Source organism: Scophthalmus maximus, chromosome 20 (genome assembly GCF_022379125.1).
Source record: "Scophthalmus maximus strain ysfricsl-2021 chromosome 20, ASM2237912v1, whole genome shotgun sequence".
NCBI classification, from domain to species: domain Eukaryota; kingdom Metazoa; phylum Chordata; class Actinopteri; order Pleuronectiformes; family Scophthalmidae; genus Scophthalmus; species Scophthalmus maximus.
Genome location: NC_061534.1, coordinates 11,239,817 through 11,383,995, shown reverse-complemented (window position 1 = coordinate 11,383,995; position 144,179 = coordinate 11,239,817). Strand labels below are relative to the sequence as shown.

Sequence of the window (144,179 nt, the reverse complement as noted above, 5' to 3'; positions counted from 1 at the left end):
GGGGACGGGGTGATTAACGTGCAATATCTCTTTAACAGATCTCCGGAAAGAATGAGTGAGTTGTGCAGCTGTGATCAGCCTCACACAACAGCAGTCAGATTATAAGCAGTCTGGGCAGGTGGAATGGTCATCGAGTCCGCCGTAGCTGGCAGGGATTCAACGGTAAATGTCACCTCGATAAGGTCTCCATACATCACACGTAAATGAGTGCTGCAGGAAGCCAGATATGGTGTAGGCCAATGTGGCCGACAAGATGAAAACAAATTAAACCTGGGAGAAAGGGAAAATAGAAAAAGGCCCAAAACGGACTCCCAATAGAGAGGGATAGTTGTGCGACAACACAAGGGTCTTGATCAAATGAATGTGGTAACATTAACTTTACTAGAAAGTCACTCTATGCAATGAGCAATATTTACAAAAATCCAAAAATGTGTAATGTATGTACACTTATATCAATGCTCTGATACAACTATTTTGATTTATTTTACCTTGACTTAACAAAACCTGGCGAATAAAAGATATTCCCAAAAACTAAAAAAAAATAGATAAAACATGCTGGGTTACTTTGTCTAAATTACGATATATTCGGGGCATTAGGTTTCAATTTAATGACCATCACTCTTGTTTGCCAGTGAGGGCATTATCTAAATTCTCAAATGATAACCACACTACATTAAGTGAAAGCCTTTCAGGGCTCATATCAGATGTGGCCCAATGCTGGTAGCAATTTAGTACATTTATTGAAATCCAAGCACAAAACTTGCCAAACCTGTGAAACCTCATCTAAAAACCCACCTGGAAAAACACGGACGGTGGAAGATCAGATTGAAGCGATAGCCCGAGGCTGTGTTTGATGAAATCTGATGTGTCCGGTGCCTCTAAACTTAAAGGCACTGAATGATGTGTGCATTTCCAGTTTTTTTGAGTTTGTGGAGACCACACAGAAAAAAAAACCTTCAAATGATTAATCGACATAGCAGATACATAACTCTAGATTAAAGCTAAATGTTATTTTGTGTAGGCTTCATACTGTATGTGCAAGTAGGCCGCTGTTTGCCAACACCAGCCACATGTTCGCCATATCAACCGTGATAATATGCTCATATTGGGTTCACAGTTCGCTGCTCCGGCCCAAGTGGTCAAAAAGTATTCAGAGAGTGATTTTAACATACAGATATTCATTATAGGCAAAAAAGCTCTGAAAAACCCCGTGTACGTAAACAGCAGACGACACAGTTATCCAGTAGCTGAAGAGACCAAAAAATCGGAGCTTGCAGATGCAAAAATGGTCAAAATGTTGAGTGTGCGATGGCGCCCCAGTAGCTCACCTACCACGTACAGAGACTAATCCCTCATTGGTGAAACCCGGTGTGAAACGCTGGCCAATTCTCACCTTAGACAGTCGCCATCTTGGCTACGTGATGAAAGGCGAGGGGGAACGTCAATGTATTTTCAAACTTGAAATGAAAACGTAATTTCCACGTCACGTAAAATCAGTAGGCCTATAGGCCCACACGAGAGAGGGAAACAAGTGAGCAAAGAGGACAAACGAGGTCAAATGTTGTGACCATCGTTTCTCTGAAGAGCACGGCGGCCATGTTTGATTTGAGACGTCCCTACCCTGTTGAATGTCACACACTAGTAATGGAAGTTTGACTTGTATAGTGTACATAGTAGCTATTGTACTAAAAGTTTTCACCTTGAGTTCAAGAGTGTTTTGATATAATTCTTTGCAAACAATCAGTTTCAATGCTGTCGTCCTCTGAAGATGGAGAAAGACATGCCTACAGTAAATGTACAGTATGCCTTCCTTGTCTTCTGGGGTTATAATTTGGTCCAATGTTGATTGAAGTTCATGGATTTCTCTTCAGGGGCAGCTCCCTTTTTAACTTCTTCTCAGTGAGCAACACGTGTTTTCCTCTGGGTTTGCTTTTACCATTAGACAAGTGAAAGGAAAAACCAACAAACAAACAAACAAACAGCTTTTCCTCAAGTAAGCCTTTTTGGTAAACAATTAAACAACTGAACGACAGTCTGTGTTTTACAGCTCAAGAGGCTCCAGCACAATCTGGACATTCCGCTGACTAATAATCCGCGAGGTGCCTGGATGGCTGATAAGAGGAAACAGAAGACCGTCTTGAGTATTCACTCGCACACTGTGACTATCAAATATGTTTTTCTTTCTCAGTCCGCAATCATAGGTTCAAAGCGGAGCCGTGCAGTTTGAGAGGGAAGGGGACCGGCTTGATGGATGGTTGACTGTACAGTATATACAGCTGGGAATCCACCGCTGTTGTTGGTGTATCCCAGCAACTGGGACCAAGAGCACAACCTCCAGGTCCTAATTAGTTAAGGATGTCCTCTTTCGAACATTTCCATTAAGGATGAGAGAAGACAAAGGAGAATGAAGATTCAAGAGTCAACTTATTGTCTGGGACCGAGTCCATCTCGGAGAATTCCTTGAAATTTCCAGAGCAGCTTACATTTGAAAAAATCCGTCCACTTAACATTTGCAGGGGGAAAAAGAACCAACTTCTCCCTGCGTTTGCCAACTGAATTACCTTCGTATGGAGTCGACTGCCAAGAGCTTCACGAGACTCCCTCGCAACTTCTACCATGACAGTGCATTCATCAGACGTCCGCGGATCGCCCTGGCAACCTGTTGCAGGTCATTAATCTTTGTTTTTTTTAATTATTTCTCACTGTGAAATTGACAAGACACGCAGTTACACTTAGGATTGTGATGGAAACCAAATGAAACCTTTTTAGATCCATAAGCGTGTTGGGCGTACCATCACACACACAAAAAAACACATACTCAAACACATAATCAAACACAATACACACATTTGTCTGTGGAACTGGATCTGCGCAGTGCTCGAGAAAAGGTCTGCGTAGTTCTGTGCCATGGTTCTGTGGTTTCCAATACAAATCTCTGGCAGGGAAAGAGGCATTTTTGACGTTGGCCTGCTGCTACACGGCATCAGTCACTGTTTCATAACAACATGTTTCACTTGTTTTCTCTCAAACATTACCCAACAACAGTGAAACCAGGACCTAAGGCGAAACATATCAAATTCACAATCTTGTGCGGTGTGAAATCATTACGAACGCGGCGGGAGCTGATACCTGATTTCACCCGTAGCGATTTAATTCACAGCTCTGATTGTTCGACAATCACGTCTTGAGTTTTGAGTCGTGGCCATAAACTCCTTTAGGTCAACGAAGTCCACAGAACATCTGCTTCGGTCCCAGGCCGTATACATTTACGTCGAAGGATGAGGTGCTACAGCCACTGACACCCAGTTCATGATATCATGTAATGTGTGTGTGGATGTGCTTATGTGTGTGTGTGTGTGTGTGTGTGTGTGTGCTAGTGTTTCTTTTGGAGGGGATCCAGGCATGCAGATGGCCCTGGTTTGTGTTTGCACAGAACGACTGCTAGCCTCTTGCCTCCCTAGTGACCATGACAAATCATGTATGTGCACACGCACGCACGTACGCACGCACGCACGCACGCACGCACACACACACTGACTTTCCTAAGGGTTCGGGTCAGAAAACTCTCCGTCGTCCAATGTGCCACTTTGATGCTGCAAAAGATTATTTCACTAAATGTTTTTTTTATTTTGTTATTAAGTCAATTCAGACGCTGCACTGGTGCTTTGTTTATATCTATGATCAAAACATGTCAGATTGGGATGTTTAGTACCTGGGAACGCGCACGGGGCCGCATCAGCTGTGACGTCTTTCAGGTGTGTCCCCGTCTCTATATAAAGCCCGTGTTCTATTTCTATTTCAGATGTGTTGTTGGAAGGCAACAGGGAGACGCAGGTACAGTAGGTGTGCTTTCACCTGTGCACACTTGCTGGCTGGCAGCCACTACTATAGCAACAACAACAACAACACGCCAGGAAAGTCTGTCGGAGTTCCTGGGAGATCCTCTGGTATGCAAGCTTGAGTTTGGGCTAATGTTTGTGCTCAGGAATGTTGCCTGGGCGACCAGAGGCCGTGAAGGGAAACCCCTTATCTGCTGACGTTGCCGTTCGAACGTTGTCGTGGTTCAAAGGCCGCTTAGGTAGGGATGAAAGGAGAGAGAAAAAGACACACAGACGCACACCTTAAAGTGCCCTATATACATTATGTGTGTCGCCATGGAGATACTGTTTGGGTGGAGTGTGTGTTCCGCAGGGCAGGAATGGTAGCAGAGCCGAGGGAAAGAGAAAGAGGGCGTCCCTTGGCTTCGGGTCAGGGCTGGTAGACGTACACTTTCGAGCAGGAACTCCACAGACGTAGATTCATGAATGAGCTGCAAAACCATAGGCTTGTTTATGTTTGTGAAAGACGGGCAGGGTTGTATTTAAAAAGCCTCGCTCACAATGTGGAATGCGATTGCGACACAGCTCTCGCTCCCTCCACTGTGTTGTGAGTGTTGTGTGGTGCTTTTGTGTATCTTATGACCTCAGCCTGCGCTGTAAAATGGGGATTTAGTTTTTATATGATTTCAAGAAAAACATTTTGCAGCATGATTTACCAAATCTCAATTATCTCACACGCTATCAAATAGTGGGGAATCGTGTCTTCTGTGCATAAATCTTCTTCACGTTACACCAAAACGCACACATATTGTTTTACAATATGTTGTTGCATGAATGTGGGTGTATATCAATATTTCATCTCAGTGGACAGGTGAAATAACAAACGCTTAATATGAGGCCTCCAAGCTGAGAGATGCATGCCGTATTTCATACTGCAGGGAACAGAAGGCGATGGGAAAACTGCAAACCTTGATGGCTTGATCTGGAAATGAAACATGAAATGTCTTTCTTCACACATGCCAGCCGACACAACCTGCACAGATGGTGCAGACTGTGTCAGTGCTCTGATGGCACACACACACAAAAAGATAAGAGAAGTGTCTCTATCATCAGTTTACCACGTTTGACCTGATGGATCACAGACTGGAAAGTTCCCTGGCTTGGGAAAGCCAAAGAAACAATCCTTGTCAGCTGGTGGAAATTCTCAAAAATATGCTTTTTCATGTGACTTAATTTTCTACATCTGAGAAATCCACTCGCGTCCGTCCAGCGGGATGGGGACTTCCAGATAAGAGTGCACCAAGGCCACATTTTTGATCTGAGGTTAAAGTGCCATGATGGGACCATTGCTGTGTCTCAGATCAGAGGCAAAACTGTTTTCAATTCAGCATGCTGATTCATGTAATTAAACCCAAAGCGACATTTTTAGCTATATATGTCCTTTTCGAAAAGGGGGCCCTGACACTGCCAGAATTGATAATTTAATGCTCTATTCTCCAATTGAATCAAATGGACTCATATAATCATCTTTCAATCTTAAAATAAAAGAGCAAAAAGAACAATGGAAGCTCTTCCCCTCGTTGTTTGGCTGCAAACTGCTCTGTTCCAATTTCCACTGTCAAAACAAGCACATTTCTCGGTTAAATCAAAAACGAATTCCTGCACAATCAAACAAAAGACCAGTGTTGTGTTTGACACGATGTTATAATAGTAGGATGAACATTTTGTTTCGGGCTCGTGCTGTGAGCTTCTCTCAACACAGCTCAGAGACCCTGCAGAACCCCACACCAACACAGACAAAGCAGTGGATTAAAACAGCTGCAGGGGTGAGACATTTTGAGTTGTGAGGTATGAGTCATCTGGCTCTGAGGATAAATTTGATGTTTTTTCGCTGATGTGATCTTTCATTTGCATGCAGCAGTTGTGACGATTTAACTCTTTCTTGGTTTTCTTTTTTGCTTTTTCAATTGAACCTTATTAACACTTATTTGTAAGAGAAACAACGCACATACGCAGACACACACACACACAATTTCCTGTATAGTTTCCCCTGAAGGGGTGTGAACACATTCACTTATGAATCATTGGCGATGATAAACCCACACTAAGCTAAACCATTGATCAATATTACACCATGTCCTCCTATGGAGTCCTGAGGAAGAGACCCTGTTGGACAGCCAAATACATCAAGTGACCTTTCCTTTGATAAACAACATTTAAGGATTCCAAGGCAGTTAATCAATTTGGATAATGTTAATTCATGCGCTGAAATATTGATTAGGGATGATCTACCCCCTGCGAGGAGGAGCTCGTTAAAAAACATTACACCCCGAGCATCCAGCCAGCAGAAAAAGATCAGACGGGGTGTTTATGCCGAGGTTGACCTGCTGAATTAAAGATCAACAAAAATCAGATTTACCCTTAAATGAGCATCAATGATTCATGCCCAAGTCCTTCTTTTAAAAACAAGTATTTGCTTAATATATTTCATTTCAAATGGACACCAGCTCCTCTCAGACGTGCGGGTGTTTGACAGCTGTGACTGAAAATGTGAAAGCTAGTATTGGTGACTTAGCTTCCCTACAACTTACAAAACCTATATTATGAAAATGATTTTTATTTTAAGTTCTAGCATCAGGAAACATGAACAGACAAATAACGAAGCTGTAATACGCCTGTCCTGATGAAAACTCTCTTAGGCCTGAGGAGGATTCGATGCCTCCACACTGGCTCCTCGATGGCACCGGTGCACAGATTGCCCACTGGATAGTAACGTTCACTCTCCTTTTCTCGTTTTGCTCAGGGAAGGCGACTCATTGCGATCTCGCCTGCAGCGCAGCATGAATGAAGTGTTCCTATAAAAGATGTCCTTTATGTCGACATTTATTGTGACGCAGTTCTGTCCAAACAGGTTGAGCCGGTTCTTTAAAGCAAGCAACGGACAATGAAACCTGGGAACACAAGCAAAGTCCTTTTCTTTAACCGGATCCGCACCCTTGTACGGAGCGGGTTTTTTTCTATAGAGACATAAAGTGACACTCACAATCTCGCATGCGTGTGTGCAATCAGCAGGTGCTCCACTTAAGACGATGATAGTGAGGGATTCCTTTACTGTGAGGACAAACCCTGTCAAATATTAAACCCCTTTAAAGATGATGACACACAGCAAAGACAATCAAATGTTTTGTGCTAAATGTACAATGACGCATGTCTCTATATCTGCCAATTGGCTTTTTTATTTTCCAAAAAAAAAGGAAAAGATAATTGGGTTTGCACATTACAATGACAACATCACGCAGCAGGAACATTTCTGGAACATTTTGCGGTAGAGCGTGCAGGACACGACGATGATTCCCCTGCGGTCAACACGTCCTGCCGTTGCTGACGATACGACAACTGTCTGACGATGACCGCCCTGCTATATTCTCACATGGGCTCGCTCAGACATTTTCTGGAATTTTTTACCAGGGGGCAGCTGGCAGGAGAAAATGTTTAGAACAGCATTCGCGGACATTTGCGTTCTCACGTGCAGCCCCTCGAAAATGTGCGGACTTCAGTCCACGCCTGAAAGCAGCTGAAGACATGAGAGTCAATACCACTCTCGTGGTAGAATGCAGTTGGCTTAGCCTATAGCATTAAGCAGGGGAAAACAGCAAGCCTGTTTCCATCCAAAGTTCAAAACCAGCCAGCAACTCTAACGCCTGATAATTATCCTTTTCTTTGTTTAATCCATACACAAAGAAACGGAAAAATGTCAGTGAGGATTTAACGTGATTTACGTTACAAACACAAATTTGTCGCATTTGTGATTCTCTGGCTCAATGCCTTTGCAAAGTGCTCTTCAAAGTTCTGTATTCGCATTTCAAAAAAAATCTTTGCACAACATCCTCAATATACTTGACGCAAAAACACGGTAATCTCATGCAGACACAACTGGAGACGAGCGGAGTTTGACTTGTCACGAGTTAATTGACTTGGATGTGTAAACCTGAGGAGTGAACTTCGACTTCGCGCAACTTGACCTAACGTTGCCTCTCTCGTTGACCCCACTCGTGTTCCCGCTCCGCACTCCTAGAGTTACAGGAGCGATCTGACATCGTGGCGGATGCTCTGCGGGCCTCAGGTCACAGATGATTGACAATTACAGCTCTCATTGTGTTTCCTACACCTTTTTTTTTTGGGTTCCGTATCTCCCCCTGGCCTCGTCCTGTCTATCCCAGCTTCCCAGCCGCCTTGTGTCCCCTTAATCAAAGCAGAGAGAGATTTAGAGAGGAGGTAAACACTCTGGTTGTATGATTGGGCCCCTTCTTACGGCGTGGCCTGTATAATTGAAAAGCCCTCTGAGACTATTTTAGGACACTAGTGGGAACAGACTCCCATGTGTGCGCTATGGCTGGGAATGGGAACGGGGCTCTCTCCTTTTCTCTTGCGTTCGCTGATTGCTAAACAAGTTTGGTGTCTTATGCTGGTCCTCATCTGTGATTACTGTACTGTACTGAATATACAGACAATCGAACAAACACGTAAAATAAACCTCTGCTGTCTCACTCACTCACTTGTTTTCTTCTTCTTTTTCACAAGACAAGAATGGGAAATTTTCACAATCAAGAGCAGAAAAAAGAAGTTGCACTGTCACAACTGGCTGCGTGTTTCCGGACAGGTTTTACTCAGAACCATCTGTTCTTCACACTGCTCAACAATCCCAGACCACGAACATCCCGCAAACCAAAATGAACGTTGTTTCACTGTGAGTAAAAAAGTTTAAACAAACAGAAATATCAGCAGTCAGCGTCTCCTCTCTACCCCTGCGTCGGCCATAATAGACTCTTTGTTCGGTTGAAATTATAAACTCTTATTTTGGACCTTTTATGCGAGTATCAGTTGCTGCTGTGTGCGTCACAGTGACAACTGCTTTTTGCTGCGCGTAGATTGAAACGTAGAACATCTGTAAAGAAGACGAGCGCAGCAGACGATTTCAGAAACATGCTGTCAGACAAATCAATCTCATCATCGAGTTCATCACACTTCGACAGGACAGAGAATCCTTTTAAAGACTCAAACCAGTCTAACTTCATGTATCCACTCAAATGTAGTTGAGCCAAAAGTCATCATTTCCTTCATGTACCATACGATTATGTAATGCCGGCATGTATTTATAGCCAAAGACAATTCAGTTTTTAAATGATCCTGAAGTGGGCTGAGAGAAAAACCGACAACTCTGTGTCTTCAATACAAAATGCACAGTCACATGAAAAGAAAAAAGACCTTCCATGGCACTTGCGGTAGAAGATCTCTTTTATATATAGAAATATTGCGCCATAAAACCATTTAAGTAACATGAAGGCATAGTCCCCCAACTCTAACAAATAAACCTATTGCCACATGAAAGACCTGCTCTGCTCTAATTCCATCTGCCATTATAGCTCAACATTGCAACAAGTCCCATGGCTTTACTGGGACAGATGTTCGGTTTGTCAGTTCCCCAATATACTGATATTTTATTATGTTTGATGACCAGGAAAAAATAACAGAAGACCAGAAGAACTCCGACTATTGAAACGGCTCCCAAAGAGAAAGTGCACAAACGTATAGTCGTGTAAAGAAAGTTACAACAAGCAAACACGCAGCAGCTTAAAGAAGTCGTCACTTCACAAGCAGCAATGTAATTTTTATCATCAAGTCCATCAACGGCAGAAGATGAAACTATAGACCGGAGTGGGTGTAAAGTCAGGTTGCAGTTTAAATCAACCCTGGCAGTTTCAGTCAATACACATTACTCCCTCGAGCTGTCAAATCAAACTGTATAATGTTAGTGGACGTAAAAGGTACATTGACTTTCCAGGAATTTGTAATTCAACACCACTTACGCCGCAGTCCACTAACAGTGTAATTCTATTGAGGACCTATATGTTTCATTACATTCAATTATGACGGATGAGTTTCTGAGATGAATATAGAGAAAGCTATATTTCATATATGTTTTAATCCACATACTTTATGGAGAAAGTCGGTGGATTCTTTGAAAACAAAAAATCCTATCAAACCTAGGCTATAGGTGTTTTCCCCTTTATGCTCAGCTAAGATGACAAAATCTGGCTGCATGTTTATATTTACTCTTTGCAAATTGCATTTCCGAAAATGTCGAACTATTCCTTTAATCACCTGGCGTCCCTCCTGCACAAAAACACAGTATCTTGTCACAACTACCCAACAATCAAAAGAGACCCAGCGGGAAACAGCAGCTGAAATGCGCCGGTGGAAGTCGTGCAAAGAGGCTCTGCAGCGAGACGCAGCAAGTGTGTTTCCAGATTTCAAAGTTCGCCACAATCATTACATTTGATTCCAGAAAAAGATCAAAGGGAGGAGAAGGGAACCCGCACACTGCAGACATCAAGAAAAGCTCCTCACCAGAGGTCTACAAAAATAGAACCTTTTTTTTTCTTTTTTGCATCCAGCCATGCTTGAAAAACGGTGCACATATCCATCAGCTCCCACACTGCACTATATCATATAGGGACGAACAAGATGTTCGACATTTGTTGTGCGCAGCAAATGATTAACCCAATGAGACAATGACTTGTTTTATGTGCGTCCGCTGTGGCGACAAGCAGCCACACTGTCTCTACACAGTAAGACACAGTGGCAGCACGTTACTTGACAGAAGCTCATGGTCACAGTCGTTGTTACAAACACGGCGACACATTTCCAAACAGTGCGTTTGTAGCTTGCGCAGCAATTTAAGATTTGCTCCCGACAACCCATTAATCATCTGCCCTCTGACCCCTCAGATACACACGGACCCACCTTATTTAACCGTCTCATCAAAAGTATTTTTTTTCCTCTTAATATCTAACCTTGCATACTGGAAATTAAATGACAGTTGTAATCCCTGCAGTTTGCTTTGACCTTTGAACTTGCTCGATTTTAAAGGCAAGGGACAATTTACAGCTACAACAAAAGCACTTTGTTGGAAGAAGCTGTCATTTTTTTGGATCAGGTGTCATGATTTGTGAATGAAGGGGTTGAATTCCAGTCTCCAGATACAAGTAGGACACAGTATTACCTAGCCCTTGCTTTCAGACATGCACTTTCCCCCGAACTTCTCCGAAAACAGCTGAAAATAGCTTCTTTTCCAAGTGTTAGTTGAACCTTGGCCAAGAAGTAGTTCATACTCTCAAGGTGAATTGCCTATTATACACTTTGAATTTTTTTCTGGACTAACAAAATATGTATAACATGTTGATTATTGAGTTTAAGATGTGCTGGTAAGAGGATTTATTTTGTTCGCTTCCATAAAGACATTAGAGCCGTTTCAATCTTCTCATCAAACTATTCCTTTAAGCTGCGCTTCTTAACAAAGTGGTGGATCAAATGCAAGCGAGTATACAGTCTCACACACGAGACCTGCGCAAGAATTACTGTTGAAGAGAAAACCCTGATCCTTAACTCTACTGGCTCTTCATTATAGTTAGTTAAATTAAGAGCCACTTCAATAACAATAAAGCGACAGTAGGAAAGCTAATGAAACGCTGAGCTGTTTCCAGCGTGCGACTCTGACCCAGACTTCACTCACACCCACCAGCATACTTTCCCCCTACATCAGCAAACAAGAAAACTGCAAACGCTTTTTCTTTTATTATTCATAAAACAAGATAATATAAGCTGTCACTGGCATTGTGGACGATATTGTGGAGGCTTTTTTGAAACTGTGCGTTACGCTCTCATAAAATCCCCACTTTTTTTATTCAATACAGTCTGTCTAGACTATATTTTTATTATCATTATTGCCAGTAGCTAATTGGGACTTTTACTGTGCAAGTCAATTGGGGTTTTGGTGTGCCTTTGTTTTTCTAAGTTTTTGTCATTCCTTGTGTCTCTGGGGAAATGCCAGTCGACCAGTCAGTCAGCCACCCACTCAGACTCTGGGGCTGATGGCGGAACCACAAGGAACCAGGAAACCGTCTGCGTGTCTCTCCCAGCGTCACACTGAAATAGAAAAAAGAAGTGCCGTGCTGTGTGTCACATACGCAGAGGGAAAACCGTCCGGCGGCCTGCAGCCAAAGCTGCTTGCCAAGACGTTTGCCAGCTGATATTAGAGGACAGCGTCCCATCAAGCGAACGCTGCAGTTGTGGTCCGGCTGTGTTTCATGTACGTACCTTCCTGACTGAGTTGTTACTCAGGACCACAGAAACTTCTGCAATAATGCAACGCAAACATTTGTTTTGTTTGTATTTGTTTTTGTTTCAGATTTATGTGAATCGCCATGCCTGACACTGCCAATAGGCAAAGCCAGGGAGACAGGCCGGACGGGTTGCCAGTCCATCACATGTCGAACAAAAGTCTAGTCTAGTCTAGTCAAGTGTAAAGACAAGTTAAAGAATAAAATAAAGTATACAATTAAAAAAATTTAATTCAAAATAAAAGGCTAAAAAGTGAATAAAATCAACTTAACGACGTTCTGCTCCCATACGCAGTACACTTACACAGTGCTCATGTAACATAGATCTGCTGTCACTTCCACCTTTCCCTCCCCTGACTTTAACCATTAACTCACAATATTACGCTTCACGACTTCCCCACTGTGTATCCTGTGCCACCTGCACACCTTTACGCTAAGTATCTAAAAATTTGACTTAAAACTTATGCCATTCCTCACTGCACGAAGGCTTACTTTGGCTGTTCAGCCCCTGACACACGCCAACAGGTCTCACCCCGTTTTTCTATGATTGATTTTCACAGCAAATCTGTTGAACAAAATGTTTTTTGTGGATATTTTCAAACTTGCCAATGGTGCCTGCAGCCAGTTCTCTCCCCTTCAGTGATGCAGGACTCAATGGAACAGACGTTTGCACAATTATTTGATTTGATGTGTGTAATGCTGTTTAATGCACAGAGGGTTGTTGACTTGAAGTGCCCCGGCCTAAAGTGCTTCTAGTAATGTATGACAGTGTCATGTAAGCAGAGAGGAGCTTTTCTGATAATTTGCACAAGTGTCATAAGTGTCTCCTAATCGAGAAAGTAAAAATAAAAATAGATCCAACTAATGGCTGAAAGAATGTGCATTATTATGCACAAACACTACCTTTCCACTTTCATGAATGAATATGCTCCACTGCACCTACAAAATAGCAATTAAAAATGTTCCCCCCGGCATTCAGTCATTTCCAATGTACATGAAGAGTGCAGGTAGGCCTGCGCACATTCTTCATACTACGACAGCTCTCTGTGATAGACGGAGACTCGGGGGGCTAAGGGTGGGGGAGGGCTGTAGGAAGGTGGAAGCCGTGGAGAGAAAATGTGAGCGAGTCACACAGATACAAAGGATCAGAGGGAAAACTGGAACCGAAAGCAGCCCAAAAGCCAAAAGGCAGATGTGGAGCTGGTGATGCTCCGCATAATAGAGGTAGTGGCTGGTGTCGGGTGGCGCTCTTTGCCACTTCACTCTCTGTCCGTCTTGCCTTTTCCCCTCCCCTGGCAGCTTTGTCTACCCCCCTCGGCACAATCACCCCTGAGGACGTCGCCGGCTCAGTCTCCACTCCACAGCTGTCTGTGGTGGCGTCCAAAGGAGAGCGGGAGGGACAGGGGCGGGCGGGGGGGAGGAAGGGCAGAGGTGGGGGACTGAAGATGTTAACGTCCACGTTCCTCCACGAGATTCCCCAGAGAACGACCGTCAGGGGTTTCACCGAGGCTGTTTGGGTCTCGATGACTGGGGGATAAACAACAGGTGTTGGGCTACATATGGTGGGCCTGGGGGATCGTATAAGGCTACAGTGGATCGGGCAACAGAACTAGAAACGTGAAGCATTGTCTGCAGTGGCTGTGATGCCTGGCGGGGCCCTCTGGCCCACACAGACACCGGCCCTCTGACCGGGGCTTCCTGGCCGCCCCCACGTACCTGCGTAAAAAATCTGAATGAAATCTAAATGAAATCTGGCTTTTGTGTACTTCTTCATCTCGTGATTCATTTGATTTGTCGCATTCAAATGCATCTTAATCCTGGATGGTGCCAACATTTTTTACATTGCGTTTTTTCGACAGAGCCCTGCCCCTTTTAACTGGTGAGAGTAACACAGGCAAAGCAACACAGACAGAACTGTCTCCTGATTTTGGCTGAAAGTCGTGTGCTCACGTAGGACCACAACTCTCAAAACCCAAAGTCCGCTAGGCCTTTAGATCAAATCGTTCATATGTGACTGGGTCAAAAGGAGGCAGTTACAGTTATAGACTTAAATACTGGACATGATATCTGAGACTGTATGTACCACAGCCCACAAGCAATTGCAGTTTTATATGATGAGCAGGGTTTACTTTGTATGTATTTCATTGGATATATTCATGTATGTATACATCCCAGAGTTCAAGATGATTCTGCAAAACTGGTTCAATTTTTTGAAGCAAGAAAAAAGAAAACAGGATTTTGATGTAGAAATAAATGACAATTGAATGAAAACAATTATCAAGGGGACTTTGGATTAGATTCTTTTGTGCCTTTCTTTAAAAAATTCTATGAGCAAAGACGGTGCCCCCTCTCACCCTGCCAGCCGCTGTGGATGCAGTGGAAAGTACATGTGTGCTTTTCTTACGGGCTCATGTTGGCAGGCGGGTCTCGGTTTGGCCGGTTCGAGTGTGAATTATGTAAAATTTTTGTGCAACGGATCCACAGAGATGAGAGGTTCAACTCACGGTTAGTCAGACACGATAATTATCAACTTCCTACTAGTCCTGGAAATTGCCGCTGCTTTTCTTTTTTTGGAACTGATGCTTTCAAATGTCTCTCTCTCCCTGTCACTCTCACTCACACGCACTGCACACACTCACACACGCACACACGCACACACGCGCGCGCGCTGCATGCCAGGCAGTAATCTGATGGGCAGAGCTGTACCCAGATGGTTTGATTCATATTCCTGCTCTTGGTTGCTGATGTTAAACAGGTGATGCTTGACCTTCACTCCGTCGCTGCTCTGGCCTCCTTCACTCCAGCACATTTCATGAAACCATTCCTCTGTGTCTGTCCGTGAATATGTCTCTCCTCAGCCCTGCTATGTTCACTCACAATCAAGTGCTGTAATTACGCAGCGGCAAATTGACTTTTAGTGACTTGCTGACAGCTTTTTTTTATTTATTTATTTTATTCCGCCGATAATTTAATCAGAAGCCAATCACTGTTTTGTATAAACTCGGACTGAGGCCATTGTCTCCCAGACTCCATTTTGGTGCCTACGGTTATTATAGTCTGTTGATGAGAGCTTCTTTCCAATGTAGTAAACAGCAGTTTTGTACGTAAGGAAGTTAATGTTGAAAAGCGTTATGCCACACTTGGCTTGCTGGGCACAGGCATATCGAGGCGGGTGCCCATTTCCCCTAATGATCCGTGGTGTGATGATTGTTTGTCTTGCCGTCCGAGGGACATGATTGATTGGGTAGATATTTTTACTGGAAACGAACTGATTCAAATTTAAAGACCATGTATTTCTGACTCTTGCATTCTCTCCAATCTCCCAACTGTTCTCACAACTCCTTCGTGTTGCACAAGTCAAGAATTAGCTTTATCTAACCTATGCTGATATGATTCCAAGCAGTGCTGCGCTAAAAAAAGCCTCCTCATTTAATTAGTGGGCTTGCGGGAAAGCAGATACCCTCTATTTATTTGGCCAAACATTACAGCCTCAGTTGGGACGGATGCAACACGCTCCTACCATCAGTCGCCTCTCTGGTGATGTTTTAAGAAGTGTTTAATTATGTCAGAAATTTATGTTCTGAGAAAGTGGATCATTCAGATTAAGTTTGTTTCCCAAGCCTGAGTAAACATCCCTGCGGAGGAATTTGGTTATTTAGACCTCCGGTGTTTTCTTCGTATGAAAATAAACTGCCAGCGCACTTCATGCAGTGTTTGCGTAGACAATCAAGTTTTTAAGCTCCTTCCTGTTAATTCATAGCTAGGCCCGACGATTACAACAGGCCACTTTGGTGGGTAAAAGCCGTTAATCTCACCTCAGGGCCTAAAACAGCTCTAGTTATCTTTCTTTGCTCTGAATGGAGAGATGCACAAAGAGAAGAGGGTAAGGTGGAAACCCAAGCTCTGGGCTGTGTTGCCGGATAGCGTGCCGACTGTGGGAGGCCCAGATTGCACCCTGTGTTTCCCGTGGCTCGGGGAAAAGAGTCAATTCTCCTCGGTGGTGTCCGATGTCACTGGATCCACTCGCTGCTCCGGTTACGTCCATATCCTTTAGTGGGGGGAAGCTAAGGGAGAGGGAAAAATGTTATTTTTCATAGCATTTGTAATGCAATAAATTCTACATGACAAAGTTTAAAAACACTCAAATGGAAAAATTACTTTAAACAACTTTACAGCTGTGGTGAGTCACTATATATCTTTTACAAGCAAACAGCACATTTCTTATATATTCCAACATTAAAAATAATAATATTTAATACAGCTTTTAATGAATTGCGTTTGATGTTGAAGCACCTGGGAATGATCCTGCCAGTCATCCTACACTTGTCTCAGGAAAAGCCAGGATAAGGTGACCACAGAGGATGTTCTGGGATACGGTGACACAAAGCAGCAGGTGTGGGAAAAAAATGGCCAAGTGTCTTCTGCTGAAACTCAGGCATTTCCTAAGGTAACCATCAGTAGCTTGGATTTCCGAGAGAGGAGAAGAAGATAAATGGGGGGGGGGGGGGGGAGGTAGTTAAATATGGGTTCTGGGCGGTGAGAAGCCATGTGGACGTGTTTCACCTGTAAAAGGCTGCAGCATACACCAACTCAGCTCTGACGTTATTTGGATGTTTCATGTGAAAATTCAGACACCTGGGGCGTCAGTCCTGTTTATGGGCCAGTTATTATAAAAGTCTTGGTGTGCAGCCAAACATTTGTTCAAACCCACAGAAGTCTCCAGAGATACCAAGCATTCGACGCTGAATTTTGGAAAATGTACGTAAAACGATGCACAAGTCATTTAGAATAATTGTAATGCATGAAAGGAGCCATACGTAAAATCAAGGGTAGAGTTGAATATGTTTATCTACTGAAAGGCAGCTGCAAACGTAGTTGATCATTTCTTGGCCAGAAAAATAAATTAAAATGTTTCAAAAAAATAAATCTGGGACTAATAATTGAAGACGAGAGGAGAAAACAGTTTTTGAAAGGGTTTATATTTGTATGTGTCTTGTATTTACTCGTCCCGGTCTATTACAGAGGTATTAAGGTACAGCTGTAGTATGACAGAAAAAAAGCATAAAGCAGATTAAAAGTAAACATGCAGAGGCCTGTGCAAGAGCAGCCTGACAGTCATGATTCGCCTCATATTTCACTTAATATAGCTCTCTACAGTATATTAGCAGCGTGTGGTTTGAGGAGACATTCGCTCGCGAGGCTTTGAAGGGGCAGGAACGAGCTCTTCTCCTGATGTGTGCTAAGCCGTTCAGCTTGTGCCCCCTCTGGCCTGTAATTAGTACAAAATCTGGTATAGTCTTCACTACACAACACGGTCGTTCGCTGCGAGAGATCTGTTCTCATTTCTCACACGGGTAATGAACCATACCGTGTTTCTGTGCGAGCAGGGGAAACGGAGTGGAACACGAAAAGCCTGAAAGAGACAGATGAATTTACATGCGCAAGTTTGAACTCAAAAACTTGATAACACGTTGCAGCCTAATCCTCAGTCCACCTCGATACGTGCTGAAGGCACTCTGGAGAGAAAAGCAAATATGCTTAGTAAGTTTCCCTGGATTCCCTCTGAAGTGTTCCTCGGTGCTGCTGCCAAGCGAACAGCATGATTTTGTCATTACTTCTTATCCTTGTTTTCCCCTTCACCCCCCCCCCCCCCGCCCCATAGTACACCGAAACTCTGGTTGCTGTGATATGCTGCTTTGTTTACGTGTCATGTAATCGTGCTTAGGTAAATGCATCATCGCTTTGCGTTCAGTCAATCTCATGGGAAAGCCCAGAAGGTGCACCGCGATCAGAAAAATAAGAGTTTATACGAGGGTAAAGTTCATCGAGAAGAATCCGAGTGAGGCAAGCTCACGAGGGAGAGAGAGTTTGGATGAGAAATGTCACAAACATCTGTTTTTCTATGATGCAATTGCATCAGGCTTGCAGCTTAATGTTGCAGGAGCTTTACGGTTTTATGAAGCGGACCAAGCCCTTCACCTTGAGGCTGTACATGGAGGTCAAGTGTAGACACGTTGTGCGCAAACCTGAAGGAAAAAAAAAAAGGGATGTCTCTCAGACGACACAAGAATCCTCGACAATAAAACGGGTGTTCCCTTCTTACACCCTTTTCTACGCGGTGAGGAAAGCCCTGTGTCTAATCTCCTTGATTTAAAGCACACCACCATGCATTTACACACAGAAAACGGAGTGCGACACCACCGTCACATGGCGAGATGCCCGGCAATTCCAGATCCGCACTCCTGTCCTCGGTGCCAAAAAGAAGACTCCCCACGCCTTGAGCTGGTCTGAGCGGGCCTGAGTCAGCAGAGTGGGGATGGTGCCCTGCAGATTTAGTCCTTGTTTGTGTGAGCGGGGCAGAGCAGACATCGCTCTGCCCCGCGAGCAGACGTGAATTGCTCTGCATTGCACGTTTTGTACACGTGAAATGCAGGAGCTCAGCTGTATTTCAGGCAACTTTAATGACATAGAGAGCAAGTTAAAGGTAGTTAAGAGGTAATTATGTAATCATAGAAAATCATGGGGTTTGGTTCCTTTGTGCTCCAACACAATATAGTGACTTCCAGTCTTTCATGTTATTAAATTTGAAAATAGCCTGCTTTTGCTGTGTCAGCTTAGGAATATGACTCATCACTCACTTCGCATGAGTTAAAGGGACACTTTGGCACCGGATTACATGAATTAATATCCATAGTTTCATGCGTTTGGCAGAAGGGAGCAAAAAGCATGGCAACAACACTGACCACAGACATTAATGGAGATGGATTTAGTTGGAACACTGGGTGAATATCACATATAAAAAAGTACTTGTTTAAATTTATATGTCACATAACCAAAGTCCTTGTCTCTGACATAAGTGCCTGGACCTCACTTCTCCTCTCTCCCTTCATGGAGGTTGGAAACACTGACACTATCATAATTTTATTACCGCATTTATTGCGCCCGCAGAGACATACACTACATGTCGCTTGTGTTTTAGGGGCGGAATCAGTTACTTGGCTCACTTGAAACAGCTGCTCGGCCTCTCGTGGGCAACGCGGAGCTGATGTATTTCATGGGATGTTTCAAAGCATCGTTTGGAGATTTGAAATTTTATATCAGTCGTTTCTGGAATGGCTCATGGAAAATCGCCTGCTGGGGATGTGCTATAGGGATCATTGGTAATTTATGAACGCGCTGAGTGCATAACACTTCAGCTGCTCACCGTGTACATTGACCACTACGGTTTCCAGATATCCACCAATCAATGAAGATGTGTTTACACAGTGAGACAGCAGTGAAATCTCAAATCATATGGACATTAATAGCTGAAAAGATACTTTTGAGATGTAAGAAACTATAGAGTCAAACCATCATGTTCTAATTTACAATGAGAGATTGGCCCACTGACAAGAAGTAATGACATTAAAGCTTTGGCTTTAGCTTATACAGCTTATATAGACATTTTTCGAAAATACACTTTTTCACTTTATATTCAAGAGTTAGATGGGGAGCAGATAGAAGAGCTTGAGTTGGTCCAAATGTCAAAATCTACAGGCAATAACTTGTTGGTTTAATCCTTTAAAAATGTAAAAGCTATTATGTGTATTATGTGTTTCCAGTCTTTATACTATTATTCATATTTAACAAACACTGCATGAAAGGGCTCTCGATCTTCTCATCTTTATTCTTGGCAAGGATGGAAATGATTATATTTCCCTATATGCCAAACTATCCCCTTACGTAAAAATTTGAGCCAAAGGATTATTTGAACCTATAAGCATGTTCCTGCAAACCAGTGCTCTGAATACCGACAGTAATCATGGGTTAAATGTTCCTGACTTCCTGAGACCTATTCAAGGACCATGTCCAAAATAACTCCCTGTATACTATAGTGCAGTTTATTTTCTCTATGTACATTTTCCTCAAAAATTACCACAATGGAAGGAAAGAAGTAGAGCCCGTGGCATGAACTTCGTGCAAACAAACACACACACACACACGCATGCAAGCATGCAGGCACACGCACACACACACACACACACACACACACACACACACACACACACACACACACAAAGTTTTTACTGCTCCCTATAGAATAAACTATTTAGTATCAGTTTTACAGGGAGTGATGCTGCATTCAAGTCCGATCAGAATTATTGTAATTTCACATTTCTGACTTTTAAATAGGGTTTATGTCAACTTTAAATTCTAAATTATGACGGGGAAAATTTTTCTTTCGTACATCTGAATTGGCATTTTCCAGTACGCAAGTGTCAAATAAGCAAAACACATGATGCTTTACGTCAGTCAAAGTACATTGCTCCACGTAATTGAACCCAAATTAATGGATATGCTTTTATATTGTCAGAGCACTGTAATTATTTGAAACTCTCGCGTGACCAACTCTGTAAACATACGCCGGCCTTATCTCTTGACATTAGCACTCAAGATCCATTAATATGGGAATCTTTTCATCTCTGCCGTCCGTCCCGCATGACATGAAAGCTCCAGCAGTAGCCAATGCCCCGTGCCGTATCCCAGCATGCACCAGACAAAAGGCAGGGAAGGAGCCTGACGCATGCACCGCAAATTCAGATTGTTTCCTTTCTCTTCGCTGTGCGGTGACAGTGCTGAGTCACCATGATGCCCGTTGGGAGGGACCAGCTCAAAGCAACATTACCATACCTTGTACAAGTGCAAGTGCGCGTGTGTCTGGTAACCTTCGACTTTTTGTTCAGTGAAAACTCTAAAATGCCCGTTTTTTTAGGAGGAAAAACGCTGCAGCAGAACTCCGATATTTCCAGCAATATGAAGAGCACCTGCAGAATGTGACCTCTAATTTCACCCAAACGTTAATAAACACAATATATCAGAGAGTATAAAAGTTGAAAAGATGTAAGATATGAGTAATTTCAATCATCTGCAAATGTTTGTGATGTATTGGAGCTGGGCCACATCCCTAACCTGATTTGTCATTTGGCTGCATATTTTTGGTTTGATATCACGTTGCTCCTCTGTAATGCATCCATCTGTCTGAGGTCAGAGCTGCTCGTTGGTCCACAGAGAAAGTGAAAGAGAGAGAGCGATGACGGTGGACAAGAGGGGAAGAGAGGAGCAGATGCTCCCTCAGGAGGAGGGTTGAGCTGCTCCTCTCCTCTCTCCCTCCGTCCCGTCCTCTAAATTCTAACAGCATATGGACACTAAGGAAAGACCACAGGACAGGAGACGTGCCGGAGAGGACAAACAGAGAGAAAGTGAGAGGGGGATAAATCTGTGACAGTAAGACACAAAGGCAAGAAAGTGGCAGAGGCCGGAAAGAAAGAAAGATGGAGAAAAAAAGAGGTATAGGAGGGCCTCCAAGTTTTAAATAAACATGTTTTTTTTTCTCTCTCCCTGGAATGAGACTGAACGATGGAAAATAGCAAGCATAGCATTGCTCATGAGGCAGCAGGCAGCTCGCCTGCTGAGGCAGGGTGCGGCGAGGATATCCTTGACTTAGTTTGCACCCTTTTTCAGGCCTGAATCTAATCACTGTCAGACTTTAGAAAGTCTCTGAGGCTTATCAGTTTAATAAAAACATGTGCTTTGATTGGGCTAATAGAACATTTAGTTTAGAGGTTTAGAGGTGTCGTTTAGATCTCTGGACAAACTGCCCCGAGGAAAAACCAAAATCATTCTACTGTATGTCCAATTTACTTACATTTAAAAAAGAAAATAATTGAAAAGGACGAATGTGATGTCTTGCGATGTGAAGGAATAGACTTCGGTTCAGGTGAGAAACACGGGCCGAGTCTCGCAGTCTGTCCAACATGTGTTTGGCTCAGAGGTCTGAAAAACTGGAAGCAATATTTGTTTGCATGTACTGTATAACCCGTGACTGTGTAAGACATCTCTCAAAGTACAACAATTTTCAAGTTGCTCTCCAACTGCTTTGCCACGTCTTTTCAAGTTTCCATTTCAGAGTTTCTCCTCGCTGACAATGTCGGATGTTGCTGGGAGGATGCATAAATTGTCAAGAATGCTAACGGCCTCTAAAGCCATGAAAAGCAATTAAATATAACATGAGACTACACGGTATGAGATAATGTGTCATTAAGACGGCGGGATTTGTTACTCTCCACTTGTTTCCAGTTAGTGCTAAGCTATGCAAACACAACTGGAAGTATCACTGCACAGAGTTGTTATTGGAATTCTTGACTGACTCTTGAGCAACACAGGACAACGCCATTTATCCGATTTTCCTCTCGTCGTCCCAAATGTCACATGAAATAACCATGGTCGCGAAAGAAAGGCAACACAAAAGTTTGACGAGAGGTCGCCCCCCTGAGCTTGATACCGCAGTGTGCTGCCCTGATAGTCACCTCCAGTTTGCTTTCCAAACCACAGGAAGTCTGCAGGGCCATAAAATTCAGCTTAAGGTTTATCTAATTTTTAGCGCAACAATCAACTAGGGTTTTATTACCTGGCAGGGGAGCAAAAAGGAAGATATAAATATATTCTTACCACCAGAATGTAATGAGAAGCAGGTTACAGCTCAAAGGCACATGTTTGTTGTCTTCTCTTCACGGCACCTCCTCGTAAAAACCTTTCGTTTACTCTTAAACTCAGGCCGTTAAGTTTGTCCAGCTTCACTTTCCTTTCAGGTAGCAAACTCCCAAAACATTTGCCCACACACATATTTTTGCACTGATTTTTTTTTTTTTATTTGAGTGAAGACATTTTGCCTTTCTGTCTCGTCGTACCGGTTTGAAGTGAACGCAGCTGGACAAAGGCGATGCATAATTCTGCTCACCAATCGGTATTTAGCCAAAATATGAAATATGAACTTAATGAGCTGCTTGTATTAAAAGGCCACTGTCAATCACATCTATCCACAGCCCTGATGAAGCGAGAAATACTGAAGATCTGGAATCAGGTCTTTGGAGGCTTTGAGCTTTGGGTGTTTGAAGAAGTGAAAAGACTTTTTGGGCCGTTCTCAATCCGACAGAGTCGCTCATCACACTGCAGATGTTGCCTCATGTGGTAATGATGAGCTAATTTCACTGGCCAAATGACAAATCAAGTTCCCTTTCACTCACAGCAAAACAGCACCTTCCGTGATCTCCTCAGGTCAGTGTCAGCGTCATTTTGTCAGATGAGAATTTCTAACCTTTGACCTCGGCGACAAAATATCACCAGAGTCTGCGTTCGTTTCACAAGAAGTACGGTTCCTCGGAGCTGCCTCGACATGACGCAGTGTGCCAGGAATGTGTTGATTTCAGATGTGGCGAATTTCATCCATGATAACTGTCTAATCGTTACAGTGCCGTTATTGAAAACATGTTTCACTCGGCAGGGGGGGACTCGATCCATTTTTTTTAAGAAGGCCAGAGAACCACAGCAAAGGTAAGAGGGGATAATTAGTAGATCTGATTTGAACGCCTGTGATGTGTCCCGTCAACACTTGGATTAGGCAACAGTGGCACATGACCATCGAATGACTCCTCTGATGATTCACTGCTCAACTTCAGCTTATAAATCATACATTTTGGAAGGAACCTCTGTATTTCACACTGTAAACAGTCATTTACTCAGTGCGGTATGTGATTATTTCTGGAATTGCAGTTTCCTGTTAAATGCTGATGTTGATCAGACAACTCCTCAGAAACCCAGTGAAATAATAACTCACTCACGCTCTTCTACTTTAAAAATCTAAATCAGTTGAATTTTTTTACATTTACATAGACAATGTAGAATTCAGCAACATAAACAATACAATTGTGATCCCAGCTGAGACCTCATTTTGGCTTACAATTATATCTATGCTGTCTAAATTTGGTGTTTAACCAGGATTAAAAGCTGGAGTTAGTCAAATTCCTGTGGTCAAAGCCAATAGAAAAAAAGAAAAAAAACATTGTTTGCACAAGCTAATTCATTTAGCAAGTAAAAGACATAATGTCTGGTGCAGTATAACTGGTTTAGCTAAAGGGAATTACTCTGAAAATATTGCAGCTTATTAGGAATTAAGAATGTTCCCCTCAAAAGGATATAAATCATCTTCACAATCTTATAGGACAACACATTTCATAAAAGTCCTAATGAATCTTTGTTATATCAACATTGTTTCAGGGTTTCAAAGGATTCCCCGGGGAACAGTCTGACTGGCCATCATCAATCTTTCTGTTCGAGGGGGAAAAATTGGAGGTGGTTAGCACATTTTATCATTGTAATTATCATAACTTCACTTCGGCAGGGTGTTTGTGGGTGAACACAGCGATCCAAAAGTGTTTTCAGAGGAAAAACATAATGTTGACGACATACTCAATCTACAATTGCTCAGCTATTATTAATTCTACTGTGTTCAAACTGACAGGGCATCGACATTGCTAATGGTTAGTATTATCCAATGTAATCTGGAATGTTGCTCGCACAAATAAAAATTTGAACAAGGCCAACGTCCATAATATATCAATTTCAACATGTTTATGTAATGTGTGTGCGTGTGTGTGTACAATACAACTTGTGGTGACCTAATGAAATGTTTTATCTCATGAGCCTCTGCCATCGGTGTTCTAAATGTGTGTTTACTTGTGCATTGATCTGAATTCATTAAATTTCATTCATTCAATACATTTTCAAGACAAATAACTAAAAATATTGTGAAATATGGAGGTAATAGTAGCAACAAAGTCATGTATATATATTTAAAGAGGTTTACAGACATTTAACTGTTGCACTACATCATAAATTACAGTGACATTTATTGTCAACAGAACAATGTTGGCTTGTGATTCAAAAAGTACACTATGGTCCGTGAACGTGTGCAGCCTACATTGCCAATTTCTAATGTCTCTTTGGATTCTGGACACACCTGAGTGAATTCATTTCCTGCTCACGCACAGTGAACACCAACAAGAGACGAACAGTTTCTATTCTGCAAGAGCAGGACCCCTGTTTTTTTATTTGAGGATAATTTCATGATCAAGTCTAAGAGTATAAGTGTATGTTAGTATGCAGCTTTGAGCGAAATGCTAATGTTAGCGCCAAGTAGCACCGTGACCCATCAAAAGTTGTTGATCGGGACTAAAGTGGTAGGCTGACCAAAAAACAAAACAAAAAACATCACCACCCATATTTTCTTTAACTACTCTATTAACACATTTGGCATTTATTATAAATTATTTCTTTGAGAGGTCTAAAGAAAGTCATGTATGCAATGCCTTACTCATGTGTTTGTTGTAAAGATTGATATAATAATTATACCATGTGCCTTATAGTATTCATAGTCAAACTGTAGTATTAATGATCCAACAAAGTGAACGGAGCACAACTCTGAAATCTAGATTGCATGTTGTCAACATAAATCAACTCGAAGATTACTTCCCTATAAGTGAAATTATAGCTTTAGGGTTAAGAATATGGTCATGGTTAAGCAAGTGAAATAATTTGGTTCAGATTATGGTTAGGGTTGAGAAACTCTTAACAGTAAGGACATGATTTTGACAAGATTTTTCTAAAAAACTTACTCACAGTAGAAAAGTCCTGGGATCTGAGCTGGGAATCAAACGTGGGTCACGAGAGTTTAAGGCCATATCCACCCGTCCACCAGCCTGACCACAACACCCTCACTTTCCACCACATTAGTTCAATGTGAAAACCGCTGGCTGTTTCCTTCACATAATCCTCGTGTGGTGGGAAAAAAATACCTCTTGTCACTCTTCATGAACATGAATACATTTGCATTTTTAAACAATTTCAGGTTCGAGTCATGAACATTTTTTTGGGGGGGGGGGGACTTTGATGGATATGAGTTGTTCACATCAAAGGACATGCATAAAGTGCCAGTGAAAACTTCTATTATGATGAAAAATAAGACTGTCTACCGTTGCAAAAATGTAAACCCCCTTCCCCAACTTCTCTCTGTGTCTCTCTGTTCCAAACTGCGCTGACAGAGTTCCTAATTAGAGCCAGATAAGAGCTGCCAAATTCTTCTCAATGGTTTACTGAGCGCTGATGTCAGAGATGCAGTGGAGGTGAAAGTTGAAGCCAGTAATTCAGTTTGCCTCTTCGAATATGAACAAGTAAATAGGATAATTTGGCTATAACTCATGTCCCTCATTTGTTTTTGACAGCCTGGTGTATGGAGTTTAAAAAGTGAGTTTGAATCTACATAGTTACTCATTCGTTTAGATTCATTGTTTTGACCAGAAACTTAATAAAAATCCAATTAACTTGTTGCCTTTTAATGTTTTAGCCCAACTGGAATCAATCAACTTGAAACAATTTCATATAACTTGTACACATATTCCCCCCCATTTAACAATAAAGGCATTTTATTTATGTCCTTTAATATGGTTTCAGGGTGTGTTTACGTTGATAATTCACGCCTTGAAATAAAAAGTTAAGAAAATATATTCAGCTTGAAGCTTCTACGAGGTCCAAGCAACAGGAGGCAAAAGGAAAAAAAGACAGACGAGAGCGGTGCTCCCACAACTTTAACTGATTAGCCTTCGTACAAATACAGGGTTTTATGAAAACTCATCAGAGTTTTATTAGTTTTGTCTTTTGGCCACACGTGGTTTCGATTTTGAAGAGGTCAAGGGTCATCATATATCTTAATCAGCCAAATATAAGTATCAGCATGAACTCTCGCCATCAGGTTTGGCCTATTGCTCCAGACGCAGGGATTGTATCTCGAAAGTCTTTCTGATTAAATTGTGTTCCACTCAAGTTCCTCTTCATTTTTGTGCCGTCATCCTTGTGCCTTAAGTGTTTTCTTAGCTTCCCAAACTCATCCCTTAATGTTCTCTCCTTGTGTATTTCCTTCAACAGTCACTGCACAAACATTTTTATACACAAAGCTGCGGGACATATTGAACAGGAAGAAAAAAAACTAAAATAAGATTTAATTCTGTGAATAGACGGGAAAAAATATACAGGTATGGAAAATATGTATGGAAGGGATGATGCACTTGCGAGACCGAGGCGGGAAAAGGACCGAGCAAACCTGACACCCTCAGGAGAGAAGAGTCCCACAGACCCCCCAGACGTCTGTGTGTTCAGCAAATGTGATTAGGGGTCAATTAGGGGAGGAACATTTTGACACATGTCTTATATTTGGAGGAAGAAGAATGAGACATCAGTGGAGGAAGGTGAAGTACGTATAGGTTGATATTCAATCCGCTGCTGCTGTTGAGGACCCCAGACGGTGCATTTAGGTTTGTGGTTAATCTTAGCCCGGCATTGTGTACTACCTCAACGAAGAGACAGTGAGTTTTTCAGGCTGCAACTTTTCACACTCTCTTTCGGTCTCTGAGTGAAGTTACATCAGAACAATAGTGCATTTGATCCATTGGAGGACAGGGTTTTACTTTTTTTGGGGGAACCGGTTCACAGCATAGCACATTCTGGTGAGAAAGAACATTTACAACACCGACATGACCTCACATTTCTACATGCGTACATAGAGCCGGCAATATACTGAGGCCTCCTACGTCACTGGATAGCTCAGTGAAACCACTAAAGCAGAGCTGGAAGTCTTGTTTTGGTAAACACTCCTCTAGAAACCACCCTGATCAGAATGTGGTTTGGCGGCTGCTGCCAGAATTAATATGTGGTTAATGACACGGTTTGGCCGGCTGCCCTGCGTCATTGATCCAGCGTGGATTCTTCCAGTCCACTTTATTACCCTAACGTGAAACATTCATCACTGAGGATTTCTCCTGTCCAACTCTGCCGAGTACTGTACAGTGTATATGCAGCATTTTCCTTTTGGCAGCCACGGGGTTCTCCAGAAGAAACTGCATATTTGAGATCATCAGATTTGCATCACATTTACATACTTTATTCCTCCATAGCCTTTGGTGGGCTAAAAGCCATTGGCTAAGGGCCTGGTGCTGAGAGGGCTGCTTCAATTATACAGGCACACTGTACAACATCTTCACGTTTCCTTTTTTTTGGGGTGTCGATTTTTGTAAGCATAGTAAAGTAAGCATAACAGCATGCATTACAGTAAAAGGCAGTTTATCTCTCACATTATGTGCCTGGCTAAAGGATATTTTTCGCTTTAGTGAATGTGAACTTTACAGGACAACATCTGGAGTTGATCTACACAGAATGGCAGCTGGATCTCACGAATGCCTGACAGCCAGCGGGATGGAGAGAGGGTCCCCTTCATGGGCTGCTCTGAATCAAGCAGGGAATCGGTAAAAAGGAGCTGGGGCTTCAAGTGAGAGCTGGGAGGCTGTCACAGGCTTTAAGGTCCTGGGCTCATCCATCTGTCTGTCTCTCATTCTGCCTGTCTGTCCGGTTCTGGGCTGGGCTCCAGGTGTGTTGTAACACACGATATACACTCACTGCACAGGCGCCAGAGTGCCGCAATTCCTCATGATAGGTTTTCATTAACAGATGGTTGGAGGGGAGCCAGATCCACTTCCAGTGACATTAACTTATCACAGTCTTAGTTAGACGTCAAGTAGCTGTCTCCAAGGCAGTCGTGGCTTCAGGGTTTCAAAGTCATGACCAGGCTCATCGGTTTGACCTGCCACTGTCCAGTAATGTGGAATAACCAGAGAACGGTTGAACCAAATTCTGGCCACGTGGATGATTTTTCTGATGCACTGCTGCTCTTAATAGAGGAGAAAATCACCACATTGTCCTTGACAGACTGCTAGAAGACAAATAAATCAAATATGGACACAAGAAAAAGCTCTGCACACTGGGGTTGAATGTACGTGTTGAAAGATCAAGCCCGGCTTTCTCTTACTAGCTCAGGGCTACTGTAATAGTTGGGAATGACATCAAATGTGATTTGCCTTGCAAGTGCATGTGGAAAATGCAGTTCACAACAGTCCAAAAACTTTACGTATGCAACACATCAAAGATGAAAGATGCATTCACTAGAAACAGTTGCGATCGGGGCAGAGAGGAGCAGAAGGATGGGGAAAGCGGAAAATATTGAGGAATGAATTAGCATACTGTTGGTTTGGGGATTTGCTGACAATAAGAAAATATAAACAGCCCTAAATTTAAGCATTTTTCTATGTTCTTCCTTTGGCAGCTACCTCATTTTTGGAAGTGTAACAAAGCACTGTTCCTGACTGTGGACATTTATCACAGATAATCTGAGGCAAAGATCAACAGATCTCTTCTATTCCCAAATCTTCTTTTACCTTCCCCCAAATTCAAGAATCCAATCCCCTTTTTGCACCTGTCAGTGTATTTTTGCACCACTTTTCCTGCCTCACCCCGCCCTTACACTACTGTACATTTCCCTTTCCTGTCCCATCCCATCCCATCCAGCCATGCCTCGCCATTCCCTGTCATCACACCCCATCCTGTCCTAGCCAATCCCATCCATGCCATCTTATTCCTTTCCTGTGACGATTGCCTCTCCTCTCATGCTTCGATTTTCCTCCCTCCCCTGCCCCCTGATCCTTGTCCCTCTCCCCTCCCTCACATTTCTCTCCCCATTTCCTCTTGAATAAGTAAAGTCACTGTAATATTTACATTACAGTTGAAGTATTGACAAACACGACGTGAATCTGCCCAGAGAGCCCTTTATAAACAGCACAGAGTGGCCAAAGAAAGCCGAGCCACGTCGAGCTCAGATTGTTTGAATTAGAGCAATAGCGTCTTTGACCCTCCCCTCTGCTCCCTCTGTACGCACACACACACACACACACACACACACAAATTGTTACAGTCCAGCTGCCTCCCCTCCGAGGCTTGTCCGCCACTGCCAAAATGACGATGATGCTGATGATGAAGTTGCACTGGCCGCTGTGCCAGCATTGGTCCCATGATGACATCACAGGCTGATGTCATGCAGACGGGTGTGGTGATTGGACAAGCAGCTGAGAAGGGTTACGTGTATCTGTCCATGTGTGTGTGTGTTGTGTGCACATGCATTTCAGGGCAGGGTGAAAGTATGCAGTGTCCTCTGGGGTTCTCTGCAGTCATACAGAGCTTTGGATGGACACTGACCATTACGTTTGTGCTGGAGGAGGAAAAGATTGAGGAAGAGAGGTAGAGGGAGGCGCAGGGGGGGAAAAGAAGAGCAAAGTGAAAACGCTGGAGGCAGAATTGTGGAAATCCGTGATGTAGAGATAGCAATTGTGGCGAAGAAATATAAAAGATGTATTAGAAAAAACAAACAGCCCTCACGTCTAGCAGCTCCATGACTCTAAAATTAGGCTTTGAACTATTTCAGCACGACAATGACAGTGCTGACATGAAACATGCAGATGTTTGGCAGGTATAATCTACAGTTCCCGAGGGGAATGCAATTAGTTTTGCAGGTACTGGTCATACACGTCATGGCAATGCATCCAATTGCTATTAAGTCTATTTCAGAGAGACCAACCCACTGACCCACATTGCCATTGGTACGGTTAAAACGGGAAATGAACACAGAAGTAAAAATAGCAATCAGGGAAGTTGAGAGTACAGCCTACTGTACTTAAGTGAAATGTGTGTTTGTGCTACTGTGCGGTATGCAGGTAACTTGAAACCTTTGAACGAGCTGCAGTCAGCGATTTAACCGAGAGTGAATCCAGGGCACCACATAAAGTAGCCTGTCTGTGATAGCATGATTCACCTAATCTCCTGTTGTGCCTCCTCATGGGCACCAGAGGAATGGGGTTTTTCTCTCGGTGCTTGTTTTTGTCACGCTCCTTGTCCTATCACCGAGGTAAACCTGTGTCATTTCTTGGACTTTGCTTGGCTTCCTTTGTGTCAGTCAATTGGACCACAAACCTCCCACGCAGTCCACAAGCGATAAGAGCATATCAGCAGCCGTGGCCGCTCATAATTTGTTGTTGTCACAACAGTGAAAAGAGACACACAGTCATATTTTACTGACAGCATTTGAAGTCAAACATACTATTATAGGAGTGGCTAGGATATGTGGAAATAGTAACAGTAGACAACCAGGTAGACAAACTTGCTGCCTCAAAATAGAAGGAAAGACAATGAGTCTTTATCAGATTGCAGGTCGATGATGAGTCATGTGTGGGTGAAAGTAGACCAGTCTAAGACTGAGACACACTGGTATTCAGGTGTGGGATGTAGCTCCTGTTATTTCTACAACGCAGAATATGAATGAATACGTGTGTGTGGCTGATCAGTCGCCCAGTTAGCTCTGAGATCCGGCACACCTGCAGGATTGGATGGATTCAATCACTTCCAAATGATTTAAGCAAAAATCAGATGTCAGTGCAGGATTGTGTTGTAAAGTACAGAGGGGTAAGGACCAAAAGCAAGATCTTTATAGTCTGATTATAGATGCACACACAGTAAAGTCTAAGACTATTCCTATTCAAGTGAATGTATGTGTGTGGTTGTCTGTCGTATATGTTTGAGGAATTTGAGGCTTTCGTCAAACAAGATAAAAAATGATCAAACAACCAACCGGTATAAATATATGTTATACATACAGCTGCTTAGGCGAGAGCACCGTGACCGTGTGTGTTGCATAATGTAGGGTTTGTTATTTGCCGCTATGACGCAACTCCAAATATGGCCCCACAATCCCAGAAGGTTACTTTATAGACATGTAATTTACTTTTATAAGCGCAGCTTTAGTAGTTGGAGAGTCAAAGACGAAGAAAAGAAAAAATAACTCTGCCAAGGTTTTGCATGGTCAGGTCGAGCAACGCTCCAGAGCAGAATGATAAAAGATTATACGAGAAAATCCTGACACAGCTCCTTACTGTGTGTGTTTGTGTGTCTTTTTTCAGCTTTAGTCTCAGAATTAGATGCGGAATATTGGCTAACACTGAAATCGACACGTTTGGGTAAACAGATGCTGATACAGTGCAGTGTCACTGTACTTGGAGAGTGGTATGACTGTCATTGTTTTGGATCTACTCCAGCTTACTGCATATGACATTAGTTTAAGACACTGAGGGGACAAAGACTGCAAACGGATAGAAACAGCTAGCCTTTCACTGACCGAACATAACAAAATTCTCCTGCAGGCAACTCCAATGTGAATCACGGTTTGACATGTGGCTCAAGATACACTGGCTTCCTAATCAATTCCGAATTCATTTTAAGGTCCTCGTTTACACTTAGTATAGAGCACTTCACGGACAAGGCCCCAAATACATTTCTGATCTTTTGCTACCCTGCACCACCAGCAGGTCACTACCCGACCAGCATTTACTTTGCTGTCCCCCACACACGTCTAATAACTAAAGGTGATCGCGCATTCGAATCTATGGCTCCGTCACTATGGAACGCTCTTCCGGCACACATACAATCTGAGATTTCTCTCACTGTATTCAAGAAAAATCTCAAAACTCACCTTTTCAAACTGGCTCTCCAGTAGTAGTTTACCACAAATTTCATATTGTCTGTTCCTTTTATTGTTTACTTTGTATCATTGTATGCCTTTGGATTATTGTATGTAAAGCACACTGGTCTGTGAAAGGTGCTATTTTACATAAACTTGACTTACTTACTTACTTAATTACTTACATATGTTACATATAAGTTATGTGACTCACTAACCCCTGTAGTTGTCCTTTATACATTTCAGTTTTTGTACGGATTAAACAAACAAAAGCGTAAATTTGCTGATGTCCCCAGTTTCCTGTCTCCTGGCTGCAGCCAGCACACATATCTAATGGAAATACATGAAAGGGGTATTAATCTTCTAACTCTTGGCAAGAAAGCATATTCCCCCGAAATGTTGAACTTTTCCTTCAACATGCTGCCCACACGCATGCAGCACGGCTGGAGGATAACTGTTACACTGGCAGGCGGGGCAGACAGGTAGTGAGGCCTGCAGTGGTTGATCCCGAGCCAGGAGGGTGTGGGTTCACTTCCTCGGCTATAGCGCCCTGTCAAACTTTGGTGCAGGCCTCTACATCCTCTGGAGGGTGGAGAGGTTCTGTGTCATCTGGTGATGAAGGGCCCCATCATGGCACAAGAATTAAGGAGGGCAGGGAATAGGAAGTGGCCCAGCATGTACGATGGTACTTGAGCTCGCATTTGAGTGCGCGTGGGTGTGCGTGTGCGTACCTTGATCATGGCTGGGCCCCTTTTTTTTGCGAGAATCCCTAGTAGTATTAAAAGTAGTAATTGTCTTTTTTATGGCAAGACTGGGGCACCCCTTCAAAATCACCTTGTCAGCGAAGAAGATATCAGTTGAGGGAGGAAAGTGAAAGGCAATAGACCAGACTAAGTGCTTGAAGGTGAATTTAGGCATATTAAAATGCCTCGAGGCCCGTCAGTAAAACATTTCTATCCACCTCAAGTGGATGCAGTCGTGCAACATGTTGCTGAAGGTGGGCTTCATTTGTTTCCCTTGAAGTACACTTATCTGAATTGAGGTCTACCGTAAAAGGAGCCCTGCATTGTTAATGAACAGAATAGTAACAAGATTAGACCTGGCTCGGCATTGTGTGTGTAATAACTCCACCTCTGTGGCATTCATAACACACAGGCCTGGGTCACAGTTTAGAGGGAGAAAGGACAAAAAAAAAAAGCAACGGCAGCACTCTTATCCGACGCTCCCCTCCCTTCTCCTTTCCTTCCTCCGAAATCAGATCTGAGCTCTGGCCTGTCTCTCCACCCGGCCCCCCCGAGAAGGAGGGGGGGGGTGTGGGGGGGGGGGGGGGGGGGGTCTGTCTGTTCTCAGCGCTTCCTCCCCAGCCTTGCCAAAATGGTTGACTCTGGGGCTGTTGCGTAAATACAGGTTGAAGGCATGATGTTATGAGGTCATCTTTCTACTCTGACCGACATTATGCCTACCTACTCGTCTCCAGCCGGACTCCAGCTCCAGCCTGTTCCTCCCTTCCTGAGTGCATCCTGTGATGTAGTGAAAGTCGGTCTGTGTCTGAGGTTAAGTCCTGCTACAGTAGAGGCACATACAAAGAGGTAGGGGACGAAAAAACAACATTGAGATGCTTATTATGTCGTAAAAATTCCACATCATAATGGATATCATAAAATTGATTTAACACCTTAAAAAAATTGTAGGTGTCACAAAGTTAGAATTTATAGAGGAGCTATTATGTCGGGTTGCAATGTAGATCCACCGCATGTAAATACAGGAACCTATAATTCTGTGCATTTGTGGTGTAAATAATGTTTCAGCATCTCTTTTAACGACTTAGTTTGTTACCTTAACTACCAAAAGATTCAAACAAATTATCTGTGGGATCCTCTAATGATGTTTGAAATCCCTTCCTAACAACTTGGGGGGCTGCCCGAAACTGAACCAACGTTCACACGAACGTGTTGCTGCTTCACGCAGCAACTGTCTAGATATATCTATCTATATATCGTCCAGGCTGAAATATTGCAATCATTGGGTGTATTGCTATTTTGAATGGGCAGATGATTAATCATGATGACATACTGGCTTGCCAGTTGAGATTGACATTTTTGGTTTCCAGTTATGTAAACCTCAACAATTATTAGATAGATTGCAATGAAATTTGGTAGAGACATTCACGTTCATTTAAAGCACAACTGTCTTCCTTGAATTATTTGGAACTGGTCTGACTTAAATAGGCCTATGACATTATTACATTATGGCACCTTCCCACCATTCACCATTTATCACAGAATTTCTCTGCTTTGGATGGATGACTGCAGTCTCCGACGACAGGCTACAGAACGTCTTTGTGCTTATCACCGAAGCATCGAGGAACACAAACAGGAAATGTTTTTTTAATGGCCATGCTGCCCTTGTACCGTAACACTGTGCTAGCCAATTATCTGCCAATAATTACATGTCTGTGTGTATTTTAGAAATGAACCCTGGCTCTGGGCACAGTTATTAGTTTTGTTTAGACACCAAGGAGGACATAGTCACAAAAGGTCTCTTTGAGAAAGGTGCATTTTGTCACTGTGGTCCGCAGCCCTATCTGATTCAAGTGTCAGATGAAGCTGGCATTCTGGGGTCCACTTAACATTTCCTATTGCAAAAGTGAAAACATTTTGTGCTGGAGTTGGACACGAGATATAAGTGGAGACCCAGTGGCGCACAGAAACAGTGATAAACATCAAATTGCCACCGTCAGCGACAAAAACTGTCTCTGTTTCTCATATTTTATGGCTCAGGCCATGGTCTTTTCAGAAAAAGGGCACCTTTTGACGCAGAGCTGAATAAGACATATTGTGGAGTAGACAGCAGAGAAACAGCCATCATATGCAGGAAAAACCAGCGGTCAAACCATTCAATGTCTATCTTCAATGTTTAATGTGCAAGTGGGAGGGTTTCTCAGCTTTTGCTTGGCTCCTTTCCTCTGCCATATTTTCAGACTCATTAAAAGGCAAAAAAGAGTTTTCATTGGGATCCTAAGAATGAACAACCTCTATTAAAATGATTTCAATAATTTGGGCAAACAGGTAAAATCACTTTAACATCTAAACTGAAAAGAGAGGCGAGAAGTCCCACAGGCTTTCCAGTACGGTTATTGGATAATGTGGGCACAGTATATTATCCAATAATAATTGGATATTGCACACACCCGCATGTAACATGAGTCTGAGCTCAAATGTCTGCACTTACATACACAACTTAAGTAATTCATTGTATCTTAACCTTATCATTAATCCCTTAACATTTTTCCATAGTCACTGAAGATGCTCAATCAGCATTTTCCCATTGCTCCGTGCTGCTACTTTCCTGTCCTGTCACTATGTCTGAGTCTCTGTGTGTGTATAGTCTAAGATAAAAGGCTGCTCCTATCTGTGGGCAGAGGGTGTGTTCACCAGATCAGCACGCACATTATCGTCAAGTGAATATTTACTCTTTGGCCTAGTGCCCTAGCTTCTATCTCACGATGGCATCTGACGTGGTTTCTGTGCCTCCATGTCAACCGTCCTGTCCTGCCTTTGGACGGCACCATAGATCCTGGCATGATGTCACTGTTAGGCTTTTTCCCAGTTTCAGAACATTGCCAAAGCTACATTCTGTATAGCCCATTCATATAGACACGCTGATGCATAGACATCTGTAATACTTTGTGATGCCAAGTGTAATAGTTTAGCTGGCAAAACTGTCCACTGTAACATACAATTTAGGCAACACCCTCATTATGGCTTAATGGGGCTGTAAGAGTGACATAATACTACAGAGACCCTCACCTCTATGGAAAACCCCCTGGACCATAATCTGTCTTTGACCCACAGTTGTGCTACTATGTTCTCAACACCTGCTTTTTTGCCATTCTCGTGCTTTGTTTCTCTCCACTTTCATGGGCCCTTTTTTCCCTCCCTTCCCATTTCTCTCTATTCTTACAGTCCTCGTTTTTTTCTTCTGTTGCCTGTTCTACTCCACATTAGTTTGTTTTAACATTTCGCCTCGGGGCTCTTCACTTTCTCTCTCTTACGGGTGAGAAAAAAAATGCTGTATTCTAAAAACGAGGAAGAAACTACATACTGTAGCTGAAAATTGCCATGAAGATGTATATCTGCATTATGACCTAAGTCTGGCTGCTACAGTGAGTTGTTCTCTGTTTTTGCCTGGCAGAGGGTGCCAACAGGACAACAACGGCGATGATGTAGATGATCATGAGGATGAAGAAGACAATAATAGTGGTGAGAGCAATGGAATACTACCCTCAGTTCCATAGTGGCTGCTTACGCACGTATTCAAGTGAGTCACAGGGAAGGGAGAGTCCCCCCCTCCCTCTGCAACTTTGTGGTGAGGTATTAAAATAGTGAGGAAGAAAAAAAACTGGTTTGACAGACAGTTACAGAATCTGGATTCTTTGTCATGGTACGCAGTGAATATGGTGATGGAAGTGTTGATGAGGGGTGTGCGTGGACATTACTGTACTGAACACATGATGAAATAAATAAGAAGAAAAGATGAAGAAAAAGCTGAATGGAGGAAAAGAGGAAATCATTATGGTATTTGAAAGCTATGATATTTTAATTGCATCCCCCCTACATATAATGTGCTTGCTCCCTTCTTTACATTGAAGGTTGATAGTACTTGGGTCTTATTTTCATCACCTAAATCAGTTATGATCATACCATTGTATTTGTGAACAGTGTGACATTGCTGCAGAGGATTCACATGGGAAATGAGACGGTTGGTGATCAGGCAAGCTGACAGTCGAGCAAGATTATCCAGTTTGAATTTTTCCATTCACCTTTATTTTCTCTTAATAATTAGTTTGAGCAGGGTGATGGTAAAAACCATAATGCTCAACCCTTGCATTGCTATCTCAAACCACAATCTGATGGATTCTAATGAAATTTTCTTGGCATTCATGTTCCGCTGATAACTTTGTAAAACATTGATCATTAAGTCAAAATTCAAAACCTGTTCAGTTCTCTGGTGTATGGCCAAATACCTGAAAACTAATGACACTCCCTCCCATCGACCTACTTTGTCCGTGTTTGTTGTCATGCTGATGTGCTAAGATGGTAAACCTAAGATGGTATGTGGCAAACATTGTACCTGTTCAACACAGTGAGCTTGTTAGCATCCGGATCTTAGCTATATATTAAAATAAATAAATATAAGGAGTTGAGTGCAATCTTGATATTACTTATAGGACTTTACTTGGCAAAATATATTAAAACTAGAATGGCGTAAACCTCCGCCAAGGCCCAACAGTCCCCTTAAAGTTAATCAAGCTGTACCGGATTGCACACACACTTTCATTGCTCTAAATATTTATTTCATCAAGATCCTTGCAGTATTGGCCGGGTAATCGATTCGAATGTCCAAAAACACAATCTTGCAATGTCAAAGAAAGTGATAAGTGAAAGTGGCCCATGTTCCACCCAACCTCCAAGTTCCGTGGAAATCTGTTCAGAAGTTTTTTGCATAAACAAACCATTCAACTAACTGACAAACCAACAAACGGACAGGGGCAAAAACATACAGTAATTTCCTTGGCTGATGTAATAATAAAACAAACAGAAAATAAGGAAACGTTTCAATAAACTGTAATTTTCCTGTAAGTCTTAACCATAACCAATAACCATGAAACATTTTAATAGATCTTACTACTGTGAATACAAATGGTAACTTTTGTGTGACTATTCTGTGTCATGGCCATATTCAAAATCGCCTGGGACAGTCCTGAACGCAGTGTGGGAACAGAGGTGGCTTCACTGCTCCTCTATTCACATGTCTCTGTCAGTCACACATAACCACATGCACATGCAGAATGAGGAAATGTAGATACTCCTAGCTCCTGGGTATGTGTGAGCGCTCAAACGCAAACTGGTGGGTGGAACAAGTTTTTTTGTTTGCTTTTTTCAAGGAAAAAGAAGAAGAAAAGAAAGTGCATGAGCTTGCAAAATATGTTTTAAGTAGGTCTAACATATTCCTAATGCTATGAACTACAACAGTTTGGCTTTGGTCAAAGATCTTAGAATTCAAAGGTCCAATCTGTCCGGTTTCCATGAAACGACCCAACTAACGGCACCTCGGTCTCGACAGGTAGGCACACTGTTGATTGTTCTTCCCTCCACGTCACCCTGCGGCCCGCGGAGCCGGCTCATGCTCTTGTTTGCTCTACGCAGGAAGGAACCCCTGACTTATTGAACAAGAAAACACAAACACAAGAGGAGCTGAATGACTCCTTTATTGTTAGCATGGGTGAGCTTTAAATAGCCAAATGACTTGTTCTCGCTCTGTGCAAATGTGGTGGCTTTGGTGCCGAAGGCACCAAGACAAACAAAAAGTGGTATTTTTCCCCCAGCACACAGTGCGGAGGTGTGTATGGGCATGTGTGCGCATACGCTTGGATGGTGATCGCATGCCCATGTCTTATTGGCCTTTTTTTTTGGAAGTTCCATAATGTGTCCACATTTCGCCACAACACAGTATGCTGCATCACATTTTCCCTGTTTGCAGATGTAGCTAGGTCACGTCTGCCATGTATGTGAGCAGGCATACATACTGTACTGTAGCTTGGCATTGTGTGGTAATGGAACAAGTCCACACGCTCTGACAGGGTCAACCAGCTGGACAGCATCCATCCTTGGCTGTAAGGTCTATAAACCGACGCAGGGCAACGAGGTCACATAGTTAGAGACACAACTGCACACAGTTAACGGTGTAGTCTTAGAAAGTTTGGTGGCTTGAGGTATTGTTGGAAAATCGTTTAAGATATTCCTATACCAATAAAGTCAGAAGAGGTTTTATATGTTTCAAGATAATTATCCAAATGATTTGAATCTGTAAGTTCATGATGAAAAAAACAAAAAGTGTAGAACCAGTGGACCCATGCAACAAAACTGGCTTCACCTGAAGTTCACAAAGGCAGGAGCGGAGCTGTGCGGTAAATTATAATTCAACACTGCAGCTTGTGATGGCAGTGACGAGGAAAAACCTCATTTACCATCTCACCATGAACCCCGTATGTCTTCAACATCTGATAAATCACCTTTTCATGCAGGTTTTTGGGTACCAATTTCAGATAAAATGAGTAATTGTGAACCTACAGCTCACAATTTCCTCTAGAGCCAAAATAAGCCACTGAATGAACAGACCTTAAAGCAAAGAATACTGTCTTCAGCACGCAAATTCAAAAGTAGACCAGGAAATTAAACATTCACAGCGACAAAAAAACCCACATGTTTTTTTAAAGATGAGTCCATCTCTTAAAGTGTGAACTTAATTGGTGTTAATGCTGTTAAATGTTTGTTGTTCTCCTGCGGTGAGCTCTCACTGTGAGCCAAAAGAAATAAAGCGCTGTCTCTATGGGTATCACAACAGTGTTCCTGTCCCAGTAGCTGAAAAAGGAGACAACTGATGTAACAGGGATCAAGTGTTGATCATATAACTTTGCTCCAATGGACTGACTTATGCTTTCCTGCAATACGTAAGGAAAAATGAAATGAACTCAGTTGCTCTTCTAGGCCATGCACTCTGTGCAGTTACCCACCAAAAATCAGTGGGCAACAAAAGCACTATTCAGCGTCCTACAACAGACTTATGTTTTTCCACTGATGACCAAGCTTTAATGATTACCATGCTTTTGTTATGTTTATGGGCATTTATGTGTAAAGTCCTGCCAAGGAAATCCTTATTTCATTCTTAAGAACAGTTCAGTGTTGTAGTTTTTTTCCGGAAACCTATTTGAATTCAGTACCATGGCTTACAAGTTGCAGTCATTAACAGTAGTTTAATACCGCTTTAATGCGAAGTCACCATTGCAAAAGTGCAGTTGGTATGAAATCAGACAGTCTCTGATGTCTTTTTCAAAAATGTCTGCAAATGAGGAGTGTTTTTGCTCATGTGGCAAATTTCCTCTTTTAGTTCTGAAGAAGAAATCCAGAAAGAAAAAAAGATAAAAAGTCCATGTGAACCTACTAATTATTTCACTTCTAACAGCCAGCTTTCTTTTCAGACTCATTAAATCCATGTGTCTAATGAACAGCCTGTGTAACTCTCCTTCTCTTTCTCTGCATGGGCATGTGCACATGTGTGTGTGTGTGTGTGTCATGTTCAGTACTGGAACTTCACTTTGGGCTCAAAGAAAATAGTTTGACGTTGTGGGGAGCTGCGTTTATGTGCTTTCTTGGCACAGGAGATTCAGAAGATTGATTGCATTTTCATACAGTATCTGTGCACCAACTAGGCAGCTCAAGCTTGGAGCCGGTTACCTTAAGAATGGCAAAGCATGAAGACATGGGCAAGGAAACAGGAGGAAGCAGCAAGCTCTGCAAGGAGGCTCTCTCCATATCCATCGACAGTACCAGCACATTTGAAGCTCACATGTTAGCACATTTTCTCATCTGCCCGGCTGGTCCTAGCCAAACAATCACCATAACATAGTATTATTGTCATTTTAAATGATTTTGTAAAGATTACACCAAACTAATTTGAGGCTAATTTGAGGTGCTGCAGGTGGATTTCCATGAGTTTCCTTTTCCTGCTAGGTAGCGAGAGCTTTGCTAAATCAACACCTGCAGTTTCCATGTTTAGAGGCTCAAACTATCTCTACGTGCAGATATGAGACTCAATCTTTTCATCTAACTCTTGGCGAGAAAGCAAATTTTCCATAATGTCAAAATTCTCTTTCAAGGGGATTCATTGGTTTACCAGCTGCCTCCTCAAGGAAAATACAGTACGATGTCAACTCTGTCCAGTTCTACATGCAAAGATAAGGTTAACACTCACTTTCCCTTGCCAGCTTCAAGTGTCTTGGCATGGCATCAAATCCTTACAATAAACATAAATTTGATTTAAAAAAAAGGCTTATTACATTTTATTTCGTAGTTAAGTATTTCATTGAGCCAAAATAGCTTAAAGTGTACGGGAGAGGGTGAGGAAGACAGTGTTGAAAGAGCAGGGGTTTTAGTTCATGAGCCGGGGGCCCATCTGGTTCGAGTTACTGAGAACCCCCTCCTCAATTAGACTCAGCATGATGTCAATAAAACGTCAGACTGGAGAAGCTATCACTTAGCTAAATTGGGCCTGTCAAGTATTGTTCTTTCCTCAGCATTCCAGTGCGGAGAATCAGTCTAAAATGATTTGTAGTTTGATTAAGATAACCACAACGTGCCATTTCTGATTTGATTTGGGCATTTGCCTTAAAACTTTTGCTGTAAACATAATTTGCTTATTACTGGGGATATATATATGTATATTATAATATTTAGGCCATACTAGGTCAGGTAAATTCCATAGAAAACAGGCAAGATATTAAGAAATTCGAGTTACCTGACTGCTTTACTTGAGCAATTGAAGTAAATGAAGCCTTGAGAGTTAAATCATGCAGGTGCCCCAATGTTTGTTGATGACAAACATTACAAACCCTCTGTCTGTACAAAGGCAGCGTAAGAACAAACCCTTATTATACACTCTCATGCATTTATAGGACAATACTGTACTGCAGGCAGTAGTACTGTATTGCCACCAGAATGGTGAAGAAAAAGACAAGTAACCAAGAAAGACAGACTAGTTGTTCAGATCTTCATCCTCCAGCAAGATAATGATCCAAATCATTAGAAGACAAGAACAAGACGGAGGCTTCAAATGATGGAAAACCAGCAGTCTCCAGACTCAAAGGCGGCAGAGAAGGTGAAACCAAAGCAGCTTGAAAGTGCAGCGCAGGAACTTTCTTCAATGTTCAGATTAACTTTTCCAAACAATGTTTGATTTCCATTGAAGAAAGATTGCCACAAGTGAGTTGGGCTGCTGAATGAGTCACTTACTGGTCAAAAGTATACATTTTAACCATTTTTCTAACTATAAATCCTTCACAACATTTGTCTTGTCTAGCTCTGAGATTTATGTTAGAATGTTGAACTTCGTACTACGGGGAGGTTGCTATAATATATCTCCTCTCTTACTGCACAGCGAATTCATTAGGATTTTCCTGGTTTTTGTGACGGGAGTTTCCCAGTAACACCATCTCCTCTCTACTACAAACCATGGATCCTGCAGGGCCTATGCGCTGATATTCAAGATTATTATTATAATTTCACATCCCTTGAATAGTTGCGCCAATTGCAGGCATGTTTTCAAAGTCAGTCCAGGGCCAGAAAACCGGTGATCCATGGAAAAGGTGACACATTCCCGACCGCTCCCACGGGGAAAACAGGAGAGTCCACACCTTCTCAGGAACGCAGAGGCTTACTACCCTGAAATCTGACAATAATTACCACATGAATTTCAGCATTTTATAATGCCAAACACCTTATCTGCAGACCTTCACTCATTGGTGCTCAGCCAGTTTGGAGATCATCACTAGAGAATGTGTTGGTAGTTTTAACTGTTAATACTCTCAGTTTGAGGGCTTCAACCAAAACTGTTGGAGAGCTCACAATTCACATTGCACATGCTTAAGATTCAAAGTGTAATGGAACAAGTCTCAGAGCCCTGTAAATCACAAACTCTAGACTACATGTGTATGTCACTGCACTACTGAGCCCCTATCACATCACATCTCGAATTCCAATGTGCCTCATGAACATAAAGATTTAATCAAGTTTTGTGAAAATCTGACAGCCATGGTTTAACAGCAGTGCATCGAGAGGATAGACAACCCATTAGCGTCCTCTGAATCAATGCCAGAGCACTCTTAGGTTCAAAAATGCTGGTGATTGCTATAATTGCTGTGTAGCAGGGGTCTGTTACAGACTCAAACACAGAAATAAAAAACTTTAATACTTTGTGTGTTTCTATAGGAACCTCTCTAACACTTTAAAGATGTGGTCTTGGTTTAGTGACAGCCTGTACATTTAGCTTTTATGGTACAAATGTGACTAAAAGGCTTCATTTTGAATTTGATTGTTCTATATAGCTCACGCTCGTCTGGAAAATACTTTATAAGCCAGAGGGGTGGGCAAAATAATGGAACGACTTCTTCATGGCCAAAGACGTGGGTCATATCAAGTTGCTGATTGGCTGAACTATATGGAAAAATTTCATATAAATGTCCAACATATATCCTGGTAGGTCAGCCTCAGCTTGTGATTCTTGTTTTTCGTTCGGCACGTTATCATGATTTCTTAGATATGATTTTTTTGTGCACCTGCAGTTCAGGCACAGATGACTTGGCCTCTTTGGAGTCTAGTTCATTGTCTCTTATTGACATCTCCTATTGAAGCGCTGATTGCCAGATATCTTTTATAGACGACAGATGCAGCTGACTGGTATTCAACTTTAGATGACCCATTCTTGAATCAGCGTAAATGTGATTAAAGTTCCACAGGAATTAAGTTATTTTCTGTGTTTGCATTATGTCTACACCCTACGGATAAATATTATACGCAACCATTGGCTCAAACATGAGGACAGTGAGTCATTTTTAAATAAAAGTATAAAGCACCAAAAATCAGGTGGAAGGGTCCAGTAACTGAATGCTCAGCTCATACACTATATTTCACAATCTTTGGATTATTTTCCATGCCTGAACCGTACATACAACAAAGGTTGGATTGATTACAAAATAATGTTATTGTAATGAAAGATAAAGCATTATTTCAGATTCTGTGGATTCGGCTATGCTGGTTTCCTCAAGTTTTGCCTTGATTTGTGCTTTGTTTCATCATAGGGTTCAAAGATGTGAATCCCTCTGTTTCTCTCAATCACAATTAAAGTGTTTAAAACATTACACTAAAAGTCACTGGGTTTAAATTGGGATACAATACAGGGTTGACTTTACCCAGTATCCAGGGATAGAAAAGCCCCTGGTCAACAAGCAAACCCAAGACAATGGTTGAACCCATTGTTAGAACAAGGCAAGTTATAGCTCAAAGTGTGCATGTGACATTCAAAACACAGAAGATAAACAATCAGCAACAAAAAAATAGGGTGGAGGGGGTGGGGGTGTAAATCTATACCAAGATCCTAAGAGTTGTAAATCATACCAAGCTTTCAACCACTTATTTTAAGTGTTTGTCTGTTAGCCAAACTAAACCAAACTAAATTACGACCGACATATTCTGCATGCTAATCCATTTTAGATGAAATCATAAAAGACAGTCACACATTACAGCTTATGACGAGAGGCTGGTACTAATTTTTGCTGGTAGTGAGGTTGGTGCAGACATAAACCAGTCCAAGTTCCCTGTATGTCAACAAGGTGAGCTCATGGGAAGTCCCTGATTCTCCCATGTCAGACAGAGAAACACATTCTCTCCAGCTCTGGCAGTCCAGTCCCAGGCTTTTTCTTTTTAGAGGCTTCTAATCCTGGCGGGTCCCTGGCCTGACGTCGCAGGGCCCGCCCCCCCCGCCCACCACCTACCCCCCCACCCTCCTGTCTGCCGATGTGCCGTACGCACACTCTCATTTCCTCGGCAGCTCACGAACGCCAATCTCTGCTCCGGTCCTTTTGGCCTCTGACGTCTGAGTATCTGATTGAAGCAGACTGCCTCATCTGACGCCTCATCTGGCTGGCTGAGAGGGTTAAACTTTGGAGAAGGGAGTCGCTGAGTGAATATTTGGGCTGGTGTGGGTATGAGGTTCCCGACCACGCACCATCTCCTCCCTACATTTGCTCTTCCCCACTTCCCCTCCTAAATGTCTCTAATTCGGCTGCTTTAGTTGCACCATGTGACCAGGAAGTGTGGCTCCCATCCATTTCCCCTCCTGACAGAAAGGAAATATTGTAAGAGAGGGGCCGGCGCTGGGCCCTGTTACGTCGCTGGTTAAAAATAACTGGCATATTTAAGGCTGCCGAGGAATCCCAAGGCAGGCAAAGGCTGGACAGCCTGCCGCCCGGCAGGAGCTCGAGCTCTCCACTCAGTCTCTTTCTTGCGGACTTCTCCTTCTTTCTGCTTCCACCTCTAAATCCATCTCACCTTACACAAGCCCCACAACATGACCACGACCACCACCCTATCCCTCCGTCAGATTTTCCTACATAGGTGGAAACCCACCACCAAATTTTATGACGTGACAAATGCTCCGTGTTGGTTGGTGTGTCCAGCCATAAAGCCTTGGCTGGGATTGTCCAAACAAACAGCACTGACTCAGACCTCATCCATATGCATATCACCACACTGCAGATCTGTCTACCAGCCCTATGGAAATGAAATACACAATCACTTTTTCATTTAAAAAAATACCATATTACTTATTTCTGTCACTGTGCAACCCAGTCTCCTAGAAATTAAGTTTACATACAACTAAACTGCAATAGCAAATTTGGTTTGAAGGGAATAACCACCAGCTGGATTATGTTCAGAGACAATGTTGCTGTTGTTTTTTAAATTGACCTTAGCCCCAAAAATACTAATGGTAGCGAATTTGCAAGTATGGTGGGTGTCCTGTCTGTGGCAGGGTTTGGGCCACAAGGGCACTTTGGTTAAAGTTCAGGAAAGATTGTGGTTTTGGTAAAAAGTAAGGAAACATGTTAATTGTATTAAACCAGAGCACAATCTTTCCCTAAACTTAACCAAGTCCTAAAACATTTACATTTACTCTTTTGGCAGATGCTTTTTAGATCGGTTATTCTGGCAGAAAACAAATACATTCTCTATGAAGATTTTACTGATACATTCAGTATCCACATATTTGTGACATGCGGGATTACTGTACGTGATCCCGGCACAAGTACGTTTCCTAAAAATGTACTTGCTGTGACAGTTTAGTGGTACATAAACATGATTTCTGTACGAGACAGGGTTGCACTGTGATGATCGATGTACTAGGCTCCACTGGTGAATGTCTGGACCACAGTAACTGGTGTGGTGAACTCTGTGGACCTGATGCATCACGTAGTTTCTAGATCAAAAACCTTCTTCGATTATTATCTGGTGTTTTTTTATGAATTCGTCATGCGTGAACGGTAGATTATGAATTCAATCATGGACATCATCATCATTCGATGACACAATGCGACGTGATGTGCTCTTTTTGCGCAGTACTAGTGAAGTCTTCTAAATGAATTTGAGATGGGGAATGATGACTCTAAACCAAAAACACTGAAGTCTTAAAACCCGCAGTGCCAGAGGGACTAATCATTACTCTTGGCCCTACAGTCGGCGCTGTGTTGCCTGAGCTGTTCAAAGGGTGAAAAAAAAACAGATGTAAAGTTCCTACATATACAATATAATTGTATTAGAGCTAATGTGGAGTGGAGTGGAGGGTAGTGCGGTACTGAAAAAAAGAAAAGAAAAAAGCTTGACTCAGCTTTCAAGAATCAAGGAAAGAATGAAAGGTATTTTTTAATTACTGAACAGCATCTGGAAGAGGGCACTGGAAACCTCAATATCTGGAGTTATGATTAGCTGGTACTCATATTCACTTTGACGCTTTCCAGGAGGGGGAACTTGACTGAGGCACACCGGAAACCATGTCAGTCACATGCACACCGAGGGCGGAAATCCAAAATACTCGGCAGTACTCGGTTGTGCAGCAGAGTTATTTGGCTATTCACACTCTATTTACATAATATCAATGTTCACAACTGTGTGACTCGATTATCAACCGTGTTTGATCACGATTTGAATATCAGCACAGCCACAGATTATGTCAGCCGTACCCTTGGGGCTGTTTTGAAAACATTGAATGTCTGATCAGTCGAAAACGCTCGTTGTAGCCAAGAACAACACCTGAGGTCATTTTTTGAAACAGTAATTGTTTGGAAGGTGCTTCTTCGGACGGGTGTCATGACATCCATACTTGATCTAAGCTCATGAGAGCACAGAGAAACAAAATCATCAGGACACTCGTTGACATTAATGATTGGAAAGTATGACCCTTCCGAAGTGTCAAGTTAGCACTCAACAGCTATCCTCGTTGATAGAAAACCATTACCTCAGTCTCTCCACATCCGCTTCTCGGAGTTACGTCGCCAATGCCTTTAACATAATTATCATATCTGGAATTGTGTTACAGATTCAATGATTCAGGGGCATCGCGGCTTCCTCGTTCATAATCCAGACTGGACCCAGCTAATGCTGCAAGTGCAGCATTAACATATTCCACACATTAACATGTGTGTGTGTGGTGTGAGTTACTAAATCACCATGACTTAATTGTGTCAGGAAAAAGCTCACAGTGGTGTCATCTTCCTCCTCCTTTATCCCTTCCCCTCTTTTCCTCCTCGCTCTGTCATTATTGCGATGCAAAGCGCCTCAGCTGTCAGAGTCAAGCCTTTGTTTACCGGATCATTTTCAGACCCATTGTCTCCCACCATAAAGAATATGGCTATAATGACACAGCTGCCATTGTGTTCCTACCTGCAGTAGGAAGCAGGTCTTCAAGAAAGAGACACGTAGTGCAAATACTGCAGGTTCCGAGCCATCACTCCTCCCTGTGCAATTGCACAACTAAGTTGAAGACGACACACATATTACTGTTTGGATACATAGTACGTGTCTCACTATTAACATATTGAACAATACATCATGGGTTGCCCAACAGGATATGATTCCTATTTACAAACATTCACATGACATTGTGGCCTGTATTCTGCCCACCAGTTATTGTTTGCCCGACCAAGAGCACCACACATGCATTCATTCATTCAACTCTACCCTGTGAATGAAGACGCCATGCAGACACCTACAGTGAATGCGTCCTTGTCGGAGTGACAGCGGGTTTGTTGACTCGCCTAACTGTCAAGATCCTGATGCAAGCAGGATCAGCAGCAAGAGCTTTGTTTGCTCTTGCACTGAACTCTTGAGTCAATGTGTCTAATTATGTTGGATAGAGAGGTTTGTGTTAGCTCGCTAGCTCTGAGCAAACACTGCCTTAACCCGCAACTCAAACTCAGCACTGAACAGTTCTGAGAAATGTGATGTTCCCAGGTACCTTTTTCCCCCCTTACAGTGTTTTCATGACTTGTTGGGCAGCAGCCAAGATTTGAAGTACAAGTCAATCATTTTTTTTTAAACTAGGACAGATTTAATTAGAGTTGCTTGTTTTAAAAAAATCTGTCATCCCAAAAACTCTTTTTAAAGAAACATAACATTGAAACTTGTCACCACAGTAAGTGACTGTTAGCTACTTACTGTATGTGTATGCCCTATAAATCACATTACTCTGATATTTGTCTCAAGACATTCAATGGTTAAAAACTCATCATCTCTGATAATTTGTGACTTTACAGTACACGTGTAAACACAGTACATACAGTATCGTACAGTACGTCTCTTTTTGCCTGATGCAGACATAAAAGATAATAGTGCCGCCCGCAAAATGACCTCACCATCTCTATTTGTAAGGGTGCATGCATGTGTTGTGGTTTGGCTGCTCCTATCGCAATCCAGGGATGTAACTTAATCCCAACATGGGGGTGCCCATAATACTTTTTTAATTACATATAGAATAATTATTTGGTTAGAAAAAAAAGTATTGCACTTCATCTTTCTTCCCTTGTAACCATCAGTATATACAGCAGCAATACCAAATGAATAAGTGTTATTATTTGATGAACGGATTAACGATGACCACCCACCTAACCAGGAGCCTCTCGGTGCGACTTCAGTTTTCAGTCGTGGCTCATCTGTGCTTGAAAGTTATGAAGCACATTTACCCTAACAATGTGTATAGTACAATTTTGAGTTGATTATTTCCATTTTATGTAACTTTATCCTTCTTGTACAGTACAGTTTTGCATGCAATGGAAATACTGTACTTTTGCCTCCACTTTTTTATTATAAAATATGATGCATTTTCAAAGATGATTGTCCGACACTTGTCACATCTGTTGTAAAAAGTGAGTTGTTCGCAGTTCCAACACAGAAACAACAAAGACAAAGAGGGCAATTATGATCAGAGGCAATAATTGACCAAAAAATCAATTAAAAAACATCAAACAAAGTGTGGACAGCAGACGTGAACATAGCACCAGTAAAGCGTTTCAAAACACAGTGTTGGATGTAGCGTGTCTGGGGAAACAACAGCAATGCCATGCTCTGTGGTGGTAAACAGGGGCCCGACAAGCGATGACAGCCCCTGGGCCCCAGATAAAGTTGATCCAGCCATGCTGGGGTTTTTTGGGGGGGTTTTTTGGCTCCTTCACCGCTGCAGCTCACGAGGGGGCTCGTTGCGCCTTGTATCTCCACCCAGGTGATGTGTGCGCCTGCAGGACACCATTCAACCAAAGTCGCTGTTATTCCCACGTCAGCCTTGTCTGAAGAGATGCGCTCCTTCGCCCACATCTCTCAGGGAGAACAGCAGTAAAGGTGCCGTTGCTATGAATACAAACAAACCTCTCTCTCTCTCTCTCTCTCTCTCTCTCTCTCCCAGCCTCTCCCCACGTGATGTTTTTTCCGTGCCTGTTGCCGGGCAACGAAGGCGTGTCCTTGCTCCAGTGATTTAAGGATACCTCTCTCACGCGGTTGTCTCAGTTCAGCCTGCCGGTCCCTGCATGGCAACAGGCGCGAGGGATTCCCCCGTGCGTCGCCTCTCTGTCTTCCCGTTCACAAGAAGAAGAAAAAAACAAGGACAGATATTAATTAAAATATCTAAATCTTTTGGGGGGGGGAATTGCTTCCGCGTTAAAAAACAAAACCAAGACAACAAATCAGTCAGCCTTGTCTGACTGCCGCTGCTGCTGCCGCTGCCCGGCGCGCCCATCGGCGGCACCATGTCCTGGATCCTGGCATAACGCGAGACGCGCGGAGCAGAAACTTTGGACGCGCGGGGACTTTGACCGCATCCGCCCGGCGCGGCCGCGCCGACGAGCCGCCGACGAGCCGCCGACGGGACCTCCCCGATTCTCACCGATGAGGTGCGCACCCCGACGACAAAACTTTCTGAAGTGATGAACAGCTGCATCCGCCGCGCTGCGCACGGGATCACTCCACGAGGAATTTACGATGTGTGTGCTTTCTGTTTTTGTTTGTTTGTTTGTTTGTTTGTTTGTTTGTTCGTTTGACTTTCTCACTTCCAGGCAGCCTCCAAATGACGTCGAGATGGCATTAGGAGGAACCCTGCTGCCGTCCATATCCACGTTCGCCACCGGCCCCAGTGTCAAGAGCAAATCCATAGGAAGTGCCAATTTAGTGAGTATAGTTTGTCGCTCTCTACTTGGTGCCAAAGCAGCCACGGGGCATCGTCCAACGTGTGGATGAGATGTGCAGCCTGTGCAGTTTTATTCCCAGCGAGGCTGTTTTCTGTGTTATTGTGTGCACAGCCAGGGCTTGACACCATGCTCTGCTGGGGCGTGCACCAGTTTGCACCGGGTTGTCTAATGGCAGCATGGAGACTACTGCAACATCTCCACTGAAAGCACCCTCACGTCCCATCAGAACAAGTGGTGTACCTCTGTAAAAGGCTGCTCGGTGGCTTCCACATGGGTTGCCCACTCTGAGCCTGGACATTTATTCGTGTGTGCTTCGCAAGACAGGCATTACCCACCCGTGTGCCACTCCTACTGTTTTTTTTTGCAATGTTGATGAATAATATGACAGATTTATATTCTAAGGAAGTGCTCTGTGCCATGCCAAGCCACGTGCTTGCTTCACCAGACCTACCTCTGTAACCGAGCTGTCAGAACAGAGTAATCCCTCCGCATTATAGATCCAGGTTCCTTCTTCCTTGAAGCATTAATATCTGATATCCTTAACTATTACAAACATATTTGCAAGTAGGCCAGGGCCGGTTACGATTTCCTTGTGTTGGCACAGTCACTAACGCCTCTGTAACTTTCCTTTAGAGATGGAAGGAGGAGTTGTCCCTTCTTAAGAGACCCAGTGTGCCAACCGGAAGCAACTGCCCCGACCCAGACCATCCCACTGCCACCAGCACAACAAGTCCTAGCATGTCCAAGAAAGACACAGAGCCAGACCTGGACTTGGACTACGACTTCATTCTGTCTAACTCCATTCTTCAGCTGCAACAACAACAACAACAGCAGCAGCAACAGCAGGAGGAGGAGGCCATGGCATGCACCTCTGGCCAGAACTTGTCTCCTTCCCCGGGCTCCTTCTCCTCATCCTACCCCCTTCCCTCCCCACAGGGCACTGCCAGTGAGCTGCTCTATACCATCCCAGATCTCAGTGACGTTTCGCCCTCTGGAGGCTTTGTGGCGGAGCTCATGAGACCGGAGTTGGACCCGGCATACCTTCACCCCACCAGCCTCCACGGCAAGTTCGTGGTCAAGACAACACTAGACATGGGAGAGTACAGCCAAGGCGTGAGCGTGAGCAAGGCCTGCGTTAGCGCCGTGTCAGACCCAACTCCGTCGCGGGCCTCGCCGTCCTTTGCCTGCCACAGGATAAAGCAGGAGAACCCCGGCCCCTGCACCATCTCACAGCCCATGGACCTACACCTGGCGGGGGTAAACTCCCAGGGCCGAGGGGGCCAGCAGCAACGCCCCAGCCACTTGGATCTACATGGGTTCCCTGGCGGCGGGCGGCCCATGACGGGCGGCAGGTTATCCTCATCCTCATCCCTCTCCCCAGACCATCCACTGAGCCGGGAGCACCAGGTGTTGGGGCACCCCCACTCTCAGATCCCTCTACCTCCCCAGGGATTCCACCATAGCTCCCCACAGGGCTACACCTCCTACCCTCAGCCATCCTCCATGCAGTACCAAGGTCAGAGCACATTTCCTCTCTTCATTACTCAGACTTACTTTCTATACTTCCCCGTCGTCTTTAGTGGCTGCTGAATTCAGTAATACAAATGTGGTAAAAATGTTATTAAGATTTTGTCGATTGGTCAAACAAAATGCATACGTACGTCCATGTAGAGCAGACGAACAGAGACCATGTTAGAGAACAGTCCATAGAGTCTATTTAAATACGTCTTACACAAGCTTCAGCGCTGTAATTATACCCCATACAATAAAACCAGCAATTCAAAAAGGTTTAAAACCTACTTCCCATGGCCTCGGACAAAAAAAAATCCTCTTGTAACCATAAAGTTCTTTTAAAACAACCAAAATAAGTAATACGACATGATCACATAAAGAGTATTTTGTTGTTTTTATTAGATCAGATCTCACTGTTGATGCCTTTTTGAGCTTTTTGTCTTTTGAAAATCTCGATATGTTAGGAGCTATTTGTGTTGTTTAAGAAGAAAGTCTTCTTAAGTGAGTGCTCTCTTTAGCAAAAAGTCAAACGTAACCTGCCTTTCATGTAAGACAAAAAATCTGACCTCATTACACCATGTTATCACTGACGTGTTACTCTATACCTGTGGTACAGTAGCATGACGAGGTACAATAATGATTATTGACCCTGATCCTTTGACCCCGCAGAGCCCCTCATGATCTCCAGTGGGGACTGCCTGCCGGAGGAGCCGAAGCCTAAACGCGGAAGGCGCTCCTGGCCGAGGAAGAGAGTCGCCACGCACACGTGTGACTATGTTGGCTGTGGGAAAACGTACACAAAGAGCTCGCACCTCAAAGCACATCACCGCACACACACAGGTATGTTACTGTATGTTCTGTCATCCATTCCTTTGTTTTTTTTTTGTGCTCTTCATGTCTTGTTTTGAATCCTGTCACATGAAGTTAGCTTTTTGTATTCTCATCGCAGACTTGTATTCCATGGACGAGAGCTCTTTAACACAGTTTTAACTCTTTCATACTGTTTTCCTTGTTCAGAGGTGAAAAGTAAAGCAACCACGTCTGGTGCATGGGGGTTAGACGGGCGTGGGATGGGTGAGGGGAGTTGTTTAGCAGGTGCAGTGAAACAGGTTGATACTTATCTCTGCTCAAATGCAAACCCCAGGCTGAGCAGTTTGGCCTTTATGCACTAGCTGCGGGACAGGACGGACCTCTTTTCTCCCGGAGGTGGGGAAGGTTGGACCAGTTTAACCTCAGGGCCAGTGCTAACTGCTCCATGTGTGTATTGTGTTTCCATCAAAGGGGAGAAGCCTTACCACTGCGACTGGGAGGGCTGTGGTTGGAAGTTTGCACGTTCGGATGAGCTCACACGCCACTACAGGAAACACACAGGCCACCGGCCGTTTCAGTGTCAGAAGTGCGACCGGGCCTTCTCGAGGTCGGACCACCTAGCTCTCCATATGAAGAGACACTTATGAGACTCGACTGGCGAACCAGACCGGACGGCGGTGGATGAAGGCTCCTGAAAAAAAATGACAACAAAAAAAGCGTCAGCACAACCCCGGACCGACTTGTGCCCTACTCTTTTTGCAACCATGAATTTGCCCTCAAGCCGTTGTCAACCAACAAGACAAGCTGTGGTGTTTCACGGCAAAGAGCATTACTCCGCCAAGCATTACTCTCTCAAGACTAATCCCGTCGTCGCGCGTTGTGCAGGTGACTCGACGAGACCTCTCAGCCAGGGTTGTAAACTTCTCCATAAGGGACCAAACTGGAATGCGTCTTATTTAACCGACAAAACTTGGAGGACCAGGTGCCAACAGCTTTTAACTGGAAATGTATTTTTGTCAGGGAAGCCGGGAGCAGCAGACATATATCTACAGAGGCCTTCTACCAGCAACATGCCATTATAGGATCTGTTAAGAACTACACACTGTTCCAAATACTGTATTAATAAATACGTCTATATTTATATACACATTTCACCTGCGACGCCATCAATGTCAGGTACAATGTACATTTTTACAGAATGGTGCTCAGCGACTCTGAAGAAGGCTTTCTTTAAAGAAAAGGTACCAAAGATTAAGGGAAAATATACAAACAGGTGAAAACTATGAAAAAAGTGCCATATCGTTGTTTGTGTGTTTCTTGGAAACCTCTTCCACAATCTGACGTAAAATCAGGTGAACACTTCACTTTTGAAATGGTGATGGCAATCGTCAATGCACTGCAATTGCAAAGTGCAATAATTTATATGAGACATTCATATTTTTGTATGGAATGAGTAACTCTGAACAAAGATTTTTTTGTTTGTTTTGTTTATAGCCTAAATATGTAATATAATCTTGAATTTTGTACATTTGTAAATAAAATTGCTTTGTTATTGTTTTGTATTTTACAGTATAATAAAATAAAATGTATTTGAAATAAGAAAACCACAGTGGTCTTTATACCCTGTTACCAGTCTGCACCATAATCAGAAAGCATAGCAAAAATAAAATAAATAAATCATGTGAACTCCACTAAATAAACAAAACTAGATGCATAAATATGTCATGCATGTTAAGTGAAGTGTTCTTGAACATTGTTGGTTATGGTAATTGTATATTTCCCAGGTATTATAATGGAAAAGCAAGTTTAAATGGCACCAATAGCTCACAGTGAGCTTACACATAACACCCCCCCCGATAATCACGGGATCGCCACAGGCAATCTAACACAATGTTGCCGTTAAAAAAGATTTTCAGAAAATACACTCTTTCAATGTCCCGTTACCATGGGGTTCTGTTTCCACCTGTCAGGGGGAAGAATGGGGAGGACAACAGAGTTACTGGCTGACATTCAAGGGCGACACCAGATCTGGCTGCTACTATGTGCCTGAGCTCAGGTGCACAATATGAATAAAAACCTGTTAAGATGCTGCAGTAAGATAGTGTCTTGATATGTTTCTGCTTAATGATTAAAAAAAAAAAAGAATATTTTCTTACAGTGTGGATTTATGGACTTGAATTTTCTCACAGAAAAGTAGCATGCCAGTATTTAAACACGACAAATTACATACATGAAATCCTGCTATCAGTAAAGACACATTTAAATATTCATCCAACAAACTGTAAATATCGCAACGGTTTTCTAAAAAAAGTTCATTATCGTTTTTAAAAATGATCGAATCCTTCCTCAAACCATCAAAATTGAATTTTTTAAAATGGGAATACAATCCCGTTTTTAAAATTCAAAGTATAGTTTATGTATTCATCTGCATGCATGTCCACTTTACAGTGGTGTAACATCAAACAACACCTTGCAAAACATGACATTAAATTCATCGAGAATAATTTTTAAAAAAACAGTAGAAAACAATAATTATCATTGTGTATCCATTGAAGTCACATGTGATCGAGTCTAATAATTCACACATTTCAGTTATGTTTACTCTGGTATCAGTCAATTCAAATGTTGTTACCTTTTGAGATATTGACTTATTTTGCGGTATCCAAGTAAACAGTGTTGGGGCTGGCAAACAGAGCTTGGTATTGACTTTTTACAAAATGCTGTGGTCTGTGTTGCCCCCTATAGGTCAACCCTGCTTCATGTTTTATTCCTACTGTACATGGAGAACAGTGGAACCTGCCCTCTGGGCCTTAAACAAATTATCCAATTTAAAGAACAGTTCTGTGGTAAGAACACCAGAACATTAGGTGTGGGTTTGATGACACCAGTAAAATTAATGTATGTACCGAATACACTTAGTTACAAAATTGCATGTAGTTACTTTATTGCATTCAGTTAATCCAAATTACAGTTAATAGTGTTCACTGCAATGGAGGTGAGGTTCTTTTTTCTGAACCAAGCAACATCAGACCTTTTTTAGGTCAATAGGACAGAAGAATTGAACCAGGACCAGTTGATAAAATAAGAACGTGACAGCACATGAAATTTACAGACTAAAAGCTTGTTGAGTTGAGTTATTCTTTAAAGGCAAGGATCTCGCAGTTCAGTTAGATTCCCGCGGTCACACTAGAACACAGCAAAACAGGGCACGGTTTTCGTTTACCTTGAAAACTTTATTTTTTCAGTCGTTGCAACTTATTCCTATCACGTTTTTAAACTATATCCTTGTTTAAATGCCTTCATATATGCATTGTTGTTCAGAGAACATTACACTGCTCCTGCCAATGATCCCATTGAGTTACATGCAGATTATGGGTGGTGGATAGAAAAAGAGCCAGTGTCATACATGCCGTTTGTTATGCACAGCTTCAGTTTTTCAAAGCTCCATTACCTCTCAACTTAAAAAAAACAGAGTAACAAAACAGAACAATGTGAGTGCATGGATACCTTTCAGATCTGCCCAAACTATTCATGAAATATACTGTCATTGCAAACCGTGATTATAAAAAATAATAATCAAAGGACTTAACTGGTGTTAAAAAAACAATAGCACACGGGTGATTTCTGATGCAGTTACTGCTCTTTAATTGTTCGTCCACTTCAAACTGATCACAAACAACAGCCTGTCCTTGTGATAATGATCCAGTGTTACTAAGAGAAGTGAATATGGAAGTGTGAATAAAACTTCTTTTTTTTAAGCAATGTAAAAGGCTTGTTGAACACATACAATACCAGCAATCAAAAAGTAGAGGAAGAAATATGAAAAAATGAATCAAAAGTAAGGATGGCTCTTCTAATCGTCGTCAAAGTTCTGTTGTAAAAGGAAGTTGGCGGCCAAATTCTCGTTCTTCTCACAAGCAAAGTAGGCCTGTATAACAAGTCCCTCTGGAAATCCTAAGGCTTTTAGCTGGAATGAGAAGAGAGAAGTTTTACAGATGAGCAAATAAAGACTTAAACAAGGATATATAAGCTTGTGTCTATTGTTTCAACAGTCTCTACTATGTGAGAATATAACTTGAACAGAAGATTATGGTCATCGGAGAAGCAGCGATGAAGTTTGGATTCATTGAGAAGGTTAGCGACAGTGTTGTGTTCCCCCCTCACCCGTTCGATGGCCTCTTTCTCCTGCGGCGTGACCTGGATGTAGCTCATCTGACTTCCGCCGGGTGCATCGGTCGCCACCCCCCCGGCTCCCCCTGCTCCTCCGGAGCCGCCCCCGCCACCGACTGGCACGCCTTCTGGATTGGGCTCATTCAGCATCTGAATGAACTGCTCTTGGTGGCTGCTAATCTCCTACAAATGGAGAAATCAACAATAAAAAAAAAAAATGGGGAAAAAAACAGAACAGAACTTAATTACCACCTTCCGGTTGTATGTTTCTGCCAAACAGTCAAGTTGCAGGAAATATGGTCATAATCTCCCTTTCTGATGCCGAGTTATGACACTGAATATCGTCATAGTGAAGTTGGCCTTTGACCTTTTGGATATAAAATATCACTTCATTGTTTTATCCGTTATGTTAAATGATGTTATAATGTGGGTATAAAATCTTGAAAACGTATTTTATGAGGTAACAAGGGACATCGACCTTTAACCTTTGGCCACCAAAATGGAATCAATTCATCTTCGAGTCCAAGTGAACATGTGTGCAAAATCAAAAAAACAAAAAAATCCATCAAGACATACCTTGATTTATCACGTTCACAAGGAAGGGATGGACATGGGGTTATGGACCTTGACCTTTGACCACCATATTCAAATCAGTTCATCTTTGAGTTGAAATGAGATTTGTGCCAGATGTGATGAAATTCTGTCAGGGTCTTCACAACGGGAGGTCACCTCGACCTCGACCTTTGACCACCAAACTCAAATAAGTTCATCCAAGTTGAATGTCCGAGCAAAATTAAAAAAATGAATTTCCTCAAGACACTCCTTATATATTGCGTTCAGGAGAATAGGACGGTTGTGGAGGTGTAAGCATCCCATGATTCCGTGTTATATATTTGGATTTAGCAGCACAGAGGGGGCACTAACATGCAACAGATTTAAAAAGGCTAAAATCTGACTATTATTCTCTAGTGAGGGTTGAGGTCCAGAGACACTGGTTTCTACAATTCTCATAATTCAACTCAAATCTCAAGTCAAACTTTAGACAGTCAGCTCCCCCAGGAGTCAATGAGGACACTGCACAGACTGATTAGTACTTCTTAAGAGGAGGATTGGAAGCCTCAAGCCCTCACAAACTGAAACATTGATAATTTAAAAAACAGATCTGTCGTCTGTCAGTGCAGCACCTGCAGCAGCTCTGGGTTTTCCCTGCCGATCTCCTGCAGCAGGGCCGGAAGCAGGGCGGCGTTCTGCTGGATCAGCTGTCGCATCACGTGGAACTGGGGCTGATTTCTCAGGAAACTCAAGGGGTTGCCTGAGAAGTCGGAAGTATGATTCAGGAAGCATGAGCAGTAACATGCACCAAGACAGACATGGAAGAGATAATAACAGACTACAAATAGGAGCTCACTGAGGCTGATGGGACTGTGCAGAACAGTGTGTGTCATTTACCTCCAGCACTTGAAGATGAGCCAGTGTTGGCGGGGACGCTGATACCGCCCAGGGGTACAGCTGAAACTCCGCTCACTGGAGGTACCACTGCCTCGGGCCCGGTCCCGTGGTCCTGATCTCTGCCTGGGATGCCCTGTCACAACAGTCATGGACAAGCTAGGATCAGACAATCCAGAACTACTAGTAGTCCCACTTGTAGACCCGTTGTGTGTTTTAAAAGCACACTGCTGGATTGGTGCATGGCCCAAAGACGCCGGCGTGACAAAGGTTCTCACCGTGAGCAGGTACTCCACCGCTCGGTCTGGGTTGTTGAAGCTCGCTCTCAGAGCCGCCACCACCTGCTCCCTCTCGTAGCCCATGAGCATCATCTCGTTCACCATGGCGTCGTATGACGGGCCCGTCACTACGGGAACACAAGACACAGCAAGTGTACTTCAGTCGTGGAACCAGAGAGTCTGTCAAGTCTTGTCTCGGGAACAGCAGTGTAATGAGCAATATCTAAAGCGTTTTAAGAAAAAAAATAGGCCCGACCACTTCCTAATTGTGTATATGTACAGTATATATATTTGTAATACAGTGTCAAGTTCTGCTTCAGTGTTGGACGTTAAATGTGCATGGATCATTTAGTTTAAACCATGGGAAACTGCCAAGCCTCCAGAAAGACATAAACACAGGTTTTAATTTGAAAAACATGAATAATCTTAAAAAAAAACAACAACCTTAACATGCCACTTAGTAAATCATATAAAATATCACTATACTGTGAAGCAGGGGGGCAAGCTCTGCTCCCATGTCTTCAAGGTTACATAACATAAAACACAGCTAATCTTATGACAGAATATTAAACACAACATGGTCAGTTATGCATTTAAATGCATAACAGGGGAAGACAATTTCAGGAGTTATCATAAAGACTAATAAAAACAAACAACTAACATCAAACACTGAAAATTCATACCGGTGGCTACATAAACCATGATAATTAACACCTGAAGGAGTTGCTCTGAGTAAAACAATATTCGCAAAAGTTCAGAGCATGTGGCCGTGAGGAACTGTGGGATTATGTTTTGGCTGAGCTGCAGCATCAGACCATTTATTGATTATGATACATCAATATCAGCACACTATGGATACCGACAAAAAAAATAATTTAAACCAACAAAATATCCTGTTCATAATTGCACACCTGTCAGATGGAGCATCTATAAAAAGTCTTGTAATGACAAACAGATTAGGTTTAGAAATGCAGCCTCACCTAGATTTGAAACTGCCTCATCAATTAGGTTTGTGTTTGTCGGGGCCTCGGAGCTTCTGCAAGAGAAAACAAGACCTCAGTTCCTAAAGCAAGACACATGGAATAAGAGACAAATAGCTAAAAACAAACATCTTCCCGTCTTTACCCGACTGGGGAGGAAGCTGGTTCCACGGTTGAAGATTGTCTCTCCTCTGGCTTGTCGTCTGTAGGGGCGCGCTCAGTCGTATCTTCCGAGCCAGACGATGAGGCGGGAGGTGCTGCGGAGGACGCGGTGCTGGGAGCTGAAGTGGAAGGTGAAGGCTGCGGGTCGGCCGAGGCCGTTTTAGTCTGTAGGACGAGTTTTTAAAATGTAAAAAAACCATCACTATACCAGTATCACTTCAGTTATAATGGGACAATTTGCACGGGACAAAATAATACTTCACAGTAGGAAGATTTGGACCGGATTGAAAAAGTTTCTCTAAACCTTTAATCAGTGCAAAATCCAACCTAAATATAGTCCTAAATGCATTTCTAAGAAAATAGTATTGATATAAATGATTTCTTCTTCCTACTGCAGCTATAAGAGAATGTCTGAAGATATTCTTATCTTTGCTGAGAAAAAGTTATCTAAAATTTTACAAATAGGAGTGAACCAGAGCCAGGCTCCCTTCTTCTGACTCAACGGTTGGCCTTTTAGGCCATGTGCACCAAATAAAATATGTATTGATAATCCTTAATGGCTGATAGCAGAAAGAGAAAGTTACTAAAACTAATCATAGTTACATAGAAGCACGTAATCATAACATTCAAACGCATGATGTTCCACAAAAAAAATAAAGATTAAAATTTCTTCACAATACAATAAACTGACATTTACTCAAAGTTTACTTTATTTTTATTGCCAAACCTTTGTCACCATGACGACCACAAAGTTCTTCTCATCGATCTTATACTCTTTGAGGGCAGTGTCATCATTGAGGATTTTACCTGCAAAGAAGAAGGAGAAAAAAGAGTCACATCTCTGTTGGCTTGACCTGCCATGAACTCTGAGACAACAACGTGCGAGGACGTAACAAAAGATGGTATCATATTGTATCACTGAATAGAAGATTTCCGGGCTGATAAATTTCCTGCTTTTGTCACCACATCTGGTTCTTTTTGTTGTATTTGCAGGGATGGGGAACGTTTGGCTTCTGGGTCGTATGTACAGTCCACAAAACAGTTTGATCCTGCCTGCAAGGCCATTCATAAATACAAAAGAAACTCAAATACACACAAAAAAAAATAGTATACCCATATAGTAGACTAACGTCCTTGAGTGTGGTTCCCTCTGGCTGTAAGCCTGTCAGGTCAGTCAGGGTAAATGCAACATGTAAGTAGAGGTTACTGTCATCACTGACCGGCTTCATGGTGATTATGAAGAAAAGAAAAGTAGACTATGTCGTGCCGACTATGTCGTGCCTTCCAAGGGAAACTGACAAAAGACTTTTTTCAGACTTTTATTAGAATCCAAGAAGTGTGCCTAGTTTGTGGAGATATAATGAAAAAGGCCAATCTTTATGCAGCTGACACACGTTAAACTGGATGAGTCGCGAATGCAGTTGGCAATGAAGCAATGTAGTTAAAGCCCCTTGTCGGAGATTAAGTGGTCAACAAGCAGCCTTCACAAGACCACGTTTCTTCTTAAAGGGGCAGTAAGGGATTTTGGAGAAAGCTCATCGCTCTCTTAGTGGTTGTTGTGATTTCAGTGCACTGACCAGGCCGCAAACCCACAGGGAATGCTAATCACGTAGCCTCAAGCACATTTGCTCAAATACTCACAGGCAGCATTCATCATGTCTATGCAGGTCATTTATACACTTTTTTCTGAAGTTAGAAGTGTTTTTCTAATCTGACGTGATGTTCGTACGAACTCACTGTGGGAATGTGGGAAAATGTAAAATTTAAAATAACATGAAAATGTTCTTGCATGAGGCCCAATGTTATGTAGGTAAGTTTTGAGGTCACAGAGTGAAATCGTCAGGACCAAGAAAATAAAGTTTTTAATGTGATACGAAAAGAAATGCTGAAACCTGCAGGTCAAGTTTACGATTGAGAGGATAATTTGCCCTTTTGTCTGACAATGATCAAAAATATTATGAAGAGATGCTGAAGTGAAGTCCGACTGTTTCTGCTGCTGAAGCAGAGAAGTTAATGTGTGATGTCATCATTTCCACTGAACTGTTCATTCATGGCCATGAGTAATATTGATCAGTGTGTGGATCATTGTTCTAATAAAAGAGATAGTATTACATTTTTATTACTATTTATGGTCACAGTCTCCTCGTGTTGTTTCCGAGCAGCAGTTATAGAATTAGAAAGTAAAACACTTTCAGAGATTCTGTCGGGAACCAAATCACCTTTATTGGGTATATGAAGCTCTAATATTAATGAGATGATGTATTCAGTGTGATAAACTCGCCTCCTGTTTATCAGAAACAGTTTTAAAGCCAGAGTGGACACATGAAAAGTCTGGAACAGCAACATGGTTCCACTCATCTTGATCTCCATTATTTGTCACGTTACTCTAAACTCTTAAGTCAGGATCCTGTAGGATGATAACTCTGGTTTTCCAGTGATCTGATTGGTCGGTAGTTGGATCGATGACTGACTGTGATCTCTTATCTCGAAAACCTCACCCGGAGCAGGTTAGCGATTCATCATAAGTTACCATGGTGATTTATCCCGGTTAGAAAAGAAGCAGCTTTGTAGGAAGGAAAACCCAGAGTTAAACCTGAGGTTACCCAGAGTTAAACCTGAGGTTACCTCGATAACAGCAATTCCTGCTTCGTAGAACAGGCCTGGTCCAGGAGTTTGCATGCATCAGAAACACCTGTGCTTTTCTATGCCTTTTTAGTCAATATCTGGGTACACAAACTTACATTCATAGCACTATGTATGTCATCTCCCCTGCAGCACTCACGTAGCCCCACAGCAGCACACTGACGGCCAACTCCAGGATTCAACGTTGGCACCAGGCAGTCGCTGTGGCAGTCCTGGCTAATCTGATCCAAATATATCTATCTGGATTCATGTGACCAAAGAAATGTGCTGCCAATATCCATCAGACTCCTTTTCATGTTCTTTGGCAAAGTTTCATCTTGCATTTTTGGGAGAATATCGGGTGGGGGTTATTTACTTTTACAGAGGCCGTTCACGGAGGCTGACTTCTGTCGGAGTCCTTCGTTCTGTCTGATCAGTCACTGAAACACCAATTTCCACAGATAATCCCTGTGCCAGAAGCACTTTACTTCTGTATTTCTCAAGGGCAGATTTTGTAAATATCAAATTGTGACCATTGCGCCTCCCGTTTCTGGTATTATGGCTCTTCCCATCCCTCCCAACCACTGCTGCAACCATGATTGTCTTTTTTAAATGATAATAAGAAGTTCAAACTAACAACTTTTATGCCACAATAGTTAAGGAAACACTCTCCCTTCTCAACTGACAGCTCACTATTGCAACCCATTAAAGAAATGCTGTGACACAGACTGCATTTTCTTACCATCCAGCTACTAACTATTATCAGAATCACATATACATTGCATCAAAATCCATAAAAAGTACAATTAGATAATCACCCCAAAAATGGAAAAAAAAAATAAAGCAGGAATCTCTAAACCTGCTATGCACATATTCTGTGTAGATTCTGACGGCACAAGTAGGAGAAGAGAAACTCTTATCAAGAGACAGGAGGATTTATGGAGGTTTCAAATTAGAGCTGCAGCAATCGGTAGATTAATCCACGAGTCAACAGACAGAAAAATAATCGACGCAACAATTTAGACAATCGGTTCATTATTTAAGTTATTTATCGAGAGGAAATTTCTTTATGTCTTTGGGCTGTTGGTCAAAGAAATTGGGCAAATAATTGTCAGAAAAAATAAATAGTCAATACAATCATTGGTTAGAAAGGTCAACGGCGGGGGGGGGGGGGGGAATGGGGACACGACGACATACCAGCATATATCAGTTTCTGTGCAGCAACTGAGAAGATTTCCTTTCCCTTCTCCTGTTCAATCCTCTCTTTTAAAGTCTTCACCTGTAGGGGGGAAAAAACAAGAAAGTTCTTATTTGTCACCACACTTTTTACACTTTTCCAGTCCTTAATATGTAACGTTAGCACGAGTTTAAAAAAATAAAGTACAGTCCTGTGCAATGCACTAGGTTCAGCATCCTAGTATCATAAAAATAAAGAGTTGACTGGAAAGGACACTTCTGTTGACCCATGAACCATGTCGACTCACTGACAGCATGACCAGAGCTTTACACTTAAATCCAAGTTCATGAACTGTACTGTTCATGTTTTACGTAGCTATAAAGACTTTAAGTTAGAAGCTGGCTTCCCTGAGCGAAATGCTAAAAGGTCAAGTGTTTTTGAATGAATAAAAGAAACACAATGGCCTCCACACCTCAGTCGACCACATGAACCTTCATTGGAATATAACATAATGATTAGTGCTGGTTTACACTCATTTGCCTAAGTTACACTGCGAAGCTAATGTCTGACTCATGACAATCAAAAACGTCAATTACCTGCCACTCTCATGTTGACGTATTTAATATGTAATAACAGTGGTAATCGCCATCACTTCCTGCTTCATACTCTAAAATGCTACAGCTAATGCTAGGTGAACCTGTGATTGTACTCTTTCTACACCATCTGGAGCCTGGAGCGGGCTCCGGCTAAATGCTGACAATGCAAACTACTCTTCCGACCAGTGTTAAATAAATGACTGGATTCGGCCGCCGGCTCCGCGTCGAACACCAGCCACATCAGACTCGCAACAGTCGGTCGGTTCGATTCAAATTAAATCAGCGGTCGCGTTCGCGCAGACTTGTTTCTCGATCGTCAAATGGTGAAAAGCCGAAGGACTCGGCTCCAGGACGTAACCGACCCCCGCTCCACCCCCTCCACAGAGGCATGGCTGCAACTCTCACCGTCTCCTCTTCGTCGATGTCGACTTTGAACGTCTGCTGCTGTAAGGTTTTCAGAGTTATCAGCATTTTGCCGACCGAGTTTCTGTCGCCGCGCCTGGCCTGAACGGTTTGGATCCAACTTGCAAGACTCTTGGCTGTTTTTGTTGGCTCATTACAAACTGTCAGCCGCCATGACTTCTCGCCTCTCTTCTTCTTCTTCTTCTTCTTCTTCCGTGTGAGTGAGTCCGGCCACAGCGCCACAGCGCCCCCGCTGGTTGACTGTCAGCACCACAGCGATGTGTCACTTCTACGGAAGAGGATTAGGGACAGGCTTATCAAACACATGATAAGAGGAAGGTTTTCTGATTTACTTTTTTTTTGCATTTCGAGAATAACGTTGACACGTCCAGAAAAACGTTGAAATGTGGAGGGAAAAGTCGAACTAATTCAGAGTATATATATATATATATATATATATATATATATATATATATATATATATATAGCAATACCTCCATATGAAAATATTCCATAACCAGGAATATAGGGTTATTACTGCATGGACATGAATGCGTTTGTTAATGCTGTAAATTGTCTATGTGCCTTCAACTGTTTAATATTACGAAAGTACTGCATCATATTTCATGTTTCCTTATTTGATTTACACTTCATGACTTTTTATGTTTTTTTCCCTTTTGTCATTGTGATTTGCACTTCAGGGCCACCATAGTTTTGAATTTCTCTGCAAGATAAAACCAGATGTAACCAGAAACAGAAACACTCAAAGTTAGGTACAGTATTTTATGTAAATGTTCCAACCCTACAAACATTGTTTTAATTTAATTTATTAATAAAATCCAATAATTTGACGAGAGTCAATTTGATTAGCGGCTGCTTAAGCTGAACATCATGAAATTAACATAGTTATGGTTGTTTTACAAATATATATATATTTTTAAGTTTGAATATATGACCTTTGTGGTACAATTTCTACAAATACCTCATATTACTGTGTAGTCTTATATCATAAAAACATACCATAAAAGATTTTTTGTAGAGCCCCTTGGGAACTGTTTTCATGTATTTTATTGTCAATAATTTTCATCATGCCATATGGTGCAAGGTGAGAGGGGGGGACTTATTAAAAAGAAGAACATAACTTTTAAAGGCCTCTCCAATTTTCCACATACATTAACAAACAGACTGCTCATTTATGGTGTAACAGTGAACATTAATGTTGATTAACTCCACTGGGATGGAGGTACAAATATAACCTGATTCATACACCCTTACTAACCAACTCAGAAACACTCACACCGCTCTGCCCTCAAGCAGACTCCAATCCAGCTGAAGACATGACAGAGCAGCAACTCAACCATGCAAGAAGCGAGTGCACTGTGGTGCCATCAATGTTAGCGTTAGGAATCCTTTGATAAATCTAACATCTTGATGTGTCTGTGACTGTATAAATGGGTCTATTAATCCTTCTGTCCACTCCTCACCCTTCTATGTCTCCCCTCAGTCCTCTGTCTGTGTCATCCAGTTATTACAGCAAGAACAGTGGCCTCGTCCGCCTCAATCTGAGCACACACTCACCAGGCGTTCCTTATGCTGCTTCTCTAAGCAGCAGCAGCAGCAGCAGCAGCAGCAGCAGCAGCAGCAGCAGCGTCCTCTTTTCCCCTCTCCCCAATGTGGATGTGCCTCTTGCTCCTGTCTCCAGGGGTCGTCAGTCTGCCATCGGCCCCCACTGCAGTGGTGAGCCACAAAGATTGCAGTCTGATCTCTGGTGACTTGGGAGATATTTGTAAGTGATGATGCTAGACATGAAATAAAGAATCGGCCCCTCCTCAAATAGGCAGGGGAAGAAGAAACACAGATGGTAAATTGAGACTTTCAATAGGAAGACACCAGAGACAGACTACGTGCTGCTTTTTCTTGTTTAGAGATATATTGGGAAAAAAAAGAACCAGTGACAAATGGAACCATAGCTGATCAAAATAGCTTGTGGTATGTGGGGTGCAAGTGCTTCAGCATTTCATGCATGTACATAACATGCACACAAAGACGTACACAAGCACACACATTCACACAATGCAGCCATTTGCAGGGTTTGTGGTTTTGGTCAGCTGAGCTGTTGCAGAGTGCTTGGAGTGGAGTAGTGAATGAGACAGAGAGAGAAGGAGGGTGGAAGGGTGTAACACAAGAGTGAAGGCCACTGAGATGCCTTCTCAGCCCGGAGCTATTTCCTGTGGACAAGCTGCCGGCACTATTATTGGTCGTCCCGAGGTCTCTGGGGACATGTTGCAAAGGAAGTCGTACATGTCACAGGGAATTGGAAACATGTTGCAAAAAGCTGGAACGGCTAACCACGAATGATTAAACCGGAGTGTTTTTTCGCTCAGTATCACCAGCAAGTAGACCGTTTTCCATAAGAGCGTACAGCGACACAAGTGGATACGACGAAGCTGTACTGCCGGGGCCTTGAACTACATGACAACATCAGCATGCCAACACTCTCATAATGTCTCTGTTAAAAGGTCGATGTTTTAGCAGGTATAATTTATTCATAATGTTTTTACCATGGTCTCTTTACCATGCATCTTCCTTTGAGAATCAGACCCAACATAAATTGCTAGTGAAATACTTCAGTAACATCAAGTGCTGACAGTGATTGTTTCTTAAGGAAGAAGCCATAAAGGGCGACACTTTCCCCACTCGCCCCATGCGGGCGGTCTCGTGTTCTCTCCTTCAAGCTCCAGTCCTCTACCAGAGGCCTGAGAGCCTGAGGGTTCTGCGCAGTATCTTAGCTGTTCCTAGGACAGCGCTCCTCTGGACGGATATCTCGGATGTTGTTCCTGGAATCTGCCGGTGACCCAGAGTTACAGCCCAGAGTGTTTGATCATCACCGATCATCACTTTCCGCATCTTTTCTAGGACCTCTTTCAGCCCTCTGTGTTTTTCGAGCGTCTCATGTTCCTTCTTCTTGATGTTGACATCACTCGGGATTGCTACATCCATCACAACTTCCTTCTTCTGTTGTTTGGTGACCATACAATGCCCGGTTGTTTAACCATCACCAAGTTCATTGGTGTGGATCTGGAACAGATGTTCGCACAGTTAAATTAAATTCCGATATAATGTAGCACACGGTCACAACCCAATCAACCATTATCTGATAACTTTATTATCAAGTTAAAAAAAGACAATGAATTACAATATTTACAGAATATCCAGAGATAAATGGAATAAAATTGTAAACAATCATTCTAGGCAACATCACAACCCACCATCAGGTAATCAGATTTATATGGGAAGAAAGGCAAGAAGGAGAGATTCTAGTGTCAAACTATGGAGACAACAGTCTGAAAAGAGAAATGCATCAGAAACAAACTAAACATATATACAAGTATCCAGTGTGTCGTCAGCAGGGGTTCAACTTTGGGTAAACTGGGGACATTGCAGTCTATGGACTGCACACAGTGAGGGATTCATAGTCATTTCCTATTAAAATGATCACAGAACAACAGATAATTTTGGGTCGACGGCTTCATCACCCAGACTGCACCAGTTTGTCTTCCGGTTTACACTGAGCTTTCAAGCTGCCTTACAAAGCTTATTACTACAACAACAGTTTTCAAACAGTTTTACTTTCAAAGAGCTACAAGCTGGTCCTGTAAAACAGAAAAAAAGGTCTTTGAGATTCAGCACCAACTGAACCGGTTTTGAAGTTATTAGAAAAGGACAGAGGAGCAGAATGTGGCTGCTGCAGTCCCGCTTGTTGTTGACTAAGTGTTGGCCTCCTTTGAACAAGCTGATGCCCTTACAGGCCATGGATAAAAGAGACTGGAGTGTCAGATTTTACATTAGACATGGGTATGCTAGATTTCTGAGGGATGTATAGGTTGACTGTCGACTCAGACGGTGGCCAAGCCCAGAAGAAGACCAAGCAGTTGGAAGAAAATGCTCCCAAAGGAACACATTTTTTCTCGTCTCTTACATTGCCACGATTCTCTTTTTCAAAATAAAAGCACTGGCTATTAATCTAAAGAGAACTGCATCGTTTTCCTTCATGTGTTTAAATATTGTACAACCACACAGCTCTCCTCATCTGCTCGTTTCCCATTACAGTACAAAAAAGGGAGATATTTTTCATTGCAACCAGACATTGTACAACAGCGTAATAATGTTGGATTCGGGACTCAAAAAGCCCCTAAGGGTTATCTATCATCTTTAGATTTCTTTTTTTCTTTTTCTTTTTTTAAAAGTAAGTACACCTAAAGGAAAAAAAGGGGTCAAAGTATCCTCTCTGAAACACCACAGTTCAAACACTTAACGAGTAGTTTTGTTTTTCTATACATGGCTGCAGACATGTAGTTTATCTGGGATCCCCCCATAGAACTCTAATGCTATAAGTCTACGGTGCAAACCCAGATTTCCCATTTCCATCAAAGTTTCAATGCTCCGGAAAGACAATCACAGCAGCAAAAACAGCAGGCTTGGTAAATATTTTGGTACCAAGAACACAATTAGATCAACTGCGTTCCTCTTACTAATTTGATAGTAGCAGTCAATTTATCTCAGACTGTTTAAGTTGCTTATTGGAATTGGATATAAATTTGACTTAATTGCTCTTCGCGTCTCATAAGGCTTTAGGGCATTCAAGCAGCAAATCCAGCAAATACAATCTCTGCCTTTTGTCAATATCAACACACATGATGACTTTGTCTAAAATGAAGCACACAAATGCAGGCTACGACAGTTGTGTCAACACAGGGTGAGAATTTAAAGGGGTTTAAGTTGGGGAGGGGGGGGGGGGGGGGGGGGTGGGGATTTGACACCTTCGAGAAGTCAGTCTTCAACATACAGTCCCAGTGGCACATAAACTCTATATATGTGGAAACAAATGGTTTTATGGCCTTTCGACTTTCTTCAACTTGTCTTTTCAGTGTGTAGTACAGTAGTAGTGACTGTGCGTGAAAAACACGGCCATGTCTGTGGCGTCAGCCGTGCGTTTCTAAAGGGACATTTTGATGTCGAGATTTGAGAGTTTGCCTCGTTGCTCGCTGCCAGCTTGTCAGTCATTTAGAGCCCGGAGATCCAAATATGGACACGGTGGGGGAACCTGAATGGAGTTGAGGTAATCAATCACCTGTGCTGACTGCGGAGGAGCGAGACACCTGACGCAGTCACGCGAAACATGGCTATAGACAGACCCATTTTAGCATGGATTTTCATTTGTGGTGCTCACATCATCGGATAACAAACAAGCATACCAATGAAGAATCAAAAAACAACATAAAAAAAACATCACTAACTGTTTTCCTGAACAACTCCCCGTTACCTCGTGAAGGTTTAATTTGATAGAAGCTCCAATAAAGTCCAATAAACTTTTTCAATTATTTGAGTATAACAAATTAACAAATTTCACCTCCACTGGCACTGACATATTTTCTCATGAATATTTTTTTTTCGACCTCAACATTGTTTTTGCTCTAATCTGGGTACATGCTAGACAGCGTTTTGTTGTTACATTAAAGTTTAATCTGATCTGATCTTAATTAGATAACAAAGCTACACGACACACATTAAGATGAAAATTGTTCAGGCCATAAATTCTTATGGGAACAAATTCTGACTTTTTATGTTGAGAGAAAAGTTGGGCATTTTCTTTGTTACTTCCTAGCCAATGACTTGTTTTCTTAAAGCAGTTAAAACCATGATGGGGCCACATTTTAAGGCACTTGCACGCTGGCTTCAGCACTCAGACATGGTGCAATCCGATCGCCCACAGGATCACACTGGGCGGATCGCTGAGAGATGTCTAAACCATCCCTCATTAAAAAGTAGAAAGAGCTGTGGAAAGAGCTGGATTCTGGCACATCCAATCACATCCAATACTTTGCACTGAAAAGACAAGTGTAATCTCTGTCTCTTGGTCAAGATGCCACTACTGTTAAGACCTGCGTTTATGTTCCAGGATACCCCTTAACGGACTCCCTGCTCAAAAGGGCTCAACATAACTACGTTGAACATATCATTTGATCTGCAAACAGTGCAGGTTAACTGGGACAATTGGTAACCTGGATCACAAACAGCATGACCAGGTAAAGGACATTTAAACTATTACCATTCCCCCCCACACTTTCTTTTTATGGTGAAATTACTGGACAATGAAATTGTACATTAAAATTTGAAGGGTGCCACAGGCTGAAGGCTTATACGTAGTATAATATTAAGGGACCTAAAATATAGCAATTTGCTACAAACATTAGGGGAAATTGTCAGTAATTCTACGAATGAATAAAGCGTGATCTGTCATTTTGCTAAAATACATAAGGTGCGACTCTTCCTCCAGGAATACTTCTACACATTTAACACAAGGCTAAGATGAAAAAAGTCTCAAATTTCAACAAGAAACAATAAAAGACAGTTGGGGCCACGGTTGTAAATGCTTTCATATCTTGTTTCTTTCTTCTAGGCAAATTTACAGTAACCCTGTTTTGAGTGGGCGGGGGGGCGGGGGAGGGGGGGGGGGGTAAAAGGTGCTTTCAATAATAAAATGATTAAATTTAGTTTAATTGTTTTGGACAAAATTCTTTATAAATAGTTTAATTTCATCTAGGTGGGATCTTTCACTGTAGATTTGACCAGAATGTCAGCAATAAAGAGTTCTGTTCACTATTGGTTACCAATATATTAAGATCTGTCCTAGGGGACCGCTCATTTAAAGAGCTCAGTCATTTTATGCAGCACAACCTAATACTTATATATGTAACGTCTAAAATCTAATAATGTTCCAACTCTTAAGAAGTCACTTTTTTTTCCATTTCAATGTTTTCATTTCCTTTGACTTTCAATTTTAAGAGCCAACTCAGTGTTGATCCTACCCAATGTTTTCCCAAGAGGCCACAATCTTCTCAACCAAATTGTTGATCCTTTTTGGTGTCAAGCATTTCTTTGTCCTCCATATACTGGCTTTGACTTCTCAGTGTTAGATCAGCAGTGTTCCCTTCGTCATTCATGTTGCTGGACAGGTCCAGCCCTGTGTCCATCAAGACAGAGGAGCCAGTGGAAGAGGATGCTGAGGCCTCTATTGCTGAGGTTGTGCTGGTGTCCATCTGACTGTTGTTAACCGTCCTGAAAATGAATGGGGCAAAAATAAGCACTGATAGCATGTGAAAAGATCAATGACTATACAGAAAGATGGATGACGTGGCCTCAGCCCAAAAGTGAAGCCAAAACATCTGGATAGCCCCCTGGTGGCTGGCTACATTATAGGTCATAAACCCTGCCAATGTTCAAGTGTTCATGTTTCTGATAAGTTTTGTTTAATTCGTTTTTTGATGCTACAGAAAACAGGCCAAGACATCATGATTGACAGCTGAGATTGATTTGTGATTGGTCGGGCGGGTGCATAAGCAGGACCCCGATACCACTGTTCTGCTTCGCGATCACTAGTGCGCAGACGAATGACGTCACCAGCGCAAGATGGCATTGACTGTATCTGATATATTTTAGCCTCGCTTTCATACAATGTGAGGAAGGTGGAGATGTGTCATCCATTTTTGTTTACGGTCATTGATTAAAATAACACTAATGATGGAAAAGACTGAATTTTACAGATAGACAGATTAAACACATTGGTGCTCGGAGCTAAATACTCTAGTGACCATGCTAACATGTCAATGTCTGGCAGGTATAATGTTTACCATGTTTACTATCTTGGTTTAAGATAAGAAGAACCTTCATTAAAGAATGTTTAGCATGCTAAACATTCTTTAATTAGCACCAAACACAAAGCACATCTAATTGACAATTGATTGATTTTGCAGGTTGTGATTAAATGTACTGAACAAATTATGTTCATGTGGCGTCTAGCACCATTTGTTGCCCGACGAACAATCAGAGGATCAGAGTTACCAGCTTTCATCCCGAGGGGGACAATGAAAGCATGTGTCAAATTTGAATGTCGATTCAACAAACAGCTCGCTCCCAAGGAGAGAGTACAGAAGAAAAAGAGGGGGAAAAAAATCGTACTAACATGCCATGTCGAAGGACATGTCGTTCCCACTCGAGGCTGTTGGTGAAGCAGCGTCCACAGAACTCGCAGGGAAGACGCTTCTCAGCACCACTCGGCCCGGAGCTGCTGTTGCTGCTGCTGCTGGTAGGAGATGCAAGGACCTCTGGGAAACAGAGTTCAAATGATAAGGTTAGTCTGAGAATACATTATGAAGCAATAAGTATTGTATATGTAAATTTGCAATACATAAGTAAAACACCAATCACCAAACAAAAGTGTTAAATGCATTAAAAATGAATGTTGGATGTCTTTTGTAGACCAGTATATTTTTCTGTTTATTAAAAATTTCCCCTCAGACAGATTATAGCCCAGAAGAAAATGAAGAAAATCAAATCAGAATAACAATAGGACTTTGGCTTCTTTGGCAGACAAATAACTGGAAATGAAGGAAACTATAAGATGTGACTTCCAAATAAACAACATATTCAGGAAAAGCGATTGTTTTTTTGTCTTGTACAGCACATTTATTTGGCTTCAGAAGAGACACAGTGGAGAAAATAAGTGAGAACCCCAAAGACAGGGGCTTTTCAGCAGATCGCATTAAGAGAGAAATCTGCTGTGAGATCGGCTCATGCAGCAGTTAAACAGCAGCGAGCAGTGTTTTTGACCCGACAGGCCAGGTGTGAAGTACACACAGCATTTGCTCTTTCAGCGGCTGCACTTGATCCTACCTGCTATAGAGACTTAGAGGTGTTCTCACTTAAGCGTGGATTGTTTTGGTTTATGTTTTGAAATCAAATACGCCCCAAATCAAACTTCAAGTTTGGCTTTAGCTCACATTTTACATGCTATCATTTTGTTTATTAATGATCCTTAGATCTGTGTCAGTCTGTACGAGTGAATAATAAGTGACACAATATGTACAGAATGTGGAGTTTTTTTTTATTCAGCTACTGTAACACAACAGTACTTCATTGATCTTCTGTTTTTACCTTGAAGGCCCGGCCTTTCATCCAGCACCCCTTTAACTTCCTCTTCTTCCTCTTCCTCTTTGATGTGGTCCTCTTCATCGTCCATCTCCCTCTGTTCATCCGCTAAATTTTCCATAATTGCCATTCCTCCGTCGTCGTTGTCGTCATCGTCCTCCTCCTCCTCCTCTGCATTTACTTTTCCATCTGCTACCATCAGCATCATTTCTCTCTCCTCTTCCTCCTCTGCGCTGCTCCCTCGTTCCTTTATCATCTCCAGCTGGTCCAGGTTGACCCGGCCCATCAGCTCGAAGTTGCGGATAACCTGATCAGAAACAGGAGGTTTTCATCAGTTTAAAAAAAAAAGTGGATTTTTGTTGTTAAGAATATCTTTGTGTAAAGGCAAAGAAATTGCTATAGACGTTTTGTAGTTGGTTTTGTTTTCCCCCAAAGCACTAAAACACCAGAATTAGCGGTATTTTGAGGGTGAACGTCTCAGTCAAACAGTCAAAACTTTCCAAATACATTTTTAGTGTTTGCTGTAAATAAAATCCTCATTTTAACATAGACCGATGGTTTGATAACACACCAGGCACATGTCATTGCATAAGCATCTTGTTGCACAGTAAATTATCATTATTATTTATGAGTAATTAAAGTCTCCCACACTCCTTAAAGACTCATAGTCCTGCAGTCGACTTCCGAGCAGAGAATCAGCTGTAGCTCTCTGTCTCTCTCATTCTCACTGCCAGGTCTACAATGGCTATTTAAGTGCGTCCATAAACTGAGGCATACATTTATAATATTCAAGACAATAAAAGGAATTTACTGCCAGGTAAGCAGTGAAGACTCACAACTAGAGAGGTGCGAAAATGATTGCTGTGTGTAGTGGATGATGAATGATTCAAAGCTTATAAATTATGGCCTGGCTTCTTGAAGGTAACGGTCATGCTCAAGGCCGATTAGAAATATCTACAGGCTGCCGTCTTTGCTTTTTTTTTAACCTTCATCTACCAAACATCTTTACAAAACAATGATATCAATGCGGAAGATGCTTAACTCTGCAGAGAACCTCTTTCAAAAGTGTCCTGCTGAACTTTAATAAGAAGGATTCTGAAAAGGCATAACTACGAGACCCTTTCCTTTTCTCCTTTCTCTTTTTGAGGTTACACATTTGTCCATCTATCTCGCAGAGCTCTCATGCGCCGAGAGATGAAACCCTTTCTCTCCTGGATGTGGTTAGAATATCGTGAGGCTTGAGCAATCTGATATGTACCCACCCACTCATCTTATTCCATTGTATCAGTTGTCATTTCACTGATATTTTCTTATCTCCTTATGTCAAGGTGCAGCACCGAGGTCAATTTTGGATTTATAAGCTGGTGCAGAAACGCTGCTGTGAAGAAGACAGAAGTTTGAATGTAAAAAAAATAAGACGGGGAAGAACAGAGGTATTTTTGTTTTGTCATCAAGTTTACATGCTTTCATTCTCCTGATTGACTTAATGGTCCAATTTAATTGGATACCTCTAACGATTTCTCATACAATAAAGTTTTATTACACATGCTCAAGAACCACACACACACACAAATGTAAAAGCTGCATAGACTCATTAACTGTGTTTTCTCTGCTTAATTTCTCTGCACCGATTTGGATTTTAATGGGAACCTGCTGCTGGAAGTGATCACTTGTTACTGGGAGTATCTTATTCACATTTAACTCATAATCGAGGTTTAACTAGTCGCTAGTCGTCCACCGCTTATGTTGTCAGTTTCACACAAGTGAACAGGACAGACGAAGAGCTGCCAGCACTTACTGAAGTTTGGCCGAGTCTGAAATGTCCACGTAATCTAAGCAAGCCCATGTGCTGTTGCTGCATTGATTTGAAAATAAATCCCAGATTTTATTGGGTATCGATTAAGTTGTTTTTCTACTTTGCTGTATTGAAATATTTTCTGGACTCTGTTGACCAAAGACAAAACTCGTTTCAGTTTGATTGTATGAATCATTTCTTCTTAAGTCCTTGTTAAAGGTTCGGTGTATCTGTGATTCAAAGGATTTCTGTTTATTTACAGTTCAGCAGCTGATTACTGAGGATGTGTTTGATTCAGGAGCTGCGAATTGGATTTGCTGTATTACGTGATCTTTCAACAACCGTGGGAATAAGGACAGTTGAGTGTCACAGGCATCATTATTCCCTCATGTAAAAAAAAACAGCAGATGTCGTATAATTAATCGAACAGTGTGAAGCTACAGAGAGTTTGCAGGCTGTAAACAACTTGTGTGACCGCCATTAAGCCGACTGATGATTAAAACCCATTCTTATCAGTAAACTGCAGACTTTTGACACTGATAAGCCAGAAAGTCTTTCATCTGCCGTGTTTACAGTTGCGACGGCCATATTCCCTTCCACGTCTATTGTAGAAACCATTTACATAAGGTGCATGGATTTAAACTTAGTTACAGAAGACTTTGTGTATAACATCTGGACTCCAGCTGACCTTGTGCTCAAGGCGGAGATGCTCCTCGAGCTGACTCCGCTGACTGCTGTCATAATAGCAGAGCTGGCACTGGTAAGGCTTGATCTCAGCGTGCTTCTGCAGGTGCAGCTGCAGGGCCTGGTCGCTGGAGCATGTGAAGGTGCATTTGTGGCAACGGAACACCAGGCCCTGAAGGTGGCGTGACAGCTTGGAGCGGCTGACCTCCAGCGGAGCCACTCGCTCCTCTGGTGGAGGAAGAGGAGAGAACGATGTGGATTATGAAGTCGGAGGGGGAAAAGTGGTAGAGAGCAGGGGGAGAGCTAACGACATAATAGGAAAAAGGGGATGTGGGGACGCAGGAGAGATATCGAATGACATTTGTCACGAACACACACAGGAAACGTAATCAGAGTGGCTATTACCTTTTGGTGGGTTTGTCATTTTCTCAGTTTCAACATACGCACTTCTAGATAACTAACGAAAGTGTAAAAAATAAAAAAACGCACCCAAGCGCTCAGGAGAAAGTTTTATCAGCTCATCAGAGCAGTTCCTTCCCTCTGTGCTTGCTAAAGAGAGTTGTCTGTCAGTTTTTGTTCGCACCAATATTCTTATCCAGTAAACAACGCTTAAAAACAACAAAAAACTAAAAACTACAGGCTCCACTTGTGCATGTTGTTTATGTTACTTGTTATTATCATATGCTGTTATGTCCGATCAGCTCTGACACTAGACGTTTCTTAAAACAATTAACAAACAGCTGCAAACACAAAGATCATGAAGTTCTGCTCAGCTTAAAGACTGAAAATAAGAAGTATCTAAGGAGTACCAGCCTCACTCTGTCCAAACTTAAAAAAAAATAAAAATCTGCCTACCAGCACCCCTTAAGTTCACCAATTAACACGTTTCACAAGGAATTATGTGCCAGACATTTTTCAGAGCGCTGACTACCTGGCGTCTCGTTGTCACTGTGAGGACGCCAGACAACCAGAAGAGACTCCAGGAAGTCACTGCCCTTGCAGCTGTTGCAGCTGCAGCGGACACGAGCATGATCTCAGAGAGAGAGTCAGTCCTCTCATCTAACTCCAGCCTGGAAATACAGTCAGCCTATGTCCCAGAGTGTCAAACTATTCCCTTGAAAAAAAAAAAAATGCAGAGTTTGCGATGTGACTGACGCGTACCTCTGTGCAGGACAATGTGGTCGATCATATTGCTCTTGTGTTTGGTGTGGTAGAGGCAGAGGGGGCAGCGCAGGTCTTTGGGGAGATCCTCAGGTGCATTGTTGTTGTGACCAGCCTCCACGTGCATGTTGAAGCTGTTCCTGAGACAGAAAGAGGGGTTTAGTTTTTGTGCGTGTGTGATACTTTGTATTATTTCTATAATTTTCCTTTTTTTCCGTCTCTCCTTACTTGTAGCAGGTAAAAAAGGAACAGTCTTTGCACTTGAAGAGCTTCTTGCCACCGTGGCGGTCCCTGTAGTGCCGGCGAAGGCTCTGCATGTATCCGGAGCTGAACTCGCAGAACTCACAGGTGAGGACTCCGTCTGGCCGATTGTCCGTCCCCGTTGAGCCGGAGGACAATTGGCTGCGGGAGGCGAGCTGGTAATGACTGAGCTGCTGACGAACGTCGGCCGGCTCCAGGTACGACGGATCTGACAGAGAAATGGAGAAAGCGTGTTTATTACACCCCGACATACTGTCTGAATACATGAGAGCACAGACCTAGAGATACAGAACTTCTCTGCAGTTTGGAGCAGTGGTGCAAAGGAAACCAAGTACATTTACTAAGTAGTTTACAGATTTCAGGTATTTTGTGCTTTATTGTTACATTTTACGCTCCGTTATGACTTCAACAACAACTATTTTTACAGATTATTACAAATAAAAACAGCATAGAGACGACACATGCTCCCAAACCAATTAAGCTTGTGACCACTACTAAGATAAACATGCCTAGTTGTCACACTTCAGAAGTTTCTAAGCTGTGTGCAGTTCTACCCCCCCCCCCCCCCTAAAAAATGCAAAGATTAGAGAAAAGCCCAAAGAAAATGAATACAGATTTGTTTGGCAGAAGTGAGTATCTTCTCCTTTTCTTACAACATGTATTATTCATCGCTCTGCAGTTTTGGTATGTGGCCTTTGAAAAGAGCTTGACCTTTTGGTTGTTAACCACTGGACTAAACTACTGAAAATAAATACTGTTTAAGTCGGTTGCAGGGGCCACTCTTCTTTGGAGTAAGCCCTTTTACTTTTGATTTCACTTCTGAATTTAGCTGATGAACTTCTGTACTTACTAGAATATTTTCACATTCACATATACAGTTAGTAACATGTGTGCTTCTTCCACTTCTGGAAGTCTACTCTTCTCTTTAAAAAACAATAATAATTAAGTATTTTATGCTAATTTCAAAAGGTTTTGGGTGCCAGTTTTCAACCCACAGTATCCACTGTACATCCAACACACATTTCTGCACAGCAGGACGGAGTTTACTCTACTTCATGTCTTCTCAAAATTGTTTATATTTTTAAGAGATGTCTGATTACATGTTTAATGTTAAATAACATCCCTCCTTTTCCACTCCTCATTCCCCTCACCCTTTCTAATGAGCCCATAATATCAGTGAGCCAGCTCATCTTCTCGTCCTACTTTGAGCCTCCAACACATCAATAAATAAAGCACAGTGACACTGATAGAATATCTGCTTTTGTGAAAAATGCTTCATTCAGCACTCGGAGTATGAGGAAACACGGAGGAGTAAAAAAAAATAAGGACTTTTACTTTTACTTTGCAAAAATGCTTTAGATTCAATTCCTCACTTTTGTGGTAGAGCCAGACGAATTCATACCAATCCAACAATGCCACGGTTGACTCATGCTTTCAATATCCTCTGCATTGTGGAGTTGTATGGAGATGAGATAGTAGACGGGGAGAGGAAATGTTGTAGTTATGTGGCAGTGATGTGTCTTCTTGAATTAATTAATGGCCCCCAACTGTCTATTTCATGGCACAAATGAGTGAAATACTGTGTGAGGAGTTGAAGAAGACAGGAAGAGGAGGAGGAGAATGTCTTAAAAATATTTTATGAATGACCTCAAAGGACAATCAAAAGTAAGGATGGGTTGAATTTCAAAGTTTTTTATTTTTTTATTTTTTATTTTCATATTTCTGGGCACGTGCAGCAGCTATTTTCAAGAAGTTAAAGTAACCACCCCGGCTAATGAGAAGCACTCAAGCGATCAATCTCCCCTGGAATCTTTTCATGTGTGTGTTTCACTCCAAACATCCGAATCTTAAGACCTTCAACTGAATGCAGCGAGTTTGGTAGGTGGAGAGACATTCAACTTGTCAGCTCTGCTCCTTCTCAATGCTTCATTTGTCTCGGTAAGGCACAGCTGACAGTGGTGGCTGGTGCATTGAGGAATGCTGCTGCCCCTGCTCCGGCTCCAGGGAAGATTCCAGAGCTCCAGCAGCAAGGTAACAGCTGCTGCCAAGAACAGTCCGCAAGCTACAGCAGTGGCTGCACAGACACTAAAACACCTAAAACATGGCAGCACATCAAGTAGCTGGCTGCTCCACAGACCTACTGTACACTGAAGGTGCTTCTTCAGCTGAATATATTCTGTGAAGAAAAGTGTCATCGTCAACATGGGAGAAGGCTTAGGCAGCAAAATGTGAGCAGACGGACTCGGACTAAATTCTCATACACAGTCATTTATTCAGTCTGCGCACCGTCTCCCAGAAACTACGAAGACGACACAGACTTCTCGGTGCTAGAACTGCTGATATTCAGATTAGTATTTAAAAAAAAAAACAAACAGCCTAAAACATAGAACCACCCTGATGAAAAGGCCTGGCAGAAAGCTTTCATTTGTCATTTACATGTATGCAGTAAAGTGAGTCTATTTTGATTTTGGACATTTGGTTGAATTAAAGACATTTGAAGAAGTCTTACAGGCTGTGCACATTTTTCATTATTTCCTTATTCATTTTATTTTATTTTTTCCCACCAGGGGTTTCCACAGCCTCCACTGATATTTATGGGACAGATAAAATGGAGACAACTGAGCCCCATCTACACTAATGTCAAAAAAGTATTGATAGTGCAACATGAAAATAGTGAATATTAATGGCTCCTGTCACTCCCACTCCCCACTACTGTTTGTCTTACTTTGATTTGGGGGATAATCATGCCTCAGATCTGCTTTTTTCCACAGATATAAACAGGAAGTAAACAGATTTGTGATGAACCACACAGGAAATTATATTCTCAGAATGTGAAACTCACACTGAATCGCAGACTATGTGTGTATCATGTCTGTGTGCTGTGGCTCTGAGAAACAGAATTCCTTTTACAGTTTAAATGTTTCTTTTTCAGTTTCTTTTTCCTGTGGATTCGATTGAGATTTCCCAAAATTTGGCCAGACAAGCTTATCAAACGACGTTACATCCTGTAAAATCATATTACACATGATCTCATACCATCTGAGGCCAGAGGAGTCTGCTCTGTGTTGCCGGGCAGCCGGGAGGGCCTGAGGGAGGCGTGAGCAGCCTGGGTAGCAGCCCGGAGTTTGGGGAGGGTCAGGGCCTCGCCGTGGTCCCTCAGTGAGTGCTCCTTCAGCAGGCTGATGGTCATGGAGGAGAAGGGGCACGACAAGCATTTGTATGTGTGCTGCTCGCCTGGAAGACAAGGAAGCATCACAAGTCAACAACTTTATTAAAATACACAAAAGGAGTATAAGATGAGGATTAGTGGCGATCTATAAATCGTTGAAGAAAAAAAAAACATGGCAACACGCCCTCCACCACAAACAAAGCTATTCCCCTCTGAGCCCGGCTGCAACAATTATGTCACCTTGCCCTTACTTGATGCTCCCCTCGGATTAATTAGCGTAATGTTGATAGAAAAAAAAGAAAAAAAATTCGATCAAAAGTTTCATGAAAGTTTAAACAGAGTGTATTGAGGTGTCACACATCAAGTCAGGTCCACATTCAAACTCTTCTTTTCTCTTCGGCAAATATACTGTACAGATTAAAAGCGCAGTATTTTGGAAAAACTCATGCTACAAATTCAAGTATTCAGCTGTTTTTTGTTGTTGCTTCACAGTGACATCTGACCTGACACAAAGACTGAGATTAAATGTTTTGTGTTGACGACAAAGCACGTTATTTCACCGATTGATGCTGCTCTGGTTTAAGACTGCACTACAGCTGTAATTGGCTAATATGTGTGTTTCTGGCAAACGCTTTGGTAAAGTCTTTATTTTTTCCCCCCCATGGGCCATTCATCCACATGTTTGCTTCACAACATATTTCAAGCAGCATCCTGCTGAGTGAAGCCATCGCAACCAAGTCTGACCGGACTGCACCATGTCCTTCTCCAGAAGTCTCTTCCTTTTTTTTTAAACTGCTTCTAGTAAAAACAAATCATTTGGGATAAGACATCGTCTGGATTTGGAAGCATCCATGCCAAATGTTTCCTTAGCCCGCTGGACTAAAAGCAACTCTACTTTTCAAATGTAATCGCAACTCAAAATTGGTTTGTGTCATTTTTCCATAGCGGTTGTTAAGTCTTACTGCTGCTTCTTGTTCTCTCCAACCAGACAGTTGAGAGCACTCAAATGATGATTAAAAATTGTGTTTTTCTAGTTGGCCAGTTCTGTGATTGTTTATTTTGCCGGTTTATTGATTACTCAGGTGGAGCTTCTTGTTTTTTGTTTTCTTGGCATTTCTTGAATGCCTATGTCTTTGCATGCCCCCACCTCTGTAGCACGCTGAGGATTTCTTTAACATATTCCAATATATGCAATATTAGCAATAAATTAATCTGGGCTGTTTCTGCTAAACTTTGATTCCTCCAAATTTGATTCCTTTGGATGTGCTTAATTAGAGTGTGTCTAATGCACTCAGTGAATGGTGAAGCTGCTCCGCGAGATAATCCACTGGTTGCAGTGTGCTGGAGAAGCTAAATCAAGCACAGCATCGTTATGTGCAAGATGATAAACAGGAGGCTGCTTTTCTTGCCCGGGAATAACTTGTTAGTCATGGGCACAGCTGTAAGATGTGATTGAATGTATTTGTGTGCGTGTGTGTGTGTTGTTACCTGTGTGTGCCTTATGCAGGTGGCTCTTCAAGCGACTCACGTAGGCAGATTTAAAGGGGCAGAGCTTGCACTTGAAGGGCTTGTGGTGCCCATGGTGAGACTGCACATGTCTGTCCAGACTGGAAGAAAAAAAAAAAAAGATAGAAGGGAGCATATGAGATAAGAGGATGAACCAAAACAACACGAAATGAGGACAAAAGGATCGCTGATAAAGAGAGAATGTGATGAGAATAGGGTAGAGGGAGGACAGAGGGAGCTCTGCTCTACAGCATCCACCTTGATAATTTTCAACAGCAGCATCTAAAGCACTCGACACTGTTTAGCTCACAAACAACAGCTGCGCATTTCCAATGACTACAGAACAAGGAGCCATGGGGTGAACTCATCTACCCACAATCCCCTGGTGGGAATGAGTGTGTGAGGGCCTGTGGGGACGGTGGCTGTGTTTTTAATGCCGGCCTCCTAGGTGGCATGGGAATGCGGCTTCTTTCTGGGTCAGGGCACATACAGTACAGAAGGATTACACCTGAGAGCTCAGAGGTGATGAGGACTCTCTCTTTCCCTTTTGCTCTGCATCTTCTGTGATGGATAAAACACATTATTGTACCATTGCAAGATGTCTGTATAAGGTTCGTCTTTCTCGAACAGGGAATCTTCAAGGAGATTGAAGAAGCGAATGCGACAGGGTAAACAGAACAAGGTGTAAAAATGTGCTCAACATCCAGTTGGTCTGTAAAACAAGGTGGAGTAAGTAAGACTTGTAAAGTGTGAACGTTAATAAAATAAACTGCGACAGTTTATACAGCAACAAGCAACAGCTGCACATTTCCAGGACTTATTTTTGCTGTCAAGAAATAAGCCTTGCACAATTCCAATATCTTGCCCATGGCAACATATAGCACGTATTGTAAAAGTGTGTGGCAAAGCAAATGTATCACAGAAGAAAGATGACACAGTTAATACATGGCTTTGTATTACCACTAGATTATTCTGGATTATTCTGGTTGATGTCTCAAAATGGAACTAAATCTGAGAGGAACAGAGACATCGTGAGCTTTGAAAGTTACAAGCAGATCAAACCCTGTTTGGAGTTTTATCTATATTTGGCATTTTGACAGCCGTGGCTATTCAGTGTCTCCATCTCAGCGTATAGTCACACTTTTGGTTAAAACACATTTTCAGAATAAAAAAAATTTAAAAAATCAGTGTGGCAGCCACAGTCACCTGAAAAACAACAGCAGTGGAGAGCTACTTGTGCCATGATCAACAAAACAACAACAACTTTTTGTTAAAACAACAGAGTAAAAAGATACAGCAGTGGGTTTTGTGTTGTATTAATGACAGTGTAGCTACTCAGTGAGTCTTTGTTGTAGTATTAAAGTTCTGTCAGGACAGATATGCAACGGAGCATTAACAGATCAACACACAAACACGGTTAGGAGGACATTTCTTTCTCGCAAAACCGGACTCAGTTGTGGGCGTAAAATCTCCTGCGACCGGTTGGGGCGAGAGGAGAGAAATGGGGGAGAGAAGAGATTTGTAAAGCCCCACATTATGAACAGGGGACTCTACTGTAGAAACACAATGGTAAACACTGCTCCGTCCTACTTACTTGTGCCTGAAGGGTGAGACGAACTGGCAGTACTGGCAGCTGTATTTGTCCTCTCTGCTGAACAAGGCCATGGCTGAGTGGCTCCTCTCGTGGGACCTCAGTCCCTGCATGGACATGAAGACTCGGTCGCACTGGGCACAGGGGTGACCCCCTGCCGCCAACCGCTGCTTCAGTTGGTCCTCTGACACCGCGGCCGCCGCGAGGGCCTCCACACTTTCCTCAACAGCATCTGTTTCTGGATCAACCGTCTCCATGGCAACGGCAACACCGCCAGAAGCTGTGGAAACCAAGGATGGGCTCATTGTTGCAGCTTCCGGTCCCTCCAGGCCATCGGCGTCAGCCGCTTCGTCGCCCTCCAGGCCGCCATTAGTCAGGCTCTCTGAGGGCAAGGTCAGGGGGACCTCACTGACCTCCTGCTGCAAAACAAAGAGGAGGAGTCTCAGGCGTACAGTAGTTTCTGTGCCTGTGGATTCAAAAATAAGACTTTGGTTATGTGGACACTTAAGGAAGAAGGAAGATTAAGCAACACTTTTCATCTGGAGAGTTGTGCCAAGATGACAAACTTGCTTATTTCTCAGAGTCGGACACCTTTAGATCATGTTAACAGTGCATGAGCAGCAGTTAATTGTCTAACACCAACGGTTTTGTCCGTGCTGTATAATAACAATCATTTGAATTTATATTAAAAAAAAGTTACATTTTAGTTAGACCTCTCTCTTAAAAGCTGCAGTGTGATGCTGTATGGGCATACGAAGAAACACAAAGAAGTGTTTCCCATCCACAAACGAATGATAAAGGGGAAAAAACATGACTGATTTAAGTCCAGTGTGGGCAAGACTGAATGATAATTTCAGCCAACGTCCAACTCCAACCCTAACCCTGACCTGATACTCTGTCAGTAAACAGTATTTCTGGACAGATGTTTTTCAGTTGATATTGATTTGATTGTTGAAGTAGAATTTGACAAGAAGATTCAAGCCCAAACCTTTGAATCTGGCCAGGAGCATTTTTTTAATATTATTCCTAAAATCTCCTCCTCAGATTAAAGGCCTGATGATGATGCTAAAATCAAGGATACAAAACAAGTCAGAACAGCAACAGTGCCAAAACAGTATACCATACACGTCTTAATATCTACCGACAATAACAAGTGCAAAACAAAACTCCGCCATCAGTTTCTATGCGTCCCTCATCTGCCGGGTTGCAGACCGGCTTCTGCAGTCGTCCCAAGCGGACAGACGATCACCGTGACTGTTTTATTGCCCCAAGGAAGCTCATTCTCTCCTGTGGAATGACCTGACCCTGCACTTCGCGCAGCCATAAATAAGATGTGGCATCCACAGGCCCAACCTTGCCATCCAGTCTGCCCTGACTGCACTGTCAGCCTGTTCTTCATCCAACTCGATCAGTAACCGCTGCAGCTCGAGAATTCAAACAGGACAGCAGGGTGATGATGATAATATAAAAAAGCAACATTAATTTTTAGCATCTGCAAAATGTAAAAGACACAATATTTTCCGTCTGGCGATGGTGTTGCACATGGTCATTATACTGTGGGCCATAAATGCTTACAGGTAACCCAAAGCCTGACATTGTTACTGCCGTTAGCTGTACAGAAAATAAAAGCATTTTATTGGCAGATCTCAGTTGCCACAATGAGTTAAGTGCATCTTCACTCTCGGTGATTCCAACCATCTCATCTTAAATACATAAAAAGAACAAGAGTGAGGGTCTGACAGAAGAAGCAGGCCTCCGTCGGGGTGAGGCGTTGGATCCTTTGGCTTTCTCCCCTCACTGGCAGCCTCAGTGGAATACTAATGTTCGAATGGTTACCCGCCGCTGCCCTAAAAGTTATGGCTCACCACCCCCTCTGATACTCCACTGCAATGGGACAGCATTGCTTGTTTTCTCTGGGGGAGCTGACAGACCATCTACCCTGTCAGTAATAAACAAAATGGGAAACGGAACCTATAAGCCCAGTAAAACAGATCGCTGCAGAGCTACGGGCACAGGAGTTAATAATTGTGATACAGAAACACTGGGCACAGAAAAAAAGTGGGTCTTTCAAGTGTCGGTAATGTTTAAATTGGGAGTAAATAATACACACTGCGCGTTTGCAGCTGTTAGCTTAGCTTAGTATTAAGAGTAGAAAGAGGGGGGGCCTTAAAGCATTAATTTCCACCTTTTCCCGGTCTTTATTATACACTAAGCCAACCTGCCACTGGCAGCGGCCTCATATTTAACGGACACCGGACACATGGGAATGACGTCAATCCTCTTATCTACCTGCCAGCAAGAAGAAGTGTTTCCCAAATTATGATCTGATATTGTTCCTGCGATTACTGCTTTAACACATTTTACGGGCAAGTAAACAGCATAGGCCATTGTACATGGAAAACATTATGCAAATAGATATTTAGATAAGAAATGTCTTCAATTTCCCTACAATAAATATTCTAAATTCACGGTGGTGAATAAAGAATAATAATTCAGATTTATTCTAACTGTACGTTGACATCATTTGATTTAGACATGTTTTATATAAACACGTTCTAACGATTACGTACAAACTCAATGCATCCGAGGTTCCCAGCTGAAATGCTATACAGTGACAGCGTCAAAGAAATCTAAGGCTAAATCCAGCTCCGTTTACCTTGACGTGTCCCTCTTTGACCTCTCCATACTGGACGTGCTTCCTCAGGTGGTTGCAGATGGCTCGGAGGGTGGGGTGCACCTCTATGCAGAAGTTACACCTGAATCCTACGGGGGCGTTATTTACGGGACTCTCCTGTTCGGAAAGAACCACTGTAAGTCACAGTTTTTGTTCTCTTTTTGTTTGACATCTTTTTAAATTGTGTTTGAAAATGATTTGTGATGAGGAGGTTTATCTTAAATTCTTTCATTTAACCTTTTAAGGCCAATAATTAAGCCAGCTGACGTATTTGCCAGTCAGACACCTTTTTTTTGTGATATAATGAATTAACACAATACTGTCAGAGATGGATTATGAGGGCATGTTTGTCTTCCAGGAGACAAGGAACAACTGTAGTGTAATAGACTGTAGTAGCCGGTGACTACTTCGTCAGATGATTTACAGTACGCGCTCAGATAAAGTAATGGTAAAGGGGTAATTAAATCATACTTTTCTTTTATTTAAAAGGTTTTATAAAGAGTTGTAGCTCCCTCACCTTCTCGGGTTTGGTGTCAGGTAGCTCCGCAGCTTTCTGTTTGCTGAGGAGCTGCTTCCTCCTCTCCTGCCTCATGGCCCTCTTCTGAAACTCCTCGTTGTGATTCAGCAGATGTCTGGCCAGGAGTGGGAGAGCCAGGAACTTCAGCTCACAGTGAGAACACTGGTACAAGTCAGAGTCCTCGTCCCCAGGACTGGGTGACATCACAAAGTCCCTCTTCAAGTCATTGCTGTGGTGTTCGTTGTAGTGCATAGAGAGCAGCTCGCCAGTGCTGAAGGACAACCCGAAACATTTTAGACACTTGAATGGCAGCCAGTCGTCCTCTCCGTCCTGCTCGGGTTCGAGCGGAACCTCCAGCACTTCCTTGTCTTCCTCTGCCACTGCGCTGGCGTCACTCTTCTCCGGTTCTTTGGCATAGATAACGGTAAAGAAGCGACCGAGCTTGCTAGAATGCTGCTTCTTGGGGAAGACACCTGGGTGGCGCTTGATGTAATGTGAGACGATGCTCTTCCTGCTGAAGGCCTGGAAGGCACAAAGAGAACACCTCCGACTGTCCACAGCCAAGCGCAGGTCCTCGCTCATTTCCGGGGTCTCCCCTTCGGATATCGGGGGTGCTATCACTTTGTTGGGCTTTTCAGTTAAAGTCTTGGAAGCAGCCAGACAATGGGTATAATAAGCATCAATGTCATGACGCTTTTGGTAGTGCGCCGCCAGGCCTTTGCGTATCGGATTTGTGTATGAACACAGAGCACATTTGAAGACATTGTTTTTACCCTCCGGCTGAGCGCGGACATTGTTGTGCTTGATGCGGTAGTGTCGAGCGATGCCTTTCCTGGTGGAACAGAAGTACTTGCAGAGCTGACAGTTGAATATAGCATGTTTTTCTGTCTTATTGATGGGTAACTGGGAGAGGGCAATGTCCAATTCACTGACCTCCTGGACTTTTGCTGTACTTGATATATTACTAGCGCTGCATTCAGCTACTGGCTCAGTGTCTTTACCGGAAGAGAAATTTGTCAGAGAAGGCATGAAAATATCAGAGGCCGACTGATTGTGATACTTCTCGTAATGAATTTTGAGTTTCTCCAGTGTCCCGTGTGTGTACGGGCACATTTTGCATCTGTACGCGCCATAGCCCTGCCTCTGGGTTTTGCACTTGTCATCGCCTTCATTTAAGTCAGGCATTTGCTCTATATCATCTGCAAAATCTTCTGCGGTGACTTTCACTAACGGGTGTCTTTTCTGATAGTGAGTTAGGACGCCGTGGATTCGAGAGTTCACGTATGGACAGTGACGACATTTATACACAGAACTCGGGTTAATGTCTGCCTCCTGTGCAAAATCAGCAGCTTTTACTTTCATGCCTGGGTGCTTCTTTCCATAGTGAGTGAGGAGGCCATGGAGACTGTTGTACTCTGACAGACATACAGTACACTGATAAGGATTGTTAGAGATGGAAAGACGTGGGTGGGAAGGATGGGGACTGCTTTCCTGATGTTGGATGGCGATGGCCAGCGCCCCATCATCTTCAACAGACTGAAAATTGAAAGATGCATGTTCTTTGGCGACCTGCTGGTCGATCTTTTCAGCTGAGCCATTCCCTTTGATGATATCCAAGAGCACAGATTCATCCCCTTTGATGGCCCAGGGGTGGACTGCCTGGTAGTGACTGGTGATGTCCCATATTGTACAGGCCTCGAAGGCACAGTCTCTACATTTGTAATGCTTAGATTCCATATTGCCCCCCTGTTGCTGTGTGGTTTCTGGCCCAGCCCACAGCTTGCTGGCCATGTACGTGTAATCGACATTGTGCTCAGGATGGCGTCTTTGGTAGTGGAGCAGCAGGCCCTGGGGTTCCGCATGGGAGTAAATGCACCATTCACAGTGGTAGCCAGCCTCCAGAATGCCATCTTGGTAAGCCCAGTGTAAAATTGTCATGGCTGTGGCTTTCACAGTGGGGTGCTCTTTCTTCAGATGCTTCTTCAGGGCATAGACATAGGGGGACGTGTATGAACAGTGTCTGCACTTGAGGGAACGAAGGGGCGTCGCATTTTCAGGGTCCGGAGCTGCAGGGACCACGGCAGAAGAGACACTACCCGACTGAACCATCTGCGCACGCTCACGCTGACTCCGGACTACTGCAGTGTGACGACGTACAAGGTCGGCGTTGGCCTTGGTTTCCCTGTGCTTCTTCTGGTAATGAATAAGCACTCCTTTTACGGTGCGGTTGCCATAATCACAGTGCTGACAAAAGAACAGCTCATCCTCACCTTTCTCACCGCTGCCTTGTTTAGGGCTCGAATTGTTCGATCCATCGTGACCATTATTCTGAAATTGCTTCAAAAATTGTTTGGGAGCCGCGATTTGCAGTTCATCCATTAATTTAATCAAACCAGGGGTGGGGGCGCCATGTTTGATATACTTTGCTGTCACTTTTACTTCCGGGTGTCTTTTTTGATAATGGACCAACACACCAACAACAGATCTGTTGCTGTACACACAATGCTTACAGTAGTACATTTCTTCATCTGATCCATACAGTGCTGCGCTCGACTGTTTCTGAGGCGTAGACATACTGAGGTTAAATGAAGAGTTGGCTGCAGGCTGCGACTGATCCACCGACATGACCTTCATGGTTTTCTGTATACGGAAATAAGACGCCTTTTGCTCTGGGTGCTTCTTCTGGTAGTGGACCAAAACAGAGTGCATGTTGGGGCTGGCAAAGGAACACACGTCGCAATCGTAGACTACAACGTTACCACCCACAGCTTCTTTGAGTGGGTCCGCCTCGGTGCCACTTTCAGGGGTCTTGGAAACAGTTTTCTGCACGGGGCTGGAGGAGGACCTGGGCGTTGATGTGGCCGAATTCAGAGTCTTGGGGCCGGAGTTTAAAATTTCTCTCAGAGTTTGCGATTCCCCCGCTTTGTGGGGCTGCTCCACTATATAGCTGGAGAAGATCATGGCATTATTTATTTTCACGGTGGGATGCATTCTTTGGTAATGGGGCATTAGGCTCCTGACATTGGGGCTTGTATATGAACAAAAGCGGCACAAGTATAACAGATGTGGCTGGTTGAAGTTGAGCACGTTGCTTGCCTCAGGATGATGATCCATGTAGTGTTGGTGTAGATCATTGTAGTTTGTGTATTCAATGTAGCACTCTAAGCAGCGGAAGACTGCACTCTGGTCTTCGGGGTCCAGAATGTATTTAAAGCTGAACTTGATGTAAGGATGCATCCTCTGGTAATGGGTGCTGACGCTACGAGCTGACTTGTTGTGGTAATCACAGTGTTTACAGTAAAAACGCGCAGTTCCTGTTTCCTCTGAATATTCAGTGCTGTCTTGCACTGCACTGTCACTGGGATCCGCAGAGATGTTTTCACTATCATCCGAGAGAGTCAGTGATATAGGAATGTTTCTGGGTTTTGACTTGGGGTTGCTTTTTCTTTTCCCTATTCTGCCTCCCTCGTGAGAGATCGACGATTCTCTTGCATTAAGTGTGTTGTAGGCAAAAACTGGGTTCCTGCCTTCTTTATCAGCACCGGTGTGATTTTCTCCTGCTTCTTCATCATCCATGTCATCCAGATTTATGACCATGTCCTGTTGGCTTTGGCTTATTTTGCTTTGAAGGTTACTGGCAATCTCATCAATTCGTGTTCTCTTCTTGACTGAGGATAAGTCCAAAGGCAAGTCATTAATGGACTTCCTGGCTCTTTTCCCTGTTACAAGGGGCTTTTTGGTGGCAAGTCCTAAAATGGAGGTCTGGGTTTTTTGTAGAAAGATTGGAGAAGCGTCCACTTCAGAGTCTGGCTGGTCAGTCAGCTGGCTTTCGAAGACAGAGGGATCTAGGTCATCACAGTATGAATGCTTATGCTGCTGGTGAACCCTCAGGCCTTTCAGAGTGGTGGTGGAAAAGCTGCAGAGTGTGCAGCGATGAGGGTTCTGCTGGTCGTTTGGCGTGCTGGTCATCTTTTTTCCATTGACTTTGGAGCTTACGTTGCCCCCATTGACTGGCTCTTCGGCTTTGTCATTGTGAGGTTCCGGACTATCACTCGTTAGGTCCATGGTCTCTAAATCTGAGGAGTTGTGGCTCTGCTTGTGCGTGCCTAGTTTAAGAGGGCTGGTGCAAATAAACGGACATTCATCGCATTTATACACTGTGGTTTTGCCAGAGAGGTGAATGTTTTCGATGTGGCGGGAGATGCTGCGCCTGTGCATGGTGAGGAAGGAGCAGAAGGGGCACTGAAAGCGGTTCATGTACTTTCTGAAAGGTATTCCTTTCGTCTCCAGTAATTTGTTATCCTCATCGGTTAAAAGCTGCTTTGCATCTGCTGACAGGGTTCCAGTGTAGCTGGGATCGTCTATATCGCCCAACTCTTCTTCGTCGTCATCCTCCAAGCTGCTCCTAGAGTCTTCCTCATTGAGTAAGTTGGTAACCATGTCTATGACACTGTTGGAGGCATCAGCTGAAGCAAACCTCTTGGACAAAATAGAGGAGCCCGTGCTGTTGGGTGTTACTGCACTCATCTGTGCATAGTGAAAGGATGGGATTTCTGGGACTGTCTTCTCCAATGTTTTTTCCGGCGTTTTCCCCCCCGTCTCCCCCTCCATTTCACAAACACTGGCAAAACCCATCTTAGATCGAGTCGGGCTATGGGGAGAGGAGGGAGAATCTGGTCTGGGTGAGCTTCCGCTTTCTTCCCCTTCCAGCTCTGCAACGGAGGACACTATCTTGACCTTGTCGCTGTGCTCCTTCACCACATGGTTAGTCCAGCTGTCCTTCTGGTCTGTTTGATAGTCACACCATTCACATGCAAATGTTCCCTTCACGAGTGTCCTGGCTGAGTCAGACCGCTCTGCCGTCTCAGCATATTCTGACGGATCTGCCGCGTTCTCTAAGGGAACTTTGCTATGATACATTAGCTGGTGTTTCATCATCCTTGCTCTGCGTGGAGACTTGTATGTGCAGTGCTGACAGGAATACACCTTTGAATGGTCATTGTGCATTATAACGGTGTAGCTGGGCTGCTTAGCGGTCTGTGAGGAGATGCTTTCATCCGAGTCCCCCTCGACAACATTATGCACTTTTTTGGTGTGATTTCTTAAGAATGACTTTGATCTGAAGTAACGGACACAGAACTTGCACTGGTAAAACGGCAGATGGGTTTCAGCTGTCGGCTTGTGTAACGTTTGGTTGGAACCGTCAGCAGAGTTGGGACCTGAAAAAAGAGAAAATATGAGCTGTAAATAGCAAAACAGAAACACTTTTCTGCCATTGTTTAATCTCTCTGTTGCTTTTGTTAATATTTGTAACCACATCCAGTATATAATAAATATATGATCGTTCCACTACAGTGTTCCTTGCAAATTAACTGTAATGTCTGAATTAATGTGGTCGACTTACTCATTCCAGCTTTAGAAGGTGTATAATCCTTGTCATCGTTATCCCCAAATTCCTCATTTTCCTCCTCGTCTTCCTCCTCGTCCTTGAGAGAGTCCGACTCATCTGCATCTGCAGGCTGCAGGAAAGCAGTGTGCACTTCTTGAATGTGGGTTTTCAAGTCATCATATGACTCGGCACGGAAGTCACAGCCATCACACTGCAATACCTCCATCACTAAAGAGAGGGAGCACTCCCTGGAAAATCAGGGAAACCTGCAGAGGGAAAAAGAGAGAGAGAGAAGAAAAAAATCATGAGGACATGCATCATTTTCCAAAGAGCGCACGGTAGAATAAATGTCTAATTCAAGTGGTTGAGAAAGAAAAGAAAAAGCCGTTTATGAGAATCTTGTTAAAGTATTCACAGGAGCCATAGGCTAAAACCAATTAACCGTACAAATTAAGGGGTATTTACTACAGCAGAGTGAGACTCCCATATACCGAAGTATCACAAAGCTTTAAGGCTGAAGGCGTTTCAGGGCTAATATTATCCTGTTAGGCTTCAATAGTCAGTGCCATAGAACATCAAGACAAATACACTTCTATACCCTTTCCACATAACAGCTATAACAGTTACCAGTTAAAATATAATGCTTAAAATGTTTTGTTATTTTGATAATGATTATGTAATTTGAACAAGCTTTTTCATGTTGCGTTTGCAAGACTGTGCTTTAAAGTGACCATTGTTTCCAATGTTGTATTGTTGGGGGAAAAAACATTTTTAGGATAAAAAATACTGCTATTTTACTGTGAATGAGGATGGTCACAAAATCATTTACATTTATTTTCCATCATTGTGTTTATGCTGAGAAATGTCAAATATCAAATATCGCCCAAACACCTCCCAAGCAAACCGTGCAACATTGCGCGTTGAAGATAATTATGCGGATAGGAAAAGTTATGCAGGTCTGCCGAAAATTTCTGCCTTATTATGATGCACCACATGGATGGACAGTCGTGAAATTCATATAAAAATGACTTTGCATCTCTAAAATGACTGATGCTGTCCACAAACCCTGATAGAAAGCCCCACACAACATGACAAAGAGGTGAATTCGACTGATGCTGATGTTACTCAGAATACTAAGAAGGTCCCATTTTTTTGCATAGCATCATTCAAAGAAGAATGGAGGGACTGAGGAGGGATTATGGTCTGATTTGTCCCATTTTTATTACCTTGGGATAAGCAACAGCTGGAGAGCAGCTCCACAGCTCCGTATTTAGAGCAGACTATTCCATCAGATTGTATCAACTGCTCTGAAATAAGATTGAATGAATCAATTGAGAGATGAAGGCTTTATGTCTTTGGGCTTCTCTGCAGTTTGGATTTGGCCAGAAAAAAATGTAAGCTGATGATGTGGCCCATCAGTTCACAGCTCTTTCATCGCGGCTTTCCAATCAATTGTCATCAACTGTCCATCTTGAAAATGTAGCAAGTAGAACTGGCTCACATTTCAACACCTGAACATCACCAACACCAACCATTATACTGGTGCGCCCTCTGGTACAAACACTGTTCCCTAGTGATGTTTCCACATTTCAGGGTGATTACTACCCCAATACACCAAGTTTCTAAAATGGATAAAAGCTGCTCTTAATGCACTGGTGGCTCTTCTCATCCTTATCTCCGAGATGAATCGCCAGCCATTTCCTGTACTGTGTCCACCTGGGTATATAAAAACAAGGAGGGGACTCGGTAGAGCACATAGCTCCACCTAGGACAAACAACCATACACACATTTGTGTGGTTTGTATAACAGAAAAGTAATAAGTAGGTGGTCTGATATCATAAATGGGTTATTTGCTATTTGCTCACCACTTATTGAGAAGCTTGCAGAAATTGCATGTATAATGAAATTCTGATGTCAGAGTACTTAAATCCTCCTGAGGCACTTTTACTTATTATTAATAATATGTACAACTCTGTGTGTGATTTGTCTTCCACCAGATCTGGATAATTTTCTGGATGTGCATTAGATTTTCCACCCTAAATCTCAACACACAAACAACACCCTGATATATTTTTATCCCTGAATTATTTCCTGACAACAATATCAAATAATGCCCCATCTTGCAATGTTAAGGAATGTGATAAAAACAAATTCCTGGATCAGCATCAACATTTTATGGGTTCTTCCCTGGCTCATGTCCCCTCCCTCCACCGACTTCTGTGCAAATCTTTGCAATGTCTTTTGCCTAAACAAACAAACCAACAAAGATGGCACACATTACGCCACATACCTCCACGGCTCCACCAAACAAATATGTTTTGAGTTTTTACAAACCACACATTATTTCTTGAGAAATTGACAAAGACAAAATCTCAACTTGACAAGCTTAATTGAAATCATGAGGAGAATAAAAAGGTGGATGACATATAAGATTAGAGAAAGAAAATTTCAGTTAAATAAAGTCAAATGTGATTTACTATTATAAAGGCAACCAACACTTTCCAAATTAATAACACTCTCCTGAAAGCTGTAAGCCACTTTTCAAAGTACAGCTCACATTTGTTTGTATTTTTTTAGGCAAAGACTGAAGTACTTTGCAAGTATTCAAAGGGGATTAATGGTTCAAATTGTGAGCACCCTTTGTCAATCCATCACATGGCTCATGTTTAGAATCTGACTAAATTCAATCTTACTATAACCTATTAACTCTCTTCATAGTTTTGATTAACTACCCACAGTGAGGATGTTTCGAGTCAGTGGCTGTAATAATACCCATTAATAATAATAATATAATAATAAAATAATAAAAACTATATTTTATCCCAATCCACACTTTGTGCTTCAATTTATATAACAGGCTTCTGTAGCATGTTACTTATCGCAGACTCAGGAGGGCAGCTGGAGGCTACATTTGATACATAACAAACATGAAACTCTCATCAAACTGTTGTCAGTGAAGATGCATTGTGGGTAATGTAGGCATCCAGTTTTGACAAGGAAGAAGAACATGTAGAGTAAAGATGAAAAACAAAAATCCCAAATTGAGTTCAATGCTAAATTTCAATGCTAAACTGGCTGAATGTAATTTTTTCGCCAAAACTTTAAAGAGTTTAACTTGAAAATTAATACTTGTATTAACTTGTTGTGTAAATGTGAACACCAAGACATTGGACTATGTATTTGTAATCAATTCCCACTAGAAAAACCAATGAGAAAAAATTATGTATAATTGAAAGTGGATATTGTGTCACAAAATCAACTTTGATTTGATCAGAACGCAGCTCTAATACCACTATGTAATTCAGCCGGCTGCTCTGGATACGGAAACCAAGACATTTCAAGTGTGATCCAGCCACAGACGGTTGGGAATCCCACCCTGCTTCCCACACCCAACTGGTCTGCCAGTGGAAAGCTCCATGTGAGCCGGCCAAGCCGCCAGTATGTCCCTGAGCAACCAGGGGATCCATTGTTGTCCAGGGTCAGGTTACAGCCTCACCACGAGGCCCCACCCTGCTCTCTTGGCAGTTCACGGCAGTTTTGAACAAAGTTCAGCCTGCTAATGCCAGGTTCCTTGACATGGATATCGAGAGAATCCTTTTTAGACAAGGAGGGGAGATGAATGCCTGGGGAAGAGGCCTCCTACACAACCATAATCTGCCTCAGAGTTGGCGGTGTGTTTTCAGCCAGTCGGTCTCTGCGCCACACCAAGTTAATGGGTGAGATTGTGTCACTGCTTTCATCTAGTCAGCTGGGGCTCTAACAGGCAGCGGCTGAGCTGCTCAGATCCTCCTCTGAGCTGAGCTTCAAGGGCAGCCATTTTAAGAGCTGACAATGTGTGCTTAGGTGTTCAGCCAGCACACAACATGGACCCACAGATCTGATCCCGTTCCTCAAAGGCAGACAGTCTGTCACTGGAGAGCTGCTGACAGAAATGTATCTGCCAGATGCATAGTACTGTACCCAGGCCCTCTTCCCACACTGCTCAGCAGAACTCATCTCCAACTCATGCCAGCCTGATTTTGCCTACTCCTCTCATTTCTCAGAGACATTATCTCTCCCATCAGGACATTTTCGGAGAAATGCTCGAAACCAGGCTCCGAGGGAAGACAGAATAGGTCGGAGCGAGCGGCACGCACCGACACTTGGTGCAGAGAAACTCGGCAGTTGCGTTTTGTAGGACCTGCCAACTACTTTTCACAAGGGGGTCTAAAAATGCGAGGCATGTCTGAACTTCTTTATCCCAGAGCTCTGCAACCCTGAGCCCTGAGGAGAAGACAAGAGGAGAGGGGGCAGGAGAGAAGCAGAAGGAGGGAGCAGGCCTTTAGGGGAAAGGGTGGGAGGGGAAGGGAGGCAGCGAGGGAGTATGACAGAGCCACCTGGAAGACCTTCGGTGGTAAGCAACAGAGGACAAAGCCATCAGACAGGGCTCCCCAGATTCCAAAGTCTACTGACATTTGTTAATCACCAACCGGTCTCTCTGCATCGGTGAGCTCTGCCAGCAGTCACACCCTCTACTCAAACTGGCTGACAGCAGCTGCTCTGTCTGAAAGAGGGCCTTTGAATAAGCCAGCATTAAGCTGATTAGGAGTACAGTGGTTTTGTCCTTAACTGTTGGTTAGTGCGACCATCTCATGCCGTTGTGGCGACAAAAATCCACGGATGTGCTACATTATTATGTGGCCGGCATCGCAGCCACAGATCATTTATCCGGCAAACAAGACAGGACATGCATCTTGTCAACCTGCGCAGCCTCAATAATTAATGCCCCATTGATTGAAAATGACAGTCCTGCTTTTAAAAGGAAAAATACAGTAGCAATAACAGCGGGGAGCCAGAGCCATGGAAATTGATTTTCTTTTGCAGAGATTTGAAGACAACGTCAGAGGAAAATCAATACATTTTTAGTTTCAAGAAAGTTGTGTGTGTGTGAGAGAGAGAAAGAGAAAAGTGCAAAGGTAACAGCATAATAATTCCAATTCTGATCTCTGTGGGCCACTGTGTTCACCTGGTTCGCTCGGAAGAGAGCGAAGAGACCACCGAGAAGGATCTCATTGTTCCTGCGGAAGAACAGAAAATGCTGCGTCACATGGAGCAGGGAGAATTTGCCCTCTTGCACAAACACGAAGTAGAGAGCTGAAGATTGAGATGGCTACTCCCATGCCCTGATGTCAACACTACAGCCCTGGAGAACTCAACACACCAGATCTGAGGGTGTGCTTAACAGTTGCACAAATAACACTCAGTGAAAATCATCATGAAAACCAAACAGATCAACGAGGGCCTGGAATTGACAAGAGTCAAACAGCACCTTCATGACAGAGCCTCAACCAAAAAAGCTTGACAAAAGTGGCACGATATTTGAATTCATATAACCACAAATTCTTTACAGAGGATCTATGGGACAAATTCTCACCAATCACGTGGGTGTATAGGAGTGACTGAATTTTAGTACAACAAAAATACATATTATAAAGCAACATTTTGGATTAAATACGAGAAGTTGCGTGTTTCAAATTCAAGCAGAACCACTATCTAAATATTGAGCTCACCTGGTGATCAAATTCATAATGAATGCTGAATTAACTAAACTCTCTACCCAACCGTCACCTGAATGTTGACAAATTTTAAATCAATGACAAGAGACAAGATGTCTGGTGACAAAGCAAACAGGTTCATAATATACAGTAGCAGCTTTGGCATGCCGGCACACTGACTCCAATTCTGAAAATAACTAATATTTAGATTATTATTAAATCGATCAGTTTTACTGGCAAAATGATCACAACTGGGTGTTTCCCTGCTCTCAGCTATCACCACCCCAACATTTCCACAGAGTCATAATATGCACGTGACTTTTGGACAAATAATTCTACATGTAGGAACTAAATGCTGTGAAATATGACAACCTGGAACGGGATACTGCAATAAAAGAATTAATGGAAGGGTGCAAGTAATGCATTTGGTCAAATATGACGATGAACAATTTACTGCATCGCTTTTACAATAATATCTTTTGGAATGGATAGTTTTAAGAAATGTTTGCATGTAAAAAATTACAAAATCAAACATTGAATTTGAAAACTATTGAAACCCTTTGCCTGAGTAAACTGAATTGATTGGCGAACATTGAATCTGATGAACTCCAAGCACAGCTCGCCACCTACAGTAGGTGATACAATCATTACTCACTGGTCAGGATTGAGGGGAGGATGAATGCAACCAATTTCAGGGAGAACCTGCTCCAGGGTGCAGGCGAGTGCACCTGGAAGATTCAGCGCGACAATGACGTCACGTCTTCAATCAAGTCTCTGACTGTGGCTCAGCCGAAGCCAATAGAACACATGTGGGGGGAGGCCTGAAGATGGCAGTTCAAAATTGGATGGAGCTTGAGTGGATCTGCCAGGAAGATTCGGATAAACTGCCCAAATACAGGTGTGCAGCGCTTGTAGGGTCTTGCCCATGACGAATCAAACCTGTAATTGCAGCCAAAGGGGCTTCTACTGAATAAAAGGATCTCAATACTTTTGTAAATGAGATTTGAGATTTTGATTAGCAATAAATTTGCAAAAATGTCTAACAACATGTCATTATGGGTTATTGAGTGGTATAGATCTTATCTGTTTAAAAGTAAATTGTCAACACGTGATGGGGTCTTGGTTCTTTGAGAAACAACTATAACTGATGCCAACAAAGCAAACTGTAAAACAATATCAAAGCACTTCCAGCCTGAAATTCCAACTCTCTGAAATGTCCTTAAGAATTAGCGGTTAAATCAAGACAAGTTCGGGTGGAAGAGGACAACTTTCAGAGTAAATTTTGCATCTGCTGGACAGAAAGGCAAAACCCCCATGTAACTGCTGCTGGTCCTTGGTAACAAATTTCGTTCCCTCATGTTCTAACATGTTTGAATGACAATAAACGACTGAACTGAAAGGTCCAACAACAGCCGGTGTTGATACACAAACATGGTCTACATGGCAGAGTCATCAGAAGAAAACTTTACCTGCAACATCATCACATAAGTCAATCTCTCAAGCATCTGGGAAAGCTAGAGGCATTTTGGTAATTGCAGTGGACAGATGACGCTAAAATTGAGCAATTTGGGAACAATCATCAAAGGTGTGTCTGGAGAAAAACGGAGCAGCGTATGATTAATAGTGCAGCTTGACACATTTTAAACATGAGGGGTGGAAATATTCTGCTTTGGGGTTAAGTAGCAGCAAATTGAAACTGGACAAATTGGCACAGATAGAGGGAAGAAACTAAACTAAAGCAAAAAAGATATTAAAAAGAGGCTGGTCTCTCTAACTTTTACATGTTGCATTAACACTAGTACAGCCAAATACAGTTTTAGAAAATTGTGATGACCCTGACATTTAACAGACAAAATAATGAACTGATTATTTTAGAGAGTGATTGCTGGATTATTCAATAATTAATGTGAAAGAAGATTGAAGACTCCAACATGCACATATTTTATGTGAGGATGTTATGCGGACATATTTACAGGCCCTTTATTATAGAAATACATACAAGCTAATATTGTCAGTGACAGTGTGACAGTCACAGTGTATCTTGGTTACAGGTTAACCCGTAACCAAGAATTCCTTCTGTATTCCTTCTGTATTAATCCTTCTGTATTAACTATGGTCAATAGACACAGAGCTACTACAGGCCCAAAAAACAAAGCCCAAGGTTAACCAGGGAGCATATGTAATTTATGTTTGTACTATCAACTAACAAGCAGCCATTTGTGCATGTACCTCAAATTCATAGCCAAGTATATGAATGCATGAATAACATTCAGTCTAGAAAGATTACACCCAGACACAGGCACACAATCATCGAGCACCATCACCACCTTAAATACACATTGACTGCAGAAATGCGGAATAAACTTTTTCCAAGCCTCATCTGAAAGGTCTCAAAACACCAACGAAAGCCTTTAGGACTGAAGATGTTAGTCCCTAAAAAGGATTTCCAAGAATTTCTTGGTGCATGTTTTGGAAGTTATTTTGGTGGAATTTCCCCTCAAATGCAAGCCAGCCAAATTGTTTGTAGCATTTTTGAATTTTTTTTGGAGGGCCTGCGTGCAGCTCACACTCTGGTTGGCGCCCTCTTTTATCTGTCGGCACTGTGGTAGATAACAACATTGGTTCAAAAGAGAAAAGCTGGTCCGACCTGACTGACCTTCATAGTCCGATACTGTGCTGCTGCCTCATCCTTTCACTGGAGAATAACATATTGACAGATACAACTACAACACTGGTATGGGAGTCTCATATTATGTTAGTTAGCATTTAAAGTGGATATATGTAGTTGCTGTGTATCACTAATGCGGATGGTTTTCGTCTCATTTTAACAGATTTTCATAGAAAGCAGATTGATTCAAACCATTTCACACCAATTTTATGTCCCCTTGCACCCAAAAGGGTTAGGTTCCCTGCTACAGGAAGATGCCAGCGTTTACAGTAAACAGGGTCATCCATGCAACAAGATGAGTTCAGATATGAACAGTGAGTAGGAAAGTGAAGGAATGAAAAGGTCAAAATGCCAATGAGACACAGATATTGTTGATTACAATTAAAGATGTGTTCCATTATTAGTTAATACTTCAAGTTTCTTGATTACCTGATTTTGCATTTAGTCTACAAAAATCAAAAAATTGTGACAAATGCCGATCAAATTACTGACATGGATATTTGTGGTTTTAAGTGAAAGGTCAAAACAACAATCATTATCATTATTATATTCTGTACAAACATTCATCTCCCGGTCGGGCTGAGTCATTTAAAAGAAAAGTCAAAATTAGAATGAGAAAATAATGAGCTCTGGGGGCTGGTCCCATTCGCCTAGTATTTCTACTTTGGACTGCAATACCTTCATTATTGTACATGCTTATATATGTGTAGTAATAGCTTAAGCCTCACCATGATCTAATAGATTTTGACACTGGAAGTAATTTACAAGGCCCATAATATGATCACCTGAGACAGACAGCCTGATATCCTGTAGTTTTGATGAGCATATCTGTTTCATTGCAACCATGTCGCCGCTCTCGTGTGATAGCAAACAACGGGGAGATGGACGGTGACCTCACCCCTCCCTGTCTGTGATCAGAGCAGAAAGCTTCCTTAAATGATCACATGGTGCTGCTCATTTCAGGGAGACTGAATACACAGAGATGAGACATCGATCCCACCTGGCCAATCAATGGACCGGGCCTTTTCAGAGGCGAGGTGAGGAATCAATAATGTGCAGTATGAACATTTTGTCATAACATTCATCAGACATCTGCTGGAATTGCATGGAAGGGGTGGGAATGGCACATTTCAGCTGAAAACACAACAAAAGAGATGGAAACAACAGCTGTGTTATCACGTTTCACTGTAGATTGTGGGCATATGTTTCAATACTATGATTATGGTAATTTCTGTTCTCTAGGTTCAACATTATAATAAAAAAATGGAAGATTGAGTAACATATTAAATTATATTTTAAGATAAATCGCCAGCTATGCGGCTACACATTTGGATCCTCATCATGGTAACACTAAGGATATGTCGTGTTAAAAAAGAGGCAACCAACTGCAGGCCAAAAGTCAAAAAGGTCTCAGAGTGCACAAAATCATCAACACTGTCATAAGATATTATCAGCCACCTGACTTAAAAAACACTGGCGTTAATCTGACAACAAATCTCTTTCCGGAAGCATATGGCATTCGCAAAAGTAGGTCAACCATTAGCCAGCTAAAGCCTTGAGCAGAAACCTTCTTCTAGCCTTCCTTCATCACAACCCCCAAGTCCATCTGAGATGGCTGATGTTAAGCAAAACACATAATGCATTTAAGTTAGGTTATGTACATTTTTAAATGAGAAATATCACATCAACCTTGCCATTTAAAAGTCAAACACATCACTGTCTTCTATTCAATCTGGTGGTTTTCTGCTGAAGACTTACTTGGTCTGGTCTGACCAGAAGCTTATGGTGTCTTATGATGGCAAACTTTAGATGGATAATCTGTAATTGACTTTAGTGAGTCAATTATCTGACTCTTTTGACCTGTTTACTACAGTGGCTACTGAAAGCATTCAGACACTTGTACACACGTTGTGTTTTTAGATTAAAAATGTTGCAGATGCCCTTTTCGTAGCAATAACAGCTCTGAGTCTTCTTCAGTCTCTACAAGTTTTGCAAACCTGGATTTGTATTGGGCTACTCAAGGAAAGTCAGAGACACTTGTCTTGGTGCTTTCATTGGTCAATGTTGTGCTGGAAGGTTGTAGATCACGTGCAGTCTGGCGTTTTCGTCAAGGACCTCCCTGTATTTGTTTGTGTTCATCTTTCCCTTAATTCTGACTTGTCGCCTTTTTGGTGCCGCTGAGAAGCGATATCATGCTTCACCATAGCAATTGTATTAGCTAGGCGATGAGCAGTGTCTGGTGTTCGATAGGCATAGAGTTCTACCCAAAGAGTTCAGTTTTTGTCTCATCAAACCAGAGAATATTTTTCCTCAGGCTCCCAGTCCTTAAAAGGTCATTTGGTGAGCTACAAGGGGGCAATCATATGCAATTTTATTCAAAGAGGCTTCTGTGTAGCCTGATTGGTGGAGTGGCGCACCCGCAGGTTCTACCATTTCTGGAGGAGGACATCTGAAGCTTTGTTAGGTGTAATTTGGGGTACTCGGTCACCTCCCTGACCAAGGCCCTTTTAGCTTGGTTGTTAATTTTGGCTGGACGGTCATCTCTAGGAGGAGTCCTGGTTCCACACTTCTTCCATTCCGAAATGATTAAGGGCACTGTGCTCCCAGAGAAACAAAAAGCTTTAGAAAGGGTTTAATACCTCTGCTGTGATCTAAGCCTCTTCACAGTTAAGGTCTACACTGAGTTCCTTGGAAATCATGGTTTTTGTGCTGACATGCAGTGTGAATTGTGGGACCTTATATACACAGAAGTGTGCCTTTCTTGTTAACTCAATTTGCCAGTTTGACTCCAGTGAAGTTCTAGACAAATGAGTCACAGCAAACGGTCTGAATACAGTGAACAATTTCAGTTTTTGAATTTAAATGAATTTGTAAACATTTCCAAAGGCAAACTTTTACTTTGTCATTAGACTGGATGAACATTTTTATCCATTTAAAATTGAATGTGGGCGACAATGCAGTGTAGTGTGCAAAAGTGAAAGGGTCTGAATACTTTCTGAAGCCACTGTTCAGCAAAATTCAATTAGGAACTGCTTTAAATGAAGTAAAACTACAGGCTGCCCATGATGTAGGACTGCTCCACTTGACTGCACTGGTTCACTTTTGTTGGCAGGAAGTAAATTCCCTTCCAAGCATTTGAGGCATTTACCCATTAAAGGTTGGCTAAATTAAATAAATTTTATTTTTTGTACATTGATAGATTTGTTTAAAAAAAAAAAAAGGAGGGAAGAAAGCATGCAGATTCATTTTGCAGTAGAAAATGATTTAATGTAATTTCCTTTTCATATTTGCCTTTTAAAACTTTTTGGTCACAATAAAATAAGAACATCCTTTTGTCCACTATTTCTTTATCAATCTATTTATTTATTTCACCTTGCATTGCAGAACACATTTTCTTTAAGGTCATGATGTACACCCGATGTGCCATTGCTCTGCATTTAGGAATTAAGATCGAAACGTTCTACCTTGGTTTCATCAGATTATAAGTTGCATTACCTGTCATGGGAAAAAAACACATTCTTTGAAAATTAACATGTGCCTTTTGGTAAGAACTTGTCTGTGTGTCGTTGCGCTGCCAGTTAGCTTTAAAGAATGTAGAACATACAGCTCTTGTTTAATGCATGTTGTGGATTGAAAGTTATGCAGCCCCTCAGTTATTTTTAGCTTCCTGTTGGCCTCTTGGTAGTTTTTCCTTCAGAGCTTCCTCACCACATGAGCATCCATCATAGAGAGACGACCTGATCTAGATAAGGTCCTGGTGGTGCCTTGAAATATGTCCTTACTATGTTCAAAAAACAAGATTAGGTCAAAACATATATGCCTGGACTGTGTTCGGTGCAAAACTGAGGATGTAGTTGAAGGTGTTGTGGTGCCACCATACATTAATGAAGACATTCATGATGTCACTGCATTGTATTTGCATTCTGTTTAGAGTCAGCCGGTTTCCCTCCTTAATCTGTTTGCACATCAGCTCAATCAGACATCACATGGACTTTGCACTAGGGAGCTGGCAGGGTAAAGTGCGTTTAATGTCCAGTTTGACTGATTTGAACAATTGCATTCACACATATATTTCCTCCACCTACTGTCAACAAAAGTTCAGGGTTGCAGTGCGTGTCTGACAGCAGCTTTTTTTTGCCTCCTGACGCGAGGTGCTAAGGGACGGCTGTGGCTCAGGAGGGTCGAAGGTTGATCCCAGGCTCCAGCAGTAAGCGTGTAATAATATCCTTGGGCAACATACTGAACCCCAAATTCCCCCTAATGGTTGCGCCATCGGTTTGTGTATGTATGGGTGAATGGCATGTAGTGTAAATGACAAATTTGACCAAAAAAAAGATGGTATTTTTGTACAGTCCATTTACAATTTACCAGATTGTTTTGTCTGTTTTTTCATTTTCTGACAGAGAAACTCCCCAAACTGGACTTGATCACAAACCCTAATCTGAGACTTTCAGAAGTAACCTTTAAAAATGTATCAGCAACACTGGCAATTGACATTCATTTAAAATCTATCTTTACTAATCAGAATCAGTTTGCTTAATTTGTGCAAAATTCTTCACAAATTTCAATGCAGAAAATTGAATCTAAAAACTATTACAACCCTCAAATTAATTAGGCATGTCCATTCTTACACTGAAATGTTCACCCAGTCTTAGCACAGAAGGAATACAAATAGTAGCCTTCTGTGTTTAACTTCACTTTACTTGTTACTTTAGCTGAATGAAAGGTTTGTAAAACCAGCTCAGTAATCCCTGATTGTCTCAGCGGACTGGTAAATACAGGTACAGAGCCTTTCAGACACTGCAATCCAGCGAGCTTTGCTGATCTGTCTGCAGCCTGACCTTCACTAGTGTCACATTCAGAGGCTGTAAAAAAGAAACACCTCACCGCAGCAGGTCCAGGCGAAGGATTCTAGGAGAGAAGTTGGTGTAGGCTTAACACCATCCTATTAAATTGACTAAGTGCACGTTTAATGGAACAAAATGAGGCAGGAATACACTCTTTTTTTAAACAGTAAAACCAAATTAAAATTTACACACAAGTAGTGCCCTTAGAACTGGTTTACTTCACAATATCATGCATGAAAGATCATCTGATTCAACATCAAAGTTAATGCATTACAAGATATGAACATGTGCCACCTCAGTAATACAGGACAACAAGCAGAGCCTAGAGGATTTTGATCTTTGGACCTCAAAGTATTCTGCTGACTGAGGCCCTCAAGAAAGTTCTCGCATCAAAAAGAAAGACAGAGGAACACAGAAGAGGGGGAGAGTAATGCCATCAGCATGACTCTCAGTTGCAATGCTAATCCCAGCAAGAGATGATCATTTTCAACTTTGCGGCTGGGTCGTCCATACTGCAAGGTCAGACGGTGACTTTGTCAGCCTGTCTCCCTCCGACAGATGGTATCCTGACATCAACCACCCAGACAGCTTTTAATACTTAATATCACTGCACTTGCTCACCTCTTTATATTCTTTCCTTGCATTTCCTTATTCATTCCAAGACATCCAACTTTCTGATTCCATGTTTCTCTCTAACGCTGCAAAGAAAAAAGAAAAAGAATCTGGCCATCGTGGTGCAAGTAACCTTGCTCCAAGGGTAGCCTTTGTGTTTCCTCCTGAAAAGGGGGACGGCTGCAACAGAGAGCACTCAGTGGCAACATTTGGCCTCTTTTGCACAAGCAGATTAAGAGGAGACAAGCATTAATAACCATCTTCCATGAGGCTACTGTCTTCAGGTTGTCATGGTGAAAACTCACCATAAAAATAATACTTGCACTTACTCGCTCTTATACATCTCCTGCATTTACTTTTTAATCACGAGCCTTTGAGATAGTTATGTGACCTTGAAGCCTGAAATTTTCACAAAGCAACAAAACAGGGGGCTTGGTAAATCCCCCAGCTAAAGCCTGCTGGGTGTGAAGATTAGATAATGAATACTCGTACATAGTCGCTCTCTTCATTCCTGTTAACAATACCAAAAATGAACCCTTTCATCTTAGCAGATCTTTTTTTTTTCTGGCCACTGTGTCTACTCAGTGCAAAAGGCACCAAATAACAAAAAATGCAGTTAATAAAGCAAGTCAGAGCGCAGGGAATCCAGCAGTTGTGTCAGGAGAAGAGTTGGAAGTGAGCAGACATGCATGGCTTGAGTTCTCTGGAAGTCTATCCTGCTCAACCTTCTTTTAGTGAAGCCACCTCACTTGGCTGCTCTCTCTCTCTCCCTCTCTCACTTGCTCTCTCTCTCTCTCGGGGCTGACAGAATTATCTTCTGCATCAGAGCTGAGGCTGGGCCAATGCTCCACACAGAGGACTCCATTTCACACAGCCAGCCCCACTGTGGCCAAGGAGACGCAGCCAATCCCGCTGGAGTATCTGTGGCATGGCCATCCACCATTTTGTGCTCCTCAAGGTCTTTGACTGTCCTGCTCAGCTGTGTGGAGCTGCTGCCTGTGCTCACTCCGCTATCTTGTTACACAGATGGAAGTGTTTAACATTAAGAGCACAGACCTGAGTGAGACGCTTCCCCTCCCGTCGGTTCCTCTGCAGAACGTCATGACAGTCAGCAGAAAGCAGAAGTGAGCGGAGAGGATTTTTGCTCCCTGCAAAGATGGCCACCAAGAGTGTGGTTCTGATGATCCTCACGAGCTGAAGCAATCTGAGGACTGCGCCTCTAAATATGGAGCTGTCAACAACCCTGTCATACAGAACCTTAAGAAGTATATGTACGCATATGTAGATAACACCACAGGCTCTAAACATGTATTAGAAACTTCGATTGGAGAGCTAAAATCTTTTTTTTTGCTAGACTGAAAAAGCATAAAAGATCAAACATAGGGCAACCCGTAGCAACATTATTAAATATGCCATCCAAAAATGATTAAGTGCATAATTTAATTAATAGCCTTAGGCATGATTATTTTTACAATTTCAAAAGGGAGGGAATAGGTAGATATATTTGGTTTTCCTATGAGGTTTCTTCCCTCGAGCTTGAACTGGAAAATTCAGAGAAGAAGAATTCTACCACGCACTGTAGACAAGTAGGCTACAGCAAAAAAACTGAATAAGTTTTCTGCTCCACACACGATTCATACACCACAGTCAGACTGAAGCTTCGGAGTAGGTTCCTTTCAGATCTCCTGCAACTGAGGCACGTGGGTTAAATTAACACCACAAGTGAATGATACCCAAGGACAGATCTTGGGAGAGAAACCAGGAAGTGTTTTTCCACAAGGACAATTACTCCAGGAAATCTTACATTCCACACAGCCTTGTAGTCCATCTATCCAGGGAAACCACTTCCTGACATAAATCAATCTGCTGCTATCTCAAATAAATCCAGTATTTTCTCACGCAACATACATAACGGACGGAACAAACCACACAGTTTAAGATCAGCTCTCAATGTGCCAAACTTTCTCAGTTTCCTCAGTCCTTCTAAAACTATCTTCTACTAATGGCTCTTATCTCAATCAAAAGTCTCAAGCCTTGATTCCATTCCTGTTTTATTTGCTCTTAACATACTTTCAGCAGTATGTAATGCCACCAATTCACCGGAAGAAGAAGAAAAAAAGAGTAAAAGAAAAGGCAGAGAGATTCACTCAAGGGTTTCTCACAAGTGGTGCTCAGTGGACGACTGCCAGAAACCTGCAATGCTGACTTCCTTGAAAGCCTGACATGGCAGTTACTACAGTTACAAGGAGTGGGTGAGGTTACAAGCAAGTCAGGATGGAATATTTCAGAGTGACCAAAAGAGGACACGGGAACCAGTATTAAAAAAGAAAAAGTCAGTCTGCTTTACTCGCAGAGAAAAGACTGTGCAAAGGCAATCTTTTTAAAGCACATTTATCCACGAGAAGGAGTTAAGTTATCCTTTTGGTTCACCAAACTGACCTCTGGAGGCAACTCAACAAGTTTGAGAAGGGAAAGACGAGAGACCCATCAATATTAACTTACCACTGAGACCTCCTTTCCAAGCTCCTAAATATTTAATCGTCCTTGGACAGCTCTGTTTCTTCGTGGGCCGAGCTAGTGTGGATCCCTTCTATAAGACCACTCCTGTTCCTGCTCAATGAAGGCCTTGTCCGGTGGCACCACACTGCCCAAGGAACGGGCGTCTCCAAAGAATTCAGGATTTTTTCCACCACAGGCAGCTCCAAGCTGACAGAGTTGTTTCACTGTGTCTCTTTAGAGAAGCACATAAATCCTGAGTATAGGCTGGAAACCTGAGGACGCGGTATAGATGGCTTAATTAATCTCACTTGACGGTCTCTTCAGCATGGCCACTTTGTACCTGAAGTGGTAATTTTCTATGAAAAAAATAAACCCATCCATGCTTAACAAATGTGTGCCAAAAGATAGACACAACTGCCTGATCTACAAGCATTTACTTTTTCCAGAAGGGGAAAGGCAGTGTTGAACTGTTGATGTTCTGATGGAAAGCAGAGAGGGGGAACCAGTTCTGCAGCAGTGTAACGTGGCAACTGACAACAGAAACTGGAATGACACCTCTAGCGAGCTACTTCCTTGTTAACCCTGAGATGATGTTGCGTGCTGGCTTTTCAAAAAGGCCTACACCTAGTTACGTTAGATCACTAGGTGGTTGATCATGGTAGGTTTAAAACGGCACGATCAAATGTGGCAGCTAAAGCCAGAAAGACATGATTATGGAGTGTGGAGGGTCAGAGGTTTTTTTTCCTGTCCTGCAATGACTATAGTGGTGTTGATGTGGGGCCTGTGTGTTCCAGTACACTTACTAGTGTAGCAGCAGGGCCAGGCTGCATCTCATGAGCCATGCATCATGTCAAGAAAGCACTCACTGGAGCATTTCAATTTGCTTTTGTGCGCCTCCCTAGCCTTCTTCACTGCCCCAGGTAGAGAAGAATGGAGGAGTGCATCACCAAATGTGAGCGAGTGAATGAGAGGGAGGAAGGGAGGGAGGGGAGGGCAGTGTGTGTGTGTGTGTGTGTGTGTGTGTGTGTGTGTGTGCGCCCGCAAGAGACACAGAAGGAGAACCAGAGTGAATGATGAGCTTCACAACCGTTTCCTTCCAGTGTTCAAACCATCACAGAAGTCGCTCTTGTTTAATCCTGTCCTCTCTGTCGAGATTTTTAGCGTAATCCTGAAATACCTTGCGAAAATCCCGTTATGTAATTTTTTTCTAGCCGTATCACCACTATAGTTCAGCGTGCCCTGTGACCTTAAAGCTGAACTGCAGCAACAGTGTGTTGAATATTAAATGCAGAGGTAAAATACAACAATTTGATTTTTAAAACCTTTGTGGCGCTTTAAAAATAAATGATGCAGATATTAATTTGGGGCCCTTGAAGTCACAATTAAACCTGAATAATGAAATTCTTAATTTGGTATTTAGTCTTTGTGTTATGAAATAGAACAGAATCTTACAGCATGTTTCAAGATACTTTGAACAATTCAATACTAACACAATGGCATTTTACCTAATAGTCCCAGAAACCAATTATTATGGAATTTCTGCGTCCTATGCTCGAACATTAAGACGCCACAATTACATATTCAAATGTCCTCTTTGGTTTCAAATATATTTCTATTACGGATTCAGCAAAGCAGTTTATATCAGTTTACACTGACATGAACCAGATACGTATATAAAAATCTAAAACTGGAAAAATGTTTAGAATCAATTCATGCTTGAAAAGTGACTGAAAATTATAGAGTTTAATACGATCAATGAATGAATGAAGTGACCAGTTGTTGTAGCTTCACAATTCAGACACAGGTCCTCTAAAAGACGCTGCCTCAAGCAGGAGCCTTCTTAGGCCCCTAATTGAAGTTTTCAATTTATTTTTGCAGAATAACCTGACAATGACAAATCTGCAATTATTCAAATTACAATTAAGCAGTTGCCACACAGAGAACCTCAGGACTCTGTTGGGAAGGGGCTCTGGGAGTGATCGGGCTCTTATCAGTTGCCCACTTTGCCGAGTTAGCATCCCAGCCTCAGTTTACTACAACAGAAATTCCCAGAAACACCATCTCTGCCACAGAAGAAAAACAGAGCTGACCCACATGACCTCAACTGTGGAGCTGAACCGAAAAACCTGAGTACACACACACACACACACACACACACACACACACACACACACACACACACACACACACACACACACACACACACACACACACACACACACACACACACACACACACACACACACACACACACACGCTAATACTGAAGCCAGAATGCACTTTACAACTGAGAAAGAGCAGAGAATGTGTTGAAGACTTGTGAAAGTTACAACAGGAGCTCTAAGTGCAAAAAAAAGACAGCACGCAGTGTCAGTCAGAGACAATTTGTGTAAAAATTAAAAAATTTTAAAAATCGCATCCAGGTCTACATCCCCGGGCTAATTTGAAGAACATCCACCAGAATATTTCCATTGCGCCCGTCTGTGAGACAAATGTGTCGACCGCAGCAGATTCCTGCCCAGCCGTCGGCTCCTCCTCGAGAACCTGTTTGCCCTGCCACGCCAGGGAGAAGGAGCATCGCCACCATTTTGATTGCTCTTCTCAGCCCCAGCATTGTCGCAGCGCAGTGTGTCAAGCGCACAGTCTCCTTGTCAGCAAGATTTCACACAGTGGCCAGGGGAACTGCAGAGCGTAGCACAGCCCCACGCACGTGAGCGACACACACTCTCTGGCACAAACATGACCACAAAAACACACACCACGGCTTGCAAACACCTCCCCCGTTCCCCAGACAGGCAGGTCAACAGACACCTCGAGGATGTAATGTGTGAAAAGGCACCTCGGGTGGTGCAGTGGACTGTACTACAACATTTGTTAATAAATGACCAACAGCCTAATCCATCAGTCCAAATGACTTTTGGAGAAATCGGACACACGTGAGACGCGAAATAAATAAGTTTAACCCTTGAGGTAACGGGCACACGTGCTGCCCAGTGAACATAGAAGACGTCCTTTGGTTCACGAATTAGTCAACGAATTATGAACCAAACACTTTCCATTTAGACTTACAGACGCCAGAGTGCAGAGAACTGGAGCCCAAAGTGACCAAAGACAAAGAATCATCTTGAGAACTTACACACATGCACACACTCACACTACCATTAGAGTGTGTGTGTGTGTGTGTGTGTGTGTTGAGACCTCTGCGTTGAACATTAACCATCAGCGTGGCCAAAACGCTGCATTATTCACCATTAAAATTCAGACCTCGACTCAAGTGTCCCTCGGCCACAAGAACGTGGCCCGTGCAAACGTGTCAGCCGCAAATCTCAAACAAACAAACGTCGGGAAAAAGTCCCACCGATTTACAAAAAAAACAGGTGGTGTTAGACTAAACGGTGAGGTGTGGATGAAAGCTGCAAGTTGGTGGAGTTAAAAAAAAAACGTGGCTTTGTGTACCCTTGAAAGATCTCGCCTCACTTTTTCTTTTTTTTTTTTCCTCCAGAAGAGTTCACCTGCTTCCTCTGGAAGACTACAACTTCAGAGCTGGAAAAGCAGAAGCAGAAGCAGAAGAAGAAGAAGAGGAAGAAGCAGAAGAAGAGGAAGAAGAGGAGGAGGAAGAAGAGGAGGAGGAGGAAGAAGAGGAGAACCATAGTCGTGCCGTGAAGGACCCTGTCTGTCTGACTCCAGGGCTTCTCCTTGGAGACTCCTCTGCTTGCCTCCATTTTATGGTGGAGCCACTGCTAGTCTGACATGTACCTGACTTGAGACCAGTGACAGCAGACAGGCATCCACACACACACACACACACACACACAGTGCAGGCAGGGGGGGGGGGGCAAGCGGAGCTAACGACGTAGCGCCAAGAACATAAAACAACACATTGGAATAAATACATAACATGAATATGAATATAGAGCCTCCCCCGGGAGACATGCAGCTCCAACCCTGTGGAGTCAAAATTGCCTTTCTTTTCTTTTTGTTGATGAGAGGAGCCGGGAAGGAGGAGGGCACGTATGGCCTCTTCACACTGGACATGGCTTTCATGGTGTGTGTGTGTGTGTGCGTGTGTGTGTGTGTGTGTGTGTGGGACCGGACCAGCGGCTATGCCAGCTCCTCTGTGTCGCTAATGGAGGCTGGTCGGCCGGGGAGAGGAGAGCAATCCGTGCAATGGCTCCTCCGCGGAGAGCTAACGCGCCGCCACACGCGCGCGCGCGCGGCCGGAGAGCGGCGACGCACCGCCGGGGCAGCGGCTCAGTAATCCCCCCCCTGGCCAGACATGTCGGAATAACACGAACGCCGTCCGCTCCGGCCGCGCAGGCGAGCCCTCGTCGCGCCGCCGCGTCCATTTCCTTGTGTCACTTTGACAACAAACCGAAAGGCGACATAGGCGAGGACGCGCGGCGGGCTGCCGGGGACATTACCAGGGCGAAGCGAGGAGACCCACTTGACTTTGGCGGCCAGCCGGAGCGCCCGCCCGAGTAAAACAACCTCCCGAAAAAAGGATCTCTCCACGGCTTCCTCTCCCAAGTCGGCTGGACCTGGACGACAAGGAGCGCGGGGGGGGGGGGGGGTCAGCTCGTTCCAGGTCATTCACGAGGCGCTCTCCAAACGATATCCCATGATCTACCATACCGACGTTCTCGCAGACCTTGAAAGCTCAGGCGAAATCTTGGCCGAAACTGGACATAAAGCGCAAGTGTAGTGTAGGGGGGGGGAGAAAAACCACAAAAAAAACTCACTGGTACAGTCTTCTCCTCGAGCGATCCTCCCGAAAGTTGTCCTCGTATTTCATGCGTGCGCCCGGTCGGTCTAATGGATGATCGCCATCTTTCCTGCTTCTCCTCTGCTGCAGCTGCAGATGACCTGAGATCCGTCTGTCTCTGAATAATGAGCAACCACACAGACAAGGAAGACAATCTGCAAAGCAGGCTGCACAAAGAAGTTTGGGAGACTAGCAAGCACCAGAGGGTGCACAAGAGTTTGCGATGAGACGAGGGCGCATCGGCGGGATGGACAACGTCTGCGTCTGAGAAGCTCATCCTTCATCCGCGCCGAGGTCGGGAGAGAGCCGCAAAGCCTCGTCCGCGGCGCAGACCAGCGGCACATTCACGCCGGCTCCGTGAATTTTATATAGGCTTTCCATACTGTGTCTGCCACGTCATGGGGTTATCTGCAGTTCACTTTGGTGGTGGTGGTGATGCTGCTCCACACTTCAACCGCACAGACATACAAGAACACAGATAGATATATGGATGGATGGATGGATAGAAAGATAGATAGAAAAAAGAAAGAAAGAAAACGAATATATTAAAAGATGCCCATATAAATAAATAAAAATAAATATTTTTTTAAAAATCACAATAAAGAAAAAAAATAAATACAAATCACCAGTAACGTTCAGCACTTGCGCTGATCCACTCATCGTCAACCCTTCCCAAAGGCTTCATCATCTTTACTCAAATAAACGTGATCAATAATCAATAAATTCACATTCATGTCCTCTATGAAAATAAGTAGATAAATGATGATGTGTTGCAATGGTGCTGTCATCACGGTGAGGTAGACATGATGATGCTGCTGCAGGCGGCTGCTCTGTCCACCAGCAGCTATAACAAAGAGGGAGCCCAAGACAAAAGGTGCAGGGTCCTGCTCAGATGGATGTCAGTGAGGAGGATGCCTGAGTGGGGTGGGTGGGTGGGTGGGTGGCAGGCGGGCGGGCGGGCGGGCGGTAGGTGGACTGGGTGGGTGGGGGTTTAAGCAGCAAGAAGGGGGCACACGCGAGGGTTGTTATGGAGGAGAAGACTGAGTGACTTTAACATCACCTGAGATCCGTCGCGATGGCTTTTGTTACAGAAGAATTCACTGTTGGTTTAGCTTATTGCTCTGAATGTCGCGCCGATTTAGATTTTTTGGACTTTGCAAGTGCCCTTGTCATATTATTGCACTGCACGTTGTTTTCAATATGACAACTTCATGTGAAATATATAGACTTCAGAGTTCTCGTTCCAAGAGCATTCATGCGCTCTAACCATCTGAAGCATAACTCACCTCTTCAATTGGTCTTTACATTTTTGCAGCTACAGTGCTAAGCAAATGTTTTTGGCACACGTTTAAAAAGAAATGTCGTAAACTGAGGACACGCTGCTCGTTTCATTCATCAGTTAACTTCAGTGCAGTGAACAGAAACACCAAACTGAAATCAGCTTTCAGTGCGACCACCCTTTGTTTTGCTTTTTAAAGCTACTTGTCAAGGTAGGTGCATTGGTTCCAAGCTTCTTGGAAGACGTGCCTCACTTCCTGTGTGGATTTAGGCTGCGTCAGTGTCTCCCGTCTCCTCCTGTAATCCCAGACCGACTCCACGACGTGGAGATCAGTGCCTGTGGGAGCCACACCATCTGTTGCAGGACTCTCTGTGCTTGCTGCTGAAGAGAGTTCTTTATGACTCAGGCTGTGTGTTCAGGCTCATCCTACAGAATGAATGTGGGACCAATCAGATGCCTCCGTGATTCTACTCTTTGGCCGATAACACTAAACATCTACATTGTCTAAAATGTACAGTACTGTACATGAGTCATGCATTATAAATCTTATCCACCCGTGAGTATGTGACTTTTTGTCTTGCATAATTATTATAAGACAAATATCATTACTGTAAATTGATCTGAATGCAAGTATGATCATTTTTTAATACTTGTGTAAATATATACACAGATGTGAATGAGATGCATTCTTTTTTATTTCATGCCTTTTGCAGACAGTAGATGGCAATGAGAACATTTGCCCTGCTTAGTCAAATGAAAGTGAACTGTTTGTTCAATGTGCTGAGTTTCTTTTGTTTACTAGAACACCAAGTTTTTACTCATTCAGAAAAAGTTGTTGAATCCCAACAACTGTTTTTTCTCCCCTCATTATTATTGTCAGTGACATTCAAATACATGGCAAAACCATCAGCCACAAATCTTGTGAGCGGGCTCGCTGGTGATTGTTGTCTGATTTACAGGCAGAGACACTGAGAGGAATTAAATGTGTGTAAGATACAGACATAGTTAATCATGTTTGACAAGTGTTGCCGTTGCCTCTTGCGAGGTTCGGTAATGAATTATGGATTGTGGAATGCATATATTTTTTATGGAATCTAATGGAAACCTTCAGAGAGAAAATGAAATTCAGTCACTCTTTGTATCACCAACCCGCTGTCTGTGCCACCAGCGCTACAGGGCTCGACTGTCGACAATGCTGTTGCACAGTGTGATACAAACAGCATCTCAAATATGTGACACCTTTGGAGCTGAATCATGAGAGAGTATGAAATATATAATGTGCCGTTACACATAAGGTGACAGATGGAAACAGGAATGATTTTTTTTTCCAAGCACCTCCATTGTGCCAGTTCTCTTGTTGCAGTGACGTACATAGCCCCATGTATTTCCCAAACACTGTGGCAGACGATCACCTGGCCCCAAACTGACTTCCTCCTCCATCAGCGTTACCTCTGTTGCACTGTTGTTCATTCATGCTTCTGTTTTCCTTTGACCATATTGAAGAAAAAAGAAGAAGAAAAAAAAAAACATTCCAATATCATTTTGATGTCTCAACAGATCTTTGAAGGAATGTCACTAGAGGAACGGTGTGTGAAATATACACTCCCATGCACACAGCACACGTACACACACACACACACACACACACACACACACACACACTGTGTTGACAGTGCGTCCTGTGGGTGCCAGGTAGCAGCCGGGGTTTATCATGCTGCTTGGACATATGGCTGCTGCGGCAAATCTGATTAATATGGGATGGCCAGGAGACCAGTGTACAAGTGTAGGACAGACTGCACCAGTACATCCCACACTGGTCCGGCCTCCCCTGCACACCGTGCCAGGCCTCTATCCAGCCCGGCTAAAAACAGACCAGTCGTCAGGGATTCAGATGGTCTGAGCAGTGGGGGAGAGGGGGGAGCAGGGGGCGCTGTACAGATTTAGAAGGTGACCAAAGGCTTTTTGGATACTTTAATATTAATGTTTAACTATTGGATCTTATTGCTAATTAAAGAGAAACACGTTCAGTTGATTATTTCCTTATTTCTTTTTTTTTATAAATAAATGTGAATTGAGAGGTGAATGCAAATGTGACTCTCTGGGATGGGTGAGAAAGCAAATATGCCCTTTTGGGGCAGTGCCGTGCAGGAGTGGAGGTGGGACACAGTGGAGGCCTGCACGGGTCGGCAAACACTATATGAGAGGTCAGATCTGCATGCTAGAGAGGACAGAGGAGATACAAGGAGATAAAAATGAACGCTGCCCGGTAGTGTGAGTGCGAGTTGTCATCAAAAAAAAAAAATGTTCAACTATAAATCTGTTTTTCCCACAGACAACCCTGCACTTGCGTGTACACATGTACTCACATTTGAGATGTTTGCTTCAGTTCAACGCTGAAGTAGAGTTTATTTTTTATCAACAAGTACGACAGTAGAATGAAAAGGGTTCTTCCAATAGATAGACGGATTCTATCACGTCCTCTTAATTGCAATTGATTTATTTCTGTGAGATTATGATGAAACATAGGGAAACACGTGTTGTTTCTTTTGTCACTATCCTTGCCGTCTCTCCAGAACAGTTTTTACTCCAGAAATTACACTGCAGCTATGATTTCAATTTTCCCTTCAATCTATTTGTATAGCACCACATCATAACATAAATTACCTCAAGGCACTTTACGGTGTTAGGTCAAGACCTTACAATATTTTAGAGAGAAACCAAGCAGTTCCCACAAAAAGCAAGAACTTGATGACAGTAGAGAGGGGAAAAAAAACTCCCTTAGAAACCTCAAACAGAACCGGACTCAGGGTGGGAGCCCGTCTGCCTCAGGGGATAGGACAGAGACAAACCAGGGACAGCTGTATAAACTGGACTGGTTATTATTATTATTATTATCATTTTTGTTATTATTATAATTATTATTATTATTATGCTGCCTTCAAGGACATTTAGACAGAAATTTTAAATCCAGCAAATTGTCTTGGCATGTGCCTAAGTGGAAATAATGATCATAAATTATGAATGCTTCAATTACTATTTCATTTGGATGAGTCCTTTAACTTGTCAGCGGAAATGTTTAATAAATGTCTTCTTGTCTTTCAGGATTAGCAGGAATTTTATCTCGGGCGTCTGCACTTAAAAACCGACTTGGATCAGTCCCATTGTGCGTTTCATCCAAAAGTTTGAAGATGCAAATCAGGTGATTGTGAGGTCCTAAGGCACTCAGAGGTCTGTATGCATATGTGTCTTTGTTTACCTTGCAGACTTGTGACCTGCATCATGTGTTAACGTACCTTCTTCTCCGTGCACGGCAGTGAGTCCAGCTCCTCGGGACTCGGAACGATAATATGCAAATAAAAATAAGGAAAAGAATGAGTGTCTGCGAAGATGCTGCACAGAAATTAATGGGAAGACCCATGAGCGGTATCTGAAATGTAAGGGAAAAAACAATGCAGTTATTCAGTTGTCTCTGAGCATTTACTAAGTAGAATTTTGTTTCCTGAATATTCCTTCAAATCGAAAGAGAAAAGGCAGTAGAACGATTATGCAGCACTTACAGTACACATCGAAATATCACTTCGAACAATACCTACTGTGTAATCTGAATGACATTTTCAGTAGTCTAAACTTAAAATGCACGAGTGAATGAGAGCACTTTATATATTTTGTGGAACACAATAATTTGTGATGGCAGACTTTTTACTGTCACAATTTTTAAATGCTGCGATTTCCCTTAAAATATGCATGCACAAAATGTTCCCGGTCATATTTATTGAACATATCCATCTTTAGTTATTAAGAGCAAATGGGAAAGGAGCATCAGCAGACACTCAAACCACTTTATGCTATTACAATTCTTTTCAACTGGCCTTCAGCATAAAACTATCAGTTGATTAAATAGACAAAATATGCATTTTCCTTTACTTCAATCAGTACCCAACAAATGTTAAAACCTTCATTCAAATACACATCTGGGTAGACGCAAATTTGACCCTAGCAGATAGAGTTTGTAAGACACTGGGCCAAAAGTGACAGAACAATGGGTTTCGATTGGCAGTTGCCTGTTGATTTGCATAACCCTTCCACAGCTCGTTTCACTATGATAATCTATAGATGTTGTTGCTGGATGTACCACCTTTCTAAAGGGCTAACGGATCCCTCTGCTACACCTGCTTATCAATCGTCCAAACATTTCCTCAATGTCTACGGGGGGGGGGGGGGGGGGGGGGGCTGTATGTAAGGATGCAAATGTATGCAAATATCACTCCAGACATTCTGTGGAACCTTCCCTGCCAACCGCCTCCCAAAATTTCCAGAAAATGTCTAAGTGAGCCCATGTGAGAATACAGCAGGAAAATTCTGAGCGATGGAGTGGATGTGTTGGTGACCCAAAGTTGACCCAAATTTCTGGACATTTTCTCGAGTTCATATCTGAAAAAAAGCTTAATTTAGGATCCAATAAATAATTGTAGGGATGGACAATGTTAGTTGTATCACCTTACTAACTTAAATGTTAAGGCAACCGTGTTAGTTTAGCATGCTAGAATACTAACATTTGTCAATCTAAACATTAAAAAAGTGCAACCCATGGGTTATTAGTTTTGCCGATTTGATAAATCGCATCCAAAAGGGGCATGACTTTGTGTACCATCAGATAATTCATTCAAATATTCGTCAAGGAATTTAATCTAAAACTGCAAATGCTAGAGCCATTGCCAAAGATGTTAGGATATACAGTATCATGTAGGCACCAGGAACCATGGTAACCAAAACCTTCATAGCAATTCATGTAGATGTGAAGATGTTTCAACCTAACAGGAATTCCACTGCATCCAATAGTTTTTGTTATATTTCGGAGACCATCGTGTTCAGCCAAAAGATGCTGCTAACATACCGAAAAATTACCACATTTAACTGGTCTTATGTTTTTGTCTGCAGTGATCACTTCTCCACTGTTGCCTTCCCATATGTTTTTGAACAATGGAAATACCTTGGAGTGCGCGTGCATGTGTGTTTCTGCATGCTTGCTGGCAGACAATTTCTCATCATGGGAAATTTTATTGCTTTCAAGTCCTCATTCTCTGACCTCAGTGAAGTGATTGCCTCTGATCATGCCATTAACCACTGCCCTGCAATTCTCTGGGGCGCAGTGAAGAGACTGAGAATAGGAAATACTTTTATTTCTGAGAGAGGTGTGGATGTTTCTCACTCCTAATATCAAAGGTCAAGGTTGACCACATTTTATTTGCTTCTAACTAACTGAATCATACATTGATCGGCCCTCACCCACTAAGCCTTTCATTTGTATGCCGGGGGCTGAGACGGTGAGAGATGGTGAAATGAATCGGTAGTATCAAATGGCACATGTTAAAAAGCTAATGTATTCCTTTCTGTGTTGCTTACTGTAAACAGCAATAGAATAGGGTGTGATAATGACCTGAGTATTTTTATTGAATGGTTGAAGTACAATTCCATTTCATTTAGTCTGCATTTGGCCAATATAAAGTGCCAGTCGGTCGGTCCACCATTTTGGTCCACACCGCAGTATAACAACAATTGGATGCCATGAAATTTGGTAGCCGCATTCATGCCCCTCTCTGAAGTTACTGTTTACTTAACTTTAGTGATCTCCTGACTTTTCTTTAAGCCACATCATCAGGCCAACATTTTGATTTGTAATTGATTATTTTCATGAGCCAAATAAATGACAATCCCATCAGCCCAAACCTTCTGTTTGGTGCTAATAACCAAATGTTACCATGCTAACATGCTAAACTAAGATGGCAAATATAGTAATCACCTGCTTAATATGACAACACTGTCATTATCAGCTTGTTCGAATTTTGGTGTTAGCATTTAGCTTAAAGCACTGCTGTGCAAACCCTTTTTGAGAACATAGTGAGGCTCTACAAACCAGGTCCTGTTAGATATAATTTTATGTAAAGAACTTTGAGCTGCAACATATGTATGAAAGGTGCAATGCAAATGGATTTTATTGTTATACCATTATCAAGCAGCCCTGAACCTTTGTGTGTCTGATCATTTTCTACCATCTGCATCTGCACCGTCTCCTCCTCCATCCTTTCTGTCTGCAGGCGGTGTCCAAGGTGCCCAGTCTTAATCTCCATCTATGTAAGAATAAATCTGCTATGCCAAAGGAACTAAAAAGTCCCCAGGTGAGAGCGTTGCAAGGAGGCCCTTCTATCCAGGAACAGCCAAGCATACAGTGGACAGTGGCATCTCTGGGATTAAAAACTGCTGCTTCCACTTTTCCCCTGGCCCACTGACGGATGGATAAAGCCTTGGACTTCACCTTATTGAAAGAAGGAGAGAGTGCCCGGGGAGCCATGAAATCCATAGACCCTTCTTTAAATGGGTTTGTAAGAGGCTTCCGCCTAGCAAACCGCAGCTGAAAGAGCCCATTAAATAAAGCCCAGCTCCTCAGCAAGGAGCTGGGGCAGACTCATCGGAGAGAAGGAGGCAAAGATAATGATAGCTCATGGCCAGATATGAGACATTGGCTCCACTTGCGCGTCATGTGGGACCATGTCAATAACAACAACAGCCAGACAAACAAGTCTTTTGCCAGCTTTCTTCTGCCATCTTTCTTTGGGGATTGTGTCATGAAGAAGCAGCTAAATGCAGAGGGACACATGAACACATAATGTGCACACAAGTTCAGGACAGGAAACACAAGTTAATTTTCTCATTAATCACCACACCGTCATCTTATTTCAACACAAATTACAGGCTAGTGAGCTGGATGTGTGATCTGCAGAGCACCACCTAAGCAAATGCTCTGTCCTTTTTATGTGTCTACAGTAGCTGTGGATTAAGAATGAGGGCGGGGACATTAGTCCACCTTCTTTCTCCCCCGGTGGTTTGGGGAGACCTTCATGGCAAGAAAAGGTGGAATGCAGCCTGGGCAGATTTGAATGTCAATGTGGTCAGATAGGATGGGAAGGTGTAGGAAGGAGGGAGGAAGGAAGGCTGAGGAGGGCCTCTGGCAGGACAGTGGGGGAGACAGAGAAAGAGAGAGAGAGAGAAAGAGAGAGAGAGAGAGAGAGAGAGACGCAGGGAGGGATGGAGAGGGAGATTTGTCATTTGCTCTCTGTTCCACCTGCTCCCCTGTCATGCATCCTGCCACGGGGGGATACACTCTGATGTTTGACAGAGTCTAAGGAAAAAGGATAAGTGAGGTGAGAGTGTGGGGGGGGGGGGGGCAAATAGAGGAGGGGAAAAGATGGACAGGATTGAGAAGGGTACAAAGAAAAGGAAGCTAGATGGAAAAAATAAAGGCGCAGATTTGCAGAAAAAAGGAAGAAAATATATGCAGACCATTGCGTATTTTAGGTGCCAAGTCCTGAAATGCAGGAGCTAACTACAGGGGCTGGCAGGTATGCAAATAGGAGGATGTACCTGTGCGCCACCAGATTACTTTTCCTGCATTTGCTATTCATATATTTGCAAGGTGACTCACTTCAGACAAAGCAGGTGATCAAGAGCTCTTTCCCTTTCCCTCTAGCCTTTCTCCCTCTCTCTTCCTCCACATCTGAATAGCAAGGAGAAGAGGAGAGCAGGTTAGACTTGATAGATCCACAGCCTCAGCAGAAGTCATAAGCCTGGCAAATGCTGCAGCCCACAATTGCACGCCCGGAGATTTGATATGTATTCCGTCAGCAAACCCTATTTAATCCATTTTGCTGTCAGCCCCCCTTAAAGCATCTCGACTGATGCAGGGAGAGTTTAGAGTGCAGAGAGAGAGAGACAAACAAGACACCAACGTGCATAGCTAACAATCACACTCCAATCACAGAGAAACATTTGAAATGTTCATCTTTCTCCTCCTGACCTGTTTGCTGCAAACTGCTCTGTCAGCTTGTACATAAAGGGCTGACATTCCTAAAAGCATCCAAGCATCAACAGCTCCAGACTAATGTTAAAATTCTCACTCAAATGATGTTCTGCACAGTAGCTGTCTCTACGACAATGCTTTTATTGACCAAGACTGGAAAGTTGCACACACTCGAAAACTCCCAAAGCCTTTATCCCGTCACTGAGGTCCCAGCCCCCCGAGCACACCCACCATCAATGGTACCATTCCTATTCACTGTGTCGCTCCTTCAGCTTCTCATATTCCTTCTTATTGTTGTGGCAGCCACTTCGGGACCACTACATGCACTCCCACTGCTGTATTTTCTTCCTTGTCCATTACTGCCCTGATTATTTGAGTCCCACATCTTGTAGGTATTGTAGGTATTTGGTCATAAACAAAAGTACTCGCCAAATTTAAATTTTGGTCTGATGATCATAGATGAATAGTTGTTGAGATATTTTTGCTCAAAACCATGAACGTCAACCTCATGGCAGTGCTAGAAAAAAAGTCAGGGAACCACTCAACTAGGATACAACGTATTTGAAGCGTGAAAGTCTGTACTAAATTTAATGACAATCCATCCGAGGGTTGTTAAAATATTTCAAACTGGACCAAAGTGGTGGATTGACTGACAGACCAGCATTACCGTTGTTAGACTAATAGCTTGCTAGCATGGCTAAACAACATAAACAACAACAAACATTCAACGCTTGAAAACCATGCGCAGTGGTCACGAACAGTCAGACTGCCAACATTTAAACAGGGTTTGGAATCTGTACTGGCACGGACAGCCATCTCATGGGAGTCAGTAGGCCCAAGGCAAATATACACATCTGCAGGTATAGACATACACTATATATATTCAGCATATAGAGCAGGAGGACAGACTGATTTTCTCTCCTTGATACAAGCTCTCGACAAACCTCTTGAGACTTTCGGTGAGAGCTGAGATGAGTTCTTCCTTCCAGTTGTGTGAGATTACAGCCTCGTGATCATCCGGCAGACACAGGGGAAAGAACTGTGGGGATAAGATTCCTTTTAAAATCACAAATTTGTAAAGTCGCACCATCGACTGAGGGGATGCAGTGCATAAAGAGAATATCTCCATTGCACCCACAGCGCTACTAGGTGCCACAGTCTCTCCAAGGTCACACTTCATCTCTCCACCAGGGCTGTCATGCAATCACGAGAAATAAATGAAAAGCACGCCGCATCCTGAGGGGGGGAAACCACAACAAACAGAGGGCTTTGGTCTTCTGCAATCCTGCCAATGGGGATTTTGAAAACTCTCCATTAACTTTCATAAATCATTTTCACATTTATTTAAATTGTAGGCCGGCTAACTCCAGAGTGACATGTTTGGAAATGTATATGCCTGTTCAAGATGACAGGCCTAATAGTTGTGAATTTCATTTTGGGGTGACTTTTCCTTTTAGGTTAAGTCGCAAGAAGCACAACCAAGTCTCCAGGCAACACAGTGACCCACATATTTTTGTGTGACCAGTTCCCACACACCTCTTGGTTGTTTTCATGTCTTCTTTGTAATGTTTCCTTGCTCTCTAATGCCATCTTTGAAAGTAACAGAATTTACAAAATATTGCAATCACAAATATGAATCATCCAAATAATAATTACTGTGGAGCTGACTTTGTGGATGTGGTTCTTACAGAATGTTTACAATCAAGCATTTAACAAATTACATTTTTAACCAGTTTAAACTAAATTTCTTGAAAAATGTAGAAGAAACACAAAGAAAAATGTTCTATATCATTTTTAAAACATTGCAGTGTCTCAAAATTAACATGAATAGTGAGCCACCCAGAATATCTGACAAGTAAATCTTTCTTCCCATTGTTTACTCCCTGTATGGATATTTGAATTGTACAACTAATGCTCTCCAGGTTAAACAAAGAACTCTCTATAATCCTAAAACCTGAGGTGTGACCAGTCGTAAAAAATCACAGTCCATGAAATGATACCTCGTTATGTTGTTTCCTTGTCTCCTTGATTTCCTTGAACCCAATTCTGGTGATGTCAGTCATTGATGAGAATATATGGAACATATGCTAGCAGGTATGAAATATTAAAGCCGAGGTGTAGCTCCGGGAGGCACAGAAGAAGTTGTCGGCATTTAATTTCACTTCTTTGTTGAGATTTCTTCCTGAGACAGTTGGCGTCGTCAGCAGATTCTTGCCACTGGAACGAAATTCATGGGACAAGTGTCCGTGTCAGCAGTTTCTCCCCCCTCAGCCAGTGTGTGAAAGGACATCACACTTGTCAGCCGGGGTAAACTTAAATTATAAGGACAAATAAAATGGTGTGTCTGTGAGCATGGGGCTTTTCAGAGAGCATGTCTTTGTGGCTGAACGATATGAGAACTTGTGCAGGAGTGTCATGTGGCCTGACAGATCCTGTAGCTATGTAGTGCGCGCATGTGTTTGTGTGTATGTGTGTGTGTTACGTGTGTACTGGTTCATTCTGTTATTGCAATGAAATGCATTTGTGTTATCTCTACGTGTAGAGCATGAGGATGCATATGATTTATACTCTGAAGCAGGACAAACAGGAACTTTCCTCACTTTTTCTGTGGGGAAATATAAAATGTATTCTTTCTGTTTGCAATGTACCTAATGATGCACCGACAACCACTGACGGATTACTTTGATACTGATGTCATATTCTAAAGCACGTTCTTGAAAAATAAGGAGGGTCTTTTTTTTCTAATGTGTCCAAGGGACATCTGACATTTACGATGTGTGTTTGTTAAGATATGACTGATTTTTGACACAGATCGCAGCAATTGGGTGCTAATGATTTTTGGCTTTCTCTAATTGCCTGCATGTCATTTGTGTCATGTGTCTCTGCTTCGTGTTGTTTTTAGATGCATGCACCCGGCCCTTTACCTCATCGTTGTCTCATGACCTATGTCCACACATCTACCGTGGCAGTGCTGGAGAACGCACTGGAAACTGGGAAACGGAGATCTGTGTGGACACCTGAAACCCTTAGAGAGAGAAAAAAAATAATCACGTACAGCACCACCAGTACTTTCCAACTTTTTTTTTTAACACCTGTGGTGTTATTGCAAGAGAATGATTTATACAATTAAAATGTCTCTCTTTTTTTTTAGTTAGTACAGTTTTAACCAAGAAGGCATCAAGCAAATACCAAAGGTGTATATACAAAATTCTCAGCAAAGATGAATTAATTTCAGTTTAACCTTAATGAGCTCATGAACCTGTGTCACGCTGCCATCAACACTGCAGTGCTGGGCTACAAGCGAGTGTGAGGTGAGTCGGGTTAGGAATTAGTATCTGATAGGTGTGGATTAAGGTTTCTGCTCATTAGACAGAGGTAGCAGAGCTGTAATCCACATCCTCCCTCACAGTAAGGGCCTACATACAGTACACACACAGAAACAAACAGCCAGCTCACTTCGTTTAAAAAAGAAAATAAGAAAAAAAAGTTTACATTCATTAATTTTGTATGACTGAATGGCAGGAGCCTCTCTTTCAGGTTTTTACACGGAGAGCTGCTGATGTAACTGGGTGGAAATGGCACCCAGTTATACCTGCTGGGGGCTGCAGCGGGTGCATAGGTTGAGATTTTATCAGAGCAAAGCTGTGGGGAATGGCTGTAATGTTGCAACTGGATTGTGGCTGCGTTCTGCTTCTGCGGCGTCTGAGACGAGGCTGAAGAACAGGTCTGCGCGAGTGGAATGCCCCCCACCACCCCCCCCCCCCCAATTCTATCAAAAATCCTCACAGGGCATCGTTATGAAGTTATTGATCTGATGACTGCCTGTGCTGAATGTCACAGCAAAGACGGAGACAATTTTCTTCATAGTTGAAATGACGATTATATGGTAAGGTCGCAGTATGTGGCGTAATCAGGGTTAATTGTGTGAGTCGACAATAAGGAGCAGACATATAATGAGAGAGGGCGCTATAGTGAGGATGTGCAATCCACAAACAACAATCAATTTCAATTTCAAATTCTTGTTACTACAGTTGATAGATCTCTTAAAATCCTTACTTTACTGAGCTGGTCCATGACTGAACAATAAGAATGACAAGGCTCTATCTGTACAATTATTATAGGTCACCAATGCGTGGATTGTATTGAAAAGTCAATATTTCACATTTAAACCTGATCTTTGCATGACATGATTTCCCCATGTTTAATGTAAAGGAATATCACACATGAGACAAGACTCATCTAGCCCTGAATAAAGTATGTAATAACACAATTGGAATTTTTTGCCAATTCTCATCTTTCTCTCTTTATATTTACACGTGTATCTCTTTTACACAATGCGTCACAGAGAAATCATTTGTTCACAATTTTTTTCAAACATTTCATGCTCATTCCTTCTCATTTGAGAATTAGAAAACTCAAGATGCATCCAATAAAGTTTTTAACGCCAATCTGTGAATCTATCAGAAAGGTGGCATCAAGATATTTTCCACTGATCTCTAGTGACTACAGTACTCGTTTAAAAGAGGAAATCCCAACAAGGCCACGTATTTCTTTCCATTATTACAATAATGATTTTTTTTTAAAATCTTGGACACGTGACTTTATCGAAAATAGGTCCTCAGGTTACACTCATGAGGACTCTGTCTTGATTTTAGTGCAGTTATTCCTCAGAGGGTCCAAGTGCATTGCTACGGTGAACAATATGTTTTCACTTCCTGTAAAACTGTTTTGAAGATGCAGTGTGAGTATGTGTGTTGCAGTGCTGATAAGCTATTGATTTTAAAAGTTTCTGTGGACATGGCTCACGTGTTTTGAACACCCGAAGGTCAACAATTTCCCAAACACTGTATCTTTCCCCGTAGGTTTATCAAATACACAGGTTTGAAGCATTCAGTAATTTGTGTGCCGTTTAGTGAGATGAAATTTGGATGAGAGTGATATCAACAGCAGTGCGACAGGAAGAAAAACAGCATGCAACAATGACAGCTCTGTGCAGCTCTGGAGAACGACGTGGCTTTTGAGCTGCAAGGTAATCATATCTGCTATGAATAAGAAAAACCCTTCTCTGTGTAGGAGGATGCACCTCGGTGGGAAGTATGTGTGTCTGCATTTCTTGACGATCATTTTACTGCTGGTGATGGACACAATCTGTATTTTGTATTAAGTGTTAGGCTACGTTATAGGCATGATGACAGAGTGTGAAATAACTAATTTGTCATTAAAAATGTCCATGACTTTCACTGATTTCTGCTTGTTTCTGTGCATGTTTGTGCACATTCTGCTGTTCATACTCCTCTTAACATGTCGGAGGACACAAACTTACAAGCACAAGCTTCTTTTTTTTTTTTAAATCTGCACTTCCTCTGCGAGAGCTCCACCTTATCTCAGAAACACTGGAGGCAGCTTGTCAGGCTTCTGATGTTTTATATTCAGGGGTAATATGTGGATTCAGATGAACAGAGGAACCCAGGTGTATCTGGCCACTGTCTGTGCAGAATCCAATCTAAGCCAAACCATATCTGCTCCAACTCCCTCTTCCTTTCCTCCCCGTGCTATTTATTTTAATTTGACTTCAATCCACTGTGCTCTATTGGCGTGAATGATAGATGAGCAGTGTTGCCAACCCACATAACAATAAACATTTGTCTTTTTTTGACCTTTTTTTTTTATCTGTCAATACTACACATATGTATTCATGTATTCAACAGCCAGACCTCTTCTCAGTCTATTCTTTCTATCTCCCCTTGTCAAGTAAAAATCAACTTTGGCAAAATGGATCCCTATTTAGTTCATCAATTTCAACAAGGCTAGTCAAAACTTTAATTTAATTTGAGAAGAGGTTTATTCGTGTAAAACATTGTGTTTTGTTCTCACTTCCACTGCCATGTAGATAGTTTTTATTTTATTTGCCCCAGTTATAAGATATTTGAATTTTCGAGTATCTACTGTTGATTCAAACTGTTCAGTGTTTTCTTTTAAACTTAGACACGTTTTCTGCAAAGACAGTTTATATACATCACAAAAAGTCCAAAGATCTACATAATTTTGTCTTCAAAAACCTTTCATTTTCCCCATTGAGGCTTTTTCATTAACTGAAAAATGAAAAAAATTGCAATTCTGCCGTTCATATCATTGCTAATTCTCAAAACTCTGACTCTTAAGGTCTCATTTGACATCAGGACTAAGGTTAAGGTCACGAGGCAAATGTCTGAGGTAAACTGAAGTATCTGACTTTCGACATCTTGTGGTAACATTTAAGAACCACAGGTTCCTCTAAGCAACTGACTGAGGTTCTGAAAAGCAAGCCAACTGCTGTCCACAAAGCAGAAAAGCTTGATGAATAGATCACCCAGCCAACTGTTCAACATTGGGGTGTAAATGTTCTGCTTTGGGGCCGTGTTGCAGCCAGTGGCACAGGAAATAATGGATTTTACTAAATATTTGTAAATTCCAAATAATGCTGATGCGTATTTATTCAAATGGCATTTTTACAGCACAATTTTTGCATTTAATGGATTTTTGCTCTGGTTAGAGAGACAACGCGTCTTTTGTAATGTGGGTGAACCATTGAATAACACAAGTTGCTGGGCCTGACAGAGGGGAGGCTCTTCATTCAGCCATGCTCCGTGGTGCATATCTGCTTCTGTTGGGAGGGGATTGGATTTTCTCTCTCCATTTGGGCCACCAGTGATTAGATGAGTCTATGTCTGAGAGTTTAATCCTTGATGGAAGGAGCACCAAGTTGCATGTGGCCTGTGTACACACACACACACACACACACACACACACACACACACACACACACACACACACACACACACACACACACACACAGACGCACGCTCTGATATCCAGATGTATCGTTTGTTTTTTAAGTATAGCTGCATCTGCAGGGAGGCATGTGGCCCTCATGGCACCGGCCCAAGCTGCTTATTGATGGGCAGATTTAGCCCTCATTTCACTCAGACATTCCTTTGTCAGAACCTTAACCCTTGCTTTCTTTCTCTCACAACACAAACACAGACACACACACACACAAACACACACACACACACCATGTGTCAGATGATACTGGCAGGGCCTGCAGACTTTGTGCAACAGGACACACCATAAAAAAAAATGATAATGTCTCATAAAACGTAGCTCTCCAACACGATCCAGTATATAGTTTCCTTGTCTCCTTCTTTCTTTTGTTCTCTTCCTCTAAAGTTTTTTCACATATGACAATAAATTGTTGCATTAGTGCTTTTTTTTTTGCTGCGGTGAGAGGTTTTAGCACAATAACGCAGCTTCTGTACTGTATATTACTATCAAGTGGCAACCCACTGTGACATCACCCATTGGTTTGTGAACGGCCATTTTCGAAGCTTCGAGTTTTGCATTTTGACCAGCGCCATGTTGTTGTTGTTGTTTTTTTTACCACTTGCTGTCAATCACCCTGTATCGATGCCCCGACGCATACCCTGCTTATAGTAACCTTCCCAGGAAAATGTTTACTGACTTTATAGATCAAGTGAGAAGTATTCTCATATATTTCTTCCTGCAAACAGTGGAGTCGCCTTGTGCTGGTCATTCCGGAGATCACAGGCTTCAGGCACTTCCGCATTGGCTTCATTTTCCGGGCTCGGTGGTGACTATGTCCAGGCATTTTCACATACAGTCATGCCTGACATTTGTATTGTGTCAAATGACCAGCAGAGGGCGACTCCACTGGTTGCAAAAAGAAGTCAGTTGCTTTGAAGCCTAAAGTTTAGCATTTTCAGCGCCATCTTGGTTTTTTGGAACCAGATGTCGGCCTGACAGAGAGCTTATCCTCTGCACGGCCAGCTACAACTGCAACCATGTTCCAATTGGACGGTACTAGCTGTCAGTCACTGCGTAGCCATGCTCGAATACGTTCCGTGCTTTATCTATTTTACTCAAAATGAGACAACAATTTACAAAATGAACATCATGCTGAATTAGAAACTGTAGATTGACCATAAACTTCCTTCGGAAAATGTTAACAGTTAAAAATCCAGTGAGAAGTAGAGTCATTTTCTCATAGACTTCTATAGAAACAGACTTCTTTTTTTCAACCAGTGGAGTCGCTCTCTGCTGGTCATTCCACAGAATACAGGCTTCTGTGTGTTGCAACTTGGTGAGGAACCACGGTTACAGGAAGATCAATCATAGTATTTAAAGCTAGCCAGCTAAATGTAAGCATCCAATTAAAGACGGTTTTCTTAATTCCCAGGCAAAGAATAACAGATATTATGTGGCAGGGGAAGAGTTAGTTAACGGATTATTAATGACCCTGCACAAGACTAATACAGGGTAGGGTCTCCCTTTGCTCTGACAGCTATTTGAGCAACTTTCATATATTTTCTCAAAATTTCAGTTGAGAAAATGTTGCCTCTGTCCTGCTCTGTCCTCCCACGGTTTGGGCAAAAGGATGCACGTGGTCAGCAACAACAACAACACCCAGATAGGCTGTGGCATTCAAATTACAATTAATCGGTATTATTAGGCAATGAGTGTTGCCAGGAAAACATCCCCCACACCATGTCACCACCACTGGCAGACTGGACTGTTGACAGAATGGCAGGTTTGAGTCCATGGACTGTTGATGCTAAATTCTGACTACCATCTGGAGCCTCAGCAGAGATTGAGAGTGGTGGTGCAAGTCACTTAATCAATCCATTGAACTAACAATAATGACAATAAGAATAAGAATATAAGTATATTGACGAATGGATAAAGTAGCGTTGTCGTGGTTTTAGATGCTGAGGTTTCTGTGGATGCATGTCTGTCTTGTGCCACGGCAGCTGTCGTTTCCTCCATCCGCCCGAGCGACTCATGCATCCTCTGGCTCCAACACACACCATCACGTTACTCAGACCATCCTCAACCACACAAACACACCCACCATCTTACTCATTTCATCCAAAACACAAGGCCTGCTCAGACTATATTTCATGACACACACTTGCCATCTATAAAATGGGCAACAAAACAGGGTTACCGACGCTCTTCATTGCTTTTATACATTTCCTTCCCCGTGAGCAGCCCATTCTCCTTGAGAAACGTCTCCATGCATATAATGAATAGGCCGGTATATGTGATAGAGAGCATGTGCATTCAATTCATTTGTTCTTTGTCTGTGGTATTTTAAATGTCTGTCCCTCTACCAAGCCCTTTATTCAAGTGGTAAGACCATACAGACGTGTGCCAGAGAGACATCTGGTACCTGAGTGAGTTTCTCTCCTCATAACTGTTACGTCTTTATATGTCTCTCCAGCATTTCATTACTTGCAGTCATCTTTTTCTCAAAGGCAAGAAATCACATATCTTACAGTGCAACGATGGGAGCGGGAAGGTTGAGAGATGCAACAGAGGATTCCTCTGATACCCTTCAGGGAGAGATCGAGAGGCCTGATTTTGTCATGTAATTGAGAAACAAAAGCAAAGGGGATTGCTGTGGAATTAGAATCGGGAGAAGGGGGCGGAAACAATAGTTGAGACGTGGCACATCACCGAGGCTGATAGGAGCCAAAGGTGGTTTTTCAGAGTTTGCAGAAGAAGAAAAACGTTTATATTGCCATGTAGACTTTTTGTCCCCAAACAATCACATTTCATATGTATTTTCATATGCACTCGTTCTCCACGGATGAAGGCCGACCTTGGAAATTTGGTATTCTTGGATGACACTTTTTACTGCGACAGAGACAGTGAAAAAACATTTGGTTCCTTGCATATATTCCTTGCTCATTCTCAGAGGTGAGCATGGCGCAATTAGCATGCAACAAAGACACCTCAACTTGGCCACAATCTGAGAGGAGAAAATGAAAGTTGAAGAAAATATGATGTGTTTTCAGAGCCCTGGGAGAAAGGAGCTAATATGCATGTCAGTCAAGCCTACTGGCAGCAGATAAAGCTGAGCGACCATTTTATGCCAGAGAGAGACTACGATATTGGTGTGAACTAACTGACCGGATGCTGTTTTCAGAGTCAGTGACCTCCAAACAGAGATTTATGCAGAGCGGGGGAGTGAGGGCGAGGGGGAACAGTGATTCTCATTTGTCCGAGACGTCATTCAAATGGGGAATGGAGTGACACTTCAATTAACTCCCATCCTCAACAAAGTTTACCTTGGTCTTCAGAAAGGCGCAGTATTTCGTCTCATCCTGCAGGATTAGCTAATCATATTTCCAATCTCAGACCTGTCACCATGGTGTCGCTGTGCGGCAGCTGGTATTCATAATGACAATCTATTCTGCAGGACGTGAAGATCTGCTTTCCCCTCAGTTTCTCCCAACCAAAGACGAAAGAACATCGCGGATTTTCTCCCTTATAGCTCTCATACGTACAGTTTCTCACTTTTTGTGAATGCATGGCATTTTCCCCAAACTATACCTACAGAAGAGAATTGGTCAATTACTTTTCCCCCACCTCTGGGCTAGGTCACGCCAGAGTTATGATTCTACATCACAGACAATGTTGGCCCTGTCCAGCCAGCAGCAGAAATACCCTTGGCATGAGACCAAAGCTCTGTGTCCACAAGCCTCCTCCACAGCATGGAGAAGGTTTTCTGCTTTTACCGGATCTTCAGTCCAACACCTTCCACTCTCACAGAGAAGCAAACTGCATCCTGGCGTTAGAGAATTTCAGATTAGGTTCGATGGAACACACGGGGGGAATCTCAGGATTTCTGAGAAGTAGCAGATATGGACCGTTGGAAACTGACATTGTTCCAGATGCGAGGCTGCTCTGGCCAGCATCACCTCCTTCTGCCTTCTGGAGTAAAGCACCAGGAGCTTTGAGGAATGCAAGCAGATGTTTAGCATTACTGTACGCAGGCCCAGTTTGGCTTGGCTGTCCCATGATGGATGTTATGGTGGCTGACAAAGAGGGACACTGCCTCTGCGGCAGCCGGGGACGTCCACGATGATGCAATGCATTCTCTGCTGCTTGGAGAACATGCGTCAACATTAACATTGCTGCTGTCAAAACATTATTGTAATGCACCACAGAACACATCAGTGTAAACAGGCCATCATGCACCTGACAACAGATGATGCTGGGATAGGCGTACATTTCTGAAAGGGTAGGACACTCGTTTTTAATGTCAAGATTGATTTACTACTTATGGAAAATTCAATTCAATGTTATTTGTATACTAAAGATTTCTAAAATGTTTCGAAGTTTAGACACAGTTGACGACTCATGTTTGTTTCCCCTTCTCTTCTTGTCTCCACTCTCCTCTCTCTTACTCAGGTGCATTGTAATCCTACCTCTCAACCAACAAGTGGCAACAGAATGTATACATGTTAGTATAAAAGCCTTTACTGTATACATAAATGAACTGATTACTTAAATGTTCCTCAAAACAGGTTTAGTTCTCTTCATCATCCAGTATTCACCAACAAGCAGCTCTCCGCTGGATGATCAAAAATCACAATGAGTAACACACACAAATCCAATATATTTCTCTTTTTTTTTTCCCCATCTGAGTCAAGGTGTCATCCAGGCGACACAGGCTGGTGCAAACACAACAAATATTAATTTCTCTGTAGCCTTGTGTGGTAGGACAAGACTCCTCCATCATTACGCACCTGCAAATGTGCACCCATGGTCATGAATATAAATTCAACGCTCCATAAAGAAATGGGGTCTCAACAGCAGCATCTAATAAAAATATTCATACTGTATATCAAGCACGACACGCATGAATAAATATAATTGAGTGACATGGTGCAAAGGCAACACAGAGGAAATGGCATGGAGTGAGAAATACTCTACAGAGATGGAAAGATGGCGGCATCAAGAGTTGTGAACGGAATGTTGAGCTTAATGACTGAAAAATCAAAGAAAGAAAATGAAACCGTTTCCTGTTACATTACCTTGATTAAAATGTTTTTTAAATTCTATTTTGAGTCATCTGTCTCTAATTGTCAGTGTGGTAAATGTAATCAAAATACATTTTTAGCGACTAGAGTATACCGTAGACATCATTGGGCATGTTGCATGAATATGTATTGTGATAAATAACTAACTGAATTATTACATAACTCATAACTCAATAATTTATAACCTCACACCAGCTCTGTCAAATTCTCTCTTTTTTTTAATCTTTAATTTTAAAATCTGTTTTACAGTATTTATTATCAGCAATTTGTTTTTGTATCTACTTTTTGGTTCGTAAACTGTGAAGCACTTTGCATAAAAGTTCCTAAACAAATAAAGTTCATACACACAAGCTGCATATTCGGTATTGTACTTATGAGGAAATATCACAACTTATAACTGAATTGTTCTGGTCTCACAGACCTGTGTTTCTGTCTGGAATAATAAAACATTTGCATTTTTAAAATCCAATATTTCCACTGAATGTGCTGCTCTACTCTTCCTTTCCTCACTATTACACATACACCGGGTTGCCAGGTCTGTCGGACAAAACCAGCACGATGGCCAATTAAAACCAGTCCAATACTAGAGGATATAGAACTAGAAATATGCCTCTGCTATTCCGAAATCCAGTGCATTGCTTTTAAAAGCCAACAGCATTGGTTTGATTGCCATATGTATTGTAATAGTTACAAGGCAACACCATGAATGTTGAGCGTGCCAGCATTTGAATCAGTTTTCCATGAACAGTTCTTTCATCTAAAATGACCTTCATCATCCTCATTATAAAGTATAGTTAAATAAAATATAGCTCTATGGTGTAAAACAGTAGTTCTCAACCTGTTTGTAGTCCAAGAGATCCTCTCTGATTAGTTTTCAATGCTCCATAGCTGTATATACTGTAAATTGGCAGATTATCATCAAAAAGTGGGAACATTATGGAGAGTTATGTTTATACTTGGGACAATTTTCTACCACAATTAAATCATTATCTGGGTGGTGGAGAGCATTACAGCATGCTGGGCGTGTGTGGACAGTGTGTTGGCATGTCTGTGTGTGTGTACAAGCTGATCTGAGGTGGCAATGCTGGATTTAAACATCAGTTTCACCCCATTCAAACATTACATATTTTAATTATGTATGGAGCACTATAGGTCACAAAGGCAATAACTCAACATTGTGCAGTACTCCAGTCGTCCTGTCCTCACAGTGTACTGTGACTCTCAAGACCCAGGTGATTCCTGAATGTTGCCTCACTATTTGCTAAGATTGGCAAGTCAGCTCAGATGCCTGTTTCCAAACCACTCACACACACAAGTTGGGCTCGGACAAATCCACACATTGCAACGCGATTGATATTATTTTCACATGAGACACCGTTTTGCCTGGGGCCTAAACTCCAGATATGAATCATAGAGTTGCATTTTTACTTCCTGAAAAGGCCAAAAGGTCAACAGAGTTTGTTTCAAGACGCTATTATTGTCAGCCAGTCTTTGAACAGGTTATATTTTATGGGGTTTTTTTTGTATGTATTTGTCATCAACTCTTTCTACGAAGCAACCATAACGAATGAGTGGCTTTGTGACAGTAACTGTTCACGTCCTTGCCCATGTACAATGTGCTCCAAACAGACGCAGAATGAGCAAGGCAGCTGTCATGCACTCACAAACTATGTAGTTAAAAGCATATATCTGGCCTTACTCTGCGTTATCTCAGAGTTAACCTGACATAATGAACATTTTCCACACATTACTTTTGCGATTCATGCACTTTTATGTAATAACTTATATTCATGTCGCTCTCCCCATAAGCTCTCGGCCATTTTTCTCAGTTATTTTCTGTCCCATGCCTGCGCACGCCAATCACTAGTAAACACTTAAACCTCTCCTTAATGCAACACAACGACTGCTTACAACAACATTGTAGAACATTATAAACACTGTGTTAAAATTCTGTTCATATACTTCTCATAAATTTAATGCATGAAACAATTTCACGCCGGAGCACAGACGAGTCGCCTCTTTTCGTTTGGGTATCAGTTTTCATCAACTTTAAGTGCATAAGCTTAACACCGCTGACCTTCCCCAAGCTAATGACCCCTGTCATCACACCAGCACTTTACACCGGGGAGACAGTATAAACTACAGCCTCGCTTCACCGGCCCTCAATCACCGCTCCATAATGGCAGTTACCTTGGCACAGTTGATATCCGTCATCATCATCCAGCATTAATTTATCATAAGGGATGAGGCATTAGACACTGCAGAGGGACAAGACAGCAGAGCAGTGACAGGGGCTCCCTCTGGTGTGATGGAAAAAAAAACACTGGGAGCTCCACGTGGCAATGGGCAAAATAGTGACAACTACTGTGTTGGAAAAGCTGAATGGTTTTTAGAAGTGTGGCAGAGATTTATTATATGAGAAAATTGTTTTGTGTTGTCTTAAAGCAGTGTTTCTGTTTGTTGTCTTATTATCTAAAACTCTTTTTCTCTTATGGTAAACACTGGTCACACGTGTGGTCAGCAGGATCTTACATAGTCCCACAAAATGATGCAAAACGTTAAAAAGTTTTTTAAGACGAATCCAGTAATTTAAGACTCAGTACGTTTCAAATTATTCACAGCATTTATTTGAATGTGATGAAGTGGCTTTCAGAGACTTTTTTTTTGGTGGGTTAGGCTTAAGGGTTGTGAGTAGTCTGACTCATGACCTTAATAACTCTGTCATCCAGTGGTCGGGGAAGTAAGGATGATTCCAAAGGCCTGTGACTGACAGGGGCTCTAAAATGTATTATTACATTATATTGTCCTCATCACCATTAACACTCACAAAATATTAAGTTGCTGATATTTGAGAGTTATTGCGTATTTTAATTGTTTTTGAAATGTCCATCCATTCGGATGACACAGATTTGTTTTCTGCATTCTGCGTTTACAATTTATTAATGACTATTTGTTTATTAGTAAGCAATCCGTTTGTTTATGTTCAATCTGTGTGATCCAAATGGATGAAGATTTTATGTGCAATTAAAATGTTTACAATTAAATATGTGCCTGAATATTTTTGTAAGTGAATGGAATAATTCATTTACAATGTACTTAAGATAAGATAAGATATACCTTTATTCGTCCCACAATGGGGAACTAAAAAAAAGGAAACTAAAAGTAATCAGGAAGAAAATAATACATTATATACATATATAAATATATTGTTTCAGTCTTGCATCAAATTGCTCCGCTGCATGAATGTTGCATGCATGTCTGCACAGTGTTACGTTATCGGGCTTGGCATGGCCTGTGGTGGTGGGGCCCAGCGCAACATCTTTTTCGTCGGACATAAAATCACCAATGGCACCCCTGCATTCCACTCCACTGACAATCCTGTGTCCAGTGCTTTAATCGTGTAACAGCTTTGGAGGATGAATTTTGTGTTGAACTGGAGTATAATGGAAAAAAAAGACGTATGAACGTACTGTACTGCAGAGGCTTTCCACAGTCACAGTGAGAACAGGCCTCAGTCAACTGTGAGTAGCATGTGAAGAGTAACTGTGATCGGTTTGCAGACAGTTCCAAGGGGTGCTCTGAAGGGTACAGTTGTCTCCCACAGGAAAGGTTTCAGAGCAGATGGTTGCCTGGTTGTGCCGGCTGGGTGGCAACCCTTCCTGCCCCCCCCCCCCCCCTCCCTCCCTTTTTTTTTGTCACCCTGGCATCATGCAGCCCCTTCGTGGAGGGCAGCTGACAGCCATTCACCCACTCCTCAGCACAGACACCACCTTGGAGCTTTTCCTTGGTGTCGAAGGAAGCAGATTAAAACCAGATTGTGGTGGAGGATTCAAGGATGTTTTCAATCATTCACTTTCAAAAATGGAGCAGGACTGGGGAAAGAAAAGCTGGGTTTCCCTAGATGCTTTGTATGAGGATTCCTTTTCTTCTTTTTTATTCAATCTCAATCGATATGAGTTATGGCGCAGCAACTCTATCGCCAGACGAGAATATTTGAAGACTGCAAAGTCCTGGATTATGTTTAATGCTCGTGTTGTTAAAATGTGTCTTTCTGCAATATCTGGCGCGACAATTTCAGTATGGTTAGGGAAAGATTGTAGTTAGCAATTAAATGATGGTGCAAGTATGGTTAAGGTTACACATCTAGCCCTAACCCGTGGTTAAGCATACGTTCAAGGTTAACATTATGGTTACCATTAACAAGTGGATTACACGTCAATGACGGGACACAAACTCAACCTCCAGCATGAAGGTGTCATAGCTCAGCCGTGACTCCAGGGCCCCTGGTGTCTCCCTGTGCCTCCTTACTCTTTTTCTTTTTGTGAATGGGTGTTTATGAGTGAGTGGGTGTGTATGAGTGTGTAATGGAATATATTTATACAGCGCTTTTTCTGTCACATTCGTACACGTTCATACACTGCCGGAAGAGGCGCCAGAGGCATTATAACCTCTGATCATCATTGGCCAAACCCTTTGAAGTCTTCCAGCGTCCACATGAATCAGGTGTTTTGAAACATCTGTAGAAATTCTGCCAACTAAATTAAGTTTGAAGAACGTGTTTCAAATCACAAAAAGAACAAACCAAAAAAAGGATTCAAACCATACCAAAAAAAGTTGATGTTTCTGGAGAACAAACATTTCATAAGACTGTCATGGAATTACTTAAAATCTTAATTTCCTTTTCGTTTTCAGAAAATGTTGTCCTGACTTTTCACACCACGACAAGACAGAGGTTCTTCTACATAACAGCATCCTAAAGAATTACATCCATGCTAACATCGACATCTCTTTAGATCTAATGCCAACTTTTAAGTGCCAAAACAAGATGTAGTGTGACCTAGATGGAGCAAGACAGTGAGGGTGTGGAGGACAGACACACACGACTATGGCTCGGGAGATATAGAGAGGGTCGTCCACTGAGCAGAAGGTCGATGGTTTGAACTCCTTCAGTCCTCTTGCCAAAGTGTCCTTGGGCAAAGAACACACACACACACACACACACACTATGTTGATTGTTATTAATCACCATATCTCCACGTTCGCTGTCAGTACTTCTTAGAAGTCACAGTGTGCCCCCACCTGTTTCCCTGTCCTCTCCAGACATTTCCTTTGCGTCGTGACGTACTTCCACTTCCCGTTTTCATCATCCATCCCAAATCCAGTCATTTCTCCTCATCGCTATCCGTTTCCTCTGCAAACCTTTGAAGATACACCACATGTAACATGCAGACAGACATACTTGCCACAGTTTACAATGAACTTGACCTGTGCAGTTATCGTTATTCAGCTCATCATGAATGCCAGTGTAAAAAAGCCATATTAGATCAGCCAGTATTGATGTTTGCTGTTACTCCAACATGAAAAACTCATAAACTCTTTCTTCCGCTGTCTCACTCTTTCTCTTCTGTGTCTTCCTGGCTGGTTTCTAATGTATTCTACCCCTGCGGTGGCCTCTAGCCAGCCTCGCTCTTCTGTTCTTTAACAATGGAGACGGAGGAGGTCACTTGATGCCTCTCCTAAGCTTGACTCTGCTCTCTTTTGCTCTCCTCGTATTCTCTTATGTTGTTTTTCCCCATCTCTCCTTTCTTCTGCCCTCCTCTCATCTTGTCTGTCTACTCCCCTTTCGTCTTCTCCCCAGCCCTCTGGCTGAGGTTGTCCTACCAGCATGTAACTAAGCTCTCTCTCTCTCTCTCTCTCTCCCTCTCTCTCAGGAGAATAGAAAGAGAAAATTTGAGGCACATTGGAGAAGGCAGGTTCTTCCGTGGATGATATGCTTTTATGCAAACGTATACGTCAGGAATATACTGTACAGCAACATATATCCTATATGGTGCTTTACAATGTCTGTACACCCAATTTGCTATTCTCATTCCAAAATCACTCACCATTAATAAGGTGCTGTAACAGCCTCCATTCTTCTGGTAAGGTATGGTACCATTTTTTTTTTCTGGGAACCTGGCTCCAGGGGTTTCACCCCCATTTAGCCACAAAAGCATTAGTGAGGTCAGACACTAATGCTGGGTAATGAGGCCTGCTCCACAGCCTGTTCAAACACATCTTAAAAGTGCTGGATGGGGTTAGGGTCATAGCTTGGTGCAGGCTCATCAAGTCCTATTCAGCTCCCCGTATCCCCAGGAATTATGTAATGTTCAAATTATATGATTGATTATATGATTCAGTGCCAATGTAGGAAGTAGTTTGTCCTTTGCGAGGTGAAAAGTTAAGTCCGGGTTTTCCTCGAAAAAACCAACTCATTTGTACCATGTGATGTCCGACCACGTCAAAAGGCTGCCAAGCAACTACTACTATTAGCTAAGATGTAGTTACTCTACATTTAACAAGGCTTGACCTTGCCCAGAGAACTGCGGCGTGCTAAGCTATATAACTGTATGTAACTATTATGTAGTTTTAAAAAAAAGTTCTGTGAATAGTTCTTAAAAAAACAAAACTTGTTGTTACTCTCACTGCTCCAAAACCAGTTTGTGCGTGTGTGTGTTATAAGCTTGTGTGTCTGAATTCCCTCCATCAGCCCAGGGATTTGTACCTGATGTCACTGTCATACCCAAGGGCTTCTGTGGAAACACATTAACATCTGTGTATGGCGGCGCATGGTGTCACACAATCATCCTTTTATGTGACATCATTGAGCTTTCCAAATTCTTGGGACTGTGACGTTCCCACCTTGCTACAGAGAAATGTAGTTAAACAGGTAAGGCTGCTACAGGTAGAAGTGCTGTTGCTCAATGCAGGCAGGCCTCCATATGACAGGGACAGGTCATGATATAACTTGGGGAAACCAGTGCACATATCAAACCGCGTCTTCTGGAAGGCATTCAAAGTGTTTCACTTGTACATGTACATAAAGGTGAAAACCACAGTTGCCCTGCCAGATTGCTGGTTCTTCATTGCAAAACTTGAAAAAAAAACAACTTTGTGCACAGAAGCACCGTAGAAAGAGGAAAAGACCGTTTCCCCAAACTGTTGCCACAAACAAGGACAGCAACAGTTTGATGCACCCTGTTGCCTAAAGTATAACATCAAACATAAGTTCAGCATTAAAATTTCGAACCAAAGGGCCGGAAGGTTGTCACTCAACCTGTAAGTAAAACTCTGAGTATATCTGAGCTGATCATTTGTGCTGTTCCTTTGACATCTGTTTATCCTCACATCATCCGGAGCAGCATCCGGAGCGAGCGGCTCCTGCAGCTCCAGCCTCACATGCACTGTCTGTGTGGAGTCAGCAGAGGAATGCGCCATCAGGTCGCGATCGACCTCCCCTCAACCCCCTCCCAACTTCCATCCTGGTCCTGGACCCAGCTGGCGGCCATGATGAATGATTCATCCTCCCGGCAAAAAAGGACTGACTCAGCACTGCACTTCCGCTCCATATTTCTCTAAAGTGGGCAGGAGCTAAATGGTTTTACCAATAGCCTTGCCTCCTCACCAGCTATACAGCTATCTTCTCGCTCTGCAGCGGAATATGTAAAGCAAGGAAATACTGCTTCCAACTGTATTGCTCAGTTCGAGTTGAGGCCATAACAGCCTATTTATCCTCTTAGGCTGCAGCTAATTATTGCAGTGCTGAATCTATATAATTCTAGGGTAGTTGTATTATTTAATTTGCTGTCTCATGAGGTTATTCCTCAGTTATATAAAAGTATTGGCCCTTTGAATCTCTTTACCAGCCCTCTGAGTTTCAACCCCCCACACCCAACATACACCCAACACACACCTAGATAAGTCTACCGCTGAATTTGTGTCTGCTTCTGGATGAGGCCATCCGAGCCGATCCTTTATTTAAACAACGTCTTAAAAGCTAAGGTCACTAAATAGTGGAAAAACCCTGCCTGCATGGACCCCGTGTCTGTCTCTTTGAAGATATTAGTGTTGAGGACCTGGTGCACACACACATATTCAGATACTCACACTGACTGTGACATTCTGAGATGAAGGACATTTTAGTTCTGCTCTGCTGCAGTGGGCTAATGGTCAATAACAGATTTATTTTCATTGCAGTACAGTGCTGTGTGTGTGTGTGTGTGTGTGTGTGTGTGTGTGTGTGTGTGTGTGTGTGTGTGTGTGTGTGTGTGTGTGTGTGTGTGTCTGTGTGTTTTATATCCTGGTGGGGACTTCAAACTGAATACACACTATGGGGACTTGTGTCATTGTGGAGACAAATATTGAAGTCCCCACATGTAGACACTTCTTTTTGGGGGTTAATACTTGGTTTCAGGGTTTCTACTTGGTTTAAGGTTAGGGTATTTACATATAATGTTTAAGGTTAGGATAAAGGGCTAGGGGATGCTTTATGTCAATGAGTGTCCCCCATGGGGATAGAGAAAAAGGTTTGTGTGTTTGTCTGTGCTATGTGAGGGCGTGTGTTTGTGTGTGTGTCCTTCACTTCCCTCTCCGGCAGTTATTATGGACATTTGAAATTCTGTGCCAGCTTCTAGATTGAGCGGGGGGATTACTCATCTGCCTCAGATATTGTGCTCCTTGGTGGTGCTTGGCTTTGCGGCTGACTTAATGAGAGTGGAAGGCTTTGTTGTTGTGAATTTCTTTATTCATCCAAAAGAAGAGGAAAGGTGCTCCACTAAGGAGAAAGGGGGGGAAAGAAAGTAGTTGCTCTCAGCTGTTTTTTCCGGTGAAAAGGAATGACAACTAATACCTGAGGGCACTTCTTTATCTTCAGCCTGTCAACACAGACAGGCCATATCATTCACCAGGGGCTTTACTCAATGGGAAAAAGCCGTCAACCAATGGGAATAAGCCCTCTCTTGAAAACAGTGGTGCTGTATCTCTTACGGTGACTCTGTAACCTTTATCATACAGTGTTTATGGAAGAATGGTTCCTCACACGGCCAAATGCTGAGACTTTCTTTCATTTCCTGATTTCAAAGCAAGGCTGAGATGTTCTCGGCTTAGAGGAAACAGGATGAGGTGAGGATGCAGGAAGTGCATTGTGGGACAAAGATGAGATTATGGCGTGGGGAGAGAAGATCAGGTTGAGATTCAAAAGATGTGCTGACCACAGATGGTGTTATTAACGTGTGTGTCTGTGAGACTGCTGCTCTCGCAGGCATTTTTCTTGATCCCAGGTTTAAGGATCATGGTTTAAATGATGATGCAGTTTCAAAACTCTTCCCTGCTCTCCTTTCTTGATGTTTTTCTTTGCAAAAATTGAGATATAGAAGGACGTGATCACTGAAAAAGATGGCGGATGAGGAAAATTATGAAAGAGATGATGCCCCAAGAGCTTAACATTTAATTTGACCCCCAATCACAACCACATCCATCTAAACTAGTTGTTGTCCACATGCAATGTGGGTATTCTTGTGACAACTCACTCCAAATAGTAATGTGATTATTCTATAAACAAGAAAACAAGACTCTGTGCTGCTGAGCTCTGGCAATTTCCTGATGAAAGAGAAGAGTCCAAAACACCGCCGCCAACACCCCACCCCACCCACAAAAGTGACTCCTGAGAAGAAATCGATGACCTTCTGTGGGATGTGGAGATATGCCACAATTGACTAAACAGCCTATGAGCAGCTACCTGCAGATGATGTTAAATGAGGTCGGGAAGAGATAAAAAAACATTTTGTCACAGCGTTACTCTGTCTCCCTGGTCCCACGAGGATGCAGTGATTCAATGACACGAGGGGACGAGTCATAAGTGTCCTTCCGCTAGAGGAAAGAACAATGGTGGTTTTGTAACTTTTCATGCCGCGTGTCCTTTTGCAAAATGCAAAGAGAAAACAAAAAAAACAGTTTCAGCTCAAAGACAGTTAATTGGACTTTTAGTTGAAAATATAACCACCAAAGAGATAGAACGGATAATTTTACCACTCTCTTTCACCAGATGTCTGATATTTGATACAGTTGTGTCTTGATCTTCCTATATTGCTGGATTTATTCTAAATCTTAAACCATGAACACATATCCAAATCCCGAAAATACTTCCA

The 144,179-nt window shown here is 42.5% G+C and overlaps 3 protein-coding genes and 1 long non-coding RNA gene across 4 annotated transcripts; 1 reads left to right on the top strand and 3 right to left on the bottom strand.

Annotated features, from left to right (window-relative positions):
• Positions 1-49,761: 49,761 nt before the first annotated feature.
• klf4 (Kruppel-like factor 4) lies at positions 49,762-54,784 on the top strand. The gene is made up of 5 exons (XM_035609342.2): positions 49,762-50,085; positions 50,248-50,359; positions 51,013-51,895; positions 52,561-52,731; positions 53,173-54,784. Exons 1-5 carry the CDS (start codon positions 50,081-50,083, stop codon positions 53,346-53,348), a joined length of 1,347 nt encoding a protein of 448 aa, XP_035465235.1. The 5' UTR covers positions 49,762-50,080; the 3' UTR covers positions 53,349-54,784.
• A 1,129-nt stretch (positions 54,785-55,913) lies between these two features.
• rad23b (RAD23 homolog B, nucleotide excision repair protein) lies at positions 55,914-64,753 on the bottom strand. Its single transcript, XM_035609343.2, has 10 exons — positions 64,538-64,753; positions 63,557-63,638; positions 60,465-60,544; positions 59,721-59,902; positions 59,576-59,631; positions 58,596-58,723; positions 58,321-58,453; positions 58,056-58,183; positions 56,866-57,054; positions 55,914-56,668 (listed from the first exon to the last, which is right to left on the bottom strand). The coding sequence occupies exons 1-10, from the start codon at positions 64,601-64,603 to the stop codon at positions 56,555-56,557; spliced, it is 1,158 nt and encodes a 385-aa protein (XP_035465236.1). The 5' UTR covers positions 64,604-64,753; the 3' UTR covers positions 55,914-56,554.
• Positions 64,754-67,677: 2,924 nt separating this feature from the next.
• On the bottom strand, positions 67,678-113,675 carry znf462 (zinc finger protein 462). The gene is made up of 13 exons (XM_035609341.2): positions 113,170-113,675; positions 92,285-92,535; positions 86,881-92,099; positions 86,346-86,480; positions 83,693-84,108; positions 82,081-82,199; positions 80,460-80,657; positions 77,391-77,631; positions 77,163-77,302; positions 76,006-76,229; positions 73,529-73,829; positions 72,558-72,699; positions 67,678-71,653 (listed from the first exon to the last, which is right to left on the bottom strand). Exons 2-13 carry the CDS (start codon positions 92,493-92,495, stop codon positions 71,434-71,436), a joined length of 7,566 nt encoding a protein of 2,521 aa, XP_035465234.2. The 5' UTR covers positions 92,496-92,535; positions 113,170-113,675; the 3' UTR covers positions 67,678-71,433.
• A 1,482-nt stretch (positions 113,676-115,157) lies between these two features.
• On the bottom strand, positions 115,158-124,527 carry LOC118285583. Its single transcript, XR_004785156.2, has 4 exons — positions 124,327-124,527; positions 123,271-123,365; positions 117,765-117,898; positions 115,158-115,957 (listed from the first exon to the last, which is right to left on the bottom strand). It is a non-coding gene; the product is annotated as an uncharacterized LOC118285583 (long non-coding RNA).
• Between the last annotated feature and the right edge of the window lie 19,652 nt (positions 124,528-144,179).

Coding starts and splice junctions, on each gene's coding strand:
- klf4 (XM_035609342.2), top strand. Junction 51,896..52,560: donor ATCCTCCATGCAGTACCAAG/GTCAGAGCACAT, acceptor TTGACCCCGCAG/AGCCCCTCATGATCTCCAGT. Junction 52,732..53,172: donor ACATCACCGCACACACACAG/GTATGTTACTGT, acceptor TTTCCATCAAAG/GGGAGAAGCCTTACCACTGC.
- znf462 (XM_035609341.2), bottom strand. CDS start 92,495: ATGGAGGTATTGCAGTGTGATGGCTGTGACTTCCGTGCCGAGTCATAT. Junction 80,658..82,080: donor CCTGCATAAGGCACACACAG/GTAACAACACAC, acceptor CTTGTCTTCCAG/GCGAGCAGCACACATACAAA. Junction 77,303..77,390: donor TCCTTTTTTACCTGCTACAA/GTAAGGAGAGAC, acceptor TTTCTGTCTCAG/GAACAGCTTCAACATGCACG.
- rad23b (XM_035609343.2), bottom strand. CDS start 64,603: ATGCTGATAACTCTGAAAACCTTACAGCAGCAGACGTTCAAAGTCGAC. Junction 57,055..58,055: donor AAAACCCAGAGCTGCTGCAG/GTGCTGCACTGA, acceptor CTCCATTTGTAG/GAGATTAGCAGCCACCAAGA. Junction 56,669..56,865: donor AGAAAGAGGCCATCGAACGG/GTGAGGGGGGAA, acceptor TTCTCATTCCAG/CTAAAAGCCTTAGGATTTCC.